Raw genomic sequence first — 144,179 nt, 5'->3', positions numbered from 1 at the left:
CAGCAGAACCAAGGGGGTGTGTTTGTTTGTGGCTCTGGGTTTTGTTCTTTTATAACACCAATACAACAGCAGAATTGCCCAACGAGTGCTGTCATTTATGTGCTGCCTCCTCCCAAAGGCAAAATCCTCTCTGTGCCTGTCTGTGTGCAGTAAGCATAATGAACATTGCACTAATTTAGATCCACCCTCCCAAACTAAACTGAGACCAAAAAGAAAAAAACAAGAGGAAAACTATTAAAAATAATCATCCCTTCCTGCTAAAACCTGAGCATGGTGGGGGGAAAAAGTCCTTCTAGGAGGTTAACTCCTTGTGTTCCTTGGCGCCTGTAGACCTCAAAGCAATCTGCCAGGATGAATTTTCATCAATATGTGCTTCACCCTCATTCAAACAGTGGGAGGAAGCTGATCCAGCCCATCTGTTTCATTCTGGAGGTACAGAGCTCAGGAAGCTGATTTGCTGTGTGTAATTTGATGTGCTGAATGACAATGTCAGGAAGACAGCTCAGGTCTTCTGTGTGCACTGCTCTGCTCTCGCTGGCTAAGATCAAAGCAGCCCCTTTCCTTTGATGCATCTGCTACAGACAAGCAGCTACATAAATAGCCTTGCTGCAGCAAGCTTGCTCTGACTGCCACATAATCCAACCCCTCAAACCAAGGAATGCTGAGTTCAGTTACAGTTAGTGTCAATGGCCCATGGAAGGATTAACATCCAGTACACAAAACTGCAGCCCCACTTTTCAGTTCCAAAGGCTTTAAGGCTTCAGCCTAATTTTTTTTTGACTAAGAGTACTGTTACTTGCTACACGAAGTGCCTCTTGCAACATCACTTCTGAGTCCTAGCAATAGTTCCTGTGCCATGAAAACCACACTGAACACAGGACAGCAACAGAAATACAAGTATTTGTTTGGGTTTTCCCCCCTAATTTTTCTGACCAGTCTTCACTCTTGATGCAAACAGAAAGCTCTCAGTTGTGGCCATAGCACAGAAGTTACGTTGTGCAACTGCCTCTCTTGATGGCACAATCAGCTTTGCTGGGACACTTTCTCTATGTGTGTCCTGCTGTGTGCATCTGTAGGAGAACTTTGACTGAATACTGCAAAGATGATGGAAATAAAGACTTGAATAAAACCTTTAAAAGCCCCATGAAGCTGGTTCCTCATTTTAATAACAAAATAATTCCCCCCCCTTCATTGCACAAAGTAGCTTTCTAGCTCTAAGAGCCAAGGACAGAAACCAAATGAAGTAAAAAGTGCTTATAATTCTATGATGCAGGGAACAAAATACAATCATAGAATCATAGAATTGCTAGGGTTGGAAGGGACCTCAAGGATCATTTAGTTCCAACCCCCCTGCACAGGTCACACAGGAATGCATCCAGATGGGTCTTGAGAGTCTCCAGAGAAGGAGACTCCATCACCTCTCTGGGCAGCCTGTTCCAGTGCTCAGTGAAGAAGTTCCTCCTCATGCTGAGGTGGAACTTCCTGTGCTGTGTTTTATATCCTTTGTCCCTTGTTCTATCACAGGGTGCAACTGAACAGAGCCTGTCCCCTGCCTCTTGACACCCAGCCCTCAGAGATTTAGAAACATTGATTAAATCCCCTCTCAGTCTTCTCCAGACTAAACAGCCCCAGGTCCCTCAGCCTCTCCTCATAGAGCAATGTCCCAGTCCCTTAATCATCCTTGTAGCCCTCCCTTGGACTCTCTCAGCAGATCCCTGTCCCTCTTGAACTGGGGAGCCCAAAACTGAACACAATACTCAAGATGAGGTCTCACCAGGGCAGAGTAGAGAGGGAGGAGAACCTCCCTGGATCTGCTGGACACACTCCTCTTAATGCACCCCAGGATCCCATTGGCCCTCTTGGCCACAAGGGCACATTGCTGTCCCATGGAGAACTTATTGTCCACCAGGATTCCCAGGTCCTTCTCCACAGGGCTGCTCTCCAGCACATCACTTCCCAACCTGTACTGGTGCAGTTTATTCTTCCTTCCCAAATGCAGGACTCTGCACTCATCCTTATTGAACCTCATTAGGTTCCCCTCAGCCTGTCTAGTTCTGTCATTTACCCAACCCAGACACTCTATTATTTTTCCAAGGTTTCTTCACACCCCACTTGACACCTTTAGATCAAAACCCCTACTTCTCAACCTGCACTGTTAGCTAGACAGTAGTTGCTGTTCTTAAGTGCAAGCTTGTCAAAGCTGAGCACAGCAGGTATTAATAACCAGCTGCTGCTTTTCTTCTCAAGCAAAGCAATGAGAAGCTGCTAAAGATCTGTTTACATGATTCTTAAAAAGCAAAGTTCTTCCTTCTCCACAGAAGCATTATTGATTTAACTGAAGAAGTCCCCTGGGGGAGGGGGTTGCTTGCAGAAAGGTTACAGCCTGGTAAGAAAAAAATATCTCCACCAGTTGTCAGCTCTTTAACCTAATGATGACAACCTCGAGACGCTCCCTCCACTCTGCAAAATTACATACAGCACTTAATTAGATTAATTAGCCAAATAGAGTTATCATAAAGAGTCTGGCTCTATATCCAGTGCCAAGAAGAAAGCAAGGGGGGGGGGGGGGGGGCGGAGAAAAAGAGTGCAAATTTGTCTGAATGAGACCTGTCACTCATTAAATAACTGGTAGCTACTGCTTTGATTGTTGAAAACTTGGGTTGGTGTCTGTTCCAAAATCTGAAAAATTAGTTCACAAACTTTTTCTTTCTTCCCTTCCCTTCCCTTCCCTTCCCTTCCCTTCCCTTCCCTTCCCTTCCCTTCCCTTCCCTTCCCTTCCCTTCCCTTCCCTTCCCTTCCCTTCCCTTCCCTTCCCTTCCCTTCCCTTCCCTTCCCTTCCCTTCCCTTCCCTTCCCTTCCCTTCCCTTCCCTTCCCTTCCCTTCCCTTCCCTTCCCTTCCCTTCCCTTCCCTTCCCTTCCCTTCCCTTCCCTTCCCTTCCCTTCCCTTCCCTTCCCTTCCCTTCCCTTCCCTTCCCTTCCCTTCCCTCTCCCCCTTTTTCACTTTTTTTCCTTCTTTCCCCCCCCCAGTGGATACTTGCAATGAATACAGCTTAAGAATTCTTGCTGCTGTGTTTCCAAAGAGAAGTGTTTCAGTTCAATACACACTTTGGCCAAGAAGGCCAATGGTATCCTGGGTTGGACTAGAAGTGGTGTGGCCATAGGCTGAGAGAGGTTCTCCTCCCTCTCTGCTCTGCCCTGGTGAGGCCACATCTGGAATATTGTGTCCAGTTCTGGGACCCTCAGTTCAAGAGGGACAGGGAGCTACTAGAGAGAGTCCAGTGCAGAGCCACGAAGATGATTAGGGGAGTGGAACATCTTCCTTATGAGGAGAGACTGAGGGAGCTGAGGGCTCTGTAGCTTGGAGAGGAGGAGCCTGAGGGGTGACCTCATTCATGTTTATAAAGATGTGCAGGGTGAGTGCCAAGAGGATGGAGCCAGGCTCTGCTGGGTGATGCCCAGTGACAGCACAAGGGGCAGTGGTGGAAGTTGAGGCATAGGAAGTCCCATGTGAACATGAGGAAGAATTCAAAGCACTGGAACAGGCTGCCCAGGGGGGTTGTGGAGTCTCCCTCTCTGGAGATATTCAAGATCCACCTGGATGCTGTGGCAGGGGGGCTGGACTGGATGATCTTTCAAGGTTCCTTCCAGCCCCTAACATTCTGTGATTACTCAGTAGCTGGAGAAGTAGAAGATCCTGAAATTTGTCAAAGATATATCCACCCAAAAAACCACTGAAAAGGCCCCACAGTATAACATTCTGTGATTCTGTGATCTAGCCTTAAATTCAGTGGAGAGGTGCTGTAAGAGGAGCTAGCCAAGGCAATGAGGTGCCTGTGGCAGCCTTCTCACCATCCCAGTACAGTGCAAGCAGGAAGTTTACCAGCTCTTTCAGAGTAAGCCACGCTTTAAAAACAAAAAGTGCATAAACAGAGAGCCTTTGCCAAGCCTGAGACTTGTGACACTTAAAGACTGATGTTTTGTGGGTTTGCAGTGGACACCAAAGTGAGTCAATGTTATGTTTCATATTTCCTGCTTGGGAAGCATTGACACTCACATGATGTTCAGCAACAAAGCCCAGGCCCTGGACTGTGCTTTGTTTACTGAGCATAACCCCCTGTTTGACACTGAGGATGACATCAGCTGTTACTGTGTCTATCAGATGTTTCAGAGTTGTTCAGCTCCACGTTGATAGTGGTAGGGGTAACTTGAGTAAGAAGGATGGATTTGGATTAATCCTTTCATCTAGGAAGAGTAAAAAAAATAATTCAGAAACTTTCTGAACCTTTGACTTTCATTAGCTTTAATTTGTCATGGGAGCTCTGCCTTCACAGAATCAGAATTGTATAGGGTTGGAAGGGACCTCAAGGATCATCTCATTCCAATCCCCCTGCCATGGGCCAGGAACACCTCACACTACATCAGGTTGCTCACAGCCACATCCAGCCTGGCCTTAAAAACCTCCAGGGATGAGGCTTCCACCACCCCCCTGGGCAACCTGTGCCAGTGTCTCACCACCCTCATGGGGAAGAACTTCTTCCTAACATCCAATCTGAATCTAACCATTTCTAGCTTTGCTCCATTGCCCTTAGTCCTATCCCTACTTGACACCCTAAAAAGTCCCTCCCCAGCTTTCTTGTAACCCCCTTTAGATACTGGAAGGCCACAATTAGGTCTCTTTGGAGCCTTCTCTTCTCCAGACTGAACAGCCCCAACTCTCTCTGTCTCCATAGCAGAGGAGCTCCAGCCCGCTGATCATGCTCATGGCAATCCTCTGGACACCTGCCAGCACCTCCAGATCCCTCCTGTAACAGGGGCTCCAGAACTGAACACAGTAGTCCAGGAGGGGTCTCAGCAGAGGAGTGAGTGAATCCTGAGTTCCTAATGATAATTGGTACACAAGCACAGTACTTGATCCTGTTGCTGGTATCTCAGCCAGTATGAGTTTGGTTTGGCAGATGTGGTGTGAGGAAGGTGTCAGGATGGGGGGAGAAGGGACAGTTTCTCAGTGACACAGAAATGCTGCTGAGCTGTAGCTGAAAGAGCATGGCCATTTCCACCCCACCCACCTCATTTTCCCTCTTTTTCCCCTCCAGAGCACCTGGGCTCTGTTGGAGTTTCCTCCCCCCCAAGCTGTGGCCACTTTGCCCTCCCCAGGTGTGGCCACTTGGCCCTCCCCACCCACTCCCCTTTTTAATCCCCCCAGGAGAGGCAGAAGCCCCAAGCTGAGCCCATCTGGGCTGGAGGATCCTCCTCTCATCTCTGGTGAGTGCCCCTGGTGCACACTGGGTGATGGTGGTGGTGACAACAAAGGCCGGGGGGCCTGGTGGCCCCCCGGTTGTTAGGGCCAGGATTGATGACTACTCCAATCCCATCCATGGGTGCTGGCTGGGGCTCCTCACTGGGGCTGAGCTCCTCTGGGTGATGTCTTGGCTGGTTGAGGGTCTTGCCCTTGGCTCTGGGATGGGTGCAGTACTGGTGGTGATGGAGCAGGAGCTGTTTCAGCAGGGTGGAGGATGGTGTAGAGGCAGCAGGAGCTGCTGTGGACATTTCCTTAGGAGGAATAACTAGTCTGGTTATGGCTCCAACAGACTCCTGTATTATTGCTCTATCAAAGCAGTACACAGTTAAGGACAGAGGATTTTTACTTCAAAGTATCTGAGATCTCTTTTTGTAGTTTCCTTGCCCTGTGTAAATGAGAAGGAGTTGCACACAATCAAATCATTTTTATCCAGTGCTTGTGAGAAGAAGGCAAAATGTGCTGAGAGGTCTGGTTTGAAGAGGAGTGACAAATAGGTGCAGGGAGGAACTTATGGCCCTGAAAGCTGCCATGGGAAGGGTAAAGCTTCTATGGATGAAGTGTGTTGTGAAAATGATCCTCTCAGCTGAATCACTTGGGGTTAATACCAGAAATGCATTTTGTAGCTTCTCCTGTAAATCTCTGTGGAGACCTCATGGCAGCCTTCCAGCTCCTGAAGAGGGCCTAGGAAAGGGCTGGGGAGAGACTGTTTACAGCGGCCTGTGGTGATGGGCTGGGAGGCGATGGATCTGAACTGGGGAGGAGCAGATTTGGATGGGATGTTGGGAACAGGCTGTTTGCCATGAGGGTGGGGGAACACTGGGACACCTTGCCCAGAGAGGTGCTTGAGGCCCCATCCCTGGGGATGCTCAAGGTGAGGCTCGACAGGGCTCTGGGCAGCCTGATCTAGTTGAGGATCCCCCTGCTGGCTGCAGAGGGGGCTGGACTGGATGACCTTTTGAGGGCCCTTCCAACCCCAACAATTTTGAGTAGAGGGGAAGAATCCCCTCTCTTGACCTACTGGCTACACTTCTCTTGACTTTGTTCCTAATTAAGCACAGTAAGCTGAGACAGTTCCATGGCCACATCACTGGTGGTATTAAAAAGGAGTAAAGACACAGACTGTATGGTCTGTGGTCAAAGCTGGCAGCGGGGGAGGAAAATGCAAGTGTGATGATTTTTAAACTTCCCATAACAATTACTGCCCAAAAAGTCAAGGAGGCTTCACTTCTTATTTGATGAGATTGGAACTTGATAACTTTCTACTGATGCCTGCTAACTTCAATTTAAAATAATTGAAACTGCCTCAAATCCCTTTCATGGTATTAATAGGTAATGAAATTTGAATAGGAAGGTACCAAAGTGGAGAAGCATTTCTAGAGGCATGTCAGGTAGTGCTTGGCAGTTGTTTTCCGTTTCTTTATATTGATCTGAAAAAATATATGTAAAAGTTAAGGATATAATTAATAGACAACATGCATCACAGGCTGTTAGGGGTTGGAAGGGACCTCTGGAGGTTGAGTCCAACCCTCCTGCTGGAGCAGGACCATACAATCTAGCTCAGGTCACGGAGGAACACATCCAGATGGGTCTTGGAAGCCTCCAGAGAAGGAGACTCCACAACCTCCCTGGGTAACCTGTGCTCTGTGACCCTCACAGTGAAGAAGTTCCTCCTCATGTCGAGGTGGAACCTCCTGTGCTGTAGTTTCTATCAATTGCCCCTTGTCCTACCCCAGGGTGCAACTGAGCAGAGCCTGTCCCCTCCCTCCTGACACCCAGCCCTCAGAGATTTAGAAACATTGATCAAATCCCCTCTGTCTTCTCCAGACTAAACAGCCCCAGGGCTCTCAGCCTCTCCTCATAGAGCAATGCTTCAGTCCCTTCATCATCCTCGTAGCCCTCCCTTGAATTGTCTCCATCAGATCACTGTCCCTCTTGAACTGTGGAGCCCCAAACTGCACGCAATATTCCAGGTGAGGTCTCACTAGGGCAGAGAAGTATCACTGAAATGTAAATTGAAGAGAGGTGGCGTCATTTGCACTGATAGATTTGCATCACTAGATTGTATGATAGCATCAAACACATTCAGGAAAGAAGAAATGTGTGACTAGCAGTGGGAGCCCATGTTACCCATGACTGGCAGGGATCATGTCTCTGTCATTCCTGAAATGCTGTATCAAGTTTTCTTTGTGTCACCACCAGAAGTGATGCTGAAATATCAGAAAGATTTAATGAGGAAGGCAAAAGAATGACTTGAAGTCTTGACAATACACTTCAGCGAGATACTGCAATCTGCTGCATAATATATCTTATCTTTCAGCCTAATTACACTACAAGACAGATTTCTGATTATAGTGGGATCAGCTCTCTGGTGAATGAGTGAAAGCTCAAGGCACACAAACTCAAACTAGAAATAAAATGCAGGTTTGGCCATGAGAAAAATGAGCCTTTGAAATACTTTAACCTACAGAAATAGTTTCATTTTCATCATTTTATAGCTCTTAGGAAGGAAAGCATTGTGGATGTAAAGACCTGCTGCAGGTGAAGGATCTAGGCAGGAGACAAGAGTTCTAGGCAGTCTAGGTGAACTGGTGTTTATAATGGTATTAGACTAAAGTGTTTTCATTTAACTCTCTGAATACCTCTTTCCCTCCTGTGTTGAAAGGATGTTTGCCAGAAACTCTCTGAATCTGAGACCAGCTTCAGGCTGAACAGTGGCATCCCTCATGCTGAGAAGTGGAGTTGTGGTGTTTCCTTTCATCTTTGCAGGGGCACAGGATAAACAGTGGCTGGTGAGGTCACAAATTTAGCTGTGTGGCAACTTTCAGGAAAGGTGGCAAGAGTGTTATAAATAGAGCCAGGCAAAGCAGCTGAGATAAAGTTAGAAACAACCTCAGCCTGGACCACAGACTAACATTTACACAAAATGTGTGGAGAAATTGGAATATAAATAGCTGTCAGTGACTAAAGTCAGGATGTTTGACATGAGTAAAGTACCCCAGGGACGGTTATTTGCATCATAACTGACATTATCAAAGATGGGGCCCAGAAGTGTAGCTCAGCAAACTTTGGTTTTCAGTGGTGCAGCTCTATTTTGAGAAGTTTGGTGTCTCTCAAAATACTCCAGGCCAGGTCAGCCTCAGCTCAGTCTCCAAACAGCTTTTAGATCTCATTTCTCCTCTGTATTACAGAGCACCAAATAACTCTCTTTCTACCTGCAGTTTGCTTCTTCAGAGAAGCAATTTGGAGGCTGAGCACACTTCTCCTAAAGGAGTGCCCATCTGGCAGAGGGGTCGAGATCTCCTCTATATAAATTGAACTTATCTCCCTTAAAATTTGGCAAGCACAGACTTATGTTACTTGGGGTGAAAAAAAAAAGAAACTGTTTCTTGGAAGGGTCTTGACCAAGCCAAAGCCATTAGATTTCACAGTTTTTCTTCTCAGAGAAAGAACAAGCAGTAAAGCCCCCTCTGGTGTGAGCATTTGCTATGGGTCTCTGGACACAGCTAGCTCTGCAATGAACTGACTTAAAACACTGAAAGTAGGAAGAGCTTGTACTGGATTTCACCTCTAAAAGCCTTTTATGCACCTGGTACATGCAAGATCCATGCCCAGGATCTTCTCATTGTGCACAATGCTGTCATGCACTTGCATGGAATTATATACATAGAATACATACATAGAATAAACCAGGTTGGAAGAGACCTTCAAGATCATCACGTCCAACCCATCAACCAATCCAACACCACCCAAACAACTAACCCACGGCACCAAGCACCCCATCAAGTCTCCTCCTGAAAACCTCCAATGATGGTGACTCCACCACCTCCCCAGGCAGCCCATTCCCATGGGCAATCACTCTTTCTGTATAGAATATGTTGTTACATGTTTATATATCTATATATATGTTTTGAGAGCAGCCCTGTCCAATACTCCAGCAAGACTCAACATCATCTTCTCATCAGTTCTGGGTGCCAACATCCCCCTTGGCTGAGCAAACCCAAGGCAAGCATACAACAAAGATAATGATGGCTACCACTCCTTTGGATTTATTGTGTTTTCTCTTACCACCTCCTCAGCTGCTGAGTCCTTCCTGTCTGCACGGTCAGCCTGTGCTAGAGAATGAATACAGTTGTGGTTGGTCACATCCTTACCCCAGAGCGTGAAATGCCTGCAGGAAAACCATTAGACTACTTGTCTGTCAGCTTCCTGTGGTGTTAAGCCAAAAACCACTGTTGCTGCAGAGTGCCTTCACATCTGATGTGGGTTACATGACAGAAAAACAACTTGAGAAGCACCTAATCTCCTTACCTTGCTACCAAAAGGGAAAGATCTAACTACTCTCATGCCCTGCTCTCCACAGTGTCACAGTACTTCAGAGGTTGGAAGGGACCTCCAGAGATCACCAAGTCCAACCCCCCTGCCAAAGCAGGATCACCCAGGGTAGTCTGCACAGGAATGCATCCAGGCAGGTTTTGAATGTGTCCAGAGAAGGAGACTCCACAACCTCTCTGGGCAGCCTGTTCCAGTGCTCCATCAACCTCACTGCAAAGAGGTTTCTCCTCATGTTGAGGTGAAATCATCTATGTTCAAGCTTGTACCTGTAGTTCCTTGGCTTATTATTGTACACCACCAAAAAGCTTGGCCCCCTCCATTTGAAACCCACTGCTCAGATAGTGATAGACATGGATTGGATCCCCTCTCAGTCTTCTCTTCTCCAGACTAAACAGCCCCAGGTTTCTCAGTCTCCCTTCATAGGGGAGGTGCTCAAGTCCCCCAATCATCCTTGTGGCTCTCCCTTGGATTCTCTCCAGCAGGACTGTCTCTTTTGAACTGGGGAGCTCAAAACTGAACACAGTATTCCAGGCATGGTCTCAGCAGGGCAGAGTAGTGGGGAAGAAGAACCTCCCTAGCCCTGCTGGATGCACTTTTCTTGATGCACCCCAGAATACCATTGGCTCTCTTGGCCACAAGGGCACATTGCTGTCCCATTGAGAAGCTGCTGCCCAACAGGACTCCAAGGTCTTTCTCTTTGGAGCGGCTTTCAGCAGGGCAGCCCCTAACCTGTACTGGTGCCTGTTGTTATTCCTCTCCAGATGTAGGACCCTGCACTTGTCCTGATTGAACTTCATGAGGTTTGCCTGCACCCAGCTCTCAGCCTGTCCAGATCACATTGGGTGGCAGTACAGCCTGCCAGATGTCAGCCACCCCCCCCCATCCCTCCCCAGTTTTGTATCATCAGTGAACTTGCTGAGGGTATTCAGTCCCCTCAGCCAGGTTGTTGATAAAGATATTAAACACTTGATGACTCCATGTTTGTGTTGCAACCATGGGTTGCTGCTTCCTTGGAGAGGGTAGGTTTGGGCTGCTTGCCTGCTTGTTCACTGCTGTGACATTAGGATTTGAAGCACTGCAGGGGAAATGGTTAATGAAATAAGCATGCTGCTTTTCTCAGTCATTTAAACTATTTTCACTTGTGTCAGGTTTCATTTTGCAAACCCCTCATGTTGTATCTGGAGCTGGCTGGCAGTTTGAAGCTTTTGAGAACAGTTTCACAATGGATCATCCAGTATGTGGCAATACGTCTTTACAATACCAGACCACTGTTTCCTACTTCTTCCCTTTAGGCCTTCCAGCTCAATTTGAATTTAACTTTGTTTTCAGCACAAGCATCCTTCCAACTCCAGACTGCCTCAGCATGCTACAAACCACTGGAAAAGTCTGAGCATTCAGCTTCTGTTTGCAGTTCAGCTGGCTACAACCATTTACTTGAGAAACAGTTGGCACTGAAGCCCATGTTGTCATCTTCCCTGCTTCTTCTGCAACGTTAGAGCTCTTCCAGTCTTAGAAGGGAGAACAAAGTCCCACTGATGAGACATCTAGCAGCCATAAAATGTCACAACATCAGATAAGCTTCAAGATCTTAAAGGATCAAAAGTGTAGAGCATTTATTGGCTGCTGATGTGCAGTTAATAACAGTTTTGCACGAGATGACTTCACACAGCGCTTCTGCGCGGTTTTAAATGTCACGTAAGTGTATAAATTCCATTCAAGCATAACCTTTATTATGAGAGCATCAATAACAGAAAAATCTAATTAAGGACAAAGGGCTTGGTGGAAACATAACCTTTTTCATATCAAATTGGTAATGAGTTAATAGAATTCTGTGAAGGATATTATTTCAGAGAAGGACTGCCAAGCACAGAGAAAACCCTGCCTTTCTCCACAGCTTAATGGAATTTCCTCCTCTCTGTTCAGTAGCCCATCCTCTCCCTTTGCAATCCTGCACAAATTCCATGTGGCTCCACGAAAACACGTGAAAACAGCAGCTGGACCTCTGAAACCTCGAATCATCTACACTGGGACACCTGCCACCTTGCCACAGTTTATTACACCCAAGCCTGGGACTGATGAATTACAGCTCTGTCAATCGCCCTGTCTAGCAAATTGCCAGTGTAAGAGAAGGAACCCAGGGCCATCACCAGCATTACAGAACACCATGGACAAAGTAATAGCAGGCTGCATTTCCCTCGTTCCGTGCTCACCCCAGAAAACTAGGCCATGGTGTCCTTCAGACCATAATGAGAATTACTGTTGAGAGGGCTGTCAATCTACATAACAGGAGAAATGAGGCCTGACAGTCCAGAAAACAGGGGATAAGTACAGGAGCAGAACCAATTACTGCAAAAAGTCTTCTTTATTTTTTTTTCCTCCATACTTCCTTTGGAGCAACTACAAATGACCCAGGCCAAAGCTGTTGTCTAATTTTTGACAGTATTTTCTTATGTAGCTGTTGATTTTGGTTGGGAAGACTTAGAATGTGATAAAGCTCCACTTAAGGTCTGTCTTTCCCTAAACCATAGTTGAGTCCAAGGGATGAAGATGCCACATGGCAATACAGATGGCTGCTCAGGATGGCTGGCATCCCATTCTGTTCCTTTTATTAAATCCCCATGGGATCACTTCACAGAATCACAGGGGCTGGAAGGGTCCTCCAAAGATCATCCAGTCCAGCCCCTCTGCCAGAGCAGGATCAGCTAGAAGAAGCTCCTCACCACGAGGGTGGTGAGAGGGTGTCTCTTCTTGTGTGGACTATGAAAGATGTAGTGCTCAAACCTGTTCTGTACAGGGGTCCTACTCCTAGGATGACACTGCTTTCAGTAACGTGGCTATGGTAGGCAAATCACTGTGCCTCTGATTAGTTGGAAACACGCTGTTCAGATCTGATCATTGTCACAGTTTTCCTCTGGGCTTTGAGTGGTGGCAGAGATTTTCTGTGGGCAGAAAAATGCCATTTTTCTTTCCCCAGAGTTCTGCTGGGGAGAGGCTGTCAGAGTGCTCCATCAGCGTGACGGATCATCACTTGCAGAGAATTATCTCTACTACAAAATTGAGTTTTTATCTTGAACTGTCATGTCTGAGAAGTCTCGCCTGTGACACGAGGGAGGGGAAGGAGCTGCATTTAGTATCTGGTTCCTCAACCAGGGCTGAGTATATGCTCTCACTCATAGCCAGTTCTGTTCTTTATCTCCTAATTGCTTCTGCCTCCCTTTCCTGAGCTAACAGGCCTCCTGAGTTAATACTGTCTCCTGTGCAGCCTCCCCTAGCGTTAAGCTGTGCTCCCATTATAGTGACCAGTTCAAAACTAGGTCCTGTCAGAGGGCTGCCATCGCTAGTGCTCTTCATGTACTTAGGCTCTTATTATTTGTAAGCTTTCCTGTGGGGTTATTGAGCCCAGAGGAGGCTCCAGGGAGACCTTAAAGCAGCCTTCCAGTACCTAAAGGGGGCCTATAAGAAAGCTGGAGAGGGACTTTTTGCAAAGGCATGTAGGGATATGAAAAGGGGTAGTGGATTTAAACTGAGAGTAGATCTTTATTATAAAGAAGAAATTCTTTACTATGAGTGTGGGCAGGCACTGGAACAGGTTGCCCAGTGAAGTTGTGGATGCTCCATCTCTGGAAGTAAGCAAGGCCAGGCTGGATGGGGCTCTGAGCAGCCTGGTCTAGTGGAAGGTGTCCCTGCATATGGCAGGGGATTTAGAGCTAGATGATCTTGAAGGTCCTTTCCAACCCAAACCATTCTGTGATTCTACAATTAACTGTTAAAATCATGTTGGAAAGAGTGCTGGGAAAACACTCAGCAAACTGATACAACTCTCTACACATAAGTGAACTTTGAATAGTTGGTGCAAATCAAGGGTCAGAAAAGGGGGGAGAAAAAAGGAAGAGTGAAGTGTATGGTTCTGGAGAAGTGCCAGTAAATGCAAGCACAAAATACTGCATCTTAGAGGAGGAAATGCTGCATCCAGTCTTGCTCACTTCACAGGCCTGAGGCTCTCTGAAAGCACAGGATCACAGGATGTTAGGGGTTGGAAGGGACCTCTAGAGATCGAGCCCAACCCCCCTGCCAGAGCAGGACCACAGAATCTAGCACAGATCACAACAGGAATGCTTTCAGATGGGCCTTGAAATGTAGGGACAACTATTATTACCCTCCTGGGGAGCTGCCTACCCACCTCCACAGCTAACAGATTCCTAGTCTAAAAGATGGTCCTTCTTTCTCCAGCCAAAAAACTACTTTTTCAGTAATACTGGCACAAGTAACAGCATCAGGACATTATATAAGAAGATAATTGAAGATTTTGTTGCATACTCAAGATGTGAGAAATTCAGTCATTATTTGGGTAGGGATCACAGGATGTCAGGGATAATACAGTTGAACTGTTGGGATGCTTTTGAGCTGTGAAAGATGGAGCTAGAACACGAGCCACTATTTGTTTGACCACCTTTTGTGCTTCTGTTTGGCTCCAGTACTCAGGGAGTCAGTAGAGGCATGTGTGGAGACCTACTTAACATATTGCTCAGTCTAAACGAAAATGCTTAATTAGGAAAGGAAAAGTTCACCTACAGATCAACCATGTAGGCACTAACAGTGAAGTCTGCTTTTGAATCAAAGAAAAAGGATGAGCAGTGTCTGAAAAGGAGCATCTCGAAGCCTCATCTGAGTACTTCCTGCTTAAGCTCCCCTGCTCATTGGTTGTACCATTGGGTTGAATTGCAGAGCCCAGGACCATGCCCTCCATCCTCTGAGCACACCAGCCAACAGGATCATAGGATGGCAGGGGTGGGATGGGAGCCAAGGAGATCATCAAGTCCAACCCCCCTGCCAGAGCAGGACCATCCAATCTAGCTCAGGTCAGAGGAACACATCCAGATGGGTCTTGAAAGTCTCCAGGGAAGGAGACTCCACAACCTCTCTGGGGAGTCTGTGCCAGTGCTCTGTGACCCTTACAGTAAAGAAGTTCTCCCTTTTGTTGAGGTGGAACCTCCTGTGCTGCAGCTTACATCCATTGCTCCTTGTCCTAGGGAGATCAAGATCACAGCAGGTATCATCAGTTCTGGAATCTGAGACAGAGACTGAGATCTGCTGCTGAATCCTAGGGCTTTTTAAAGATTTCTGGGAGGGTTTTTTTTACCCATTAAAAAATATCTGAGATTAAAAGCAGGGCTCATGCTGTGAGGCACAGCATAAACCCCATATTGTAAGAGTGTAACAAAATGTTCTCCTACTCTATTGCTAGACAGCAAAAAACTGAACTCCCCAGAACTGTGGGACCCTGCAGACCTCATGCTTAGTTTGTAATAAAAGGATAGGATTTTTATTTCATAGTTTATAATCAACTCACAAAATTCCTTGTTTCAGAACTCTCTTCCACCAGTCATCATCACATTTGGCTATGTCTCTTAAGTACATGTCACTAAAAAAGGTTTTGATCTGTTAGAGGGTAGGAGAGCTCTGCAGAGGGACCTTGACAGGCTGGACAGATGGGCAGAGTCCAAGGGCAGGAGATTGAACACAGATATCTAAGTGCCAGGTTCTACACATTGGTCACAACCCCATGCAGAGCTACAGGCTGGGGTCAGAGTGGCTGAGAGCAGCCAGGCAGAAAGGGACCTGGGGGTACTGGTCAATAACAGGCTGAACATGAGCCAGCAGTGTGCCCAGGTGGCCAAGAAGGCCAATGGCATCCTGGCCTGGATCAGGAACAGTGTGGCCAGCAGTGGCAGGGAGGTCATTGTGCCCCTGTACACTGCACTGGTTAGGCCACATCTTAAGTCCTGTGTCCAGCTCGGGGCCCCTCAGTTTAGGAAAGACGTTGACTTGCTGGAAAGTGTCCAGAGAAGGGCAACAAAGCTGGGGGGGGGTTTGGAGCACAGCCCTGTGAGGAGAGGCTGAGGGAGCTGGGGTTGATTAGCCTGGAGAAGAGAAGGCCCAGGGCAGACCTTATTGCTGCCTACAACTACCTGAAGGGAGGTTGTAGCCAGGTGGGGGTTGGTCTCTTCTCCCAGGCAACCAGCACCAGAACAAGAGGACACAGTCTCAAGCTGTGCCAGGGGAGCATTATGCTGGATGTTAGGAAGCATTTCTTCACAGAGAGAGTGATTGCCCATTGGAATGGGCTGCCTGGGGAGGTGGTGGAGTCACCATCACTGGAGGTGTTTAGGACTGGATGGGGTGCTTGGTGCCATGGTTTAGTTGATTAGATAATGTGGGATGATAGGTTGGACTTGATGATCTCTGAGGTCTTTTCCAACCTGGTTAATTCTATTCTAGTCTATAAAACTATGATGGCATCCATGCACTTTGTGAAACAGCACCTAGTGAAATGCCAGGTACTTGGCATTCAAACACAAGAAGGGCTACCTTTCATGATATACTGTTTGTATGTCAGTTTATTTCACTCTTAGTTGCCTTCTGGGTGTGTGTGTATGTTTGGAGGTTTTTCTGCAGTTATACAGTATGCTGCTTCTGCTAATTCAAAAAGTAGTAGGTGTCATTTCCTTCAATTTATTGGTGGAGGAAGCTGAGGGCCAGAGAACAAAGACCATGCCTTTGAGTTCCTGTGCTGTGTTTCCTGGCCCCGCTGCTTTCCTTCTCCCAGCCAGCCACAAGGCAATGCCGCATCCAGCCGAGAAGGCCTTCTGCTCCTCCTGGAACACAGGTAACGAATAAAACATCCAAGCTCATTCAGAAGGCTCTTCTTCAAAAAGCTCTTCTACAGGCTGCAGGTACCTTAGTAAGGCTGGATTGCTGTGAGCCACCCTGCCTCCTTTCTTACTACCCTCCTGTGCTACCTCACAACCACTCTTCTCCTGGTAACATAGGCACATCAGCCTCTTGGTTTCCTCTCCTCTTTCCCAGCTGGGCACACCAGTGGCACCAGGTGAGAACTCCTAGGAGCTAGGCAGGAAAGCTAAACTGAGCTCAGCATTCACACCCAACTTTGCTCTCTCAGGATCACTAATCTCTCTTCCACACCAGATAGTACTGTCAGAGGAATAACTATTATGCTTTTGTCCCAAGGTGCTGGTAGCATTTCTAGCACCACCAGGAAGCATCAAGGCTCCCACACTGCTGGGCTAAAATGATCTTTTCTTTTTCTTTTAACCATCCAATTGTTCACTAGCTTCCTCCTCCACATTGCTGTTAACTCCCTAACTATGCTTCTAATTCAGCTGACTACAAGGGATGCTGCCTGTCAGCTGCCTATGCCTGTTGCTCTTGCACTCAAGTCCTGCTTCTAATCTGTCTGCTGTGTTGCTTTTTGCTACCTTGCCTTTCCACAGCCACCCAGAGAAGAGGTAATGAGTCAGAAAGGGAAGTTTAATAGTGTCCAGAAACAGAAACAAGCAGAAAACCTCAAAAGTTTTACTGCCCTTTTCTTATTGAAAACAAACAATTTGTAATGAATAAAGAGCACCACATGGGTCAGTTTTGAAAACTATCAAACTAATCTCTCCCACAGCTGAGAGCAAAAGGACTCAGGAGGTGGTAAGAACTGCGGAGACTCTTTATGTTTACAGGAGTTCAAAAGATTGGAGATCATCAGAGGATACATGCAGAGTTGTTAATTTTTAAACCAAGTTGACAAATAATCCACTTAAAAAGCTTATAGAATCATAGAATTGTCAGGGTTGGAAGGGATCTCAAGGATCATCTAGTTCTAACCCCCCTGCCATGGGCAGGGACCCTTCACACTGCATCAGGTTGCTCAGAGCCACATCCAGCCTGGCCTTAAAAACCTCCAGGGATGAGGATTCCACCCCACCCCCGGCAACCTGTTCCAGTGTCTCACCACCCTCATGGGGAAGAACTTCTTCCTAACATCCAGTCTGAATCTACCCATTTCTAGTTTTGCTCCATTCCCCCCAGTGCTATCACTACCTAACACCCTAAAAAGTCCCTCACCAGCTTTCTTGTAGCCCCCTTCAGATACTGGAAGGCCACAAGAAGGTCTCCTTGGAGCCGTCTCTTCTCCAGACTGAACAGCCCCAACTCTCTGTCTGTCTCCTTAGCAGAGTAGCTCCAGCACTCTAATCATCCTCCTGGCCCTTCTCTGGACATGCTCCAGCACCTCCAGATCCTTCTTGTAATAGGGGCTCCAGAACAGGACGCAGTACTCAAGGTGAGGTCTCAGCAGACTGGAGTAGAGGGGGAGAATCACCTCCCTCAACCTGCTTAATTGGTCAGAGTAGGTGTAAAGAGAAAAAGAAAAAGATGTGGTGGAGTCATTACACTCAAAAGGAGCAAGTTGGTGGCTTGACCAGTTTCAGCATTTTGCACACCATGTTAAACTCTATGGGCTAGTCATCCTGCAGCAGAACTCCATCTCCTAGCTCTAAGGGGATAAAATGATTTCACAGTGAAGTAAATGCCACTGCAAGTGCATAGTGTGCCACGAACACGATTGCCCTCTTTGCAAACGTTGCTCTCTCTGTCAATTTTGAATCTTCAATTCACACAGGTGTAAAGTTAGGTTGGCTAAAGGCTTAATGAGAGACTAATATACCATGAACAGGACATCCAGCAGTTTCCATCATCTGTGCAGCAAACCATGCATCTTGCAATCAGATTTATCAATAAAGTAACATTAGTGCACAATAGAAACCAAGGAAATCACAAAGAAAGGAAACTCAAGCACTGTAAGAGTGGAGGATTGGGTCCTCTCACATTAGTGCATTTGATTAATAGACCAGAGTTAACATTTTTAGTCATCTTGGAACTCACTTCCATTTTTCATGCTGGCTGCTCTGAATCATCTCTCTGCTGCTTCAGCTTCAAAACAGGAAAAAGTGAATACAGTAACAGCCACGGAGTCTTATAAAAATATTCCTGTGCTGAAATAAAGGGCCTGACCCATACAGCACCCTTCACGAGCTCTGCAGGGCAAGCCTGTGGAATTGTGTGGGGCACCAACCTATTCCTCCTTGCTGCAACAATGCAGGAGCATGAAGGGAAGGTAAAGAAATGTAAGACCTGAGAAAAAGGGGAAATTTTGCAGCACTGCTTTTAAATCCTGATCCTACTGACTTGAGTAGAGGACTACCACCAACAGTAGAAGAGCCACTGGTAACATTTGGGCCCCCGCTCTGTTTTTGCTGTTCTGGTGCCATCAACAGGCTCAGCAGTGCCCCTCAGTGTCTGCTGCTGGGGGAATTCCTGGAGAACAGAATTGTCTTCTGTAGTTGGAGGGAGGGGGCAGCAGGGAGGGGACAGGCTCTTCTCACTTGCTCCCTGTGATAGGACAAGGAGCAACAGATGTAAGCTGCAGCACAGGAGGTTCCACCTCAACACAAGGGGGAACTTCTTTACTGTAAGGGTCACAGAGCACTGGCACAGACTCCCCAGAGAGGTTGTGGAGTCTCCTTCCCTGGAGACTTTCAAGACCCATCTGGATGTGTTCCTCTATGACCTGAGCTAGATTGGATGGTCCTGCTCTGGCAGGGGGGTTGGACTCGATCTCCTTGGCTCCCATCCAACCCCTGCCATCCTATGATCCTGTCGGCTGATGTGCTCAGAGGATGGAGGGCATGGTCCTGGGCTCTGCAATTCAACCCAATGGTACAACCAATGAGCAGGGGAGCTTAAGCAGGAAGTACTCAGATGAGGCTTCGAGATGCTCCTTTTCAGACACTGCTCATCCTTTTCCTTTGATTCAAAACCAGACTTCACTGTTAGTGCCTACATGGTTGATCTGTAGGTGAACTTTTCCTTTCCTAATCAGGCATTTTCTTTCAGACTGAGCAATATGTTAAGTAGGTCTCCACACATGCCTCTACTGACTCCCTGAGTACTGGAGCCTAACAGAAGCACAAAAGGTGGTCAAACTCGTGTTTTGGCTTCCTCTTTCACAGCTCAAAAGCACCCAAACAGTTCAACTGTATTACAGCAGATTTGTGAAAATAAAGGCAAAAAGAAAAAAGTGTAAAGCCAGCAAGTGATTAATTTTATTTGGAACACTTCTCCAGATCCTGGGAGTTCCTTTTTCTGTGTAATCTGAAATAAACACTGTAAAAGTGGAGTAATACTAAACACAAATTGCAACACTTCAAGAAAATAGGGCTTAAAAAAAAAAGTAATATCACAGAATCACCAAGGTTGGAAGAGACCTCAAAGATCAAGTCCAACCTGTCACCACAGACCTTACGACTAAACCATGGCACCAAGTGCCACGTCCAAGCCCCTCTTGAACACCTCCAGGGACGGTGACTCCACCACCTCCCTGGGCAGCACATTCCAATGGCTAACAACTCTCTCTGTGAAGAACTTTCTCCTCACCTCGAGCCTAAACTTCCCCTGGCGCAGCTTGAGACTGTGTCCTCTTGTTCTGGTGCCAGTTGCTTGGGAGAAGAGACCAACCCCCTCCTGGCTACAACCTCCCTTCAGGTAGTTGTAGACAGCAAGAAGGTCTCCCCTGAGCCTCCTCTTCTCCAGGCTAAACAATCCCAGCTCCCTCAGCCTCTCCTCGAAGGGCTTGTGCTCGAGGCCTCTCCCCAGCCTCACTGCCCTTCTCTGGCCATGCTCAAGAGCCTCAATGTCCTTTTTAAACTGAGGGGCCCAGAACTGGACACAGGACTCAAGGTGTGGCCTAACCAGTGCTGAGTACAGGGGCACAATGACTTCCCTGCTCCTGCTGGCCACACTATTCTTGATGCAGGCCAGGATGCCATTGGCCTTCTTGGCCACCTGGGCACATTGCTGGCTCATGTTCAGGCAGCTGTCAATCAGCACCCCCAGGTCCCTATATTTGTTTTAGAAATCACCACCACTGGGTTAACAAGAGAGTCAGGTACTTTGCTTGCAGGTGTTTATCCTGCATTCTTTTACCATGCAACATATAAATTCCCTAAAGGATGTTTAGCTACACATTCTCTTTCAGAGTGTTTGCTTGACTGAGTTCATCTTAAGGCATTATGGTGCAAGTACAGATCTGGGCTGAGTATGAATAATGCACAAAGTGACCTGCATTTTAAGGCATCAGCACTACATTCAGACCCAAACCTATTTAAAGGGTCACACTGCAGTTATTTTCACTTTTTTTCCCCCCTCTATTTTGAAAAGCAGACAGTATGCAAGATTACTCCATAAAAAAGTATTATCCTCCTTTCTAATAAGACAGAACAGGGTTAAGAGCAAGCAGGGTTGCATCTCCTTTAGAGTTGAACACAGTGTGATACTCACCTTTCACTTTTCATTGCCTTAAAAGAAGAGAAAACCCACCAAGCTGTGTTTAGTCCTTTCAATGTTCTCTCACCTGTTACCGAAGCCATCAACACTGATAACCTTCCTGAAGAACTATACTCTTCAGCAATGCTCCATCTGTGATGTAAAGTATGTCTTTCTGTAAATGGCATGCAAACAGTGGTGAGCCAGGACTGCCAGTGGAGCTTTACCGGCTTTTAGGTCTGCCTGACATTTTCCCACAGTCTACACCTTAGGACTACAATTTGGTAGTAAAATTCACAGAATCACAGAAATATTCAGGTTGGAAAAGACCCTCAGGATCACCAAGTCCAACCCAGAACCCTAGTCTACAAGGTTCACCCCTAAACCATATCCCCAAGCACCACATCCAAACTGCTTTTAAACACATCCAGGGTTGGTGTCTCAAACACCTCCCTGGGCAGTCTAAACTTACCCAGTTGCAGCTTGAGGCCCTTCCCTCTTGTTCTATCACTAATTACTTGTGAGAAGAGACCAGCAGCAGCCTCTCCACCTCCTTTCAGGTAGCTGTAGACAGCAATGAGGTCTCCCCTCAGCCTCCTCTTTTCCAAACTAATCATCCCTAGCTCCTTCAGTTGTTCCTTGCAAGATTTATTCTCCAGGCCCTTCCCCAGCTTTCTTGCCCTCCCCTGCACTGGCTCCAGCACTCTAGGCTTTGGATCTTCTGAAGAAGTGAAACGAACCTTGTGTATTTACAGACAGGCTCAATCTTGATGTAACACAGTTATTTTGCTGCAGATAAATGAAATTTCTATCTGATATATTTAGCCCTGGAAGACTAACTTTGTACTGGCTTGGAATACATTTAGCAGCAGGGAATTTCATGTTGCTTCCCATCAACTTCAGGTGCAATCAGAAGACTTCCAGCTGACAACACAGAGAAGAGCTGCATAGAAGCTTAACACTTGCAGGTATTTGCCACAGGTTAAATGCTCCATTTTGTGCAATACCAAACAGAACTTGCTCCTGGAAGATTGTAACATTGCTGCATACAATCTGTCAGTAGACACTGAAAGACTTAGCACCTCCTGAAACTGCTCCTAACCCATGCAGTTTGACATTTAAAAGTGCAGGCTTGAGATGAGACATTTACAATGCAAATTGTTGTCATGTTTCCTCCCTCTCTAATTTTATAAAGCCTAGAAAATAAATTTAAGTCCCTACTAATTCAGCCTAAGTTCTTGGTTGACTTTTGGAGGATGCCCTATGTATGCAGATGCTCATTACAAACTGAATTGGAGCAACAGCATCTTGAATTGCCCACAAAAATAAGAATCAATGTAGAGTGCTGTAAGAGACAGTACCTTGTCTCTCTTGATGTGAATCAACAAAGATAAATCACCTTTGCTCCTCGCCCAGACAATAGCTGCCAAGGGAGGGGATGGTGAGCAGACAGCACTGGATAAGGACTCTCTGGAATGTGCACAGACAAGATCATCTCTGCCCATCAGCTACTCCGGGAAGGGAGGATGGTGTAAAGGACAATGGATCCACCACCTGCACACATGCCTAAAAAACCCCTGTGACTAAAAAACTGCATAGAAGACCTGAGCAATGCCTGCTCAGAAGAAAAATGGAGAAAATACAAAGAGAAAAAAGGACAGACACAGGAGAAAAGACATCACCGTGGAGCCCGGAAGCAGCAGACCAGAGGAACCCTCTCTCCTTGTCCTAAGTTCTGCCTGCTGCAACTCATGGAACTGAAGAGGCCGCTCAGAAAAGGACTTGGACTTTGGGATCTCTCTCTCCTCTCCTTCACCGGAGGACAGCACAGCCAACAAGGATGACATCTGCTCCAAGCCAAAGCAGCAGCAACCTCCCTCCACAGACTCAAACCGTTGTAGGGGGTGTGGTAATATAATTCCTTTCCTCTTCTCTCTCCTTCTTCTCCTTCTCTCTCTCTTTTTTCCCCCGCTCTCTCTCCCTTCTGTTCCATCCACTTTATTCTGTTAATAAATAACCTCAAGGGCTGTTGATATTTTGGCCTCGTTTGTGCCTGTAATTTCGTAACATAGGAATGTTAAAAGAACTGAGGCTCTTTCCCTCTCCGGACCAGGACAAGTGCATGTCTTGAAGGCCTGTAAATGAACAATGCCTTTCAACCAACACCACCATATTCCCCTTTTCACACCCCCCACTCCCCCCTCAACTGAACAAAAACTGCATGTTGCTCTCTGTGGGATTTTTGCTCGGTTTTTCTTCAAATTTATTAGCTTCTGTAACGATATAGTCCATTTTATTGTTAAATAAAAACAAGTGAAGAGAACACTGGAGGTCGGTATAGTCATTTTACAATCAGCATATCAGCTACAATACCTTTACCTAATGTTGTCTGAAAACCAAAACAGAACAGCAAATTTTTATTATATTTTTTTGTTTTGTTTGTGGTTTTGTTTTTGTTTTGTGGTTGGTTGTTTGTTGTGTTTTTTTTTGACAAACCTGCTTATTGAGATATCACCTATTCTGTAAGGAAGAAAATACTTGAAAAATAATAATAATAATAATAATAATAATAATTAAAAAAAGAAAGTTAAAATTTAATTAAAAGCTTTACTTTTCTGAGAGCAACCTCATAAAATTTTTTTTTTTCCTTTTTGTTTTTTTTTTTTCTTCATATGAGCACTTCACTTCACAAAATGAAAAACTATTTACAACCTTTTGCTTGCAGTTTGGTCACATTATCTACACACAGCTGCAGATCTTAGGCAAAATAGGTTTGTATCTTCTTCTGACACAGGCTATCAGATTCATTGCACATTTTCCTTTTACAGAATGGCTCTCCTATAGTGCACTGAAGTCAGTGATCACCACCTCATTACATTCTCAATTGAATTTATGGCTCAACAAGAAAAATCAACACCACTTCAAACCCCAAAAACTCTGAGCGGCTGAATTACACAGAGTGTGAAATCTGTGGATTCTTTTCTTTTCTCTTTTCTTTTCTTTACTTTACTTTTCTTTTCCTTTCCTTTCTTTTCTTTTCCTTTCTTTTCTTTTCTTTTCCTTTCTTTTCTTTTCTTTTTTTTCTTTTCTTTTCTTTTTTTTCTTTTCTTTTCCTTTCCTTTCTCTTTTTTCTTTTCTACTTTTCTTTTCTTTTCCTTTTCCCCTTTTCCTTTTCTCCTTTTCCTTTCCTTTCCTTTTCTCCTTTTCCTTTCCTTTTCCTTTCCTTTTCCTTTCCTTTCCTCCGTTTCCTTTTCCTTTCCTTTTCTCCTTTTCCTTTCCTTTTCCTTTTCCTTTCCTTTTCCTTTCCTTTTCCTTTCCTTTTCCTTTCATTTTCCTTTCCTCTTCCTTTTCCTTTCCTCTTTCCTTTTTCTGACCTGATTTCCACAAGACTCATTCACCTCCCCAGCACAATCAACTAACTGTGCAGAGAAACACAGGAGCTGCGCCGCCGATTCGTTTGACAACCTTGTCAAATCCTTCCCACCGCTTTCCCTCTAGCTAAGAGTTCAGTTGAAAATGTTCATTTCTCTATGGCACAAGAACGAGCTTTTCAGCACTCTGTTACTGAATTACAGTATCTTTTACATATATGGACTAGATTTTGGCCAAGACCGTCACCGTTTCCGTGTCGCACACCGGCGCTGGCTTCACAAGCAGAGCTGCTACATACATTCACAGTTTCGATAAGATTGTGATTAGCTTCTCCAGTTGTGCTTTAAAAAACTCCAAACGTTTCCCAACAGTTAAGTGCAAAAGCAAATGTCCTGCGCAGCTACACTTGGTCAGAGAGTTATAAACTCCATATTTACGAGAACAGCGTTCTCTCATTCTCCGTTTTCATCACCTGCTCTCTCAGGTATGACCTCCAGGCTCCGGCGGGGCTTTGAGATCTGTGCGTTTTCAGTGCCTGGCTTATTGAGTCCGCACGAAAGAGTCGCATAATGGATTTGTTTCAGGTTCTCCAGTGCTTCGTTTTTAGCATACTTGAGAAGATCAGCTTGTCCCTGTGAAAAATACATACAGTCAGAACACAGGTGGCAATGGGATTCTCATTGTTTTCCTCCCTTTCTGTTTGTTTCACATTAATGGTACAGTTGCCTTGCTAAATCAAACCAAACCAAAGAAAATGAACAACAAAACCAAACAAAACTCTCAAAGCCTGATAACCCAAAACAAAACTCAAAATTGGATTATGTGATGTTAGTAACAACCAAGCTCTTTGCTTCCACTGGAGCCATCTCCTCTGAAGGCTGAGAGACCTGGGGCTGCTTAGTCTGGAGAAGAGAAGTCTGAGAGGGCATTTAATAAAAGTTTCTAAATCTCTGAGGGCTGGGGGTCAGGAGGGAGGGGACAGGCTCTGCTCACTTGCACCCTGGGATAGGACAGGGGGCAACGGATAGAAACTCCACGCAGAAACTCTTCACTGTGAGGGTCATAGAGCACTGAAACAGGCACTCCAGAGAGTTGTGGAGTCTCCTTCTCTGGAGACCTTCAAGACCCATCAGGATGCATTCCTGTGTGACCTGTGCTGGATTCTATGGTCCTGCTTTGTCAGGGGGGTTGGACTCGATGACCTTCAGAGGTCCCTTCTAGCTCCTAACATCCTGTGAGCCTGAACTGGTTGTGTAAACCAGGGACAGAGATGATTCCTACCCAACAGCTTTCAGGAAAGTAATCTGTCCTTTATTATTAATCCATGTGGACTATAAATGTTTCTGCATAGAAAAAATAAATATGTGATGGCTGATTTTCAGTATTCAGTATTCAGTATCACTAAGGTTGGAAGAGACCTCAAAGATCATCGAGTCCAACCCGTCACCACAGACCTCATGACTAGAGTAGGGAGGACACTAGTGCCCACTGCAGGCTTGAACATTTTAATACTTCAGGGAGCCAATGAAATGTTTTGGAGCTTTGGTTCTTTGAGATTATTTTTTTCCCTAGCAATATGATTCGTTCAGTAGTGGCATGGTAAAGGATCAATATTTGTCAGAGCATGAAATATGAAAACACAAGTTGGCAAGCAACATATAAAAAAGGCAGTGATTACAGGGTTGTTTGCAGTTCAGTGCCAGCGCTGTCCCTCTTTATTTGTACTCTTACTCTTCATAGTACTTAAGTTTTAAGTATAAAGATGCAAGATAAACTACCCCAGAACTAGGTGATTTGGCTTTGTCCTGCAATATTAGCTACCTGATCTCTTTGACTAAAGCCCTGCCACAGCAATATCTCCCATTAGCAGTCTCTGGACTGGCTCTCCTGCAGCCATTGTCCCCCTGCCCTGCCCAAGGCTGTCATACATGGAGAGCACACTTGTCTGGTGGACACAGGAGCTCACAAACACATGCAGAAAGTCAGCACTGTGTCTGTACTCCTGAAGTAGTACAGCTTACAGAAAAGCTGCCCCACAGCTTACAGAAAAGCAAATGATGCTTCAAACATCCCACATTCTCAACAGTGTCATTTCCAACTGAAGGGAAGAAAAGCACACCAACAAACAAACAACCTCAGGTATTGCAAATGCTTGAGACTGTCAGTTCCTCTGTCTGACAAGGTGACTGCAGCTTTTCCTGTAATTGGGGTACTCATGTCTGTTCTGTGTAAATTCTGGCTCCTGGCAGACATCTGAAGAGATGCTAATGTCTCTTCTAAAGGCATAAGAGATATGTTGCCTCTCCTTCTCTGCCCCATGAGGTTGAAATCCAACTTTTCTTCTTTGATTTAACAACTGAAGGAGGAGAGGTAGAATGGCAAACACAAATGCGTGCACTCATTGTGTGCACTTCAGCTTTACTTGTTTAGCAACTCAGAACAGAAATACTATCCTATGAAGCAAGCAGTCACACATTTGAGCCACTCCAGCAAAACAAACACTGCTTTCTTCAAAGAAATTATGTGTCCCCCACCTTTACCCCAGACTCTAACTGCCAAAGTATTTTTTCCCAGTTACAGATTCCCAGATTGCACCGGGTTGGAAGGGACCCTCAAAGGTCATCTTGTTCAGCCTCCCAGCACTGAGCAGGGACACCTCCAGCTAGGTCAGGAAAAAAATGTAGAAGTTTACCAAGTTCATTTTTTTTTTCTGAAGAAAACCAGGGCTACCTTTTTTTCCCCCAAACTGACAAACAACTAAAAGCTAATTTAAAACACTCCAGCAGACTAAATGAGTCATATCTTGAGTGCATCTGTTTCTAGCCCAAGTTCCATTTTACATGGATTTGTAGAGTATAGTTCTGGAACTTTAATCAAGTTGTTTATTATAGGCAGCGCTGCTAGCAACAGCCTATTAGTAAAGGCTGCCCAAAACTTCTCATCTGAAAAACCAAAATGCTTTCAGCTGCTTATGTGCTTGCCAAACTCCAGCTACTTAAACTGATACTTTCTGTGTAGGATTTTTGCCATTGGCAGATTTTATTATTATAACTGTTTAATATTATTCCTTAACCTCATCCATATGGTTCATTCAGTTTTGAGAATAGAGACAGGAAAATGCTGTCAGGATTTTGTTAACACTCTTCCATCCTTCCTTCCCAATCCCACTTGGGGTAGGGGGTGTGTAATTCAAGTAACTTCAGGGACCCAGAGCAGTGGATCCAAAGTACAAGCTTTTAATAAACAAAAATCAGATTTTGAATGTGGTTAGTGCAATCACTCAGAACCTCATTCTCCATCATTCTTCAGCTCTTGACAACTCCAGCAATGTCGCAAGACAATGAATATTCCATTCCCAGACAAAAATGAATCTGCGTTAGAAGAAAAGGTTGGGGTTTTCCTGTATGGCTTCTCCAGGCCATCTTACCACCAACACTGGGCTGCCAATGCAGGCACTCCAAAAGCCAGCCTGGAGGAGTGGAAGGAAGAGCCTGGGACAGGGGAGAAAAGGAGGGGGCAAGAGCAATCTCTGGGACTGATCTGGCAAGAAGCCTCGGACTGCAGAAAGGGAAGTTGGACTGTACTGTACAAAGTAGAGACTAGATTTGACTGAAAGAGCAGATTGTGAAACAATGAAAAGCAAACACAATGCAGCCACACTGAATTTGGATCATACAGGTAAGCAGAGAAGGGAAATATTGAGGCAATGTTTGGGACGGGAATACAGAATGAAACCAGACTAGACAAAATCTACCACACCGAAATAAGCCTGGAAAAAAAGAGACAAGTAGAAGGACCAACAACTCAAAAACAGTGAGAGAGCTTAGTAATGAGACTTAAAGCTAGTGAGAGAGCAAACCAAAAATGCAGAGCAGGGAGAAGATTGAAGAATATAATGAAATCAGGTAAGGTGAGAAGAAAACTAACATCAAGTGTCATCTGAGGGGGTTCTCTAGAGAAGGCAAAGAGGAGCCAATATGAACAGAAAAGCAAAGGGGAAAAAACTGCCAGAAGAGAAAACTAGGAACTAAGTAGCAACAGCATACTGGATGGAGATGAGAGATGAAGGAGGAAGGCAGAGTTTCGCTCAAATGACTGGAGTTTTAAGGACTCTGGAATGTCTGGACAAGACTGAACAAGGAAGATAAACTTTGTAGACAAGAAAGGATCTGGGATAAGAGGCTTGATTATTGCTGTCAAGAAGTGACTAAGTATATTGGGCCATGCTGCTGAACTGAGAAAAATATGTTTGGGAAAGCGTGTTGTTATCTACTGGCATGTCTGGATCCACAGATAAAACGAGATCCAGCCACTGCTACCAAGCATGGCACAAGTTCAAGTGAGAGAGGTCTGCCCAATTGATGTGAAGCACTTAGATCTGTCCATGTACCGTCATGAAGCCATATGATGGGGTTAAAAAAAGCAGTATGCCTCTTAAAAATTCAAGTTGTAGTCACAGTAAATACTGCTCAGCAGCAGCAAAATGCATCTGAAAGGCAGAAAAACCAAAAAACCTGCCCACCCTCAATTAAAAAGAACTCCAAGACCTCCCTCCTGGTTATAAATCAAATGTCTCTTGTCCAGGGCCTCTCAAGATTGAGTTTCAGTTCCTTATATTCTGTGCACTCTGCAGCTGTGTAATATCCTTATTTTCACTGTAGATGCCATCAGTTGTCTGCAGGCTGGAACATCAGCATCCATCAGATCTACAGACTACTTGGATGTCTTTCCCCTTATTACCAGCCCCAAATGGCTACAGGATCTAGTCTGATAAAATGCATATTATAAAGTCAATGCAAGAAACCCAGCAATGGCTCAAACCTTGGTCAAGCAAATTTGTCATGGGAAGTAGAAAAAAATCCTACATTCAAAGAAACAGAATCACAGAAACATTCAGGTTGGAAAAGACCCTCAGGATCACCAAGTCCAGCCCAGAACCCTACTCTACAAGGGTCACCCCTAAACCATATCCCCAAACACCACATCCAAATCACCTTTAAATACATGTGGGTTGGGTGACTCAACCACCTCCCTGGGCAGCACAGTCCAATGCTTGACCACTTTTGCTGGGAAAAATTTCTTCCTACTGTCCAGTCTAAACCTACCCAGTCACAGCTTGAGGCCATTCCCTCTTCTTCTGTCACTAATGACCTGTGAGAAGAGACCAGCATCAGCCTCTCCACAACCTCCTTTCAGGTAGCTGTAGACATCAATGAGGTCTCCCCTCAGCCTCCTCTTTTTCACACTAACCATCCCCAGCTCCTTCAGTCACTCTTCATCAGATTTATTCTCTAGGCCCTTCCCCAGCTTCGTTGGCCTCCTCTGCACTGCCTCCAGCTCCTTCAAATCTCTCTTGTATTGAGGTGCCCAAAACTGAACACAATACTCAAGGTGTGGTCTCACCAGAGCTGAGTACAAAGAGACCATCACCTCTCTGCTCCTGCTGGACACAGCATTTCTAATCCTGGCCTGGATGCCGCTGGCTTTCTTGGCCACCTGGGCACACTGCTGGCTCCTATTCAGTTGCTCAACTGACAACGCTGATTCGTGGAGACTGGAGCAGTTGCAAAACCAAACACATATGTTTGTTGCTATGTGGTAGGGCTGCCTTTGTCAAACTTTCACCTCACGGAAATTGAAATGTCAATGAATTCAGACCTTGGTTTTGTCTGTCCAACACACCACAAACCTCCCAGCACTGCGGTGAACAGGCGGTTTGTGATCATTCCCAAGTGGGAACACCACCAGTGCACAGCACTGCAAGAGCACTGTCCTCACCACAGCAGATGGCAAGCGCTGCTCCCTTTCCTGCACCCTGGTTAAAATGCACTAACAGAGCTGAGTGCTGGGGAACTTCAACACCCATTTCACATATTGATATTGATAAGCTTTACAAGAATAATCAAGGACAAGCTGTTTTGAAGACAGACGTGAGAAAGGCCTGAAAGAAGGTCAAAGAACGTAGCTGATATACATTCACAAACTTTTAATAAGCAACAAGATAAAGAGTGTGAACTGATGGGGAAGCCAGATTACCTCTCTATCCCAATATACCTGCAACCATGACTCTCTTTTGTTCATTGTTTTGGTTTGTGTTTTGTTTAGTTTGGGTTTTTCACTCAGCATCAAAAATCTTCTGTTTGTTTTGACCTTTTTGGCTAAGAATGGCTTTACACCTCAGCTCCTTGTCATGGCTGTTAGGAACAAGTTCTTTACTATGAGGGTGGTGGAATACTGGAATAGGTTGCCCAGGGAGGTGGTTGAGGCTCCTTCTCTGGAGATATTCAAGGCAAGCCTGAGAAGGCCCTGGACAACCTGATCTAGTTGAGGATGTCCCTGCTGACTGCAGGGAGGTTGGACTGGATGAGCTTTGGAGGTCTCTTCCGCCCAGACCATTCCATGATTCTGAGGTTCAGACCCAGCCATCAGCTCAGCCACTCACACAAGTGCCCCCTTATTGGGATGAGAAGGAAAATCCTGAGAAAAAAGCACAACCCCATGGGTTGAGGTAAGGAGAGTTTAACACAACAGGACAAAGAAAGGAAAAAACAAACAGGAACGAATAAAACTAATGAAATAGTATAGAAAGTGAGTGATCCAAAATGCAGCACTGACCACAATGGCCCAAAACCAACTAGCTGCTTGAAGCAGCCAGGCTTGACCCAGCCAGCCCTCCCCTATGCAGCAGGCATGACATCAGTATGGTGTCAAATACCCCCTTGGCTGGTTCAGCTGCCTGCCTTGGCTGTAACCCTCCCAGCTTCTTGGGGGGCAAGTTAATTAAAAACTAACCCCATCCTAGCCAAATCAAGGACACTCCTGAAAGTTAATTACAAATTAAACCAAAGTGGATCCTAATCAGTTCTCATACTTATGAAATGAGATATCATTTCAGAGTCAATCAGATACAGCATCAACCAGAATGTCTCAGCACAACTCCCTTCACAGTCTGGTATGAATTTACTGAGGATTTTGGTGTAACAGCTTCTTCAGTGCATGTGTGAATATGAAAGTAAAACTGTAGAGATGACATTTGAGATAACTGCTGCATGAACTTACTTCTAAAGAAAAAATCCCAAGAAACTGTATCAGTAATGACTGGGCTTTAGCCTGGGTTCTGAGACCCAAAGTTCTTCTCAGGAAAAGAGTCACAGTTTGAAGGGGGAAACTTTAGCCTAGTCCCTGACTGCAGAGACTGAATATAAATTACCACTGGATAGAAAAGAAAAATAATGCTAAGGTCTATGCAATTCATTGGTTTGCTAATGGGATACAGAGCAGAGACATAAACAGTTCTTGCTCTCTTTTATTCTCCTGTCACTTCTGCTTGCAGCTTTCCTCTCCCTCTCTCCTGCGGCCTTGCCAGGGCTATCTCTGTTTGGACTACTGTGTGAGGTAACAGGAAGAAGAGAGGGAGGGAGTGGAGGAGGAGGTGAACAGGTACCCCTGGATCCATCCAGGGGGGTCTGAGGAGTTTCTGCGTTGTTTATAAACTGTAAATATATCTATATTGTACATCTGTGGTATATTTTGTGCATATTCATTGCATTCCATATTTCTAGATAGTAGTTTGCTTGTAAATAGAGCTTCATTTGCTTCCATCCCAAACTGAGCTAGTCTGGCAATTTTAATCTGGGGGGTAGTTTCTGCAAGTTAGCTGGGGGGTAGTTTCAACCCACCACAAAAATTAAGATGCCAGTATTCCTTTCTCAAAGTGTTTCTCTTAGCGGTGGCTGCTAGGTACACAATGGGACATACTGCAGTGTTCCATCCCCAGCTGGAGTGCTCTGAGTGCACTTACAGATTTAGAACATAAAGAACCTAACTTCCTAACTTCTAAATATGGGTTTAATTAGGAACCAGAATCCCATTAGACCAGCAACATCAAGAAACTAGTAGTTTTAGATATTCAAACTGAACTGGGATGTGGGAGGCTTTCTGAGTACTTACAGGACTAGGCAGCAGCTATCAGAAATCTTTCTGAATACTCTGTGGTGACAACAGTGCTGCCTGAATCCTCTTCTAGACTTGGTCTATAAAATTCAGATTACTTCTTTTAAAAAAATCAAAGTTTAAAGACTCATAGCACAAGAAGCCTCTAACAAATGTTGGATTCAGGAGTCCCTCCTTCATTTCAAGGACTTCCATTGAACTCTGAGTTTAGAAGAGCTTTTTGTTGGAGTCTTTTATATCAAAGAAGCTGTTAAGCTCTTCCTATGGGCATCTCAAATTCTGACCCTATAATGTCAGCTTTGCTATGCCAGGAAAGTCCATCAATTGTTACATAAGGTTGTTGTAGGAGTCTGCTGCAACAGTGCTTGGAGTGATTGTCTGTCTTCAACTGGCAGAAAATGTGATTATCCATGTTTAGGAAATATGAGTGCTATCAGTCTGAGTAATAGCAATAAATAAATTACCAGCAAATGCTCTTGCAAACTGTCTGTCTGAAAGCAAGGAATGTTCTACCAATGTACAATCTCTAAAGCTCTCAGCTGGGCAACAGAGTTCACTGCAGCAGACTAGATTTACTCTAAGTGGTGTTATTAAGTTAACCAAGTGTCTCTATGTGCATACAGAGGGGCTGCAAGAGGATGGGAGTTGTGTGCATGTACACACAACACAAACTAGATGGAGGTACTTCAGCAGAATTCAAACATGCTGCACCAATAAAGAACTTGGTCATGTGGCTTGGAGCAGAGGAGCCTGAGGGGTGAATTCATTCATGTTGATAAAGATGTGCACGGTGAGTGCCAAGAGGATAGAGCCAGGCTCTGCTGGGTGATGCCCAATGACAGCACAAGGGGCACTGGTGGAAGTTTATAGAATTATAGAATGAACCAGGTTGGAAAAGATCTTCGGGATCATCAAGTCCAACCTATCACCCAACTCCATCTAATCAACTAAACCATGGCACCAAGCACCCCATCCAGTCTCTTCCTAAACACCTCCAGGGATGGTGACTCCACCACCTCCCCAGGCAGCACATTCCAATGGCCAATCACTCTCTCTGTATAGAACTTCTTCCTAACATCCATCCCTAACCTCCCCTGCTGCAGCTTGAGACTGTGTCCTCTTGTTCTGGTGCTGGTTGCCTGGGAGAAGAGACCAGTCCCTGCCTGTCTACAACCTGCCTTCAGGTAGTTGTAGACAGCAAGAAGGTCTCCCCTGAGCCTCCTCTTCTTCAGGCTAAGCAACCCCAGCTCCCTCAGCCTCTCCTCACAGGGCTGTGCTCCAAACCCCTCCCCAGTTTTGTTGCCCTTCTCTGGACATGTTCCAGCAAATCAACATCTTTCTGGGGGCCAGAACTGGACACAGTACTCAAGGTTGAAGAACAGAGGAAGTTCCATGGAAACATGAAGAAAAAATGTTTCCCTGTGAGAGTGACAGAAGACTGGCACAGGCTGCCCAGGGGGCTTGTGCAATCTCCCTCTCTGGAGATATTCAAAACCTGCCTGGATGTTTCCCTGTGTGATCTGCTCTAGGTGCTCCTGCTCTGGCAGGAGGGTTGGACTGGATGATCTTTCAAGGCCCCTTCCAGCCCCTAACATTCTGTGTGATTCAAATCAGGAAAAATAAAATCCTTTGAACTCATAACTGTGAAATGTGCATGCACACAGAGGACCTTAACAGCTATGTCAGATGTTCTAAACAAATAGTTCCCCTAGAACGAAGTTGTCAATTTTCTTTTATCAGACTTTCCATTGCATCAGCTGTAGTCAAAATGTCCCTGTTGAGGGGGGGAGGAAAAAAAATCAGTATGTGCCTTGAGGGTACAATGCAGCTTAATCTGTTTGGAGAATAAATCAGCTACGCCATGTGAGCATTTTACAGTTCCTCTGTGGGGGAGCTGAGGATGGCGCTCATGCACAATCATTTAGCACTACTGTTCTCAGCCACACAGCAGTTCCTAAATCCCAGCCAAGAGAACATGCAAAATGCTGTTCCTAATCACAAGAAGAACAAAAAGTTAAATCCGTCTAAGCACGGCACTGCCTTCAGAGCGTTGGTTGCTCAATTGTCTGGCTCGCTGAAGAGCAAAATTTGAGGCCACTGAACAGAAAGGGGTTTATTTTTGTGCTGTTTGAGAGGGAAGTTAATTTGGTGTAGGCAGGGAAATCCACAGGGAAAAAATTATTCCTCTTGAAGTGGCTCAGATTGTCCTTCTCTTAATCCATGTTTACTCTGAAAAATGCGAGCATTCCCTTTCCATCCCTGATCTCACATAGTTTTTAGAGCTGGTAAAATGTAACAACATACCAGAACTCTCTGCAACATCTCCTGTTAGAAGCTTCCACAACAGGCTGGTTAAATACCTTGCCCATTTTCCTGATAAACTATTCGTTACGGGGCAAACTGTACCTTCCTACAGAAAGGACCTTAGTCTGCAAGCAGAAAGAAAACAAGTCAATGTTGAAAAGATTGTCTCAATAATCTCTTCAAAAGGAAGGCCTTCTAACTAAGGATATGCACAAAAGCCAGGATGTGCTCTGAAGAGCCAGTTCATGTGGGTTCCCTCATTCCTGGCTGAGGCAGAAATCACGACTTCACATTTCAGTCGCTCACCAACTGCAAGCCTCCCACCCACCAACCCTTATGTTCTGAATGGGAAACTCAAGATGAAGCAAAGGTACTGCTGTTTCAGGCTGCATTAAAACAGATTTGCCTATCCAAGCTGTTATCTGACACCTCTGATAGAAAATTAAGGAGGGATAAGAACTTAGTTCCTTGACATCTGCCCAAACCCACTGAACCAACTCCTTTCTTTCCCCTAGGTAGCACAGAAATGGTAACTGACACATCCCATAGGCTGTCTTCAAATAATGGAAAAGTGATAGTCTGATCCTTTTAGCTACAGGCAGAACCTGCACACATCTTAGAATGTATTAAATGTGCACACTGCAGCAAATGTCACCTCCTTTTAATCCTCCTTTGTATCACAGTATCACAGTACAGTATCACAGTAAATTAGAGGTTGGAAAGGACCTCCAGAGATCACCAAGTCCAACCCCCCTGCCAAAGCAGGATCACCCAGGGTTGTCTGCCCAGGAATGCATCCAGGAGGGTTCGAATGCGTCCAGAGAAGGAGACTCCACAACCTCTCTGGGCAGTCTGTTCCAGTGCTCCATCAACCTCACTGCAAAGAGGTTTCTCCTCATGTTGAGGTGAAATCATCTATGTTCCAGCTTGTACCTGCTGTTCCTTGGCTTATTATTGTGCACCAGGGAAAAGAGCTTGGCCCCTTCCACTTGACACCCACCACTCAGGTATTTATAGACATTGATCAGATGCCCTCTCAGTCTTCTCCAGACTAAACAGCCCCAGGGCTCTCAGTCTCTCTTCACAAGGGAGATGCTCAAGGCCCCTAATCATCCTCGTGGCACTCCCTTGGATTCTCTCCAGCAGGTCTCTGTCTCTCTTGAACTGAGGAGCCCAAAACTGGACACAGTATTCTAGGTGTGGTGTCAGCAGAGAGAGTAAAGGGGGAGAAGAACCTCCCTAGAGCTGCTGGATGCACTTTTCTTGATGCACCCCAGAATACCATTGGCTCTCTTGGCCACAAGGGCACATTGCTGTCCCATGGAGAAGTTGCTGTCCACCAGCACTTCAAGGTCTTTCTCTGTGGAGCTGCTTTCCAGCAGGGCAGTCCCCAACCTGTGCTGGTGCCTGTTGTTATTCCTCCACAGATGCAGGACCCTGCACTTGTCCTTATTGAACTTCATGAGGTTTGCCTGCACCCAGCTCTCAACCTGTCCAGATTACACTGGGTGGCAGCTCAGCCTGCCAGATGTCAGCCACCCCCCCAGTTTTGTAACATCAGTGAACTTGCTGAGGGTACTCAGTCCCCTCAGCCAGGTCATTGATAAAGATACTGATCTTTGCAGCACAACGCAAGGAGCACCAAGTAACACTGTGAAATCCTAACAGTTGAAATCAAGATGGAAAGCTAGGGAAACACAGGTGCATTACTGCTTTCCTGTAGTAGCTGACTGTAAGAGGAGACAACAGGGGAACTCTGTTTGCAGTAAGAACTAAAAAAAACGTGTGTGGGAGAAAACAAGTTTCTGTAGAATTAAAATAGACTTTAATGTAGTGATGAAATATTTGATTGAGTGGGAGAGAAGAACTCATTAGTGGATGTACACATAAAACTTGAATAATTTGGGCTATAAGCATAGTGTCAGGGGAATAAATTAAGAGACAAAATTTTGCTCTCTGTATAAATTTTTGTATACTCTGCCAAGATGAAAGACCAAGATGAAACCCAAACTGTTCCACATTCTGGTTTAAGGGTCCCTACCTGAAAGCTTTTTTTATACTGCATCACTCACTGTTGTAACAAAACAAGCACAAGTGGCTCAACAAAATGCAAAGAGAATCTCCAGGTCACATACACTCAACTTATTCCAGTCTGGATCACTAATCTATTTTGTATGTAACATTAATCACTATTCATCCCTAACTGCAGGACCAACAGCTTGCCTTTTGTTTGTTTTCAGTAACCACATTAACCTTAACTCTCTTGTGTCCTTTCAAATCCCAAATCTGGGTTTAAACAGTGGCATAGCTTCCTTTCAGCCCAATCACACACAGAATCACACAGAATGCTAGGGGCTGGAAGGGACCTCAAAAGAGCATCCAGTCCAGCCCCCCTGCCAGAGCAGGATCACCTAGAGCAGATCACACAGGAACACATCCAGGAGGGTCTTGAATATCTCCAGAGAGGGAGACTCCACAACCCCCCTGGGCAGCCTGGTCCAGTACTCTGTCACCCTCACAGGGGAAAAATTCTTCCTCATGTTCACATGGAACTTCCTATGCCACAACTTCCACCACTGCCCCTTGTGCTGTCATTGGGCATCACCCAGCAGAGCCTGGCTCCATCCTCTTGGCACTCACCCTGCATATCCTTACCAACACGAATGAGGTTACCTCTCAGTCTTCTCTCCAAGATAAAGTGCCCTCAGCTCCCTCAGTCTCTCCTCATAAAGATGTTCCACTCCCTTAATCATTTTTGTGGCTCTGCTCTGGATTCTTTCAAGCAGTTCCCTGAGGTCCTTCCTGAACTGAGGGGCCCAGAGCTGGACACAATACTGCAGATGCAGCCTCACCAGGGCAGAGCAGAGGGAGAGGAGAACTTCTCTTGACCTACTAACCACAGCCCTTCTAATCCATCTCAGGACACCATTGGGCTTCTTGGCCACAAGAGCACACTGCTGTCTCATGGTCAACCTCCCATCCACTAAGACCCCCAGGTCCTTTTCCCCTTCACTGCTCTCCAACAGGTCAGCCTCCAATCTATATTGATACCTGGGGTTATTCTTTCCCAGGTGCAAGACTCTACACTTGCCCTTCTTGGGTTTTATTCTCCCTGCCCAACTCTCCACCTACGTCTCACTGAGTGATAGCACAACCCTCCTATGTCATCCACTTCACCCAGTTTTGTGTCATCAGCAAACTTGCTGACAGTGCTCTCTGTGCCCTCATCCATGTCACTAATGAATATATTGAACAAAACTGGTCCCAGTACTGACCCCTGAGGGACTCCACTAGATACAGGCCTCCAACCAGACTCCTGTCTGGGGGAACTGGTTTCAGACCCTTCCCCCTTCGAATCTAGTTTAAAGCCCTGTCAATGAGTCCTGCCACCTTCCTTCCTAGAACCCCTTTCCCTCTGTGGGATAGGCCATTCTCATGCACTAAGATCTTTCTCCCCCTCTGGGATGGATGTACTCCATCTGCTGCTGGCTGACCTGGTGCCATAGAAAGTTCCCCAAGATTAAAAAACCCCAAATTCTTCTGGTAGCACCAGCCTCTGAGCCACTTGTTAATTACAGCTGCTTTCCTGTTCCTTTCGGTATTGCTTCCTGCAACTAAGGGTATCGATGAAAAGATCACCTAGAATATCAGTTGTGAATGGAAAAACACAGTAACGACCCAAAAGAGGACACCTTACCTTTAAAATTGTAATGTTCCATGTAAAACTTTCCACAGATTTCTGCAGTTTTCTTTCTTTCAAACCTTCTCTGGCTCCTATGTTGTGTAGGTTTTCATGGAACTCCATAGCTATGGAGAACAAAAGAGGAACAGAGTTTCTATTTGAATACATTTTTGTGATCACAGAGATACCAAAACTAAGAAGGCAAAAGGAAAGTGAAAAAGCTTCAGAACATTTATTCCTCAAGCACAAGTGAATCTGATTTAGTAATGGGCAACATTATGCAACATACCAATATACACAAATCTCTCTTAAGCCAGAATCTACTCTCAAGTACCTGTGGGGTCACTGCCTGGAGCCAAGCAAATATTTACTCTACAAAAATACTCTTTAAGTACAACTGAATTTATTGTACCATATGCAAAAATCTTTTTTTGTGAATTGCTATAGAATGGAAACAGTAAGTTAATGAAACACTCTGTCCCCAAGAATTTATCTTGTGCCTTGCTCTTTCATGCAGTAAATTCACATCACAGTTGTCCAACTTATATGCTGGGGCCAGCACAGAAAATAACCTTTTGACCTTTCCCCTGAGGAGAAAAAGACTTACTGCCTCCCTGAGCAACCTCTTCCAGTGTTCCACTACCCTCATAGTAAAGAGCTTCTTCCTAACAACCAATCTCAATCTGCCCTTCTCTAGTTTGAAGCCATTGCCATTTGTCCTGTCCCTGCAGGCCTTTGTAAACAGTCTCTCTCCATCCTTTCTGTAGGAAGTCACACATTAAATTCTGCTCTCAGGGTTATCTCATATATAAAGGGCATTTTGAGGGCAGGTGGTTGTGACTTACACCGATGAACCAAGTTACAGCTTAAGTACAAATTAGAATTTTAAGTGTGTAAATGCTTGAGATGATCTTTTTGCCTAGTGAGCATGCATGCTTCCAAATTCCCATGTAATCAATTATCATGGAATATCATATGGACTTGAGCTGGCTGTCAATTCTAGATTAGATTGACTTGTAAGGACATGGTAGTATCTGTTCTTCATAACCTCTCTCTACTCCCCACTCATGTCTCATTACAAGAAAGAGATATGACTGAATGTTTGCATCATTCCTTCCACAGTATCACCAAGGTTGGAAGAGACCTCAAAGATCATCGAGTCCAACCTGTCACCACAGACCTCATGACTAGACCATGGCACCAAGTGCCACGTCCAATCCTCTCTTGAACACCTCCAGGGATGGTGACTCCACCACCTCCCTGGGCAGCACATTCCAATGGCTAACAACCCTCTCTGTGAAGAACTTTCTCCTCACTTTGAGTCTAAACCTCCCCTGGTGCAGCTTGAGACTGTGTCCCCTTGTTCTGGTGCTGGTTGCCTGGGAGAAGAGACCAACCCTTCCTGGCTACAATCTCCTTTCAGGTAGTTGTAGAGGGCAATAAGGTCACCCCTGAGCCTTCTCTTTGCCAGGCTAAACAATCTCAGCTCCCTCAGCCTCTCCTCATAGGGCTTGTGCTCAAGGCCTCTCCCCAGCCTTGTTGCCCTTCTCTGGACACATTCAAGTGTCATAGCACCAAGTGCCACATCCAATCCCCTCTTGAACACCTCCAGGGACAGTGACTCCACCACCTCCCTGGGCAGCACATTCCAATGACGAACGACTCTCTCGGTGAAGAACTTTCTCCTCACCTCCAGCACCTCCCTCACCTCCCTCCTATTTTTGTATATACATACACTTTAAAAATTATTCATAAATTCACTTGAAAGACAGAATTGTTCTTTTTAGCCTTTCTTGATAATTCAAATTTTATTACAATAAATGGGTAAATTAAACTACCAAGTTATATTTTTTGGTAGCACTTCTCCACAGCTATGCAGGAGTATAGAGGGAATGGTTTAGACTGGATCTTAGGAAGAAGTTCTTCAGTATGAGAGTGGTGGGATTCTGAAATAAGACTGCCCAGAGAGGTTGTGGATGCCTCCTCCCTGGGGATGTTCAAGGCCAGGTTGAGTGAGGCCTTGAGTAGCCCATGGCAGGGAGGCTGGAGCAGATGATCTCAAAGGTTCCTTCCAACCTAAGCCATTCTGAGATTCATATTCTATTTCCCTGTAACAGATTTCTAACCAGATAACAAAGTGAGGTTCATTCATCCACCACTGTTTCCAAGTATCCATTTGCTGTTCACATAATCAAAAAAACCCCATAAACCCTCAATATGACCATGGAATGGTTATGGACAGATCCATAATTACATTACATTTCTAAAACCACCATGAAAGATATGGATTTTCTGACCTGTACAATGAATTCTGAGGCCATGCAGCTAAACTTTTGGAGTTTTGTACCTCATCTTCTTTATAAATACTGCCCCTTCAAATCCATGGGTGCTAGTGATCAATAATAACCTGGAATAGAAGCCACTCAAAGAGCAATTAAGAACAATAATGCTCTGTAGATTTCAGACTTTATATATATATGAAGCCACTAGTATCTCAAACATGGAGACAGTGGCAACCAGATTCTGCTAGCTAGAAGAGCTCTTTTCTGGTTCACCTCCTGTAAGTCACTCTCTCCCCTCATTACACTCATGTTAAGTTCTATTTCTGTTCTGCCAAAGCCATTTCACTCAACCTGAATACTCCTGACTGTAAGCAGCAGCAGCTCAGTGCCCTTTTTCAGAAACTGAAACTGAGTCAGACTGTCCTACCAGGGCATAGAGATGTCAGCCCTAAGCAAACAAGTACCTCCTGCTCAAACAGCACCAGCCACACCCCTATCATCAACATCTCTTCTGAACTGTATAGGACAACTCCCTGTTACCACAATAAACTAAAGCTAACCTAACTCTAAACATATAACCAGGGAGAAGTGGATTTCAATTCTATTTCTGTTACTGGTTTGCCTGGTAAACTGGAATGGATTCTTGCACCTCAGTCTCGTTTTTTCCATGTGCTGCACGGAAGGAATGACATTTGCTATGCAATCTATGGACAACTTTATTGTAGAGGATGAATGCAGCGCAGTCACTCCTTGCATTTTGCCTTGGAACTGCTTCATGCATTGAGAGTGGCAAAGTAATGACAAAAACGTGACATTCCAAAGTGAAACTGACTTCTAAGAGAGAACAGAAAAGGGGGGGGGAGGGGAGGGGAAGATGAAAGAGCTTTTCATTTAGAGCTAAATTAATAACATGAAAAATATGTCCATATGAATTCATGTAAAAGTGCCATTAAGATATGCTTCCAAAGAAAGATGAATATTAAATTACTCTTTTTTATATAAATACATAGGATTTTTCATACCCTTGCACGTAAAAATTCCTCTCTCGCTCTCCATAAGATGCAGTAAGCAAATTATTTTTATGGCATTTAATTACCTCTAGAGCTATTATCATAGTATCATAGTATCAGTCAGGGTTGGAAGGGACCACAAGGATCAGCTAGTTCCAACCCCCCTGCCATGGGCAGGGACACCCCACACTACATCAGGCTGGCCAGAGCTTCATCCAGCCTGGGCTTAAGCCCCTCCAGGGACAGGGCCTCAACCACCTCCCTGGACAACCCATTCCAGGGCTTCACCACTCTCATGGGGAAGAACTTCCTCCTCACATCCAGCCTGAATCTCCCCACCTCCAGCTTCATTCCATTCCCCCCAGTCCTATCACTACCTGAGATCCTGAGAAGTCCCTCCCCAGCCTTCTTGTAGGCCCCCTTCAGATACTGGAAGGCCACAATTAGGTCACCTCAGAGCCTTCTTTCTCCAGACTGAACAGCCCCAACTCTTTCAGTCCGTCCTCATAGAAGAGGTGCTCCAGCCCTCTGATCATCCTTGTGGCCCTCGTGGTCTGTTAGCAAACCTGACCTGCCTGAGGGTTCTTGGATGACAAGACATAATACTAACCTGATTTATCATCCTTAATATAGTTCTGCATGTACCACCTGCTTAATCCAGAAAGCACAAGTTACTCATTTTCCATTTACAGTGAGTGGTAGATGTTGGAAAGGATACCACCCTCAAGTTCCTGAGTGATCACAAAGATTAAACAGGATGTCTGCTCTTCCTGTGTTCAGAGAGAATCTCCTGGGTTTTCCCTTGTGCCCACTGCACAAGTATTTTTATCTATAATGAAAGTCGGATTGAGCCTTGAGCCAGCAGTCTTAGCTATAATTTATTTTTTCATTTGATATGTCAGCTTCACTAGAATCCTTATTTACACAGCATCACTGAGGTTGGAAGGCACCTCCGGAGATCAAGTCCAACTCCCTTATTCAAAGCAACGTCAGGTAAAGCAGGTTGCCCAGGACTGTGTCCATCTGGGCACTGAACATTACCAAAGAGCAAGACTCCACAACCTCCCTGGGCAGCCTCTTCCAGTGTTTGGCCACCCAAGATTCCCACTGAGCCTTCTTTGCTCTGAACACCTCCAGCTTGCTCAGTCTCTTTTCATAGATATGACGCTCCAGTCCATTCATGAATCATTTTTATGGCCCTTGCTGGACCCTCCCCAGAATGTCTCTGTCTCTCTTGAACTCAGGAATCTAACATTGGAGATGTGATCACATTTATGCAGAGTAAAGTGGAAGGACCAAATCCTTCTTTCACTTTCTAAGATACATGCAACTTGTTGAACAACTTGTTCACCAGGACACCCAGGTTCTTTTCTCTGCAGCACTTGTCAGCCAGTCAGTCTCCAGCCTGCACTGGCATGTGATGGGGACGTTCCTCTGCAGGTGCAGGACTTGGCACTTCCCTTTGCTGAACCCTGTTCATGGAGTTCATATCTGCCCATTTTACTTTCTCACAGTAAAAGTCCCTCTGAGTAACAGCACAGCTATTTGCTGTATCCACTCTCCTCCAAGTTTTGTATCTTCTGTCAACTTGCTGAGGAAGCTCTAACCCCATCAGCAAGGTCACAAATGAAGGTGTTTAAACAGTAGTAGTTCCAGTATCAACCTCTGAGGTTGATCACACCACTAGTGACCATCCTCCTGCTGATCACATTGTTTTAAGCTAATAACACACAAAATTTGTCTTTCAACCATACTGATCATAAAACTTCACTAACTCTATATTTCTTTAAATGTCTGTATGGATAGGTTGAAACTGCTGGAGATCAGCATGTCCTACTGATGCAAACACGTTAAATATTGCTCAAAGTCCAGTGTTAACAGATGATGCAGCATTTCTTCACTCCCTGCATAAGATGCCCTAGTTTCAATGCAGGGGCTTCCAATCAATATCAAGACTTGCTGATGAGTGGCAGTATTTCAGAAGACATGGATTAACAAGTTTCTGCTGAACAGTACCCAGGCCAGGAATGCTGCAAATTCTCTTTCAGGATAAACTACACAAATGTTGGGCAAAACTGATCAAGTCATTCCCTTCCACTGCTTAAATGAAAATTTAATTGCATGTGTATGTACTCAGCCAAAAGCACTTCTCAAGGTTTAATTATATCCACTTCTTTTCCCCTATCAATGGGTTATCTAAGCTGTACATAACATACAACATAGAATATTCTTTTTCTGCACCTTCTATGCTTTGCTTTGGAGGACTCTAGGCCCCAAACCAATTCAGAATGCAGGTAACAGGAACAAACAATAAAAGAAACAGCTCGATGTTATTACTTCAATTGTCAACTACAAGAAACATTTGCAGTGTTTGTAGGGCCATGCTCATCTTTTTGTGCATACAGACCAGATGTAACTCCTTCCCAGTTGATACTGTGCACTGTGTTTACCTTTGACAGCATCCAGAACACCCAGATACATAGAATACATAGAATACACCAGGTTGGAAGAGACCTTCAAGATCATCGCGTCCAACCCATCAACCAATCCAACACCGCCCAAACAACTAACCCACGGCACCAAGCACCCCATCAAGTCTCCTCCTGAACACCTTCAATGATGGTGACTCCACCACCTCCCCAGGCAGCCCATTCCCATGGGCAATCACTCTCTCTGTATAGAACTTTTTCCTAACATCCAGCCTGAACCTCCCCTGGCACAGCCTGAGACTGTGTCCTCTTGTTCTGGTACTGGCTGCCTGGGAGAAGAGACCAACATCCCTTCCCTGATACCGTACTCTATTTCTGACACTAATGAAGAACTGCTTTGGAGCATATGCTTGAAAATGTAGACATTGCACGTTTTTCACTACTCACATTATTTAATGATCTAAGTCCCTGCTGGTTTAGTCACTGTGCAGACAGAATAAATGAGATACTCCTTGCTCCAACAACTTAGAATCCAAGTATGAGGGGAAAAAGAGAACAGATGGATAACGAAAGAGTGGGGAGTACAAGGAAGCAATGAGAACTATTTTGGTGAAGGTGGTAGGAGGATGTGTCGATCTAGCTGTATTTATTGGATAATTTTAACCAGCAACTCAAAGGAAGCAGCCTGGCGGATGTTTACAGTCAGACTGTTGGGCAACATGATGGAAAGCATGACGATGGCTGATTATCCATCAGGCGGTGGGAACCCCTGCTACCAAATGAGCAAAGCAAGACATGGGAAAGCAGCTCGGTCCTGACGTACAATGAGGAGGAACATACCGAAATTAACATAGGGACGCACGGCACCCAACAGGCAGCCAGGAAAATGAAGCACATGCGTAAAGCAGAGCTGCAGTGGTCCAACTCAGAGAAAAGAATCGTGCAGCTGAGATCCTAGAACATAAGAGCGTGTACAAGAGCTACACAGAATCACAGAACGGTAGGGGTAAGATTGGACCTCGAAAGATCATCTACTCCAACCGCCCCGCTAAAGCGGCTTCAACTAGCTCAAGTTGCACAGGAATGTGTCCAGGTGGGTTCTAAAAGTCCCCAGAGAAGGAGACTCCACAACCACTCTGGGCAACCTGTCCAGTGTTCCATCACCCTCACAGGAAAGAAGTTTTTCCTTTTGTTTATGTGCAGCTTCCCATGTTCTGGTTTCTACATGCTGCTCCCTGGGCACCACTGAAAGGACTCTGTCCCCATCCTCATTCATTATTTGCCTCCCTGGTCATTTAATGAATACTTGGTATATCACATGCCCTTCTGAGCTCCCACTGATCAACACCCAAGTGAATTCCTAAAATGTGGTTCTTTTAACCCCTGATGAGCTCAGGCAGCACTTAAATTATAAAGCAATGGAAGATTCAGAGAAGAAGTAGGAGAATGAGTTTGGGTTGGGTACAAAGGAGGCTAGGAATGGGATAAGGTTACCTGGACATTCAAATTCTTTACTCTGGAGAAGACAGAGGAGTATCTCAGTCTTTAACACATTAAGAGCATGAATTAGAGTGTCTTTAAATTCCTTTTATCACCTACATTCTGTTTTCTTGCAAGATCTTTAGCTGAATGGCAACAACCCAAAAAAATGGTACTGCAATGATTTTGAAATTATGTAGATTTTTTTTCCCCCCCTTAATTCTAAAAAGGACTGAGAAGCACAGTAAGATCAAAGCAATATAATGTTCCCATATCTTTTCATTAGTTAACACATCTAAAATGCTTTCAAGAGTTATTTAATTAAGAGCAGAATGTGCTGAGGTCAAATTAATCTGCTGATATGAAGAAACCAGAAATGTCTTTTGACATGGTTTTATTTTAAAGAAACAAAATGAGAGAAATTTACTGTTAAATGTTCTTAGAGAATATTAATAACAAAAGACCTGAATTCTGAAAGAAGTAATCTCAAGAACTGCATCTTTGCTTATTCAGTAAGTCATCAGTTTTAAAGGAAGTCAAATGTCTTATTGTTAAATTGAAGTTAGAAAATGGCTTAATAGAGCAATTCCACTTTGCCTGCTTAACAGAATTGTCTTACAGGACTGTTGATGACAACAAAATCTTACTGCTTATTGACAGCTTGAGTATTTCTTCTTACTTATCAGACTTTTCAGTCTCTGAGCCACAGAACAAAAAAGCCCAGACAAGAGCATAATTTTACTCAGAACTAAACAGAGTAGCATCTCCTGAGATCATCAGATCAATTAGTCATACAAAAGTCTTCCAAACCCATGGATATTAAAAGGTAATTCAATTCAGCTCATTCAGCTTCAAAAGTGCCTTGACCCTTCTGGGCTAAGGCTGCCCTAAATAGCATGATCTATTGCATAATCCACACTTAGGCTTATCACAGTATCACAATACATTAGAGGTTGGAAAGAACCTCCTGAGATCATCGAGTCCAACCTCCCTGCCAAAACAGGATCACCCAGGGTAGTCTGCACAGGAATGCATGCAGGGGGTTTTTGAAAGTCTCCAGCAAAGGAGATTCTACAACCTCTCTGGGCAGCCTGCTCCAGGGCTCTGAGAGCAGAGAGGCAGATAAAAGAACGAAAGAGGACCATACAAGATGATGGGAGCAGCAGGATGATGAATGTCAGAGAGATTAAAATGTATTTGCATTTAAAAAGCCATTCTCCTGAGTGAGTTATGTGAGTCATAGTTGTAGACACTTTGACTTTCTGACAGACTTCGTGTTTCTGATGCAAAATGTGATGCATGGCTACTCTGAGTGACCTGATGACTATTTAAAAGATGCTTTAAAAGGACCAAAACAAAACAACCATGATTAAAGGACAAAGTCAGAGATGCTACTGAACATGAATGGAATCCTTCAACGCTCAAAGCCATGTTCAGATCAGAAAATTATTTCCAATACATCAGGTGAAAAAGAGACAAATTGTGAAGGGGTTCAGAGCTAACTACACAACCTATTTCCAATATATATTACAATAATTACTATAATCTCTTGTGTGGTTTTATTATTTTAGGTTGGGTTTTTTTGGGGGGGGGGTGTTGTATTTTGTTGTTGTTGTTTTGTTTGTCTGGGTTTTTTGGTAGGTATTTTTTGCTACAGTCGAGTAAGTAAACTCCACTAATCAAGTTCAGGGACATAAAAATGCAGCAAGTTCTTTGTAACATTGGGGTTTTTAAATAGCTTGTACTTACCTGCTTTCTGACACTGTACTATCTTCTCATATAAGCTATCTGTATTTTCAACTAGAGTCCTGATGGTCTGAATCATCTGCAGAGAAATGATACAGAAATATCAGTGAAATCTGGTGGGCTTTTTACTGAAAATTTTTAATCTGTATAAGATGTCTACATTTGAGTCAAATCAATAATCTATTAGCTGCTGCTGACAAAATAAATACAGTCATTTTCCTGACCATGATCAGGCAGAGAAGAGCTCTTAATGTGGCAAAAAGGCATAAAAAATACAATGGTGGCTTGAGCAAGATAACCTGGATGCAGGTTTCCTCTTCCTCACTCACTTCAATGTGATGACCTCTCACCACCTAATGCTTCCCATTTCTTTTCCATATTATTTCCTCTACATTTTCCCCTTCAGTGGCTTGAGCTGTACATATGTATGAGACAACACTCTATAGAGGAAAACAAATCACTTCAGGCTGGTACTGAAGGAAGAGGAAAAATAAATTGGTCCTTTACCTGGTAATTCTAAACAAAAACCTTTTCATGGAAGCTCAGCTGAAAGCCCACCAATTAAGATGGAACTGTGAAGGTACATACTGAGAAGTAATGGCTTTGCTTCACATCTTACCCACTGACATCTCTGGTATCCTCTCAGCAGACAGACTTCTCATCACTAGAACAACGACTAAATTTTGACATGTTACTTATGTGGGTGTTCAGGTAGAACTTTATGTTCCTTTGAATCACAGAATCATAGAATTGTCAGGGTTGGAAGGGACTGCAAGGATCATCCAGTTCCAATCCCCCTGCCATGGACAGGGACAGCTCACACTACATCAGGTTGCTCAGAGACACATCCAGCCTGGCCTTAAAAACCTCCAGGGGTGAGGCTTCCACCACCTCCCTGGGCAACCTGTTCCAGTGTCTCACCACCCTCATGGGGAAGAACTTCTTCCTAATATCCAGTCTGAATCTACCCATTTCTAGTTTTTCTCCATTCCCCCCAGTCCTATCACTACCTAACACCCTAAGAAGTCCCTCCCCAGCTTTCTTGTAGACCACCTTCAAATACTGGAAGGCCACAATAAGGTCTCCTTGGAGCCTTCTCTTCTCCAGACTGAACAGCCCCAACTCTCTCAGTCTGCCTCCACAGCAGAGGAGCTCCAGCTCTCTGATCATCCTTGTGGCCCTTCTCTGGACACATCCCAGCACCTCCAGAGCCTTCCTGTAATAGGGGCTCCAGAACTGGACGCAGTACTCCAGGTGGGGTCTCACCATAACTACTGTTACGAGTTGGAATGTTCTGTGTCACAGAAAAAACCCATCCCAAAGCTCTCTAAAACCTTTCCTCAGAGAAGTAATACTTTAACAGGCATGACTACGCATATTAGAAGGACCCTTCTCCAGCTGAGCAACACTGAGGCAGTTTTCTCTGAAGCATAAATCAATTTGGGGAAGCATCCATCAACTTGGAGAAGCAGGCAAGTAAGCCTCAGGTGTGCAAGTGAGGAAGAGGAACACCTGCAGAGATGTAAACTGCTCCACAGACTTCTATCACTTCCAGCTACAAAGAAATCTGCTTTATGTAATTACAAAGCATTTGAAAATTAATTTTGCTTCTATAGCTATAATTTCAAGCTACAGAATAAAGAAAACTATGCAAACCCTACAGTCCCATGCTGATGCCACATAGAAATTACATATGAACAAGCAACTTCAGAGTATGTGGAGGTCACACTGCATAGTTTAATCACAGAATCATAGCATTGTTAGGGTTGGAAGGGACCTTCAAGGATCATCTAGTTCCAAACCCCTACCATGGGCATCTTTACATCCCAATTAACTTGTATTTCATTTCTCTGTATCCTGATTTATACTGTCAGTTAAATTACAAAAGAGGAAAAAATGAAAATGTGGCCTGGCTGCCAAGCTGCAAGAGAAATGCTTCAGCTTGCCCAATTTTAACTGGATTGGTTTTTGAATATTAATACTCATTCAAGCAAAAACTGCCTATAAACAGAACCATGTCGCTTAATAATGAGGTGTAACAAATTGAAGGCAACTATTTTTACAAGAAGTATACTTAAATGAGAGGATACAATATTTCACCCAGAAAGGTTTCTCTAGGAGCACTGCAAACTGACTATGCCCTGATGTCACAGAATTAACCAGGTTGGAAAAGACCTTTGAGATCATCAAGTCCAACCTATCACCCAACAGCATCTAACCAACTAAACCATGGCACAAAAACCTCAGCCAGACTTTTTTTTAAACACTTGCAGGGACAGTGACTCCACCACCTCCCTGGGCAGCACATTCCAATGGCCAATATCTCTTTCTCTGAAGAATTTCTTACTAACATCCAGCCCAAACCTCCCCTGGCACAGCTTGAGACGGTGCCCTCTTGTTCTGGTACTGGTTGCCTGGGAGAAGAGACTAACCCCTGCCTGACTACAACCTCCCTTCAGGTAGTTGTAGACAGCAATAAGGTCTCCCCTGAGCCTCCTCTTCTCCAAGCTAAACACCCCCAGCTCCCTCAGTCTCTCCTCACAGGGCTGTGCTCCAGACCTCTCCCCAGCCTCATTTCCCTTCTCTGGACACATTCGAGAGCCTCAACGCCCTTCTTAAGTTAAGGGGCCTAGAATTGGACACAGGACTCCAGGTGTGGCCTAAGCAGTGCTGAGTACAGGGGCAGAATGACTTCCCTGCTCCTGATGGCCACTTTATTCCAGACCCCTCACCAGCTTTGTTGCCCTTCTCTGGACATGTTTGAGCCTCTCAACATGCCAAGAAAAAAAACTGTATTTCACTGCTTCATTACTATTTGGTCTTTAAAACAGAATATTTATAAATGTAAATAAAGCCACAATAAATTTGCTTCAAAGGCAAGGATTTTACCTGTTTCAATATGTATGTCATGTAATACTTTTGCTTCTGTAAGGCACTTAAAGAGAACCAAAACTCAGTTGACCTCAATTGTAAATGTACTTCAAATAACCAATTATCTTCCTGCTAACCAGCTGAAAAGGTACTGCAAAGCATCCCCAACTTCTCCTCAACTTCTGCTGCACTGAAAAGCACTTAAAAAAATTAAATGCTGAGCATGTGCAGTTCTTGTTTTGTCGGGATCCTAATAAACTATAATGCCTACAGTGGGATTCTCTGTAACAAGAATTCTAGAAGAACTGCATGAAATACTCCTGTGGCCCTGTGTTAGCTTATTCTGTGTTCCTGATCCCATGTGTATAATGAAATTATTCCTAAGTCATCTCAGTTCTGTCCTACTCTAGACACAGAACATCTCCATGCTGTTGCCTTCTTCCTATACATTCCACATGCACATCTGCCAATTTAGAAACAGTACAGAATGTCTCAGCAGACCAGAAAACTTACTCTGACATACTGCACTGATTTCCAGAAATAAGAGAATTTAAAGACACATAAAAAGGTTTACTCCACTGTTTCTTAGGCTGCTTTTTGTATTGACAAAGCAATGGAGTTGTACTACTTCTCCACATGAAAGGAAACAAAACTGATCGCTCTGTTAGCATTCCCTCCTGGTGGCAAGGCCAACATTGACAGAGAATTTACAGTAAATGTGCAAATGTAATATTTCAGTTTGGGTATGGGAAGTTTCTTGGCCTAAACAGGTCAAAAGCAATGCAACTTTGGATGAAAAATATCAATGCATTTCATGTGACAGAAATGAATTCTAGTGTCAAGTTTTAAATTAGCGAGCCCAGTAACAGTTAGTTACTTTACCTTTGGTCTCTAAATACATACAAAGCTGTATTTAAGATTAACAGCTGGCTAGCAATAATCCAGAGGTTGATTGCCACTACCATTCAATCAGTATTATGCTATACCCTGCCTCTGTTGATGTCCTGAACTATGGAAAGCACAGAGTAGTAGGCTGTGTGCACAAGCAGCTGCCACCTTTTAGTTGTGTTTTACTAATAAAGTGATACTATTAGCTCATTATTAACCTTATTTTTCTATTGCTCTTCACCATGCATTCACCTTTAAGCATGTATTCAGCTATTTCTTCAATTATTCTTAGAGAGTGTTGTGAATTTGAACATTTCCTTATAATATCATAAAAATAGTAAGGTAGACAGTAATGGGGACTTAAAAACTTTTGGTAGACACAGCATATGGAACAACTGTGTGCAAATGGTTATATTTAAGTGGGAAATTAGCCTGATCCAAATGATACTTGTGTTGTGTGTGTGCTTTGTATAAAAGCAAAGTAGAAAGTGATGAGCAAAAGCAGGAGCTTTGGTGTGAAAAACAGTATGTCTGCAGCAGAATGAGAAAGGAAATTCTCAAGGCAAATTGGTTATGGAAATTGAGGAGAAAGACCAAGGCAAGTCGAGTATGTATTACACTAGTCTATACTGAAGAAGTCAAACAATAAGCAGGCATTTGTTAAGCTCAGCTGACTCTGAGAATATTACTGGTGACAAATCTGAAAAGAGGAATGCAAAAAAAATTTAAGAGGGAACAACCAGTTACCAGCTGATCATTAAAAATGTATTGCAAATTATCCATGCCCATTCTAAGAATGGAACAGACATGTCACAGAGTTTAGTAGCTATAATTTCCACCAAGTCTTTCACAAAATTAAATCCCATCTCTAACTTGTGTTGCTTTTTCTAGCAGAAAGTATTAAAAATACCCAACAAATGTATTTTACATACAGACTATGTAACACTGCTGGAATTGCTGCAACTCTTCCCTTCAGTTTCCACTGCCACATCCCACCCTAGGCTTACTATGAATGTGGAATGGTCTGCTTCATGAGCCCTGTGTATGTCTACACATGTATGTAAGCACTCACAGACATAAAGGTATGCATCTATTTCACAGAATCACAGAATGGTCCAGGCTGGAAGGGACCTCCAAAGGTCATCCAGTCCAACCTCCCCGCACTCAGCAGGGACATCCCCAAATAGATCAGCCTGTCCAGGCCCTTGTTGAGCCTCACACTGAATACCTCCAAGGAAGGGGCCTCAACCACCTCCCTGGGCAACCTCTTCCAGTGTTTCACCATCCTCATAGTAAAGAACTTGCTCCTGATATCCAACCTAAATCTGCTCTTCTCTAGTTTGAAGCCATTGCATCTTGTCCTGTCCCTGCAGGCCTTTGTAAACAGTCCCTCTCCATCCTTCCTGTAGCCCCCTTCAAGTACTGGCAGGCTGCTATTAGGTCTCCCCAGAGCCTCCTCTTTTCCAGGCTGAACACCCCCAGCTCCCTCAGCCCGTCCTCATAGCAGAGCTGCTTCAACCCCCTGATCATTTTTGTGGCCCTCCTTTGGACCCTCTCCACCAGGTCCATGTCCTTCCTGAACACAGTACTCCAGAGCACAATAAAGTGACAGGTTCAACACTCTGGATCTGCTGGCAACACACCTTTTGATGCAGCCCAGAATGTGATTTGCTTTCTGGGCTGCAAGCTCACACTGCCTGCTCATGTCCAGCTTCTCACCCATCAGCATCCCCAAATCCTATTTGAGAGCACTCATTCAGTTTCAGATGAATTTGAACAAATAAAGATCTATTTCTACTAGGGTCATGAAAGCAGGTTGTCCAGAAGACAGAACATCTATTTATACCCCAACATAGGGAAAAGACATGGATTGAACTAAATATTTTAATCAGATTTAATACAGAATACAAACCTTGAGAAAGAAGTATTTTTTTAAACCAGGATTAATTAGCATCTCAGCATGTGGAACCAGCTGGTAGCACACCGAGAGAGAAATCAACCACATTTCCCACAGTTCAAGAAAACTTACCAAACACTCCACAAATTCTCCATTAAAAAGGCTTATGCTCTTTCTTAATTCTTCATGAGTAAAGTTATTTCCAAAAGACTAGGTGGAAGACTGAGTATATAGAATAATCAGCAGCACTCTTCTAAACTAAGCAAATAATGGCATTCAACTCTTTCAAAGCCAACAAACACTTCTCCTTGCTCTCCTGGCGCTCTGGCTGCTGTTACAACAAAATGATTTTCACCATTTTTAAACTAAAGCTGATAGAATGACAACACTATGTAACAAGTGGACAATAAGGATGCACAGATCTATGAAAGGAAAATAGCCTACATCTGTAAAGAGAAGCAGCAATTTATCATTCCTGTGAGAAAATTAAGAGGTGGTGTTATTTCTTTCAACTAATCATGTCAGTAGCAGTTCCATTAAACACTATTTTTTTCCACATAGAAGGGGTCAAAGAGACAAACAGAAGATTAAGAATTTATTGAGAAAGAAAAAGACTACTAATGCAAATGCAGAGGAGCTGCTATGCATCTCATTCTTATGCTCTTCCATAAGCATTCTGTTGGATTACATTAAAATAGAATAGAACAGAATAGAATAGAGCAGAACACAACAGAATAGAGCAGAACACAACAGAATAGAATAGAATAGAATAGAATAGAATAGAATAGAATAGAATAGAATAGAATAGAATAGAATAGAATAGAATAGAATGGAATAGAATGGAATAGAATGGAATAGAATGGACCAGACCAGACCAGGTTGGAAGAGACCTTCAAGATCATCGTGTCCAACCTACCATCCAACCTAATCAACTAAAACAGGAACAGGACTGTAGGCTAGATGAACTCCTCTTCTTAAGCAGTCGTATTAATTCATACCCTTATGAAGACCATGAGTTGGCCATTAGCCATAACTGAATTAGAGAGAGGTTACAAAAAGCTCTTAGCAAAAAAAAAAAAAGAAGACATTTTGGCTTCCCAGAAGCATGAAGTTGTCAGTATTTGTGCTTTTCAATCAATGCAGAACAGTTCATACTTTACAACACTTGGCACTGGACTCAAAATATCCAAAATTAGACGTTTCTGCCCTTGTGGACTGAAAAGCTCCACATAAACTGAGGTTATCATCTGCAGCTTTGTTTTTGGAAGCATAATTGCAACCCTCAGTTTAGAATGACTGTCCTGTTAGAAAACAGGGGGAAAAAAGCTGATAATAAGCAACATAACTCTTTGGGAAGAAACTCTTGGAGCTACTCACTGTATTTTGCATCACTGCTTTCGTTTTCAGTCAGGTTTTGTGACAGACTAACAACTATTGAATCAGTAAATAATCACAAAACCCAGGATCTAAAATTATTATAATGTATTACACATGGCAAAACCCATTACCTGGGCTATCTGCAATATTAAATTGCAATGCAGTATGCATGTTTTCCCTTAGATTTTTTCATGACTGACCTGTCTCCATTTATCACCTAAATAAAGACAGTGTTAACTCTGCAGAGACTTAATAATGAAAGTCAGAGGCAATAATGGAAATAGTGAGACACTATTGTCAAGGGATAGCAATGTGCCCTTGTGGCCAAGAAGGCCAATGGGATCCTGGCAGCCCTGTGGAGAGGGACCTGGGAGTCCTGATGGATAACAAGTTATCCATGGGACAGCAATGTGCCCATGTGGCCAAGAAGGCCAATGGGATCCTGGGGTGTATTAAGAGTGTGTCCAGCAGACTGAGGGAGGTTCTCCTCCCCCTCTACTCTGCCCTGGTGAGACCTCATCTTGAGTACTGCGTTCAGTTTTGGGCTCCCCAGTTCAAGAGGGACAGGGATCTGCTGGAGAGAGTCCAAGGGAGGGCTACCAGGATGATTAGGGGACTGGAGCACTGCCCCATGAGGAGAGGCTGAGGGACCTGGGGCTGTTTAGTCTGGAGAAGACTGAGAGGGGATTTAATCAATGTTTATAAATATTTGAGGTCTGGATGTCAGGAGGGAGGGGACAGGCTCTGCTCACTTGCACCCTGTGATAGGACAAGGAGCAATGGATGTAAGCTGCAGCACAGGAGGTTCCACCTCAACACAAGGGGGAACTTCTTCACTGTAAGGGTCACAGAGCACTGGAACAGGCTGCCCTGAGAGGTTGTGGAGTCTCCTTCTCTGGAGACTTTCAGGGGCCATCTGGATGCGTTCCTGTGTGACCTGTGCTAGATTGGATGGTCCTGCTCTGGCAGGGGGGTTGGACTTGATGATCTCTTTGGATCCCTTCCAATCCCTAACATTCTGTGATCCTGGTGTGTTATCAGCATTTAAATACTGCATTTATATTGCCAACTCTGAAACTTGCTGTTTTAACACACAATGCAACAAACCACCACTAAGAAAGCTGTTTGCATTCTAAACACCCACATGCCTCACACCCTGATGATCTTTGCAAATCTGGGGGCATTGTTAAGCCATTCATCCTTAAGAATACTTAGCTATTTTAGCTAGATCAAAGTTATTTGAGCTATACCTACTATTTCTAATCCACTTATTGGAAAAACATATCCTAATGCAAAAAATCAACATAAGCAGCTGCAAATAGAATAGAATAGAATAGAATAGAATAGAATAGAATAGAATAGAATAGAATAGAATAGAATAGAATAGACCAGACCAGGTTGGAAGAGACCGTCAAGATCATCGCATCCAACCTATCATCCAACACCACCCAATCAACTAAACCATGCAACCAAGCATCCTGTCAAGTCTCTTCCTGAATACCCCCAGCGACAGCGACCCCACCACCTCCTCGGGCAGCCCATTCCAGTGGGCAATCACTCTCTCTGTGTAAAACTGCCTCCTAACCTCCAGCCTAAACCTCCCCTGGCGCTGCCTGAGACTGTGTCCTCTTGTTCTGGTACTGGTTGCCTGGGAGAAGAGACTAACCCCTGCCTGACTACAACCCCCCTTCAGCTAGTTGTAGACAGCAATAAGGTCACCCCTGAGTCTCCTCTTCTCCAGGCTAAGCAACCCCAGCTCCCTCAGTCTCTCCTCATAGGGCTTGTGTTCCAAGCCCCTCACCCTAAACAGTTCTTTTCCTGTTGGCATATCAGGTTAAGTTCAACATTTACTCCAGCTATCAGAGAAGAGCTAAGAACTTTAAAATACTAAAAATCTAATAGAAGCTTCCAGAACAAGAGGACACAGTCTTAAGCTGTGCTGGGGAAGTTTAGGCTCAAGGTGAGGAGAAAGTTCTTCACAGAGAGAGTTGTTAGCCATTGGAAGGGGCTGCTCAGGGAGGTGGTGGAGTCACCATCCCTGGAGGTGTTCAAGAGAGGAGTGGATGTGGCACTTGGTGCCATGGTTTAGTCATGAGGTCTGTGGTGACAGGTTGGACTTGATGATCTTTGAGGTCTCTTCCAACCTTGGTGATTCTGTGTGATTTGAAAAGAGACTTTGTCAAACGCTTTTCCCAGTACAACCCATCTTCCATGTATACAGGCTTCTTGACTTCCAAGGATTCCAAGTGATCAATGAGCTCTTCACTTTATAAAAGTTGTACTGACTCCTCCCTAGAACAATGTTTCTCCGTGTTGCCTCTGATTTTCATTCTCAAAACAGTTTCTATCCATTTTCACAGTACAGATGTCTGCCTGTCTGATCTGTAATTTCATGATCTTCCCTGGAAACTGCTTAAAACACTGGCACCACACTAACAACTTCAATAGTCAGTTTTAAGTGAGAGGATACACACAACAATTAGCACTTCAGATATATCAGCTCTTGAGAAACTTTGAATGAATATTGCTTCTTTCTCAATTATTTGCTTCATTCATTTCACCTTTCCTACACAGTATCTTCTCTTGGCATTTCAGTTAGAGATGAATTCTCCAATGAGTCCTTCATAAAGAAGGGGTTTATGTGAAACTGTAATCTCCACTGGTAAATGGATGCAAAAACTAATTCGGTGTTGTGACTTTAATTGGTTTCCTGGGTCTTTGATATTTTGATCAATGAGTCATGCCCACTCTTCATCAGGCTTCCTGGTTTCTGACATTTTGAGTAAAGAAATCACTGTTCTTTTTAAATCTGTGCAGGTCATTCTCACAATTCTTCACTTTTGGCTTTCTTGTGCTTTTAATTTAACCGTGGCAGGGTTAAACATCTATCTTATCTTCCTCATTTACATGTAACTTCAGCTTTTTGGAAGAAGCTGTCTTCTTTTGAACAGCATCTCCTCCTTTCTGCATTTTTTGGTAAGTGGTATATATTTACTCCAAGCCTGCTGTGTGGCATCTTTAGAGTGTCTACGATGTCCGTTCCTTTGATTACTTCTCTGACCATTCTGCTTTAACAAGGTTCCTTATTTTTATGTAGTTATGCTCATAAGTACAAAAGCAAGGAACAATAGCATTTCAGCCTTCTGTGTAAAGCCTAAGTTCTTTGCTTTATAAGCCAATGTGGTAGTGTAAGGCTATGCCTTTAAAATTTTTCATAGGTCTTGAGCAGAAAAGTAGTAAAATGTAAATAAATCACTATTGGGCGAGATCTCACCATTGGAGAGATATCTGCCATAAGATTGGTTGTACCAAACCAATTCTTTCTTCTCTTCTCACTTCTTCACTCTGGAGAGATACCAACTTGCTTCTGCTTGACCCTGGCTGCATTGTTTTGGTATTAACAGTCTTCTGCTCCTTTCTCCCTTCTTTTGTACAAGGAAATAGGGGGGGCAGAAAAGGAAAAGCTAGTAGCTTCCCCTGGTCTTTGACCAGGGGGATCCTCGTGCTGTTTGTTAAATGTAAATACCTGCAAATATTGTAAATCCCATATATTTTGTATGTATTCATTGCATTTCATTGTAGATTGTAGTTTTGCTTGTAAATACAGATTTCATTTGCTTCCAGCTGGGCTGGGCTGGCAAAGCTAATGTTGGGGGAGAAATTTCAACCCACCACAGCCAAATGATGCTATAAGTCAGATTGTGGTATGGAGCATTCACAAATCTGGACTCCAGAAGGCACGGGCTCAAGCACAACATACTGAAACAACCAGGAAACAGAACACAGCTATCACAGTTTATGTCAGCCACACATTACTCAGCAAAGGCATGAGATGAAAAAACAAACAAACAAAAATCTGGATTTTCTTCAGGTGTACAAAGCAGCAGAATCCAAAGACTGAATTTGAATACAGGAGACTAGCAATCATTATGAACTAAAGTCTCCTCTGCCACAACCAGAGATTGAGTATTTAGATCTTCTGATATGTTCATCTATGCTGATATCAAGGTAAGTTTTAAAGGTAAAGAATATTTAGGTTTTCAAGCAGTAACTGAAGTCTGAGAGAGCTATTAACATTTGACCAAAAGTGTAATGGTCCTTTTTAGATAGTCTATAAAACTCTTCAAGGTACAGTGTCAACCGCTCTACTTTCCAAGGGGATAGACATATTCAAGTCCAAAATAGAGACTATCATATTCAGGTTATGTCATTGGCCAAACGTGGAACCTTATAATGTGAAGTTGACTTCCATGTGATTGCATATCCAACCTGCTGTATTGAGTCAGTAGTTTAAATGAGCTAACACCAAGGTAAACCTGACTTGAACTTACTATACAGCTACTAATTACCAATCATGTGGTGTTTTCCAGTTTACCAGCTTTGCTGCATTTTGTTACCTCTCATTTTCATCATCTCACAACCCACACCACCAATAAACACAGCATGGTTCTCAAGCCTAGAATGTGTATATAAAATTTCATTTGATTTGGCTCAAATACAGTCCTCTCCTATACTGTAGTCTGCAGACATTTTAAATTACAATACAAACTCAACATGAAAAAAACCCAAACCCATACCCTCAGAAACTGGAAAAAAACACCAAAAATGGATCTAACAGCACTATCTAATTAGGGTTTAATAGCATTTAATCCTAATTTTTGTAGCAGCATTACTTAATCTTCTGTCACACAAGTACAGCTCTCTGCCGTTTCTGTGTTAGTTTTCCCCTTGGAAGTAAAAGCCTGCTTGCAAAGTTCAGAAAGATCTTACCCTCACCAGATGGAACACTTCATCCTCCACTAAGGGTAGACAGACAGCCAAGTTCTCAACAATATCTGACTCCATTTGCACAATCCTCTTTGTACAATATCTTTGCATTGCTTTTATACGCATCACTGAATAATGCTGCAGACTTAAGATTTTGTTGTTGTTGTTGTTGTTGCCATAGCATAACTTTTGAAAGTTTATTTACTGCTTATCTTAAAGGTTATAAGACATTAAAAAAAGAGAAAACAAACATGCAATGGTGTGGAAGAGGCACTTGCCTTAACTCCAAGCTTCAGTCTGCAGCACTGATCAGTGATGGGTGTGATGACACCAACAGAGTGCATGCTGAAGTATCACATTAAGGAAGCTGAAGTTCATGAACAAGAGGGAAAAATAAAACATTGTTAAACAGTGAAAAGATGTTAGGGTGAAAAATACTCAGGGGCATGGAGAAGCTAGAGAAAAAATACACAACTTAAATGTCTCTCTCTCAAAAATGTCTAGTTGTATTTATTTCCATTATTCTGAAAAGACACCTCAGCTCCTGCAACATGAATAAAAGATCCTTTTATTTCCTGGGTAAACTTCTGGCTCCAATAATACTGGTGGCAAATTATCCATTAAAGTAAAAAATAGAGTGTATTACCCCATTATTCATTAAAGTAAAGAAATATAGTGTATTATCCTATGAATAGCACTAGCCTTTATCACTTGCAGCTTCTCTATTAAGGTAGTAGCAAACACTAACAATTTTAAACAGCATCTGCTGTTTGTTTACATGTAAAAGACCCAAGTACTAGTGATACATTAATGAACTTATTTACTGTTTCTTTAAAGAATAAATGCATCCCTGCTATGCTGAAGACACCTTTCCATGTCTTCTACTGCCCTCTTTTGTAATGACTTCAATGTGGATTGACTGTCCCACTGTAAAGATCTTAGCAACAATGAGTCCTTTAAGCATTCACGATGTAAATAAATTCTGACTAATTAAAAATCTTGGCTGAATATTGCCTTTTTTTTTCCTGTTTATAATGATTTTATAAAAAGCAGAGCATTTCTGCCTAGTAAGAACCCCTACAACAGCCAGAAAAAATCACAACCCTGAAACAGTAGTACTTTGAGAATAGTGCTGTGTGTGCCACATTGAGAATGCACACAAGGTAATGACAGCCTATGCATCCATGGTACTACCCAAGGTTTGTTTAATGAACATTTAACACAATCTCTGTTATCAACCTCATTTCATACTTCCAGTACATGGCACAATGGAAGAACATAGTTACAAAATTTTTACCTCTACACAGGCCTAAAGTAGCAGAAAAGCAGATAATCATTACTTCAACATCTCTTTCTTCGTTATAGATGCGGCACAATTTTACACCCACTTGTTAATTAATCATGTCACAAAAATCCATAAGACAAAACCAATCCCCAAGATAAAAATGTGTCATTTTGAGGGCTGACTATAGTAATTTACACGACAACGACACAAAAAGAACACTACTGATGATAGCATCCGCTTCTAAATGTCTGCTACTAGAGCAAATAAGAGCTAAATAGCTTCATATCCCTTCTCCTTTGATATGATATAGATGCCTCCTACTGCCTCACAATGCACTGTCAGAAACAAAAGCTGCCAAGTGTGGCACCCATGGTTGACTTCCTTTTCCAACATACCCTACGGATTTCGATTGTTTAAAACCTTTTCTCAAACTGAACAGAGTATTGGCAAGATCAAGTTTCACACATGGAAACACATCTCATTATTTCCATGTTCTATTTGATTAAAAGAATCCTAATTTTTACTTGTCTTCAACATCATCTAGAGCTAGAAGCACTATCACAATCATAGACTCATAGAATTGTTAGAGTTGGAAGGGATCACAAGGATCATCTAGTTCCAAGCCCCTGCAATGGGCAGGGATGCCTCACACTAGATCAGGGTGCTCAGAGCCACATCCAGCCTGGCCTTAAAAACCTCCAGGGACGAAGTTTCTACCACCTCCCTGGGCAACCTGTTCCAGTCTCTCACCCCCCTCATGGGGAAGAACTTCCTAACATCCAATCTTCCTAACATCCAATCTGATTCTACCCATTTCTAGTTTTGTTCCATTCCCCCACAAGAAGGAAGGCCACAATAAGGTCTCTTCAGAGCCTTCTCTTCTCCAGACTGAATAGCCCCAACTCTCTCAGTCTGTCTCCATAGGAGAGGTGTTCCAGGCCTCAAATCATTCTCATAGAACAGTTTGGGTTGGAAGGGACCTCCAAAATCATCTCATCCAATTACCCTGCAGTGAGCAGGGCCATCCTCCATTAGATCAGGCTGCCCTGAGCCCCATTGAGCCTGACCTTGAATCTTTGCCTTTCATTGCAATTGAGCATTGATACTTTAGGGGAGAGTACAGATCTTTAAAGCACACAATTGTTCAAATCATGTGTACACTATAGGATGCAAGGGGAAAAATCATATGTGAGAGAGCAAATCCAACTTGGATTGCAAAGCTTTCTGGAGCTACGAGTTACCTCCAACTGACAGTCAAACACAAACATTAAACCAGACCTACAAACAGATTTTTAACTCCAATAGCTCCAATAGATAAGAACGAAGTATCACCACATCTGAACTGTCAGAAACAGCTCCATCAACAAGACAGAACTTCACCTCATAGGTGTTACAGGTGTAATCACAACAACCAAGCTTGTTTGCATTTCAGTTACAGTCATATCCAATAAGCTACTCTAAGAGGACATGCCCATGTTTTCTGGTAACTGCTACCATCCCAATCAAATTCTGTTCTGTTTACTTCATCACTGATGTACACAAGCTCTACCTAAACTGCTAATTACCAATGAGTGCTTTTTGGCCTTTGGTCCTAGCATTTCTCCAAAGCTTCTTTAGAAAGCAGTGTAGAAGATATATGTGGAACTGGGTTACTTGCTGCTTTTCCTTTTTTCTTTTTCTTCTTTTTCTTCCATCAAGTTGCAAGGACTGTTTCTGAAACAGTGACTTGATCCTGCCAGGTGGGGCTTCTCATTGTAGCACACAAAATCAATGTAAATTTATACTAGGGATGTTTACTTATTGCCAAGTGATATGTCACATTAAAGCAATCATTACATAAATAAACAAACAAATGCTCAATTACTCTGTGCCAGAGTACTTCAGTGGAAGGAGGACATCGCAAAGCACACTCAAAATATTTGGCTTTTATGCACACTTTAAATTAATGCCAGGCATATGTAAATCAGTATTTCTTGGTGTATTAGTTCTTCCTTCCTTCCTGTTTAATTTCCAGTCTCTAAAGATACAATTTACATATTTACTGAAGGATAGGGGCTGAAGCTAACATTACAGCTGCTTAGAGAGGTAAAAATACCTAATCAAATGAGATCTGTAAGAAAGATACAGCAAAGGAAAATGAAAAAGCACCTGTAGAATTCAACACTTCAGGGTGCTTAATAAGCACTATAATTCCTAAAAGCAGTTCCCAACCTTTTTTTTTTTGTTCTACATTGAGTCAAATCCAAAAGAAATCAAGGTCCATAAACTGGAAAATGTAAGCAACAAATTAATGGAAGAGGTTTATAAATACAGGTAAATTGATACATCCTCTTCACGTTAAATCCTCTTGATTATAACCACTTTGCCTTCTGAAGTGTACACTTTGGTTCTGCATGCAGTCTATTAACCTCTCTGTTTCACTTGATATGAAAACGCTATCAGTTGCTGTGCATTCGTGGGAATGACTTTCAAGCACATGCAATGAAGCACGCAATAGGAAGCCACAGATTAAAACAACCTTTCAAAACAGACATGGTAAAAAAAAAAAAGGTATTCTAAAAAGGCAGTGTTTCAAACAGCATATAAAATAACCACAAAGGGCTACTCACCATGTCATACGCCGTTACGATCTTTTTCAAGACCTCCGGAACAATGCCTTGGAGCTCCATAGTCGGATACTGATCATTGAGATTCAGTACTACCAAGGGTGTATTATCGGGCCCAACCAAGCGCATAGACACTGCCAAGATGCACTGCATAAGATTTGCTACAGGAGAGAGGCCACATAATTCTTTGAATGAAACTACTGCGTTCTGTAAAAAGGAAAGAAAGAGTTTCCTTTACAGTTAAACATGAATTTTAATGTCTCACTCTTTCAGGAAAAAAAAACACAACACTTCACTGCTACAGTTGAGCTACAACGTGAGGTTTCCACAGCTTTTTCCTGAAGAGCTCCCAGTTTTCCAAAGCAACCAATATTAGGCACTTATTTTAACCAAAACATGGTAAAAAATGTGAACAATTCGACACCTGCCACAGGAAATCAATTTGGGATGAGTATGCCTGCTCTCTATCACTTCCAAATTTAACCACACATATCAATGAATCCTGACCCATAGTGGTTATACATTTTTTTAAAGTCTAAGCCATTTCAAACTGACTTTTGAAATGTCAGTAAGAGAAACAAAGCATTAGGTGCTGAATGTCCCAAACAGGCAAAGTGAAATGAAGGGAAAGGAGGAATTCAGCCCATTTGTAACTTTAAACATACCTGAACTACAGTCCAGACGTGCTGTGGATCTGCTGGCTCCCATTTGGTGTGATTCACAAACCCAGCACTCCACTACTGATGTCATTCCTATCACAGAATCACTCTTAGGTGATTTTTTAAGGTACTTCGATGTGAATAACGATTTTGTACCTTTCCCTAAAATTTATTGTAGTTGTATTTTATGTTCAGTATGGTAGAATATAAAACCATGCATTGAAATTTGAAGAAAATTTCCAGTGTTAGATAATGCAATGTGACTCCAAGCAGCCACTGAAATTCCATGATGGGAATATTCTCAGCCCTGTAAAGAATTTAGGAACTTTGTACCAAGTGGGAGCTGGTGATCAGTGAGCAGGTCTGGAGTTTGTGTTCCTGTAGGAAACAAAAACGAAAACAAATGTGTTTAAGCTACAAATGTGCTCAGTGCTCCTTTCTCTCACTTCTTACCCAGGCAGGGTATTTGACACAGGTTTTCATTTTTAATCAAAACCACTTTCCATCTTTGCTGGCATGGTAAGCCTCATTCATGGGCAAATTGCTTAGAATGGCATAATGCCAACCTAAATGCAAATAGGAATCTTATATGAACTATTTTGCTGTCCCTTTATTAGACAAAATAGCCCAACTAGACTTCATATCATGTACATCTGGCACATTCGTGCAAAATTATGTGAACACTAAATCACATCTACAACAGTCACAGCATACTTGAAGGAAATGTTTAGCAGCATCTAGAAAACCTTCAGGAAACACATACTACTGTAATTAACTGGACTACACCTTAATGACACAATGAAAGGCACTGAGAAGTCCATTCAAACAGATTCTGTTTGAGACAAACACAGTAGGTAAGCTATTATGAACAATCATTTTACAAAGAGGTTAACAAGGAGCCAGGGAGTGTATACATCAACTAATGGCAGGCAGGACAGAACTATGGCTTTAGCTCTCCTCTTTGGAGTTCCAACCCTATATCCAGAGATTATCCCCCATACTGTCAGTCAATTTAAACATGCAACATCACTCCTGTTACACTTTTGCCAGTGATCAGTATTTAGCAAGTTACGACACCAGCTTTTATCATGGTAATGCAGTACCTAACAAGGAAGAAAAAAGGCTAGCTGTTTGTACATGGATTTAGAGAAACCATTAAACTCACTTCCACCTTTTTTTGTTGGTTTGTTTGTTTCCTTTTAAACCACAACTTTGCTCTCTATAATCTGGCTTGTAGGGGCATTATTTCTCTATAATACAATACATAACAATTTTTGTAACATGAAATTTCAGCAATATAGAAATCAAACAAATCTCCCATTCTCCAACATAAATCTGGTATTTGAGTGGTTTGTTTACTTTTATTAGCTATAAGCCTTAGTCAAGCAGAGTTTCAATAGCACACACCATATAATGTCAGCAAAGCTATGCAAAAGTAGTATTTCCTCATGTGCCAAAAATATCTTCTTGATAGTGTTTTGAGAGATAATGATGAATTTAGTTGATAGCACGACTTGCAAACTGATAGAATCAAAGACATTAAAATACCTTTTGATATCTGATGTTCAAAGAAACCATGCTGCAGAGCCTGTTTTCAGTTGTACCAGTTCTGGAAAATATTGCAGCTTGGAAAGAATGCAAAGCAGCTACAAAACGTGTGTGTTTTCACTGTTGCCTCAAATCACAGGTCCACCTCTGCCTGGAAAGGTGCCTTAAAATACAGTATCCTTTATATGACAGAATTCTAGTCTTCCATAGGTTGACTACAGGCTAAGTAAAGGAGTTTAATCATTCATGTAATGTTAACAGGAAAAAGTAAGAGGCTTTACAGAATAAAAAAATTAACCAGGTTGGAAAAGACCTTTGAGATCCACAAGTCCTTACCCAACACCATCTAATCAACTAAACCATGGCTCTAAGTGTCTCATCCAGTCTCTTTTTAAACACCTCCAGTGATGGTGACTCCACCACCTCCCCTGGCAGCCCATTCCAATGGCAAATCTCTCTTTCTGGGAAGAATTTCTTACTAACATCCAGTCCAAACCTCCCCTGGCACAGCTTGAGACTGCACCCTCTTGTTCTGTCACAGGTTGCCTGAGAGAAGAGACCAGCCCCCACCTGGCTACAACCTCCCTTCAGGTAGTTTTAGACAGCAATAAGGTCTCTCCTGAGCCTCCTCTTCTCCAGGCCAAGCAACCCCAGCTCCCTCAGCCTCTCCTCACAGGGCTGTGCTCCAGACCCCTCCCCAGCTTTGTTGCCCTTCTCTGGACACCTTCCAGCAAGTCAACATCTTTCCTAACCTGAGGGGCCCAGAACTGGACACAGTATTCGAGGTGTGGCCTAACCGTGCTGAGTACAGGGCAGAATGCCTTCCCTGCTCCTGCTGGCCACACTATTCCTGATGCAGGCCAGGATGCCATTGGTCTTCTTGGCCACCTGGGCACACTTCATCTGAAATTACAATTCTTGTATCGATCCCTGCTTGTATTCCATCAGAAGCTTATGATAGTTAAAAGCTTTCCTAAATAAAACACAACTTTACAACTCACTTTAATCTATGTCTAAAAGGGCTTAATTGCCCAGAACCTTTATTGAAATCTCCAAACTACACATATTTTCAGTGAGATCTCTTTGTCTCCCATAAAAACAAGCAACTCAGCCTATACTTTTTTCTGAAATTCCACATGTTTACTACACATGACCTTAAAGGTGAGGTAATTCCTTTTAGAGGATCCATTCTAATACCTTATTGCAAACTCCATCTATCTCTAAGATATTATTGCTAAGAACAACCATGGAAAGCAAACAGCCTTTCTGGAAGTATTGCCTTCTGTTTGAGAACAAAAAAAAACCCACACAAAACCTCAGTGAACTAAACATCCTTTCCCAATAAGCAGTAAAGCTTCCTTCTTCTACCAGCTGCCATGATTTCCTCTAGTGTCTACCTAACTTCCTTTCAAAGGCCAGATGAGCCAACAGGCTTGAGTTCTGACACTGGAATTATGTTTCCAGTTCACATTGAACAAAAGGTGAACACAGTATGTGATAGTTTAAAGCTAAGATCCTTAGCTTAGTATCCTAACTGTAAAGAAGAACAGGAACTTTCTTGACAACTGAGAATAAAAAGTAACTAAAATTGGCAATTGGGTACAAAGAAAACCCATTGATATGTCTATAACTCCATTCATTTGCTAATGAGGAAAAAAGGTAGCTGTGAAAAAATTTCTCTCTCTTTTCACTGCTTCTCTCTGATTTCTGCTTTTGCATTGCTCCCTTATATCTTTCCTGGCCTTCCACTGGTGTAGAATGTGTCTGTGAGATACTGGGAAATGGAAGGAGGGGGAGAGGGGAGGTAGTGAGCAGTGTCCAGAGGGGTCTGGAAACAATTGAAGGGAGTCTTTGTGTTATTTCTAAATTATAAATATATGTATATACATTTTGCACATATCCATTGCATTCTATATTGCTAGATTTTTAACTGCTATGTAAATATAGCTTCATTCTGCTTCCAAACCTTCTGAGCTACTCTGATGATTTATTTGGGGGGCAAATCTCCAATCTGTTGGGGGGCAATTTCAACCCACCACACAGCGTCACCTCAAAGCCTGCTCTGACGCAACATGTATTCAAGGCTGCTCAGCACCAAGACTCCGACAGCGTAACTTCCAAATGCAACAAGACCCTTAAAAACATATATTCCATGTACATCATAATACAAAACCACCACACAAGAACCAGCAAACTCATTGTAGAAACTGTACCTGCATATTTTCTCTCAAATCCGTGGCGTCTCGAATGGGCTGGAGAGCATTCTTGAACACTTCGTCTACCGTTTTAATCCATAACGTTCTCATAGAGGCATATTCCCTCGATTTCTTGCCCTTCCTCACAGAGAGGCCCCGCTTATGAGGTTTCCCACCACCCCTCCGATTAGTAATGGCCACGTGCACAAACAAGGAAGCATGTGCTAACATTTCACCAGTTAAAGACTGCAGAGGAACGTGCCGATAACCGGTCTGTAGACACTCAAAGGGAATCGTGTACTGCCCGATAAACTCATCCCCAATGTAGTCATCATCCAGGACTACGAAACGCACCATTGCTAGTTCTGGCAAATTGATTTGAAATTCAAAGCTTTCATCAAAAATGGGATTATCTCCATTCTGATGCATAGTTTTCGTCCTTTGCTCTGCACAGTCAGCGGGGATTCCGTGTATTTCAACGTAGACATAAGGATCCACCACGTCACCTTTGGCACCAGATCCTTTGGGCTTAGGAAAATTTTGCCCGCTAATTATTTTAATATGAAGCAGCTGAGGTGACACTCCAGGCACAGTGTCTTTTGTATTTGCACTGAAGAAGGACACTTCCTCTCTCATGATGGCAGGGCGAAGGACATAGCCACAGTTTCCATTTTGTCGAAACCAACCAATGTTAAGATCCATCATCAAGCCAGGGGTTTGGAAGTTCATTGCTACGATCTGACAACCACACTTCCAAAAGTCCTGGGGATTCATATTGCTGGAATCAATCCTCATAGGACTGGGGAAAACTCTCGCAAGGAACCGCTTGTTGTAATTCACGAAGTCTCCTGGGTTTTCATTGGCATATTTGCTAGCGAGCACTTCGTTGAACGAGCACACTTCCCAGTACTTCTGGAGCTGAAAGGAAACTTGAAATTCTTTGAACTGAACAGATTTACATATGCTTACCAACTCAGAGAGCTCTTTGCAGAGCTGGAATCGTTTCCCCGTCATCGAGTTTTGCTGTTCGAGGCCCTCTTTCCCCACCCTCTGTGACATTTCTGCTCCTTCATCTTCATCTGTAACGTCCCCCTCTAGACCAGAGCAATTAGAGGAAAGCTTCTTTGCTTTAATTAGTATTTTCCCTTTCAGTGATTCCGGGGATGGAAGATAAGACTCTTCAACGTTCGGAGACTGCGTATGCAGTTTGTCCCCCAAAATTTTCTTCATGTGTTGCACCATCACTTTCTGCTGCTTAATAGAACAATGGTTTTCTAAGCACAAAATGAGAGGGTACTCCGAAGCGAAAAACGCGTACTTGTTAATAATGTCAATCACGCTGCGGAAGACGATCTGCGAGGTCATCGTGTGCCCCGTGTAAATCACCGGCTCGTTATCCGGCCCGTCCCACACGTCCAGCTCCACGCTCCGGCAGCCCATCTTGAGAGCGCGGATGTAACCGGTGATGTCCGAGGGCCCGCGAAACTGATCCTCTATCAAGTACGTGTTATGGGATGAGTTTATAAAATAATGAGACAAAGGCTGTTTCATGTCTTGGCAAACCTTCTTGTGCTCCGGATCAAATATGTGGCAGTCCGGTGACGTAAGGTAGTTTGTGAACCCGTCTATAGAAAGGCAGCCCTTCTCCTGGCCCTCTTTGGCTGGCTCGTATTTCTGAATAATGCCGAGGCTTATTTCGTCCGTGACGTGTGCCATACCCTGTTCTGCTTCTAAAAACATCATGAGGTCCTTGGTGTCTAGGAACTCTTTATTGCTTGAGAACTGAACCAACAAGAAATAGATTTCAGGTCTGGTGCAAAGCTCATGAAACACTTCGATAAACTCCTCTTTTGTGACTTCGGTATCAGTTTTTTCCTTGGATCTATGTAACTCCTTGAACTTCAGTTCAATTTTGTTAGTTTTTAATCCGGGATTTAAGTCCTTTATAAACTGTACAGCATTACACAGGGGTATATGTCCTGAATTTTCTACATCAGATTCACTGAACATTTGGGAAAGCCATGAAGTCCGCATATTGTCTTGAGTACTTTCTATCATGTCTAGAGTATGTTTGCCATAAGAAATCAGGTATCTTAAGCCAGTAACCCAAACGTTTGCAATGTCTGCGGAGTTAGCAACAAGATCTAGTGACTCATAGTTTTCTCCATATATAATTGAAAACGCACAGTCTTCTGAGATCTGGTCATATATTCCATTGCTGCGAAAAATATCTGTATTTTTCCCTGTTCTCACTTCTTTGATTGATTTAATATCAATCTTTGCTTTCTCAGAATCCTTTTTCGAAGGCTCCCAGCGGAGAGACTGCATATCTGCATCTAGAAGGAAGTATCGGTGATACACCCTGGAGTTGGAGCGAATCTTTTTGAGCTCAGAGCCTTCAACCATGGCATTGATACAGTCACTCGCACTGCTGATCTTCTTCTCAGTTGGCATGCTGCTAAATGACACAGTCTTCTTCCGTTCTCGCTTCTGTTTCGTACCATCCTGGTCAAAAAAAGAGGGGCAGGAGAGGGGAAAAAAAAAGACATGGATTAGTACAGTTTTGTTCAACATTGAAACAGGCTTTAATTTAAAGGTGAAAGTTCATCAAGTAGTTTAGAGATATCTAGCACCTGTGCAATGATGGGAAAGAAGGACATTCTTACTGGAATCATCACAAACAAAAATACAAACAATGGCTCAATATTTGTTCCAGGCTCTTATTTATTTATAATTAAACAAAGCAAGTTTTAAATGCTAAGGAAATAATAATCCTGTGTAAATGCATTTTGTTTTATCAGCAATAGCCTACATATAGAGTATCCTGGCTTGTATTAGAAGTGCTGTGTGCAGTAGGAGCAGGGAGGTGATTGTCCCTTTGTACTCAGCTCTGGTGAGACCACACCTTGAGTATTGTGTCCAGTTTTGGGCACCTCAATATAAGAGAGATGTGGAGGTGCTGGAGCCAGTGCAGAGGAGGGCGAGGAAGCTGTGAAGGGCCTGGATAATAAATCTGATGAAGATCGACTGAAAGGGCTGGGGCTGGTTAGTGTGAAAAAGAGGAGGCTGAGGGGAGACCTCATTGCTGTCTACATCTACCTGAAAGGACGTTGTGGAGAGGCTGGTGCTGGTCTCTTCTCACAGGTCATTAGTGACAGAAGAAGAGGGAATGGCCTCAAGCTGTGATTGGGTAGGTTTAGACTGGACATTAGGAAAATAATTTTCCCAGCGAGAGTGGTCAGGCATTGGAATGTGCTGCCTGGGGAGGTGGTTGAGTCACCAAGCCTGAATGTATTTAAAGGTGGTTTGGATGTGGTGCTTGGGGATATGGTTTAGAGGTGAATCTTGTAGTGTTCTTGGTTGGACTTGGTGATCCTGAGGGTCTTTTCCAACCTGAATGTTTCTGTGATTCTGTGATACTGAAACCCTCAGCCAAAGTTGTAGGAAGTAAGCTTTCCTCTTGAGTCCTTCTGCAGTCCTACACAGATGAACTCTGTCAGTACAGAATATAATGCTCTAATACCTTGCTGACAAGGTCCTCATAAACACCAAAGAAACATTAAGACACAATTAACTACATAAAATCTGTTAGATTTGGTCCTAATTCTACATGTACAAGACATTATCAGCACTTACTACTGCACCCTTTCATCTTCTTCCCAGAGTGCCCAGGGCACAGACATTGCACCCCTGCACTAGCAAAACAGCCACGTTAGTCTTCAGAAGCTACAATGAAACACAAAAGCGCCTGAACTGGAGCAGATGTAATTCACTGCAAGTTCTGAGTTTCAGAAAATGCAAATGAGTCAGGAAGGAACTGTCTGAGAGGATTAAAGGTTAACTGGTTTCAAAGAAGCTGCATATCATTAGGAAGAACTTGAATGGAAAAAGCAAGACCTGGTCAGGAAGGGAAGCAAAAGTGATTCACTTTTGCTCTTACTGCAACAACCTAGAGGTCTTGGTTTACTGGGGTAGGGGGAAAGAGGCTGCCATTTAGCTCCCTCTATTTGCTGTTGGTATTAATTCAATCTAGTACAAATCAATCAGTAACAGATGACTCAATTACAATCAATTTCATGAGAAAGAACTGAATTTAAGAAACCTGTGTGCTTCCATTATCTTCATTTTCTGATTCGGAAAACAACATTGTGGGGTTTTTTTGTTCCTAAAAGCACTGTATGTGTCTTGAGAGGCTTTTAGTCTGAAATTATATTTCCATGAAATAATCTTTTTAGGTCAGAAACCCTATTTAGAAGTGTTCTTCCTATACTCTAGTACAGCTTTAAAAATTACTTTTCCTGCTTTGTATAAAAAGAATGTTCCTGTTCCCTCTAATAGCTTTCCATTTGAAGTATGTTCCAGTGCAAATCAGCAGTGCTTATAGGGCAGAAAGGAGAGGAAAAGAAATTTTTCAATGATTACTATGCTGAACAGATGTTCAAGTAAAACCCATCCATTACAGAATGCATTTCCAGTTCAGGGCATATGTGCTGTATGTTTCATTTCATTATATTAGAAATGCAGTGTTCTGGTTCGTAATTTCATTTATAAGCATTCAAAAAGCCTTTCACTGCAAACAATTGCTAGTAAAGTAAGCAGACTTAATATTTGCTGTTCTGTGTTGGAGAAAAGTAATCAACCATACAATTCTTGCACCTTTAATGACAGCAGAATCTGCTTCATGCAGGTTCTCAAGAGACCAGTAAAAAGTGAACAACCCTGCAGAGGACTGCTTAATTTCTAACTCCAGATCAAACACCTGCAGTGGATACCAATGACTGATGGAATTGCATTACATATAGTTGGGGCACAAGGACTGCTTTCAAACAAAAGAAAATGTGCTTAATTAAAAAGAAAATTACTTTTTTTTGAGTTATTTTTGCTTACAAATATTTTTGTTCTATTTTGAGCCCAGCTTCTTGCCTGGCTACATATTTACAGCTCCTAACCTGAAAAAGTGGCAAGGGGCAGCCCCACAGAAATAAGCCCTGAAATTACTGACCAATATTTAAGGCCTCAGAATTAAGTGTGTTGAAACTCCTCAGTGCTCCAGATTTCTCAGTGACAAATCCAGGAAGGGAATGTATTTCTTGATCTGTTGAGGGAGACACATCTGACAGAAAACCTCCTGATGCTAGAAACACAAAGGCCTAGAAATATTACCTCACCTGGTCAGGATCAGTATTAACTAAACAGAAGGAAGGTCTATGCCTTTCTTTATGATTAGGATCGTGTCTGATCCAAGACACTGAATGGCAAAAGACAAAAAAAGCCCTGCCATTACTTGATGCCATCTGATGTAAATAGGTCCACCTCAAGCCAACACCATTCCCAACTCATTACCTAGAGGCTGGAGTTTACACGTGCAGATCAGAGGAGCAGCTCAATCTACCACCTGCAAGATTATTTTGCTCGCCTACCAGATGAACTTGAAGGCAGTTTGACCATATCCTGCATTTCTGCAGGGTAAAGCAATCTTACCACTTAGCTTATTCATAGAAAGCCCTTCTGGCAGTAGACATCACTTTCTGAATGTGATGACTGCAAAGACAAATTGTGAAATAGTTCTGTGCTCTGAGCTCCAGAATAACCTTCATCCAGAGATCAATGATCCTGAGCTACCAGACTGCCTCTGTAGTCCCCATCCTGACATGAAAGTCACAATCAATCTACATCAACAGAAGAACCTAAAGGATATTTTCCCAAAGACATAGGCCAGAATTATCTGCCTGTCTGAATTACCCACCTGTCTGAAGAGAAAAAGGAAAGAAAAATCTCACTCATAATCTGAGAACATGTGCACATAGCTTGTGCACAAACTCTCTGAAACAGGTTTGTGAATCCCAGACATATTGCCTGGCATGGAGAAAGAGGCAGATGTATTCTGCTATATTATGTGGGAGTATTTCACCCCAAAAGAGGGGTGGCATTCATGAACTGGGTCAGGTCCCTAATGGCCTTAAGTCTGTCTTGAATCAAAAAAGTTGGCTCATCAGAAAAATGTGTAAATCTTAACAAATACAGGAGTGAGCACTGAGCATTCAGGAGACAGTGTGCTCTTGATGCTGTTCAAGACGCTTGAAATGAGACTGGCTCTACAATGCAGATGCATAATTGTTTCCACAGCAGGATCTCTCACACATTGAAGACCATGTCAGCCTTCAGGCTGTAACATTATAACTCAGGACTTCCCTTGAAGACTGCTTCTTCTTCTTAAGAATTTACAATTGAAACCAGAATGACCACCTCGTGAATTAATTTCCTAAAACTATGTGGGCCACATCCAGGGTCACCTGCAAGATGTTTTGTGGAACAGACCAGAAAAGTAAACAAAACTGTTGTGAAACTTTGCTAATAACCATTACAGTGACAAGAGAAATAGTTCAGCTTATCCAGGAGTAAAATATCTAGCAGTTCAAAAAACAGCAATGATCCCAACTGACACCTACCTCACTTAAGAGACAGACACTGCTGGAGAAAACAGCTTAAAGGAACAAACAGGGAACAGCATCTCCATGATAACTTTGTATTTATTAGTCTCATGGTACAGACAAAGAAATGGTTATGTGACTAAGAGACTAAGCTAGAACCTTCTACAAAACAGTTTAGGAAAGATGTTGAGTTGCTGGAAGGTGTCCAGAGAAGGGCAACAAAGCTGGGGAAGGGTTTGGAGCACAGCCCTGTGAGGAGAGGCTGAGGGAGCTGGGGTTGATTAGCCTGGAGAAGAGGCGGCTCAGGGGAGACCTTATTGCTGTCTACAACTACCTGAAGGGAGGTTGTAGCCAGGTGGGGGTTTGTCTCTTCTCCCAGGCACCCAGCACCAGAACAAGAGGACACAGTCACAAGCTGTGCCAGGGGAAGTTTAGGCTGGATGTGAGGAAGAAGCTCTTCATAGAAAGAGTGATTGGCCACTGGAATGGGCTGCCCAAGGAGATGGTGGAGTCACCATCACTGGATGTGTTTAGGAAGAGACTGGATGGGGTGCTTGGTGCCATGGTTTAGTTAATTAGATAGTCTTGGATGATAGGTTGGACTTGATGATCTCAAAGATAGCTAGTAGGTTCCCCTGGTCTTTGACCAGGGGGCTCCTTGTGCTGTTTATTAATTGTAAATATCTGTAAATATTGTAAATCCTGTATATTTTGTACATATTCACTGCATTTGTAGGTTGTAGTTTTGCTTATCAATACAGCTTTCATTTGCTTCCAGCTGAGCGGGTCTGGCAAATTTTGTATTGGGGGGAATATTTTCAACCCACCACAGCATTTAGCCCACTCATTTTGGGACAGAGGACTGTACAAAGACAAAAACAGCATTACCAAGAGGAAGTGGCAGAATGACAATTTTTAGAGCACTTGTCTGGGAAGTGAAAGTGCCTGATGTCATTATTCCAGAAACATTTCACTCGGTGACCTTGAATGCAGAACATACAAACAGTCCATGCAGCCGAGAACTGAATGATGAACTTCACCCTCTGGGAGGAATACTCATCTCCCTAGGTGACAGACAGGTCCTGCTGCTTCGTGCTTGTGCTCTAACCATGCAAAACTTCCATTCACATTTATGTATCACAGGTTCAGCAGCAGTGTGGATGCCAGCTCCACCCTAGGCTTAAGAGCATGTGGCTAGCACATGAAGAGCTGCATGTCTGAGGATCTCCATGCAGAAGTCTAGAGATCACTCAATGAGTGCCAATCAAGCAACTATACAAATACAGAGCATAAAACACCTCCCTTCAGCCCCAGCACCTCACTGCAGATTTTTGATTGTATGTGGCTGAGCTTTGACAATATGTGACGAAACTCACACACCTTGCAGACTGTGTGGAGGCACAGAGTCTACAGCACCTGCAGACCCAAGAATGCCTGCTTAGTTATCCCAAACAGGCTTCGAAACAAGTTGGATGGTGAGCCATTCCACCTAGCAAAGACAGCAGCATCTGTACATGTGTAGTAACAAGACTCCTATCACACAGAATGCCGCAAGAGCTTTTGATTTATTTTTATGTTTGTTTTATTGCATGTAAGCTGTGAATGAAGTGCCATGATTGTGAATGTAAGGGTCAATGCTGTTAGCCTGGAGAAGAGGAGGCTCGGAGGAGATCTTATTGCTCTCTACTACTACCTGAAGGGAGGCTGCAGCCAGGTGCGGGTTGGTCTCTTCTCCCAGGCAACCATCACCACAACAAGAGGACACAGCCTCAAGCTGTGCCAGGGGGGGTTTAGGCTGGATGTTAGGAAGAAAATCTTCACAGAGAGTGATTGGCCATTGGAATGTGCTGCCCAAGGAGTCAGTGGAGTCACCACCACTTGAGGTGTTTAAAAAGAGACTGGATGGGGCACTTAGTGCCATGGTTTAGTTGATTAGATGGTCTTAGGTGATAGGTTGCACTTGATGATCTGAAAGGTCTTTTCCAACCTGGTTAATGCTGTGTACTATTGTGTTGTGGCAATACACTGAACAATTACTGGTGAATCGGTGAGAACACAAGGCCATGAATCACACTGTTCATGTCATATAGCATTAAAGCTGGTTTAGAAGTAATTTCATGTACATCTGTAGCCCAGAGGTACAATACAATTTGCTACTTCATCACAAGAACAAGACTCCCTAATGATCATCATGATGCACATAGAGTGAACTACTCTTCTGACACAATACCACTTATTGGTGACTTGCTTTTAAGGCACATGTGATGCTCAAGGAGCCAATTTGAGTAGGAAAACTGCTGTCTTCATCAAACACAATTCATCAGCAATTGCAAAATCACCTAGCTTAAGAGCATGATGTGTAACATAAGCCTGTTTCAGGAAGTGGTTAGTTCAAGAAAAAATAAAAATGGATGCTTTGTTTATTTAATTAAGATTCCAAAACAATTTTCTCCCCCTCAGAATCCTGCAAAGCAAAGCCCCTGAATTTTACAGATTTTCTTTACACTTAAGGAAGCATTCAGGGCTGTCTATATATGCTTAGATCTATCCAAAGGAACAAAAACATATCCCACAGCTATTTAAGGGAGCATTTTAAAATATTCTATTTCTAAATGCATTTTAGTGAAAAATATTGTAATTTCAGCAATTTGGCCTTTGCCAAGGGTTCACTTGTGGTTTTACAGACATAAAAAGCAGAGAGATACCAGTGATGCGTGACAAATACAATACTGGCATCATCTCATCCTTCTCTTGATAAATAATTTCACTGCAAAAATAGCTAGGGTATTCTTTGTAAAAACATCTTTCAGAGAGATGGCAATAGCAAACAGGACCATTTGTTTTTGCAAACACACACACAAAAAAGGAATTCCTTATTGTGTATAGGTTTTCTATGTACAATTGCCAGCTCATTCCAAAACACAATACACAGCAAGCATTACACAAGAAACTAAGCAAGTTTTTATGTGAAGGAGTCAGTAGAAAACAGTAGTTAAAGGCAGAGTGAAAGTTGTCTTTGGAAGGGGGCTGGCTGTCAAGAAGGAGGGGACAGGCTCTGCTCATTTGCACCTTGCGATAGGGCAAGAGGCAATGGATATTAACTACAGCACAGAAGGCCCCACCTCAACATGAGGAGGAACTTCTTCCCTGTGAGGGTCACAGAGCACTGGAACAGGGTGCCCAGAGAGGTTGTGGAGTCTCTTTCTCTGGAGACTTTCAAGACCCATCTGAGTGCATTAGATTCCATGGTCCTGGTCCTGCTCTGGCAGGGAGGGGTTGGACTCGATCTCTGGTGGTCCCTTCCAACCCCTAACATCCTGTGATCCTGTGGGGATCAGGGGGAAACAGAGAGGGAAAGAATGTGGGACAAGAAAGGCATTTCACCATTAGGAACTACGTCCTTGAAAGCAGGAGCTATGTCCTTGCTTCACTCTCAGCCTAATTCTCTAGGAATCAACAACTCAGCAGAGGAATCTGCTGACAGCCACCACACAGCCTCTGCTCCAGTCAAGTATCTACGCTCTTCCCAGCCAGTAACTTTTAAATTGCCATTGCAAGAATATTCTCACTAACACAGTGACCCGAATTCACTTGATAATGCTTTAACCCAGCTGTCCAAAGCTTGCAGAGCATGTGAAAAAAAAAACATAAATAAGGAAAAACTTTCCAGTTACTTAGCAGTTGGGCTGACAACCTCAAATGCTGCAGAAACAGCACCTATTAAATCACATCCTGTACAGTATTTTCTGAATGGAGCTGGAGCAGTTTAACCCCACACAGCAGTTGTATTTGACACAAAGTAAAGAGTCTTCAGTTGAAATAACAAAACATTTGGGGAGAGACAAAACATCAGCTATTTGGAAAACACAGGGCCTCCCACTCCTGGTGAATCACTGCATTTGAGTGCAGCATTCAAGTATTTTCCCAAAGTGGTATTCATGGCATACCTGCAGAAAACTTTTTAAGAGAAGTTTATTTTTCCAGTGTGTGGTGGGCTGGCCCCAGCCAGACCTAGTCACACAATGTTATAAATAGCCATTAGGAGGAAAGAAAAATAAAATATCTGCACAAATAACAAATTTTTGCCCTTTTTTTTTTTTTTACTACTGAGAATTCTATTATTAAAGGAATACTGACACAGAGCAAGTTGTAGTTGAGTATTAAAACAAAAATCATCTGTATCATTTCAGATCAGTCAACTGCACAATTTATTCAATTTATTCAATTTATATTTAGTCAATTGCACAGCAACCCCATGCAGAGCTACAGGCTGGGGTCAGAGTGGCTGAGAGCAGCCAGGTAGAGAGGGACCTGGAGGTACTGGTCGATGGTAGGCTGAGCATGAGCCTGCAGTGTGCCCAGGCAGCCAAGAGGGCCAATGGCATCCTGGCCTGCATCAGGAACAGTGTGGCCAGCAGGAGCAGGGAGGTCATTCTGCCCCTGTACACTGCACTGGTTAGGCTGCACCTCGAGTACTGTGTCCAGTTCTGGGCCCCTCAGTTTAGGAAGGAGGTTGACTTGCTGGAACGAGTCCAGAGAAGGGCAACAAAGTTGGTGAGGGAACACAAGCCCTACGAGGAGAGGCTGAGGGTGCTGGGGTTGCTTAGCCTGGAAAGGAGGAGATTCAGGGGTGACCTTATTGCTCTCTACTACTACCTGAAGGGAGGTTGTAGACAGGCGGATGTTGGTCTCTTCTCCCAGGCAGCCAGCACCAGAACAAGAGGACACAGTCTCAGGCTGTGCCAGGGGAGGTTTAGGCTGGATGTTAGGAAGAAGTTCTATACAGAGAGAGTGATTGCCCATTGGAATGGGCTGCCTGGGGAGGTGGTGGAGTCACCATCACTGGAGGTGTTCAGGAGGAGACTTGATGGGGTGCTTGGTGCCATGGTTTAGTTGATTAGATGGTGTTGGATTGGTTGATTGGTTGGACACGATCTTGAAGGTCTCTTCCAACCTGGTGGTTATTATTATTATTATTATACAGCTAAACAAATTCCCTCTTTGAAATGCTAATTTTCTGTCCTGTCTCTTCCTCCTCCTCCTGCCCCAGCTGCATCTCCCTTCTACCCACCCCAACTCCTCAGGCCTGCACTAGCACCTGACACACAGTAAGTTAATTTACCTCATTGCCTCAGGAAATGAAAAAATCTCTTTTCTGCTGAATTAATTTTCCCCGTTTTATCAACATGAAACCATTTGCCATGTGATCAGGTAAGGATCAGAGCTGGTCAAAATAGCTACTAGAAACAGGGTCTTGATTAAAAATGAGAACAACAAACAGAATTGCTTACTTGTGTAAAGAAATTAATTCAATTCAAACACAGTGCAGCTGAAACTGTTGTGTTGAAATCAGATCCCACACGACCTGACAAGCAAACTTCATGTCCTTAGGGAAAACAAAATCCCTTATCTTGGTCCATCTCACAGAAGGTACACCAACAATTTCATAAACATACTAAATGTAAGGGCAAGGTATTAGAAAGTACTATCAACACCATAAAATCACAGAACTGACGTTCTCAGGGCTCCTTTGGCTCATTTTGTTCTGCCTCACTTCAAGAGAACAGGACAAAGAAAATGTAGAAGTATTTTATATGAGAGAGATCACTACTAAACTGCCCATGAGAAGGAGAGGAGGGAAAAGTCGCTTATGCTCTCCTTGCTGCTTTTAGAGCAGGCAATTTATCTCATACCCTGGGAAACAGGGTATGATTTTTGCAAATAAAGCCTAGACTAAGGCTTTCTATGTGACACTTCTTAAAGAATACCTTAATTAGCCATTTGATCAGTTTACAAAGGGCAAAGAAACCTTTTCTTTTACTATGTTTTTTGTATGTTGCTGTCTCAAGGATCCTTATATTCTCCTACTCACAGGGGAGCTTTCTGTGAACCACTCTACAAGGCAGACACGTCGTCCATTCAGATGCCCAAGACATCCATAAGCATGCTGTCACTTGCTCCCTCTCACTCAGCTCTTACAGCTGATGCAAGCTGAGCAAGGCAAGACTAACCTCTTAAAGCTGATGCAAGTTGAGCAAGGTAAGAATAACTCCAATGCCGTAACTCACTGAAGCAGCATGAATACATTTCACGTCTCAAAACATTAACTATTATATTCCTCACTGTTGGTGCTTTTAACTCATATTGGTAAGTTTTACAAGGAGAGCTAGAAAAGAAATGCAATCTCACTTTGACGATGTTCCTCAGATAAGTGAAAGAACAGAGATTATGTGGAGCGCTCCTGGAGTTCCCAGTTTTAAGCAGGTGCTTTGAAGTTTTAATTCTGAGCCTCAGTTTAAACCAAAACACAGGCTGATGCAGCAAAACAGTTCAGCCACCTAATCTCAGGGCCATGTTTTTAATAGCCAAATGCATGCCTGATCTCGAGGCTCACCTAACCAGCTTTTCAAAGGCAGCACATTAAATCACAGTGCTATTTCACTCCATTAACTCAGCACAAATAAATCCATTTCATGTTTGCTTCAAAAGAAAGTAAACAATCTGATATTGCTTACTCTGGTGAAAATAAAGGAGTTCTAACTACTTACACTATGTTTGATTTTGACCTAAATTTTAAGGAGTCTGTAGTAACTAAGGTTTCTACATTCTACATTTCCATGCTGCCAAGTATAGCTCCCTTCCAAGAGCAGCTACTGTTATGTACAGAGGCACAGTTATGTTTCTAAAGCAATACACATAATAACTTGGTAATATTGTACCTGAAAAATATTACAATACAATAGCAAAAATTACATTGGAGCAAGACTGAGGCTTTCATTCATATGTAATTACAACTGCACATTTATGATATTAAAATAAAAGAGGCATTGGTTTCAAGAGGTAATTGACAACTAATGGGGAAAGAAGGAAAAGAAAGCAGAGGAAAGAAGAAAATAAAAGATTTTAATCTCCAAAGAAAATAAGTAAGAAGCATCTTAGGAAACTACCTAGACTGCTGTGAGCACTAAGAGTGCCAAAAGCCTGGATTCTGCTTGGCATGAATATCCTAAGTTCTTTATTTTATTGAGATGATTACAATTCAGGGCTCTGGGCAGCATTTCCAATGGAGCAAAAGAGGAATCCAGCTTCCACAAACTGGGTAAAAGCAAAACATGTATATTTCAGATTGCATTGGTTTGAATTCAATCTGCTGCTGATATTCAATCCCATGCTGCCATCATGCCAGCTTCAAAATGAAAGTGCTGGCTGGAGCAAAATATTATGGGGCTTGAAGTTCAGATTGCAACATGAGAGGCTTCTTGTTCTGGTTGCTGCTTTTTTGGTTTCCACATTTGGGATGTTGATGTATTTTTTCTGCTGGGCTTGGCCAGGGACTGGAGAGGAGGGGGTTTAGTTCCTTGGCTTCTGCTGGTGCTTCTACATTAGGCTGTGCTATTCCTGCAAATAGGCTAAAGTAACAGTGTATTGTATTATCTCATTTTTCTCATTAAAGCTCTTTATCTCAAACCCAGAGGTTTTTGTCAGTTTGTTTGGGGTTTTTTCTGTGTTACTTTCCCTTCTGTGTTGGAGGGGAGTAGGCTGTTAACCCATTACGCACATCCAAAGAAGCAATGTTTTAACAAAGTTTGTATACACTCCAATTATTTCTGAGAGCCAGCAGTTACTATGCACTGTTCAGTCTTACACTGAGAAAAACTGCATTGACAGAAAGTTGTTAAAAGCCTGAAAAGTGTAGTAGCCCTAGGTAAGTAAGTAGAAAGTTTAGGAAGGATGTTGACTTGCTGGAGCGTGTCCAGAGAAGGGCGATGAGGTTGGTGAGGGGCTTGGAGCACAAGCCCTATGAGGAGAGACTGAGGGAGCTGGGGTTGCTTAGCCTGGAGAAGAGGAGACTCAGGGGTGACCTTATTACTCTCTACAACTACCTGAAGGGGGGTTGTAGTCAGGCAGATGTTGGTCTCTTCTCCCAGGCAACCAGTACCAGAACAAGAGGACACAGTCTCAGGCTGCGTCAGGGGAGGTTTAGGCTGGAGGTTAGGAGGAAGCTTTACACAGAGAGAATGATTGCCCATTGGAATGGGCTGCCCGAGGAGGTGGTGGGGTCGCCGTCGCTGGGGGTGTTCAGGACAAGGCTTGACAGGATGCTTGGTGCCGTGGTTTAGTTGATTAGGTGGTGTTGGATGATAGGTTGGACACGATGATCTTGAAAGTCTCTTCCAACCTGGTTTATTCTATTCTACTCCTCAGACTCCTAACTTCTCATGTACTATCCTGTTCTATGACAAACAGACCATTTGAACTACTATAGAGAAGCTGATGTGTATTACAAGTACTTTACTTTTTTCCCAGCCACCAGAAAAAGGAATAATAGCTATATATGCTTTTAGCTTGAAGAATAGCTGATAATGACAAAGCTGACACTGCAAGTGAAGGTCCTGGAGGATTCAAAGAAGTTGGCTCAAAAAGGTTTCAGTATGGCTCAGGACTCTCCTGTTGTTCTTAAAGCCAGCAAGATGCTCTTTCCGTTTACATGCACAACTGTTTAATGTCAGCATGTTCCCTTCTTCAATAATGTTTTAAATTCTTTAATGTTATAGCTAAGATACACTTGCATAAGCATTTTAACCAAAACCTATCACAGGATGTTAGGGGTTGGAAGGGACCTATGGAGATCAAGTCCAACCCCCTGCCAGAGCAGGACCATCGAATCTAGCACAGGTCACACAGGAACGCATCCAGATGGTTCTGGAAAGTCTCCAGAGAAGGAGACTCCACAACCTCTCTGGGCAGCCTGTTCCAGTGCTCTGTGACCTTCACAGTGAAGAAGTTCCCCCTCATGTTGAGGCGTCACCCCCTGTGCTGTAGTTTCTATCCATTGCCCCTTGTCCTATCCCAGGGTGCAACTGAGCAGAGCCTGTCCCCTCCCTCCTGACCCCCAGCCCTCAGAGGTTTAGAAACATTGACTAAATCCCCTCTCAGTCTTCTCTTCTCCAGACTAAACAGCCCCAGGTCTCTCAACCTCTCCTCACAGGGCACAAGACTAACATGCCGATTACAACAGCAATCATCCTGAAGCTGAATCTCAGAGTATTTTTCTTTAAGTATTCATAGCTGCAAGTCAGTTCCACTGGTAGAAAGCACAGAATTCCTCCATTTCTTGTTTCAGGCATAAACAACAATTTGACTGAATTGGCGAAACAAGTAACTTCCGTAACACAGCTGTCAGGCTTCACAGTTTGAAGGAAAAATACAGCATGTGGGTGACTTATAAAGATAACACAGTAACTGTGTTTTCAACTTCTTTTTGTCATCTCAGATGCAGCACAAGCTCTGCAGCAAGCTCCTTCCCCTCTCCCTGTGCTGGCTGCTGCTCTTCAGCATCAAAAGGAAAGACCACAGGAGGATCAGCAAGGTGACAGGTTGCTGGCTCAAGCCTCCCTACCCTTTTGCACTGACATTGGCAAAGCCTTTCCTAAGTTTCCCACAGACATAAAGGTTGGTTTGGTTTTGTCTGGGGGAAGGGTGAACAGCTTCCCTACCCAGCAGGCCCAGACACTACCCATTCTGACCCACAAGGCAATTTCTGTGCAGATTTGTGCAACCACAATGTGTTGGTCCTAAGTTTAAAAGTCTGACGTTCCTACATTACTTCTAAATAAGCAAAGTATAATTAAATAAGGCTTAGAAGAAATTGATAATGGTGCAAAACCCCAAAATTTACTTCCTGAAGGTTTGGGAACTGTTAATAGAATAAAGCAGGTTGGAAGAGACTTTCAAGAGCATCGCGTCCAACCCATCAACCAATCCAACACCACCTAAACAACTAACCCATGGCACCAAGCACCCCAGCAAGTCTCCTCCTGAACTCCTCCAATGATGGTGACTCAATCACCCCCCCAAGCAGCCCATGGGCAATCACTCTCTCTGTATAGAACTTCATCCTAACATCCAGCCTAAACCTCCCCTGGCGCAGCCTGAGACTGTGTCCTCTAATGTGCCAACCTCTCAATTGTTAACCTTGAGAACCACTTCACAAACCAAACTGCAGCTTCCTTAGCAAATTTTCTGAAGAACTTAAGTTTTTATTACTAAAAATTGCAGTTGCATGTATTTCACAGAATCAACAAGTTTGGAAAAGACCTCAAAGATCACCAACAACCTCACAGATCACATTTGTATGCACACGGTACACTCTGCACTGTTGGATGATTTTCAATGGTAGAATTGCAGAAGACAAGTAAGGAAACATTTTGAGGGTCACACTGAAGGACATCTCCAGTGCCAAGAGGAAAGTTATTTTCAGTGAGAGTTGGAGTGCCCAAAGCATTCTGCAAGCAACTGTATTAAGTTTCACTTTATGAATATCAACATTCCTACGTTCTGCATGTCACAGAGAGCTAAGGGAAACAAGAGGACAAAGCTTGCAGCGTGCATCGTGTGGTGCAATCACAGGTGCACACTCCATGTTCCAACTGCAGTTATGTAATTTAAATACCAGGAAAACAGATCCAATAATATGAAAAAGGATACTTTTCCCCAATGCAGCCTAGGTTCATAGTTTTAAATGCCACAAATGTAGCCCCAAAAAATTATAGACTCATAGAATTGACTCTGTTACATGTTTTTTGCTACATTTGAAAATAGCTGTGTTTGTTATAAGTGACTAATACAGTCAGTACAGTAAACTGCCTCTCCTCTACTGTGGTAAGTAGCCTAACCTGATGTTTCCTTGACTGGCAAAACAACTTTTGCTCACAAAAAAAGGGACCTGCAGAGGGACCTCGACCGACTGGACAGATGGGCAGAGTCCAATGGGATGGCATTTAACAAGTCCAAGTGCCGGGTGCTGCACTTTGGCCACGGCAACCCCATGCAGAGCTACAGGCTGGGGTCAGAGTGGCTGGAGAGTTGCCAAACAGAGAGGGACCTGGGGGTGCTGACTGACAGCCACCAAAACATGAGCCAGCAGTGTGCCCAGGTGGCCAAGAGGGCCAATGGCATCCTGGCCTGCATTAGGAATAGTGTGGCCAGCAGGAGCAGGGAGGTCATTGTGCCCCTGTACACTGCATTGGTTAGGCCACACCTTGAGTACTGTGTCCAGTTCTGGGCCCCTCAGTTTAAGAAGGATACTGAGACACTTGAAGGTGTCCAGAGAAGGGCAACAAGGCTGGGGAGAGGCCTTGAGCACAAGCCCTATGAGGAGAGGCTGAGGGAGCTGAGATTGTTTAGCCTGGAGAAGAGGAGGCTCAGGGGAGACCTCATTGCCCTCTACAACTACCTGAAAGGTGGTTGTAGCCAGGAAGGGCTAGTCTCTTCTCCCAGGCAACTAGCACCAGAACAAGGGGACACAGTCTCAAGCTGCACCAGGGGAGGTTTAGACTCAAAGTGAGGAGAAAATTCTTCACAGAGAGGGTTGTTAGCCATTGGAATGTGCTGCCCACGGAGGTGGTGGAGTCACCATCCCTGGAGGTGTTCAAGAGGGGATTGGATGTGGCACTTGGTGCCATGGTCTAGTCATGAGGTCTGTGGAGACAGGTTGGACTTGATGACCTTAGTTATACTGTGATACTGTAAAAAGTGAGCAGCAGATTGACCACGGATGTGCTATGTAATTCAAAGGACTGCCTTTTTCACACATCCACACAGACCGTCCCACTCAACCTGCTAGAACAAAGTTGTGACTGTATCACACAATTTCACTTCCACTGATGTGGTGAAACGTTAATTTCCACCTGGTACAGCCAATTCATGTGTTTTGTCTACATTTCAATCAAAATGTCATCTGCTATCTTGGAAAATTCCTGGTGCCTTTTTGCATCCCTGTTATTCCATGTTTTCTGGGAACAATACCTAAGTGAAAATTATTGCCTGAAAGTGGTTTTGCCCAAGAAAAACACTCAGACTCAGGAGGAAGAAAAGGTAGGTCATTTTTTATTATTATTATGCTAAAAACTATCATTACATCTGCCCTGCAGCTTGCCACTTATCAACTGGTTTGATTCATTCCAGTGATTGATGTCATCATTCCAGTGATTGATGTCATCATTCCAGTGATTGATGTCATCATTCCAGTGATTGTCTTCAGTTCTGCTTCTCAACTGACAGTAACTGGACTGGTAAATTTCCTGAGGTAATTCCTGCAAAAAGGGATGGAACTTCACAAGCTGAGTTTTTCTGCTTCTGCAGCTTGGGGTAAGTAACTTCTGGTCAATTAGGAGGGTGACCCTTACCAATATTAAATCTTCAATGCCATGAAGAATCCATGTGCATAACTCAGGATCTGGAACTTTTTTAGACTTACTTCTTGATAAACAAAGATTATCTTACAAATTTACAATAGAATAGAATAGAATAGACCAGACCAGGTTGGAAGAGACTTTCAAGATCATCACATCCAACCCATCAACCAATCCAACACCACCTAAACAACTAACCCATGGCACCAAGCACCCCATCAAGTCTCCTCCTGAACACCTCCAATGATGGTGACTCCACCACCTCCCCGGGCAGCCCATTCCAATGGGCAATCACTCTCTCTGTATAGAACTTCTTCCTAACATCCAGCCTAAACCTCCCCTGGTACAGCCTGACACTGTGTCCTCTTGTTCTGGTGCTGAATGCCTGGGAGAAGAGACCAGCCCCTGCCTACCTACAGCCTCCCTTCAGGTAGTTGTAGAGAGCAATAAGGTCACCCCTGAGTCTCCTCTTCTCCAGGCTAAGCAACCCCAGCACCCTCAGCCTCTCCTCATAGGGCTTGTGTTCCAAACCCCTCACCAACTTCGTTGCCCTTCTCCTTGTGACTTAGTTGGCAATAACAATTAAACAGTGATGCTCAGTTTATTTCTAAGGTGGACAATTCTTATGAGTTAAGTAAAGTACTCATTAGGTTGCCATCCCTCAGCAACCACACAGGCAGAGAAAACCTGAACCCAAGTATCTTTCTTTGATAACAGCATACTGCTATTTTTGATATGTTTTCCTTGTTGATTTTCAGATGTAATTTACAGTTGTCAAACAATTATAGGAAATGCACACTCTGAATGCTACACTAGTGCCCTTCCTCCCCCCCCTTGACTCTGTTGTTTAATTATTCATAACAGTTACAAGCACTTAGAAAGGAACAGTGAACTATAAATATTTAATACAAGATGCCTGTAACAGAAAGACATGAGAGACTACAAATACCCAACAGTATAGAAGTATTTCTTGATCCTAAGCCAACAAACAATAAGGTGCACGCTCTTCAGATTTTAAAATTACAGAAATGTTCACAGCTTTGACAAACTAAGCCTCATAGGGCATCTGCACACTTTGCAATTGCAATCAAATAAATACAAGTTACCAGGCATAGCCCTTCTCTCCAGACTTTCCCTATTTTAAAGAGACCTGTTTTGATCATTTGCTACACGTTTACCTCGTGAAGAAGGCTGCGAATAAGCATCAGCGTAAGATACTACTGTTTCAAACGGTTAAAGGATGTGAGTCAAGAGCAAACACAATGAAGACAATCTCTGGAATCCCATTTTCAACAGCAGCACCTCAGCAAGCAGCTGACAATCTTATCAAATTCACAGTACAGACTAGAATTTTAGGACTTGGGAGAATAAAAAGTATGCAAGGATTTTACATACATACATTAAATAGCTTAAAGCTTATGACTCTTCCAAATGTGGAGAAGGGCTATGGATCCAGTATGCACCTCAAACTTCAGTATAATATATCATAGTATCACAGTATAACCAAGGTTGGAAGAGACCCCAAGGATCATCGAGTCCAACCTGTCCCAACAGACCTCACAACTAGACCATGGCACCAAGTGCCACGTCCAATCTCCCCTTGAACACCTCCAGGGACGGCAACTCCACCACCTCCCTGGGCAGCACATTCCAATGACGAATGACTCGCTCAGTGAAGAACTTTTTCCTCACCTCGAGTCTAAACCTCTCCTGGCACAGCTTGAGACTGTGTCCCCTTGTTCTGGTGCTGGTTGCCTGGGAGAAGAGACCAACCCCTTCCTGTCTACAACCACCCTTCAGGTAGTTGTAGAGGGCAATGAGGTCACCCCTGATCCTTCTCTTCTCCAGGCTAAATATAGCAGGTAAAAAGAATCCTTTTCTAATTGGCAGAGCTCCTGGTATTTAACACTTAGTAGGGGCAATAATGAAAATATGGTAATACTCTAATTGTGTTCTGTGATGCAAAAGACAGTTACTAGTTACAGAACCACAAGTTACTGAGGCTGAAATGGACCTCAGGAGGTCATCTAGTCCAAATGCCCCTGCTCAGGCTGGGCCACCTGGAGCAGGTTGCCTAGGAACATGTCCAGACAGCTTTTGAATAGCAGCAAAGATGGAGACTCCACAACTTTCCTGGGCAATCTGTGCCCATGTCTGGTCACTCCCAGAATAAAGAAGTGCTTTAAGGCATACTGTGGAAGTAACATCGATCTTCCATTGGTGTACCATAACTCAACACACTCTTTGCAGCTCTCTGAGCACCCTGCGCATCACAAATACTCAAAGACACATGCTACAGTACAAAAATTAACTGAAATTACATCTCAAAATTGAAACCAATCATAGAAGCAAAACTATTTTCTCACCCATTTACTTCAAATTGAATTCATTTGCTCACTCTGAAACCCAAGGCCTCACTGATTCTGCTCACAGCACAGAGAGATATGCCTGTCCTTTGAAATCATGTCTGTGTCCCACCCTGAAAGACCTTCTGCTTCAACCAGCAAGGAAAAAAAACTGACCATGCCTTTGGTAGTCAAGAAAAGTCTGGAAAAAAGTTTAGATAATCCTTGAGAAACTATATTAAATTTCTTTACCTCAAGCTTGTAGTCACACACAATGCAACCTTCACAGTGATTAAATGACTCCATGAGAAGTTTTCTTCTTGTTTGATGCTGCAGAGAAACAGAATCTAGACCTGTTTCACTACAGTCAGCCTCTCACTCTCTCAGCTGCCTATATTCAACTATTTATTTTCTACTACTTACTATTTTCCAAGCAAATTTTAACATTTCTCTACTCTGCTCTGGTGAGACCCCACCTGGAGCACTGCATCCAGTTCTGGAGCCCCTGCTGCTACAGGAAGGATCTGGACATGCTGGAGTGTGTCCAGAGAAGGGCCATGAGGATGATCAGAGGGCTGAAGCTCCTCTGCTATGAGGACAGACTGAGAGAGTTGGGGCTATTCACTCTGGAGAAGAGAAGGCTCTGAGGAGACCTAATTGTGGCCTTCCAGTGTCTGAAGGGGGGTACAAGAAAGCTGGGGAGGGACTTGTTAGGGTGTCAGGGAGGGATAGGACTGGGGAAAACAGAAAAAAAAATACAAATGGGCAGATTCAGATTGGATGTTAGGAGGAAGTTCTTCCCCATGAGGGTGGTGAGACACTGGAACAGGTTGCCCAGGGAGGTGGTAGAAGCCTCATCCCTGGAGATTTTGAAGGCCAGGCTGGATGTGGCTCTGAGGAGCCTGATGTAGTGTGAGGGGTCTCTGCCTATAGCAGGGGGATTTGAACTAGGTGATCCTTGCAGTCCCTTCCAAACCTAATAATTCTATGATTCTATGATTTCAAAAGCTTGTATTTAATGATTTCAAACCACTGATTTCCAACACAGAAATATTTGTGTAAAAAAAAAGTTTTCTTTTCTGATACTGTTAATCAGGACTGAAAATAAATCACAGTAACCACTTTTGTATAACCAGGAAGCAGTGGAGAGTATATTTAGATTCTATTTGAAAGTTTGCCTGCCCAGTGAACATTAAAGAAAATTCCAGGTCTAAATTAGACCAGGCTTCTTTGAAAGTACAAAAATGGACACAGTTATATCTGCCAGTGTGTCTTTTGGTTACTGCTCTTACTCCTCTCTGTAGCTAAATTATGGCTGCAAAAGAAGCCTGCTGTTAGAATCTGTCTAGACCCTAAAAACAGAGCTTCCCCTCATGTCACCTACACCAATAAATCTAGTTGAAAAACAGACATGCTTTTAGTATTAATACATTTGAACTCTGAGAATAAAGGCAGGCATTCAACTGCTATAACTCAAAAAGTAAATAAATTGAAGGAACTACAACTCTCAGAATAGTTTAACTAATACACAGGCTAAACCAGCACATTTTCTAACACCTTGCAAAGCCAAAGAGGTTATTAGATGGAAAAAAACAACAATGAAAACAACTAACAACAAGATTCAGAACTGCCACTTTTTTTTTCTGCTTTAAAAATAGACTGCATTTAAAAACCTTTTAAAAAGTACATATTTAGCCAACTTTACTTGTATTTCCACACATTTTGATAAATTCATGCTGCAACATGACTTGCCCTGTTGTTCTCAACAGAACTTAATTCTGAAATGACTGAAGAGCCAAAGGGAAATTGAAAACAGAAGCAGATGTGCCTTAGTGGAATGTTGCTTTGTAAGACTAAGATTCCTGTACTAAGAACAGAAAGAATACTTGTAAGGGAAATAATTTGCTGGATTAATTTGATACAATGCTTCATTGAAAAGTTCACCCATTATTTGAGTCCTGCATCTTGCATATTTATATATCTGAATATAGAATGTATTATCTATTAGCCATGTTGAACTCTGCACTTAAAACCAATAAAAATAAAAGCAGTTCTCTGAGGTACAAAGTTAACACAGCAAAACCATTCTGGCAGTATCAATACAACTGTCTAGTCACATCTCTAGCAACTTGTTGCTGGCCAGCTTTTCTATATCACTGGATTTTAAGTGTCAAGCTAGTTTAGAAGGAAAGAACAAACAGTAAGTGGTATAACCATTTCATTGATGTTTGGTAACTTCTGCTTCAATAGATCTTGAAAGTTTATTTCAGCAAACTGCTCTGTGCTGCATGCAACTCTTGACCAACCATTTAAAACTTTAACAAAATAAAAGGGATTTTCTACACTGGCAAGATTCCCCTGAGCCTTCTCTGTTCCAGGCTGACCAGTCCACCTCTCTCAGCCTCTCATGATATGAAATATGTTCCAGTCCCTTAATCCTCTTTGTGACCCTTGCTCCAGTAAGCCTCTATTTTTCTTATACTGGAGAGACCCAAACTGGACTAACTGCTCCAGCTATAACCTCACCAGTTTTGAGTGAAGGGGGAAAATCACCTCCTTGGACCTGCTGCCAACACTCTTCTTAATGTATCCCAGGACACTGTTGGCCTCTTTTCGCCCCAAGAGCACATTGCTGGCTCACAGTTAACTTCTCATCTGCCAGGCCTCCAAGATCCTGTTTGGCAAAGTATGAATATTTTTATGTTCCACTGAGAGGTGCCTTAAAGAACAAAAATTGGTAAAGACCTCTCAAGAGGAAAAAGAGAAGTTGTGCTAACAGAGTAGTGATACATAGACTATTGATGATTTTTCTCACAAGTCAGAACCATTTCTGACATAATCTATTTTAGGAGCTTTGATCCTAAAGGTACTGTGCTCAGTGAAACAACTGGAATGACAATTCATCATGCACAGGGTTCATATAGGCTGCAACCTATGACAATTTTAGTGTAATTTAGCAGTTACTTGTATTCTCACTGAATAAAGTGATAATGCTTTCCATGGCTTTGTCACCCATTGTTGGGAAATCCTTTGCTTATTATTTAACAGCCTGTTCCACTGGCCATTATCAGCCTCAGAGGTGAAGCAGCTAATATATCAAACTCAGTAAGTCATAATACACAATACACAGAGAAAATGTATGCAGTGTAGGACCTGGAAAGGCATTCTTCTTCCACTGCATTAGTCCTTAAAGGAAAAATGGCTTCTCTCTCTAGCATACCAGTTACTGCCATGGTTTTAGGAAAGCATGCTGAGAAAGCAACTGGCTATAGCTGTATTATTTTGACTAACAAATAGCATTAGAAATGTCTTTATCTTCACGATATTTATGCAGCTAATAAAGTTTTGCTTTACCCTGTATCTTTATGGGACACCAAGATTCATAATGCATTTTATTCCAGCCAAACCACATACAGAAACATATATTATTTCTAAAGCCATCAGTTGATTCACACATCTATGGTGGTGGTGTGCCAAACCCCATGCAGCCACTCGCACAACTGCCCCCCCGCAGTGGGAGAAAGAGAAAAGATAAGATAAGAAGAGTTTAACAAAAAAGCACAAAGAGATAACAAAAATCAAGAAGAACAGCGATACTAATGAATTAGGATGTACAGTGGGTGACACAAGACACAGCACTGACTGTGATGGTCCAGCCCATCAGCCCAGTCCTGCCCCACACCCATGCCACACCACAAAGCACCCCTGCTTGCCTGGCCAACCCTGCCCTTGTATTAGCTGGCATGATATCATATGGTCTCAAATACCCCTTTGGCTGGCTCTGTTGGCTGAACCAAAACTAAACCAAAAACCTAGCCCCCTCCCAGCTGAACCCAGTTACATAAATTAGCTGGGTAATTGTGATTTTAAACATTCTGCAAAACCTCAAGATAATTATCTTCTACAGTCTTCAAGATGTATGACTTAGTCCCTGTTTTTGTCAGGGTTGCTGGATCATTTCTAAGAGATACAGAAGAGCAAGAGCCTTGTTAGACACTTCCCCTCTCATACTACGACTAGTAACTCTGAGGGTCTGTACACTAGGTAAGGCTAAAATGCATTAAAAAAAAAACCAAAACCAAAACACAAAGTTCAATATGATTATGAAAAGCTATTACATAGACCCAAACTCTGGAGAGCAGCTCTTGATTTTTGGAACTCAACCTTTGGTTCCTTCCACTAAACTGGATGAGGGAAGTCGGATTGTTTAGCCTGGAGAAGAGGAGGCTCAGGGGAGACCTTATTGCTGTCTACAACTACCTGAAGGGTGGTAGTAGCCAGGAGGCGGTTGGTCTCTTCTCCCAGGCAACCAGCACCAGAACAACAGGACACACTCTCAAGCTGCGCCAGGGGATGTTTAGGCTCAAGGTGAGGAGAAAGTTCTTCACAGAAGGAGTTACTAGCCATTGGAATGAGCTGCCCAGGGAGCTGGTGGAGTCACCGTCCCTGGAGGTGTTCAAGAGGGAATTGGACATGGCACTTGGTGCCATGGTTTAGTAGTCATGAGGTCTTGGGTGACAGGTTGGACCTGATGATCTTTGAGGTCTTTTCCAGCTTTATTGATTCTGTAACTCTATTTAACCCCTACCAAGAATCAGTCACTTCCTTAAGGAAGTGTTTTGAGTCAAGGTTTCTCAGGATGAAGAGTCCAATATCATCACCATCACTTCCTATATTAATGTACCTTCAACCTCAGGGAACCTTACAGGATTGTATCCCTGTTTAGTTCTTAACTAACTGATAGTGGTTAGAACAGTATCTTAACACCAATATTGTATTTCAGGATGAATTAAAACATACCCCAAATTTTCTAGTCCATTTAGCTGTTTGCTGCACTTTGCTGTGAATGTATCACAGCTACAAAAACTATGATTGTAGTTTTGTTCCCATATGCCAGACTGACAAAATGTTATGCAGAGAAAACAGAAACATTTTATGGATGAATGCAAGGATATAACTCACTGATGTAGAAGACACTGGCAGCTAAAAAGAAATGTTTACACAGACACCTTTCCTACAATTCTATGCTGTATGGCAACAGGACTGTACTTCTGTTTGAGATTAAAAGTACATTACTGTATCTGAAACCACACTCTAGGTATGGACATGACTTTATCAGTAGCATATCTGCTGTACACATCATTTTGTCATGGATACAACTGAATGACAAATGCATTAGCAACACAAGGCTCCTCAAGAAAAGCTGACAGACTTCTCCCAGCTCCAATTCCTGCAGCATGTGGGAAACCGTGTAACTGGATGTCCACAAGCGCTAACGGTGAGACTGCACACACATCTGTCCTTGGCTGGTTCCAGAAACAAACTAAACAGCTGAACCTGAAGAGTAATCAACAGTAAATCTTTTGAATGCTTTTCAAGACATTAACAAGTTTCCAACTGTAACCCTGACTCACTGTCTGACATTCATCTGGTTTAACAGACTTCAAGAGTTACGTGTGGTCCAAAGTCTGGGGAAAATGCACAGACTTATTTGCTGTCATCAGATAAAGGGTGATAAAGAATACGAAGATTATAAACACAAGATTAAGATTTAGGAACAAGAGGCTCAATCATTTACCTTCCAATGGGCTCCTTAATACATAGAAACTGAGATGAGTGCTATTTTTGTAGAATCACAGAATGGTTTGGGTTGGAAGCGACCTCCAAAGGTCATCTAGTCCAACCGCCCTGCAGTGAGCAGGAACACCATCTGGATGCGTTCCTCTGTGACCTGAGCTAGGTTCTAAAGTCCTGCTCCAGCAGGGGGGTTGGACTCAATGATCCCAGGGGAAGTTTAGGCTCAAGGTGAGGAGAAAGTTCTTCACAGAGAGAGTTGTTAGCCATTGGAATGTGCTGCCCAGGGAGGTGGTAGAGTCACCATCTCTGGAGGTGTTCAAGAGGGGATTGGATGTGGCACTTGGTGCCATGGTTTAGTAGTCATGACATCTTGGGTGACAGGTTGGACTTGATGGTCTTTGAGGTCTTTTCCAACCTTATTGATTCTATGATCTCTTTGGGTCCCTTCCAACCCCTGACATCCTTTGATCCTCCATTAGATCAGGTTGCCCAGAGTCCCTTCAAGCACCCAAGAATGGGGCCTCAATTACTTCCCTGGGCAACATGTTCCAGTATTCCACTACCCTCATCGTGAAGAGCTTCCTTCTAACATTGACTTTAAATCTACTCTTCTCTATTTTCAAACCACTGCCCCTTGCCCAATCACCACGAGCCTCTGCATGTAGTCCTTTTCCAGCCTTCTTGGAGTCCCTCTCCAGGTAGATTTAGACAAGAGGCCAGTATTTACAGAATCTGTGACCTCCTGAGGCTTGCTTGATGTGGTCATAATGTCCTACCTGATAAACTATTTTCTTTTATTTAAATAAAAATCCTGTATGTAACCACAAACTAGTTTAAGGAATATCACTTTGATTCTTTTTAAAGAATAAATTGGTTATTTCCTCCATGACCAGACCACTCACTTTACTACAAAACACACACACAGAGCATCTGGACACACTGTTAGGCTTGTCAACATTGTGTATATTCTTGTTCAATTCTATTATTCCCCAGCCAATAATTATGGTATATATTTATTTCCTATTTTCTTATTTTAATGAAATCTTTGTAACTGTCCTGAAGGGACAAAACATGCCCTAAACCAGGCAAGAAGCGAAGCACCTGTGAATGTGCAAACTTGGGCGTTCCTGAGGTCCAGATGGTTCAGGTAAACGTGTAGCACATGATGCACCTGTGACTGGCCTTGCAACACACCTGAGAACTGTGTGCGCCTCTGGCCATGTTTGGGTTCACAGCATCATGGTACCAATAGACATTTATTGTCCTCAGACAGCATTTAAACCAGCTGAGGTGATGGACAACTTGCCTTATTCACAGCGAGAAAGCAACAAGAGACAAGATGCTGCTGAAGTTGCCGCTGAAAAACCTGTCGTAGCAGGCAAAGCACACTGTGGCTGAGCCAAGAGCTGCAAGGGGACAAGCTTCTCCCAGCACCCAGAAGCTGCTGCAGTGAGAGCACCGAAGGAATCCCCAAGCCACAGCTGGCTGGCCCAACACATCATTGTCCTGGCAGCTACGTGCCTGGGATGAATCCCTCAGCTACAGAGCAAAGCCACTAATCCAGAAGCCTTTACCTGGCACAGTGGCTGTGGTGGGTTGAAATTACCCCCCAAATAAAATTGCCAGACCAGCTCAGGTGGAAGCAAATGAAAGCTGTATTTACAAGCAAAACTACAATCTACAATAGAATGCAATGAATAGGTACAAAATATACAGGAGTTACAGTATTGACAGATATTTACAATTAACAAACAGCACAAGGATGCTCCTCGTCAAAGACCAGGAGAAGCTACTAGCTTCTCCCTCTCCACCTACCCAGACCACCCCCTATACTAAAAGGAGAAAGAAGCAGAGAAAGTTGCTGTTAGACTTAACCAAAACAATGCAGCCAAGGTCAAGCAGAAGCAAGTTAGTCACTCTCCAGAGCGAAGAAGCGAAAAGAGATGAGAAGAAGGAATTGCTTTGGTACAACCAGCCTTATAGTAGATATCTCTCACAAGAGAATTGCTTAGAATTATCTTTATTTTCCTTTTCACACCCAACAGTGATTTATTTACGTTTTACTACTTTTCTGTTCAAGATCTGTGAAAAATTTTAAAGGCACAGCCTAAAACTACCACATCTTCATGTTCTTTGTATGTGAATTAGCCACGACCAAATATCAGTATTTTGTAAACAAGTTAGGGTGGTGCCTGAAAATGCCACTGCCTGGAATGTTGAATATAAAATACATTTCTATTTTATAACAGTAACACTGGTCTAAATTCTTGTTTTACTAGGAAGATTCCATGGAGATTTGTTTTGAAACCAAGCTGTACAGCTTCTATATTTAAACATGCACCGCATGTCAAGATTTAAATAAGGATTCACGAGTTCCACTTTTTCTTAAATGGAATAAACTGCATTGTTTTTAGAGTGTTTTCTGAGATGTCTATTTATAGCTGGCCATGAACATCCACAAAACAAAAGAAAAAGCATTTCAGAAACCAAGGTAACTAGGAGAGAAAAGGCATTCTATGACTGAGGCAATGCTACACAACATCCAACTTAAAATTAGCAGTGGTAACAGCTCATTTTTCTTCTCAGCTTCATAAATAAACCTGAAGTGCCAAGATCACTAAGCCACTTCCTGCTCAGGATTCACAAGTAACACAGAGGGAGGGAAAGATAGGAAATACTTAAAATGTTAAGGGTGACTTAACTACTCCTCTTTTAGTAGTTACATTCACCAAAACTCTACTAAACTATCATATATTCCCACTGGCAATACTAATCCATATGGGTCTGCTACAGGGGAAACAACAACACAAAGTAATAGTAATTACAGAAAAAGAATGCATTAATTCTTTAATGGATTAAAGAATTGATTTTATCAGTTATTTGACAAGTCTAGAATGTACTTGAATTCTGAGGAGCAAAGACATGGAGATGCTTGTTCAGCTGAACATCCCACCATAGTGTAACTGTTTTCTACTGAAGCCTGTATAAAGGAACCACTTAAAGCAGCATCCTTTGCATCTCCTAGCTAAAATGTTCTGTCCCCTTGTCTCCTTTGTCTTGAGGCCAACAGTGTGAAAGTACCTTGATCCACATCTCTTTCTTTCATGACACAGAGTCAGAAGCAATTCTTCTAATGACTTTCATGTGTTAATTATGTCATTATGGTCAAAGTGGAAGGCATCATCAAATAATGGCTCATCATTTGGGAGAGTGTTCACTGGCATCTTTTTCTCCAGGAACATTCAACCCACATATAAATTTCAAAGTGCATGCTTTCCTAAAGATTTTTCTTATCTTTATTTTTGGGTGATGCTGCTACTAAAACAATCTCAATGTTAAGTATTTGAATATGAACATAATTATTTGAAATATTTAGACTTCCTGCATTGTCACATGCACTTGGGCAACATTTTTGGTTGCATTTCCCCAAGCTCCTGGAACACCAGTTACTGGGGCAACTTCTGAGGTCACCCACCATCAGCTCCTGCAAATTCCAAGTGTTTCAAGAAACTTCAGGTTTATGTTCCAATTGCATATGTCATGCAGAAATGCAACCCGCTGCACTACATCAAGCCAGTACAGCTGTTGTGGCACTAGAAGACAGGCCTTATCCAGAAGAGCACTTCAGAGAGAACTCCTCTTAACAAAACTAATGGAGGGGAACACAGGGAGCCAAAAATAACCATTCTCAACCTCAACAGTTGTGAACCCAGCCTGAATCCATGTACACAGATTCTGCAGCTGCTGTCTCATTTTTGACAGCATGCCTGATCTTCCCAATCACACATACTCCTCTCCACTCTCTCTTCCCATCTTTTAGGGAATTCCAATCCCAGCAATAGTAATATTTACCTTGCATGAATCCTGATCATTTTCTTTTGTACTCTGCTTGCATGGCTTGTAGGACAGCCAGGAGACAGGGCAGGAGGTAGCTCCTTTAGAAATGCCAGCGCTGAAAGGCCATGCAACGCAGCCTGAGTCACGGCTCACCAGCGAGTGCACTTCCCTTGAATTATTGTAATGAAGACTAAATAGTGTCTCTTTTACTCACCCAGATGCAAATGTTCATGCAATTTAGAAAAGCTAAGTTATGTCCAAGAGCTCTGTCCTTTAGTCTAATTTGGTAGAAATTAGCTAGCAGCAGGCAGATGCAGTAACTCACTTTCTCCAGAAACTTGGCTGGGAAAATTATCTTTGCACAGAATTAATACTCCAGCTTTTATAAATGTATTATAAATGAGACTCTTTGGAGTAAAGCCTGGTATCAACTCCTGTATTTTTTTCCAGGTAAGTAAAAAAGAGGTGAGACCTGTCTGGATCTCCCAATTGTTGCAGCAAAAATGCTTTATATGGAAGACACATTCCAACTATCATTTGCCTCTTAAAAAATAAATCTCCTCTTAAGGGTTTATTTTAGCAACCCAAAACCTTAAAAATCAAATTATTTTTCCATTGTCTGAACACTCTAGACAGGAAGCACATACAAAAGATTGCTCTCCTGCTGTCTTTATTAAAAAAAACCAGATAATAGCTGTTCTAAGAGATAAAAGGCTACAGACGTGGAGAAAACACAGTAAAACCTGAAGTGTTTTCTCATTTATCAAAAATATTTTAGTGCTTATACAGAACACTGCCACCCAGAACGTTACAACTTGTTATAGCTTCACTAGAGTCACTCTTACGTTTCAAACTCATTTGCACTGTTCTCTGCAAGAATCACAGCTTTACATGAAGACTTCATAAGCCTTTTGCTAAGATTTTCATTAATGATATAGAACAATATCTACTCTTTATGATGTCTTGGTTTTGAAAGAGGGCACAGTCTTAAGCTGTGCCAGGGGAAGTTTAGGCTGGAGGTGAGGAGAAAGTTCTTCACTGAGAGAGTCGTTTGCCATTGGAATGTGCTGCCCAGGGAGGTGGTGGAGTCACCATCCCTGGAGGTGTACAAGAGGGGATTGGATGTGGCACTTGGTGCCATGGTCTAGTCATGAGGTCTGTGGTGATGGGTTGGACTCGATCTTTGAGGTGTCTTCCAACCTCTGTGATACTGTGAGACTAGCTGTGAGCAGGAGACTAGCAAGCCTGCAGTACAAAGGAAAAGCCCATTTGTAGCAGATGCCATCCACTGGAGCTCTTTTATTTAGAAGCCCTTTCAGCAAAACACCGTGAGATGATCGGCAGGAGTTTTGGCTTACATTCTCCGAGCTCAGGACTGCAGAGCTCTGAAGCCACTTTCAAAAGAGCTGACCCTGCTCCTCTTCAACACAGTGAAAAACTGATCATTAACGTGCTCCAAGAACCAATTTTAGACATAAACACAAATAATTACAAGCCCCCAAATTAAAACTCAATATAGAAACAAAAGAGTAAAATCACAGATTCCATCGGGTTGGAAGAGACCTCCAAGCTCATCAAGTCCAATGACTCTCTCAAGGTTTTCCCATTAATTAAAATAAAAGTAATATGCTTTTTGCAAACACATGAAGCAATTTCATTAAAAAAACAAACAAACAAAATCCAATCAAAGCCTAAAGTTAAAAAAAATAATGGTTAAAACAATCTGTAATTTTGAGTAGGAACTTTGATTAATTCAGTGATAACGCTAAGTTCGAAAGCAACTTGACAGGAAAAATGTGTTTCTTTATCTGCTAATGATACTTTATCAGGCCAGAGAGATTACCACCCAGTTGCAAAAGCTAGCTGCCTCTTTTTTTTTATTTTTATAATCAGAATTTGCCAAGTCCTCAACCACAACAGCCTCTAACTAGCACCCACAAGGCTGTTGATCACACCACAAACATTAATTGATCAACCACTGGGATAAAAAGTCCCAGAAAAAAGGCAGCTCTCTGAATAGGCATTTTAATTTTCCAGTCTTTACAGAACACATTTACTACAATTAGCTTCAAAAAGGACTGGGCTGTAGAAAGTTGAAGCACAGTTTATTCTCTTTCCTGTTGCAGCCCTTTTAAGAATGAAAGGCTTCTCTGCACCTTTTTCAGGCCGTAGGGTTCAACTCACAGAAGTAAACAGCCTTCAGAAGTTAAGTAGAATAGAATAGAATAAACCAGGTTGGAAGAGACCTTCAAGATCATCGTGTCCAATCTATCATCCAACCCCACCTAATCAACTAAACCATGCAGCCAAGCACCCTGTCAAGTCTCCTCGTAAAGATGCAGCAGATTGCAGGAGAGCAAAATCCATTGAAGAAGCTACTTCAGTTAGGCTGCAATTCAGGACTACCCTTCAGGAAACGATTATACAGTCTCACCAGTCCCAGGGATACATTGTTCCCATACATGGATAGTAAAAGCATTACTAAAAATCCCCAAACATTCCCACAGCAGGAAAATTATGATAGAGGACCAAAGTGCAGTGAAAATTAAGTGAGGTCTTGCCATTCTCCTTTATAAAGCTTTTATATCCTTGTTGATGGAATCAAGTTCCTTCCTTCAGTAAGTCTGTACTGTTAATCTCACTTTCTCTAAGAACACATACATTACATAAACACTTCCAATGTTTACCTAGTTGTCTGTCTCCCCCTCTTACAGTTCCCTACTCAGCTTTTAAATCTATTAGCCTACCATAATAAAATCTGGAAAAGGAGAGAGACATCTGTTAAGATCATTTACTTCCAGCACTTTCCTAAAAACTGCTGTGGGAATATCAGGATTAGCATTTCTCACTTCAGAGAGTAGGCAAAATTAAGCTGCTCATCAGAAACCATCATCCAGTTGACCTATCTATAGCTACCTCTATGGCTGCCTCTCCAAGAATGGGTCTTAAACACAACTCCACAGTTTTTTATTGTAAAGTTCTCAGTTTTCTAAAGATAAGCATCAAACTTTGCAATTGTTATTGTAGAGTCTCTTTCTTTCTACTACCCATAGGACACCTTGTATTCCTACACAGGAAGATGCACAGAAGTCAACTGTTCAATAATCCTAAGACCTGCATCAAACCATGAATTTCCAACAAAGGCAATTACTACTCAGGGTTCAGTACTGGGACCAGTACTACTCAATACATTCACCAACAACCTGGCTGAGGGCACAGCCTGCACTGTCAGCATGTATGCTGATCACACAAATCTGGGTGGAGTGGCTGACACACCTGAAGGCTGTGCTGCCATTCAGCAAGACCACAACGGGCTGGAGAGTTGGGCAGGGAGAAATTAAATTAAATACAAAAAGGCCAAGTGTAGAGCCTTGCACCTGGGGAAGATCAACCCCAGGTATCATCATAGGATGGGGGCTGACCTGTTGGAGAGCAGTGAAGGGGAACGGGACCCGGGGGGTCTGGTGGACAGAAGGATGACCATGAGCCAGCAATCTGCCCTTGTGCCCAAGAAGGCCAACAACACTCTGGAGTGTATCAGAAGGGCTGTGGTTAGTAGGTAAAGAGATGTTCTCCTCCCTCTCTACTCTGCCCTGCTGAGTCTGCATCTGGAATATTGTGCCCAGTTCTGGGACCCTCAGTTCAAGGACAAGGAACTGCTTGAAAGAGTCCAGCACAGAGCTATAAAGATGATTAAGGGAGTGGAACATCACCCTTATGAGGAAGGACTGAGGGAGCCGAGGCTTGGAGAGGAGGAGACTGAGAGGTGACCTCATTCATGATCATAAATATGTGAAGGGTGAGTGTTGGGAGGATGGAGCCAGGCTCCTCTCAGTGATGTCCAATGATAGGACAAGGGGCAATAGGTGCAAGCTGGAGCAGAGGAGGTTCCATGTGAACATAAGGAAAAACTTTTTCATTGTGATGGTAACAGAGCAGTGGATCAGGCTGCCCAGAGAGGCTGTGGAGTCTCCTTCTCTGGACACATCAAAACCTGCCCGTGTGCATGCATTCCTGTGTGACCTACTGTAGGTGATCCTGCTCTGGCAGGGCACCTGGACTAGATGAACTTTTGAGGTCCCTTCTAAGCCCTAACATTTTGTGATTCTGTGATACTTTCATCTTCAGCCTCATTAGACAGTAAAACTGTGGCAGCTGATTTGGTAAATGCCTACAAAGCTGTTTTGGCCATTGTCTCACCTTCAGCCCCCAAGAGATGCAATTTCCAATTCACCTTCTCCAAAACTGAAAAGCAGCATTTAAGGAACAAAAATCTGTGGTTTAACTGAGAAACTGATTCATTAATATCATGAGTTCCAGGTGCCAAGTTTCTTTTACTACAGACAAGAGCTTGGACATTCTACCAAAGGAGATTTTGCATAGTCTGCCACTACTGATAAACAGCTTACAAGTGGATTGAGGATTTTACAATCTTGGTATACAAAGTTAATCCACTCTGAAATTGAATAGTTGCAGCAGATGGCAATCAGAAATCTCTCATCAACCCCAGACTATCCTCATGGTGTATCACCCTACAAATAAAGCACATCCCATTCCTCCTGTGCTGTAGAACTGATAATGGAATATCAGAGGTTTCTCTGGGTTACACACATAGAAAGATACAATGCTGCAATGTCTTAAATCTCATAATTTTGGAGTGGGTTATTTTTATGATGAAGTTAATGCAGTTTTGAGAAACATCAGACTCATTTAAAGCTGATGGGATTGCAATTGTACACTTTAATTTCTAGTTTACAAATGCAGGTTTTTGAAGTATGTTTTCTCCTCCTATTATGGGCAAATGTTAAGTTTGACAGAATTGCAGTCAGCTAAGAATAGAAGTATTGAGGACTAATGACCTGATTTGGTTTGCAGGACAAATTAGCTCTTTGCATTTAAGAGCTAGGGCTACTTATTCAAGGCAGAAAATGGTACATTTGAGGCTTCCTCACTGCTGATAGGTAATGAGACATATTACAATATGTTGCTCTGTTTTTCCAGACATATTCAACAACAATTCAACATAAGCCCCTTAATGAATAATCAAGTATTAATACTTTAATCTTTGTCAAGGACAGGGTGGAGGGAGCTGATTCCAAACACTGGATTCTTGTCAGCTAGTAAGAAATCCTATTTTGACTACAGCTTTCACATATTCTCAATTCAATTCTCTCTACTCCTATGCACATAGGAATGTATAGAAGTGTCCAAGTGTCCTCATATGTCTGCAATGCTCTTAGGGGGCCTACAAGAAGGCTGGGGAGGGACTTCTCAGGATATCAGGTAGTGATAGGACTAGAGGGAATGGAATGAAGCTGGAGGTGGGGGAGATTCAGGCTGGATGTGAAGAAGAAGTTCTTCACCATGAGAGTGGTGAAGCCCTGGAATGGGTTGTCCAGGGAGGTGGTTGAGGCCCCATCCCTGGAGTTGTTTAAGACCAGGCTGGATGAGGCTCTGGCCATCCTGATCTAGTGTGGGGTGTCCCTGCCCATGGCAGAGGGGTTGGAACTGGATGATCCTTGTGGTCCCTTCCAACCCTGACTGATTCTATGATTCTATGAAAGGGCAAAACCTCAAACAGAAGCTTGTATCACAATACTGTGAAATGCTCTCTCAAGTTTACTATCCAAATATCAGAAAGTAACATTTCTTTCTTCCCACAAAAATTAATTTGCAAATGAGAAGATTATCTTCTGAAAATCTAGAGGAAAAAAAGTTATTTTGCCATATTCAGGAAGAAATTCTATGTCAACAGTGGGACTTACCTCCTCTGGTAACAAACTGCAAGTTCAGGGATTCCCTCAGCTGTAGGGGCTAAAACCAAATTTTATTTTCATCTACTCTTATGTGAGGTCATAAACCCTGACCAACTGAAAATGACACTGGCATCAAGATTTCTTGTTGACCCCAAAACTTGCTTGTTGAAGTTGTCCTCAGACAACCCTGCCCAAAGGATCTGAATTTGCAAGAGATGCAAAAGCAATACCTATTAATACTTTATAAATTAAACACTTCAGCATACTTCTGAAATACTTAAAACCCCAGAGAACCCTAATCTGATACTTCTAACTTCCATGCCTGTTTACAGTAAGTTTTTTAACATCTGCACTAGCAATTCATTTATGTAACCTTTTTCAGAGAGCTTTTCCCCCAACCCATACTTGTCTACACAAACTTCTCATTGCATTGGCAGTAAGCACAGTTAAGTATCCAGATAAGCATGAGTAATTGAAGTAATAAAGCTTATTAAGTAATCAGCAGTTCAAACATTCCACTTTCAGTATTACACTGCCTATCTGTACTGACAGAAGGGCAGCAGTCACAATTAATATAAGAATTACATCTTTTTCTTCCCGAATGATACAGATCCTGATGGCCAAAACAAAGGATTCTATATCAGTGGGTGAGCAATCCTGAGATATCAGGGAAATTCAGATGATTTTCAGTGCCTAAGATGGAACTGTTTTCATCAGGAGAGGAAGAATATTCTATTCTATCATGAAGAAGAAATTATTCCCTGAAACTACCAACAATCAAACAGCAACAAAAATCTTAGTAAATTCAGGAGGAATGTTCCTGAACCCCACATTTTCCCATGAATGTGTCACAACGTGGTGTAAATTGTTAGATACAACCTAAATGTTAATGCCAATTCAAAATTTCACTTTTCAATGGCACTATTTAAGTATCTGTATTGATTTGGAAGCATTCCATTACAGACCTTAATAACAATGAGCCACATCGATTTATATGCATTCATTTATAGCGGGGAACTTGAAAGTCAATTTCATACCCATTCTTCTCTCATTACACTCTATATTACCTTGTCAAATTTATGTCCTTACTACTAATAGCTTGTAATATGCAACACTAGGATTCTCCACTTAAAAGGTCTCCTCCAGTAAAGGAGAATGTTCTAGTTGTATAGAAGAGCAGTTCTCAACACACTTGTCTTACCCGGTATGTATTTTAGAGGTATTTCCAAATCCTCTTTGCAGGTTTGTTTTAACCACATAGACACTGAAATAAATGCAAGAAAAACTGAGGTGTCAGTATGGCCAATATAAACAATCACTCAGTTATAAAATCTAGAGAGGATATTGACAAAAACATACTCACAAACCCAAGCTGCTCCTGTCAGTGCTACGTTCTGCGCCTATCACTATTTACAACTGGTAGAAGCTGCTCCTTTGTAATTAACTGATTTCTGTTAGTTACATTTCTAGCTGCCATGCTATAAAATCTGAGCAAATGCTAACAGCTACTGCAAGCATCCTGACTACAGAATCACCTCAGCAAATTTATTCTGCTCTTGGATGAGAGATTACAAATGTTTGCATACATTTGGCTAATTCCTGAAGGCCAACAGTAGGCAGAGACATAACCTCTAGACTATCCTACAAAGGTTTAACTAAAGTGGGTGCAAAATTATGACAGTTAAGAACCACAGTGTGTTGTGATAGTGCCTAGATGCACAGCTAGTAGAGGAATGTGAACATGGTTATCAGAAACTGCCAGTCCCAGAGTTGACAAAAATAAATCAAGAGCTGATAGGTTTTGCTCTGCACTGTATCAGCTCCTAAAGAGTAAGACTGAGAGTGTCATTCAAGATCAGGAATTCTACCAAAGACTGATCTACTAGATCCTTCAGTCTAAAATCACATACAGGTACAATATATATGTATCTTGTACAGGGATCCTACAGGAAGGCTGGAGAGGGACTTTTCATAAGGATATATTTTCATAAGCTGAGGGAGAGTAGGTTTAGACTGGATCTTAGGAAGAAGTTCTTCAATACAAGGGTGGTGGGACTCTGAAATAGGTTGCCCAGGAAGGTTGTGGATGCCTCCACCTTGGGGGGTGTTCAAGGCCATGTTGGATGAGGCCTTGAGCATCTGAGTCTAGTTGAGAGGTGTCCCTGCCCACAGCAGGGAGGTTGGAGTAGATGATCTCTGAGACCCCTTCCAGCCTAAGCCATTTTATGACTACAATACTGCCTTTTGTTGCTGACAGGGCACACAGAATGACCTCTACAAATCTTTACTCTGTCTGTGATTAGAGAGGCAGAGTCCTTGAGGGTATCCCACTGGGAGTGGTAGAACCTAGGGAAGTCATAAAACAAAACAAACAAAAATCGTGCATAGAGAAGCAAGATGCAAGAAGAAATTGTATCACTACAGCAAGTACTACAACGAGGGGCAACCAGAAGAAAGCAACTGGCATTGGTGAAGATGAGCAAAGCCACATTCATTTGTTACACCCATGTTTTTCAGGATATTAGGAGTGGATTTTGTGCAAGTTGATGGAAAATGTGAAAGCAGATCTGCTTGACCTGTGAGATCATGGAATCGGAGGAAAAGGCGAAGGCACCCTGAAGAAATCCTCACAAGGAAAAGAAGAAAGGGAGGAAGTGATGACTTCTCAGCAATGTTTCACATGGTAACTAACTTAACCTTTGGACCACTTTTGAGTGAAGACCAAGAGAACAGTGGAACAGAAATGAATCTCTAGAAACTGTGTTCACAGAAGAGAGGCAATAGCCCCTTTCCCAGCACACAAGTCCCTCATGAGGTGGGTGCACGCGCATGGGAACAGTGCTGTGCAGGCACATTTATAAATGGCAACATAGAACTACTTTCACTCTCACTCCTTGGAGTAAGTATTCATTACTGCTCAGTAGTTCTGGCTACACACATCTCAGCTGACTAATCCTGCAAGTGAAGATGACTGCAATTTCTTTTGTACTCCTTTCAAAAGGTACACTCATACTGTGACCAAGAACAGCCACTTGGTCGCTGCAGACTGCTGCTGCTTCTACAACAGTACACACCTTTGCACACAAAAAAATCATTCTGGAAGTGGCCAACCAAGCAACTGAAGAATCTCCTATTTTTCTTCATGCTCAAGTGATTTTTTGTTGTTGCTGTTGTTTTACTTTGTTTTATTACTATATTAGTCCTGCCTAAATACTACAGGCACTCTATTCTAGTCTATTCTCTGATGAAAGTTCAAATTAAACAGAAAAGCCACGTTGGGTGATGCCCAGTGACAGCACAAGGGGCAATGGTGGAAGATGAGGCATAGGAAGCTCCATGTGAGCATGAGGAAGGAATTTTTTCCCTGTGAGGGCGATGGAGCACTGGAACAGGCTGCCCAGGGGCATTGTGGAGTCTCCCTCTCTGGAGACACTCAAGACCCACCTGGGTGCATTCCTGTGTGACCTGGTCTAAGTGAACCTGGTCTGGCAGAGGGGTTGGAATAGATAATCTTTTGAGGTTCCTTCCCGCCCCTAACATTCTGTGATGTTTAATTTCAGTTGCCTTCAAACTACACACTCCTGCAGTTTAGAGACCTGGCTCTGCTCATGTCATTTTCTTTGAAATCAAAATACTGACATTCATCTGCAATTTTATTCTTTCTGACTTCAAGACAAGGCAGCAATGCTGTTCAGCTGACCAAGAAATCTAGACAGAAGTTGCCTTCCATAAGTAAGGTTAATGAAGCAGGGACAAGGGTGGGGGAGAGCCAGCTCGTCAGTCATGTCTTTGGAGGCAACGCAGAAGAACACGTCAACTCTCCAGTTGCTTAGAATCAGCAAACACTGCCTTTCAGGTCAGGTCTTAATTCAAGAACAGCACATACAAAAATTCTCCAACAACACAGGAAGTTAATATTTTGCTTTTACTGCTTTGACCCTTGCACCTCTGTGTTTAATACTGAGTTATACAACAGCTGCTTACTTCTACTTTAACGAGTGCAAAGTGCAATATCAGTGTGATTGGCTTCTGCATTTCAGTGTTGCAACAAAAAATATCCAACTGACTCTTAAAACATTCAACAGTATTTCACATTTCCTTTATGCCTTCATCTATTAAACACTATAATTTTTCTTAAGTTTTAAAATATTTTAAACCCCCTCCTTTATAATTTAAAGACTAAACACAGTAACAGATGTGAGTACTAGAATCCAGCAGAAATATTAGATCCTGCAAAGTGTCTTTTTCCTCCACCACCATTCCCCAACTTCTAAATGCATGTTAACATTGGCAGAGTTTATATATTAAATATAAGGAGTGTATATATAATGTATAATATATATAATAATAGATACACTATATATATAATATATTACATATATATGGAGTGTAAGACTGCTGAGAGAAAAAAAGACAAACTATGCAACTCAATTAATTTTAATAGTATACTATCCTTCTTCCAGCATTAGCAATTCTAGTACTCTTCAATTCCTCATCTTAGAACAAGAACACTTTCTCACTCCTGTTTGAAGATGTAAGGTTTAATAGAGACAACATGCTTTAATAGGATTAATGAAGCTTCCCTCACAATCCACCAACAAAAAACTCAGCAATTTGGCATTTCAGTAATGATTGACCAAAACTTGTCTGACAGTGGGTGTTTGCACAGCAATCTTTTCTCTGCAACTTTTATATGGTGTGAATGAGGGAGTCTGCAACTCACACTGTGGCCTTCTACCATACTTGCAGCTAGAAAGAAACCTGGCCAGAGAATAAATCCAACACTATCTTGGCACGGCTTCTTTCTGTTTGTAGTATTAATACTGTGCTTCTTTCTAACCTTTTCTCCTTAACGTGTTTCAGAACAGACTATTCACAGATATTTTTGGCAAGAACAGGCTCAGATGCCAAGCTCAGGAATGTATTTTTCCATCAGTAATAGTTCAGCCTATGGCTGCCTTCCCGGCTGGCTGTTTCTCAAGCCTTCTGATGACCTGTTTGCTTAGCCTGTTCAGCTGCTGCAAGTAAAGCTAGTACACCCCATGGTAAACCAATGCACAAGTTCTTCTACAGCATAAGGGCTTTTATTCCAATTCCTCTATCTGTGTTGCATAAAACCACAAGAAAAGCCTGAGATACTAAAAGCACTCAAAATACCAAGCTCTGTAACCATACAGAAGTAAAATTAACACTGCCCTGGTTCATAAAATATTCAAAGGAACATTAGTCAGAGAATGTACAATATATGTTCGTATGCCAACCAAAGAGCACTTCAGCTGGCAATATTCTGATGGCTACAGAAAGTAGTAATAGATGCATGCCAATTTAATTAGTACTAATTTTGCACTTGGTGTATCTCTCACTTAATTCAAACCCATTCATGTATAAAATTGCACCTATTTGTGCCAACGTAGTTAGTTACAGGAAAACACTTCAAGTGAAGCTTTCCATTTTCTGTAAATATTTAACACTACTTTTTAAAACCCCACTTCCACTGAGGAACAAGTTGGGACAATCAAAAAACTCTTTTATTTTGTTCATATGAAGATAACTTCAAGCTTTAAGTTATATTGTCACAGAATCACAGAATGTTAGGGGCAGGAAGGGCCCTCAAAAGCTCGTCCAGTCCAACCCCCGTGCCAGAGCAGGATCACCTAGACCAGACCACACAGGAACACACCCAGGCAGGTCTTGAATATATCCAGAGAGGGAGACTCCACAACCCCCCTGGGCAGCCTGTTCCAGTGCTCTGTCACCCTCACAGGGATAAAATTCTTCCTCATGCTCACCTGGAACTTCCTATGCCTCAACTTCCACCACTGCCCCTTGTGCTGTCATTGGGCATCACTGAGAAGAGCCTGACAATCATCTAAACCAAAATTCTGTGGAAGCAAAAATACACCAGAGCATTTAATTTACAGGTCCTGTCCATTCCAAATACTTACATATGGAAAAAAGAAACCTAGGCAATGCAAAAACTCAAATGACTTATTTCCCAAACTAACTCCTGCTAAGCTACTCACCTGTATAACAGAGGAAATAAAGCAGCCTGAACACTGAAGCAGTAACTATGGTAATTTCTCCAGCTTCTGTGTAACAGATTTGATGTTAAAAACAAACTTCCTTTTCCCAAATACAGGACTGCTAACTGCAAGTCACAGCACTTTCTCTTCGAATTCAAGTTTTTGACAGCTCAGAAGCAATTTATTATTTTCTAGTATTACTTCAAATATTATTATTTTATCAGACTTTTTCACCCACATGTACCAGATCACTCCTGAAAACTGACATACAATCACTGAAATGAAGAGGTTTGATGCACTGGGTAGACTGTGAGATGAAAACTAGGACTGATCAAAGTCTATCCCTGACACTAAAATTAAGCTTTGTACTTTGAAAATCTCATGGAGGTTTTGGCTCTCTGGCACTGAGAGCAGTGAATTGTCACCCTGTCCCCAGGCTCCATCCTTTCTTGTGGAGGCTGAAAATGCACAGAATTGGTTCAAAAGGAAAAGACCTCTAAGATCATTGAGTCCACCCAATGGATTTAAGATTTTGTTATTAACACCACTTTAGTCTCAACTGGCAAAATGATGGGAAGAGGAATGTGCAGTTGCAGAAGAGAGAGAAACTGGTAGTAAGACAGCCAGGGTAATTTGAAGCCAGAGTAGTCACAAAGCCAGCCTTGATGGTCTGCATGCTGTGCCAGCTTTGCGGTGATTTAATCTCTATCATAGATTGAGCCAAAGTTTTTAATGAATGCAAGTAATACTTTAAAACTTAAGTACTCTAAAGAGCTGCTAAGTATTTAAAGGCAATCACTTTTCAAAGCCATATTAGCTGCATTCCAGTTTTCTGATCACAAATCTATCACACTCCCTACATTCATCACTACTGAATCACAAGTGGTGTATATTTAAAAGCCATCAGCATAGCAAACTGAAGTACAGACAGAAAGAAACTCCAAACCACACACACATGAATGTTTTTGGGAGACCTGTGCCACTCTCATGACTCTACTCTTGGACATGGGAAAACCACAGTCTGGCTGGGATGGAGCTAATTTTCTTCATAGCAACCTGCATGGAGCTGTGTTTTGGATTTGTGACTAAAACAGTGGGGTAACAAACCGATGTTTTGGCTTCTGGATTATGTTTGCACAGTGTTAAGGCTCTTTCACCTCTCACCCTGGTCCACTCCAGCAGATAGGCTAGAGGTGGACAAGAAACTGGAAGGAAATACAGCCATGATAACTAACAAAAACTGATCAAGAGAGTATCCATTCCATGCAACATGCTCAACAGTAAAACTCAGGTAGCACAAGGGGAGGGGATTGCCTTCCACTGTGGCTCGATCCTTGGTCTATTTGTGGGAGGCAGTGAGCAGCACTTGTTTTTCTTTCCTCTTGCCTTCAGTTATTAAACTGTCTTTATCTTGAACCACTAATTTTGTTGCTTTTGCTGTCTCTCTGCCATGGGAGGGAAGGATGAGTGAGCAGCTGTGTGGGTGCCTGGCTGCTGGCCAAGGTCAATCCACTACACATGGTAACTTCAAGATCCTTTCCAGCCCTGTTTTCTGCTAAAAGGATCATCACCAGCAGCTTCTTGGGATTAGTAACACTGTCCTTGTTGTATTTAAAGGACCAGTATGTGGAGGTTAAAAAAAAATATTACATAGTCCAAAATGCAGAGAAAAAAATAGCCAAGAAAAATGCTGCAGAGCAAGTAAAAAAAGAAAAAAGGGCAGCTTACTAAGAAAATTTCCTGAATCAATTTATTCTGGGGCTGTATTCTCATTACTTTTGATACTAAAGCTGTATACATTTCTCTAAGTCACACAAATCATTTTGGGTTCTAAAGTTAGAAAGCATCATTTTGCCATGTTGTTCAACAGCTGTGTCCCTGAAGTGTTTCCAAATCTTTACTCTGTACCCCAGAAACTGCCATTTGTTTAGTCTAACCACTCACAGTCCAGATTGGTTTTTTCTAAATTCTACTCCCAAATTATTTGTGGCTTTTACTACTCCAGGCAGAAAATGTGTCCATGAGAACTCAACATTCTCCTCATTTCCCTTGGAAGAAAGATTTTCCCCCAAAGGTCTTGACAGAGACTAGAGTTCAAAGCCTCCAACCAGTATCAGAAGTAACAAAACAATTCTCACTTGAAAACAAGACTACAATTCCAGGGAATCCTCCAGGCAGCAGTGCTGTCCTTCTAAGCAATTAGATTGACAAAGTCATCTTCCTTAAGTTAGAGGGTTTGTAGTTAATTCTATCTTCTAACTTTGAACTACCCACCCTCCCACCCCCCCAAAAAAGGGTTTTTTCTAAAAGGCATGGAAATAATACTACGAGTTTTTATCTTTCTTTCAGTCAGTAATAAAAGCATGGCAGCAACAAAACTTGAATTCTAATCAAAAGCTGAAGAAGAAATTCTCTCCCGTGGCCCCAGCTTTTAGGGATGAACACTGACAACACTGCCATTTTCATCTCATCAGAATATTCTCCAGCTCCTGCTGAGGATCCTCCAGATCACCTGGATTTTTATCAGCTTCCATCAGTATGTTACTAAACACTATGGACAATCACCAAGTAGCTTTCCATTTTCATTTCCCATACACACCACATTTCCTTCCACACTGAGCATGAAGAAATAATTCCAATACCCACCAGGAGAGCCACAATATCTGAAGTTCAATGCAGGAACTTTGTTAATGGATTTGACCAGCAAGCAATTTCTGTTAACAAAAGGCCAGCCTGAACTCCTTGAAGAGAGAAAAAGGCATCAAGAATGAAGAAAGTAACTTTTTTCTCTCCCCCATAGAAATCATCACATCATTCCAATCACTTTCAGAACTAAGAGTTTTCTTTTCTATAGGGGTAAAAGGGATGAACCAAAGAGAATGAGAATAAATAAGAGAATTATTAAAACTCCTCTCTCTCTGGAGAGGATAATTCTGAGCAGAATAGTTCCAAGCAGATTTGCCAAAACTAGAAGCACATACTGGAAGAAGGCTTCATCTAAACCAAAAAGGAACACAGTCAGCAATTCAATTCAATACATTTCTGTGACCTTTTGAATTTTAATAGCTGAGAAAAGCCACTAAGCATTGAAGAGCACTCTGTTTAAGATGATAAATCCTTTGTGCAACAATCACACTAAAACTGTATATTCAAACAAGAGAGAGGACAGGAAGTGACTACACTTCAGTAGTGAACGAGGGTGAAACAAAACAGACCTTTAAACAACACAGAGAAATGAGAGGGAGAAACAGAAATGTTGAACTTTAAACGAGAATGCTGATGTGACAGATGTTTCAGAAACTCAGTGTAAGGAAGACTTACCAAGGGGAAATTACCACCAGCACACAAGTTCACAAAATCAAAATAGCTTGTCAGAGTGGAAGAGTTCTGCTATGTGAAATGTGGCTAACAGTTACATCAGACAAACTCACTCTGTCAACACATCTCACAAGATTAGGGATGAACACTGAGAACTGCCATTTTCATATCATCAGAACATTCTCCAGTTCCTGCTAAGGACCCTCCAGATCACCTGGATTTCTATCATTGTCCATCAGCATTCAGATTCCAGGTGTGTCCAAGATACTTCCACATACTGAGGAAAAAGGCTGAGGGGCATAGCACATTATGAATAAGAGACTTTCATTCTTTCAAAGTAGACTGGACAGCTGTTACATTAAAAATACGATTCCAAGATCTTAATAGATCTTTTAAGTTATACATCATACCTGACTACTTTATAAGGCAACAAATGAGACATCCAAATAATAATTAAAAAATGAAGAACATGAATACAGAATGATTGCTCACATCTCACCCTACAAAAAGAATTAAGTAGAATAGAATAGAATAAACCGGGTTGGGAGAGACCTTCAAGATCATCGCGTCCAACCCCTCAACCAATCCAACCCACCTAAACAACTAACCCATGGCACCAAGCACCCCATCAAGTCTCCTCCTGAACACCTCAAATTAAATTGGGTGCCAGGTTCAAAATAGGAAAGGAGATACCTTTTCCTTACAAACCCATTCCAGATGTGTAACTCTGAGCCACAGCATGTGTCACAGATTCCAAAGTCTACAGGGTTCAAAAAGAAACTTGGAATAATAATGAAAGCAAAATTTGTCCTTTAAATGAAGGTACTAAATATGAGCATAGGACCTCAGGAAAAAGCCCTGAGCAATAGGTCACTCAAAAATATTAGGTCAATGATGCCTACCTACTTCATACTTGCACTTCTCTCTGCAAGAAACCAGGCTGTGCAGAAGAAAGCAGTGAACTTCTTTATTATTAAAGTTAAACCTCAGGCCAGGGCTTCACTGCCTGTCTCCTCCACACCGAGGGGGCATGCTTGCTCCCAAGCACTCTGGCACTTGAGGGGCTACTATAGCACCTAGGCACTTCCCTGAGGCCCCCTGGACTCTACAGGGGTGACAAGACTGCACAGCTGGATGATTTGATTTTGCTTCACAAAGTTGCTTTGATTCAGCTCTGACCCAGCTTCTCTGAAGGGGAAGCTAGTACTTTTAATTATTAAGCATATATGGATAATTTTAAGTGTGAGCAGACCTCTGGTTTATTCACCCATCTGCCTCTCAACCAGGAGCAGGTCGTACAAAACCCACAACTTAGATTCAATGACATTGTGATTATTCAATGATACATACACTATTTTGTCTTCCTGGTAAATTAGTCTTGCCTTGAAAATACACATAGCCACCAATTCAATTAATTCAATACAATTCATTATACTCAATTAACCCTGAGCACTGAACTAAACAGAACAAATCTACAAGTTCAGCCCAAGAAAATAGTAACTTTATACTAATACCTTTTGAAAGAAAAGGTTGCAAAAATATGAACTTACACACAACGGACATGCACGCCACAATGTGGAAGTTGGGGGGAAATTTCAACCCACCACACACAAGAACCACACACACACACACACATAGCAAGATAAGACATTGGCCAGGAGGGCCAATGGCATCCTGGCCTGCATCAGGAACAGTGCGGCCAGCAGGAGCAGGGAGGTCACTCTGCCCCTGTACACTGCACTGGTTAGGCTGCACCTCGAGTACTGTGTCCAGTTCTGGGCCCCTCAGTTTAGGAAGGAGGTCGACTTGCTGGAATGTGCCCAGAGAAGGGCAACAAAGTTGGTGAGGGGTTTGGAACACAGCCCTGTGAGGAGAGGCTGAGGGAGCTGGGGTTGCTTAGCCTGGAGAAGAGGAGACTCAGGGGTGACCTTATTGCTCTCGACAACTACCTGAAGGGAGGCTGTAGGTAGGCAGGGGCTGGTCTCTTCTCCCAGGCAACCAGCACCAGAACAAGAGGACACAGTCTCAAGCTGTGCCAGGGGAGGTTTAGGCTGGATGTTAGGAAGAAGTTCTACACTGAGAGAGAGATTGGCCATTGGGAGGTACTGCCCAGGGAGGTGGTGGAGTCACCATCACTGGAGGAGGTGTTTAGGAAGAGACTGGATGAGACACTTGATGCCATGGTTTAGTTGATTAGATGGTGTTGGGTGATAGGTTGGACTGGATGATCCTGAAGGTCTTTTCCAACCCAGTTAATTCTAATTCTAAACTCCCAAATTCTTTTTTTTTTCCTTTTTTTTTTTTGGCTGTTGTTTTTGTTTGTTTTCCATTCTTACATGCAAACAAAACAGGGTTGTATAAAATTCTAGCAGGTGTCACCTTCTCCCAGTCAGTTATTGTGAACACTGAAAGAAAATGCAAAATGAGACAAGTAAATTTTTCAGTAACAGTTTGGTTCAAAGCCTCCTACAGCTTGAGTACATTTTTTACCATCTTTTACAGTGACAAATTACATTAAAACAAAGATTTACTGGAGGCAGGGAGAATGGCTTTTCATTGCTGACTTAAAACAAATAGCAAGTTTGGCAAGCTACAAAAACAACAGGCATGTAAATGAGGAAGTTACAAGCAGCGCAATTGCTGCCTCACAGAACTGCAACTAGGGTAACACACAGAATGGCCACAGACACAGCAAAGAATTCTCCTGTATCATCTGTCAGAACAAGAGGACACAGTCTCAAGCTGTGCCAGGGGAAGTTTAGGCTCGAGGTGAGGAGAAAAGTTCTTCACAGAGAGAGTTGTTAGCCATTGGAATGCGCTGCCCAGGGAGGTGGTGGAGTCACCGTCCCTGGAGGTGTTCAAGAGGGGATTGGATGTGGCACTTGGTGCCATGGTTTAGTCATGAGGTCTGTGGTGACGGGTTGGACTTGATGACCTTTGAGGTCTCTTCCAACCTTGGTGATTCTGTGATCTACATAAACACACTTGGATGAGAATGTTTGTACTCCTAAGCAGTAGTGCAATGTGAGAAAAAAGTCCAAACACTTTATTTTTTTCCAGAAGTGCTGCCTCTTTCCCTTTCCTCAAGGTAGCACAGGAGAGAATGGCAATCCTGTTTGTTTGCCCACAGAGAAAAACACAGCTTCCTCCCTCGGATGCCCACGACTTTCATTAAAAGCATGGTAGGAACAAAAGCAAACCATGTTAGACACAAAATTTTATCCCACCTATATTAAGAAGAAACTCTTACAAACTAAGAACCATCACAAACCAAACTGCATTTCCAGAAAGGGGGCTAACAAATGTCACATTAATTTCATACACTGCAATGAGGACAGAAGACCATATGAGAAGTCAGAGAGATTTTTGCTGCTGCTCAGCAACTACCTCAAAATATTTAAAGAGCTACACTGACAGTGGATAAAGGACTGAAATTATTCCTAGGATGAAACTCACCCTGACCCACAACCAAAGCTCATTACATTCTGGTTCTCTAAACCCACCCTACTGCTTCGCAACAAGGAACATATCCAAACCCAATACATAGCACACCCCTTTCTGTTACCATATGGAAATTACCTTTGCCAAGTAACTCCTATAAATCATAGGCACAGTGTTTAAATCTCAGTTATCTGTGAGACCATTGTATTTCCCCTTCATTACCAGCCCTGAAACCTGCTAACATTCTTGAGCCTCTGGTTTCAGAATCCTTGGACTCAGATTTAAATTCCTGCCAAGTCGTTGGCCTGAAACAATACAGAACTATCTTTTTTTCCTTTCTAGTATAACAAGTTAAGAACTTGAAGACTCACTTTTTTTTTTCCCCCTGAAATTCTGCCGGTCAAGAAAAACATTTTAAGAAAATTAACCAATCAGACCTCCTTTGGTTTTTGTTCCAAGCTACTATACTTTCAGCCCTTAGGTGATAGAACCCTACAGCTGAGTAATCTGAAGAATTTTGTAGAACTGTATCCTGATTTCTTTTCCTCTAGAGAAATGTGCATGAATGTTCAGCTAAACAGAAGTTTGTGAACATGTGATTCCTGTGATCACCACAGGAAGTGGATAAAGCTTGCAGGGCCTCTGTTCTAACACACCTCAGAAACACACAGTAGCTTCTCTTGAACTGTTGAAACACACCTTAAATATATGATCAATTTAAAGAATAGTTAACATCCTTCCTAAACGTAACTATTCAATGAACTACACAACCAAGATCTTTGCTGTAACAGGTTTGAGGGTGCTTAAAATACACATTAGCACCTTGCTCATCTTGCTAACGAAATAAACATTAAACAAAACAAAATCAAGGATGCAAATTGATAAAAAATGAAAATGGGTTAGCAGTACTACATTCTGTTATCTGATATCCAATGGCATCCTGGCCTGCATCAAGAACAGTGTGGCCAGCAGGAGCAGGGAGGTCATTCTGGCCCTGTACACTGCACTGGTTAGGCCACACCTCGAGTCCTGTGTCCAGTTCTGGGCCCCTCAGTTTAGGAAGGAGGTTGACTTGCTGGAAGTTGGTGAGGGGTTTGGAACACAAGCCCTATGAAGGAGAGGCTGAGGGAGCTGGGGTTGCTTAGCCTGGAGAAGAGGAGACTCAGGGGTGACCTTATTGCTCTCTACAACTACCTGAAGGGAGGCTGTAGGTAGGCAGGGGCTGGTCTCTTCTCCCAGGCAGCCAGCACCAGAACAAGAGGACACAGTCTCAGGCTGCGCCAGGGGAGGTTTAGGCTGGATGTTAGGAAGAAGTTCTATACAGAGAGAGTGATTGCCCATTGGAATGGGCTGCCCAGGGAGGTGGTGGAGTCACCATCATTGGGGGTGTTCAGGAGGAGACTTGATGGGGTGCTTGGTGCCATGGGTTAGTTGTTTAGGTGGATTGGATTGGTTATGGGGTTGGACGTGACGATCTTGAAGGTCTCTTCCAACTTGGTTTATTATTATTATTATTACTATTATTACTGTTATTACTATTATTATTATTATATTATCTGCCCTAAGTAGCAGCTGTCTGTATAACAATCAAATTGTCTTCCAAATATTATGGCAAATCTCATGATACCTGGTGTTTTCTTAAACTCTTTATGGATACTTAGAAACTCAAAATTAATTATGCCAAGGCTTGGAAAACTTGGTGCATGTGCAGACTGGCTTAGGTCAGAGGACCTAAGGACTGAAAGGAAACCAACACATTAATCTTCATGTCTTATGACTTTTTAGAGGACTTGATTTGTGAGGTTTTGAATGTGCAGGTTAGACAGTACTGTAGGTAAATATAACAAACAAAACATGCACTGAATACACTGTATCTCAAAGTGTTTTGTTACAGTTAAACCAAAGAAAAGGACAATGCAACTAAACAAAGGAGTAAACGCTGTCTAAAGCAACTAGGGGATCAATAGAGGAAGAAAATTCAGCTGGTGAGTCCCAAGAAGTCTAAGGGTAGGGCTAAAGAAGTTAATATTATGTTTGTGAGCTTGCTTTTCTGAGAATTTACTGCAAGTCAAGTTCATGGACAGGAAAAGTCAATAATACAATCACAATTCAAGGTTAGGGAAGGTTACAAAGGGCTTCAAACTGTGTAATCAGCTGATCACAGCAAGACTAATAATGTTTACATTGTCCTGCAAGGACCTCAAAATGTTTCTTAGTGATGTCTTCCAGGCCAGGAAAAAAGAGAACAGTTTGTAAAGCTGCATTGTTAACAGTTAGATAAGCTTTTAAAGTCAATGGACTTATCATACAGTTCACACTGTATGGTATTCTCCAAAAACCCTGGAATAAAGAAGTGAAGAAACAGAAGAGTCCACCTGAGTCACAAAGTTTGTATTGGAAGCCCATGACTTACTCTCATCAACCATTCTAAGCGGTGCAGATCAGACACTCAAAATAAGTACGGGTTATGAGGTGTGCCATTCTGGAGCACAGAACTGCATTCTAAATAAGTAGTAAGCCAAAAAAAGGAAGTATGGAGTATGACTAATTTTGAATCTTGCAAAATTTTGTGCCATGGCAAATGGGAGTAAGTTTCTGAACCCGATTAAAAACAACTTCACCTTGCTCTGCATTTCTGTTTTATATACCAAATAATTTCACTTCTACTTGTTCTAATAAATAAAAAAAGAAAGCTTTCTAAACATTTAAGAGATAAACTTTATTTCAACAGGACACATCAGAACATTCTCATTTCTCCTCTATCACCTTAGCCACAAGTACCATTTGCTAACGTACCCTGAGAGCATTCCACAGTGGCTGATTAGGCACCGTGCTCAACCACACGGCTGTGTGTTTTCCAGGCAAGATGCATTCAGCTGAAGGTATTCCATACTATAATTTTACTAAATTCAACAGAAAAAGTAAGAAATATCTGAAATAAATTCAATAACTATTCACTCCAGCATACTTCAAATACATGCAGGGACTGTTTGCAGACTGCACTATAAATCTGAACACCAGAGCCTAATTATTATTTTTTTAATAACAAAATTCATTCAATATTCTTGTGACAAGTGATTCAGCTTGCAAAACATTGTTAGAGGCCAAAGCTTTACCCACAAGGTTCTTCTTTTTTTCCCCCCCTTCTTTACCTCCCCTCCCCCCACAAATGATTATACTACTGTTTATATACCCACTAAGGGCAGAGCTGAATTGGGAATTATACATGGAAGAATAAAAAAAAACAACTAAGATATTTGCTGCTGCTAACCACACTGAAAATAGTCATTTGAGGTATGATTTCTTATTCATCTAAAAATTCACCAGCAATTAGGAGAAAAAAGGTAAAATTTTCTCATGACAATACGGAAACTCCTAAATTACTGTTTGGGGAGGTTAAGTTCAATATTTATGGATGAAATATTAATCCACACACATCACACTAAGTAAATTCACATTATTAGAATAAACCAGGTTGGAAGAGATCTTCAAGATCATCACATCCAACCCATCAACCAATCCAACCCACCTAAACAACTAAAACCTGGCACCAAGCACCCCATCAAGTCTCCTCCTGAACACCTCCAGTGATGGTGACTCCACCACCTCCCCCAGCAGCCCATTCCAATGGCAAATCACTCTCTCTGTATAGAACTTCTTCCTAACCTCCAGCCTAAACCTCCCCTGGTGCAGCCTGAGACTGTGTCCTCTTGTTCTGGTGCTGGCTGCCTGGGAGAAGAGACCAACATCCGTCTGTCTACAACCTCCCTTCAGGTAGTTGTAGAGAGCAATAAGGTCACCCTTGAGTCTCCTCCTCTCCAGGCTAAGCAACCCCAGCACCCTCAGCCTCTCCTCATAGGGCTTGTGTTCCAAACCCCTCTTTGTTGCCCAGCTTTGTTGCCCTTCTCTGGACACATTCCAGCAAGTCAACATCTTTCCTAAACTGAGGGGCCCAGAACTGGACACAGAACTCGAGGTGCAGCCTAACCAGTGCCGCACTGGTTCCATGCCTACTACTCCAACTGAGTGTGTGTCACTTTCAAACAGAAGTAACACAAACATTTTAAAACAAGCATTGGAATTACTTCAAGCTTTGCAATTTAAGAATTACATAAACATAACATTGCTGACAGTGACAGAAGGCAAGAGTCAGGGACTGAACTTTGTCACAATGTGGTTGGAGAATCCTCAGGAATTCAGAAATAACAAAGGTGTCTTCTCCCATCTCTAAACAGCAGCTCCACTGCACAGGAACAAGCTAATAGGGATTACTCCCCCTCTCAGTCAGAAAGTTGTGAAGAAGGGAAATAGAAAATAAAGCCATTTCCTTCCTGAATGGATGGATAGATAGATTAGACACATAATTATATACATAATAATTTGGGGGGGAGGAAGGAGATAATCCTACGGAAAACTCAGGACAGCATCCCAACAGACACCACACAGATTCTTTCAACAGCTCAAATGACCAAGTGTTGGGATTTCCTTCCTAGATGATGCAATTGTATCGATGTTGTGGAAGATGAAAACTTCTGGTTACTTTTATCCTTAATTGCTCACTGCAATAATGTAATAACCTTTTTACTCCTCAAACAAATTCTTCTCTAAGGTAAAACAGTAGATGCTGTTCTATTTCAGGAAGCTCCGGCCTCACTGTTACACTTTGAGTTTCCTAAAGACTAGACATGCCATCTTGGCTCTTATGGATGTTACTAAACCAAAAGAAATACAAGACTACAAAATAATCCATTACTATGTGTTGGGCAAGAACTTTTCAACTCCAAAATTTAGGGTATGCAAAATACTATCAGACTGCACTTGCAAAAGCAAAGCCTAGCTTATGATAAAATGAAAGCACTTTTATTTGTACTGTTATTTTTCAGCTCAATGCTATGTCCATGCCATTTAATTCTGTTACTCCAGCATAGCCAGAAGCCAGATGTGCTAATCAGCGATGCTTTGTGTCACCAGCATCATAAAGTGACTTTATAACATGTTGAAAGACTTCTAACAGAACTCAGTCTCCTACAAAGATGTTAATGTCAGCCACTTCCAACAAAAGCATCATCACCAGCAGAGACATTATCACTCAGTTCTTCAAAGAGGAGGTTTTAAATATTTAGTAAAAGGTTTTTTAACAGCACTCTCCAATTGCCAATTAGTGACAGCAATACCATTTACATCTTTGATGATGACAACACTAAAAATAAATAACTTACAATCCAACTTAGTATCACAATATTGCCACAGTGGATTTACACATTTGACTGGCACACATTTGGAATGCTATTTTAGTCCCATACTGGGGGGGAAACCAAATAATAAAAAGGAAGGAAAAATACATTAAAAGGCACCACAAAGAAAAAAAGCACAGAAATGTTCAGCAGGTGCAACAACTAAATACATGAAGATTTTTTTCTCCTGGAAAAAAGATAAGGTGACCTAAAGCAAACTTGATGAACACCTTTCCACACATCTGTGGAGCCAAGAAAGTGCTCTTCTACCACAAGAACCAGGGCATAGCAAGTTAAGAAGTAGCTGCCAAGTAAAAACAGGCAGAAAAGGATTTCTTCACCCAACACAGAGTTAAGAAATTGCCACAGGATGTTACAGCGGTAAAACACAAAAGTCAAACCAATATTTGACAATGGGGAAAAAACAATGCATACAGATTATTAAAAACAAAGTTGTCTTTGCTCCAAATTGTTTAAGGCTGGGAGCAGATGCCAAGAAAGGAGGCTTTTTCTGTTCTTCTCATAGCAGTTGCTGTTGGAAGCAAGCTAGTAAGTCAAACGAGCTTTTTTTCCCTTTAAATTCACAAGGGCTGGCAACTTTTCTAGACTGAGGGAAACAGCCGCATCTTAAACCACAACACCTAAGCTGTGCAGTCAGCCCTCATCATAGGTTCAGGCCTCAAACCCTGGGGGACTTAAACCCACTCTGCTAAGGCTGACAACTTTGCGATTGAATAGTTGCTCCTTTTTTCCTACACCTCTTTGGGGATTTGCAGGCAGTCATGAACTATTGCACTATTGCATATGCCACACAGAGAGCTCTGCTCTGGCACTTTGCTGAGAATAGGAGGATCTCCACTATCTGTTAAAGAAGAAAAGCAGAATATGGCCAGTCTGAGGTCTGCTGCTGAAGAAGAAAAGCCAAGACAGGGTGACACAATAGTCAAGGTGACACAAACTGAAGTAAGGTCAAGCAGGAGGGTAAAAGAGCAATGTTAATTCTCCACAAAATACCAAATTGCAGCAATCACAACTAAAAGCACTCAGTGCCTTGATGCTACACCACCACTCTCACAACATTCCAAATCAGGCTGGCCATTCACTGAAGAAAGATCATGTGTGAGGCACACGGTATGTGTTATTCAAGATGAGGAACAAATAAAGCTGTAAAGTGTGAACCTCAAAAAATGCTTCTGAGATGCATGAATGCAACTACTACAACTGAGGAGAACAAAGAGAAAATAAAGGAGAGTTGAAACCCTCACAACATCCTACTTGCCAAGTTGGGGAGATACAGATATGATGGGTGGACTGTTCAGTGGTTAAGGAACTGGCTAGATAGTCATATCCAGAGGGTACTGGTCAATGGCTTGAAGTCCAGATGGAGAGCAGTGACCCACAGGGGTCCATCATGGGACCAGTACAGTTTAATACTCATCAGTGATACAGACAGTGGGTCTATATCACTGATATGAGTGAGTGCACCATCAGCAAGCGTGCAGATGACACCAAGCTGGGTGGTGCTGTCAATATGTCAGAGGGACAGGGTGTCATCCAGAAGGACCTGGATGAGCTGGAGAGGTGGCCCAGGTGAACCTCAAGAGGTTCAACAAGAGTACCTGCAGGGTTCTGCACCTGAGCCAGAACAATCCTCATTATCAATAGAGGGTGGGGGATGAGATGTTAAAAAGCAGACCTGTGGAACAGGACTTAAGGGTGCTGATGGATGAGAAGCTGGACATGAGCAAGCAGTGTGAGCTTGCAGCACAGAAGGCAAATCACAGCCTGGGCTGCATCAGTAAGATGAGCTGCCAGCAGATCCAGAGAGGTGATTCTGCCACTTTGCTCTGGTGTGGTGAGACCTCACCTGCAGTACTGTGTACAGGTCTGGAGCCCTCGACCCAAGAAGGACATGGATCTGATGGAGTGAGTTCAGAGGAGGACCACAAAAACAATCAGGGGTTGGGAGCACCTCTGATACAAGGACAGGCTGAGGGAGCTGGGGAAGAGAAGACTTCAGGGAGAACTAACAGTGATCCTCCCAGTATCTGGAGGAGGCCTACAGGAAGGCTGGAAAAGGACTGATTACAAAGGCCTGCAGTGATAGCATGAGGGGCAATGGTTTTAAATTAAAGAAGAGTAGATTTAGGTTTGATGTCAGGAGGCAGCTCTTTACCATGAGGGTGGTGGTACACTGGAACAGTTTGCCCAAGGAGGTAGCTGAGGTCCTATCCTTGGAGATACTCAAGCTCAGGCTCAAAGGGGCTTTGGGCAACCTGATCTAATGGAGGATGTCCCTGCTCACTGCAAGGGAGTTGGACTAGATGACCTCTAGAGATCACTTCCAACCCAAATCATCCTATGACTCTAATTATACTCAGTAAGCCATAAAACACTCTTAGGAGTTCTCTGAAAGCAAGAAAGACACAATCCAAACCCAAACTGTGTGCTCTAGTTTTCTCCACTGTGTCTCAGTAATGTGCCATGACTAAATACATTTTAATTTCACATAAATGTTAGTCATTGCCATTTGCAACTATCTGGAAAAACAGCAACAACAACAAAAATCAACCTGATTTAGTGACCATTTTCTGTAAATGGCAAAATACATTTCAGTTGATTCAAGCTATTTCCTGAAGCAATTTATTTCCAACTATTACTGAGGCTCTCTTGCCTTATGTTGCAAAAATGTATGTATTTGTAAACACATAAATATTGCAATGAATGTGAGTATTATTCAGCAACTCAGCAACTAACTTTTTCTACACTATGTGGAGAATGACATTCACTCTGCTTCTAACTCACTAGAGCAAAAAGCCTGGTAGAGTGTATGGAGTATATGAAGTTGCTGTGCTGCCTTTGGATTTTTGAAGAGGAGCTACCTCACTCAATGGACAGCTGCCTACCCGAAAACCACCACCAAAAAACTCACAGGAAGAAAACAATCAAAACAAAATCTTTGACAGGGAGCTGAATCCCTGCCCTTTTTGTCCAAATTACACTTCAATAATACAAAGAATTAAGCGACAAAATTACTTTTTGATTTAAACTATCATTTACACTTTAAGGAATGCAGTTAAGACAGGCAATGTCAAACACTTCTGTCATCAGAAGGTAGGTATTAAAATACATATACATAGAATAAACCAAGTTGGAAGAGACCTTCAAGATCATCGCGTCCAACCCATCAACCAATCCAACACCACCTAAACAACTAACCCATGGCACCAAGCACCCCATCAAGTCTTCTCCTGAAAACCTCCAGTGATGGCGACTCCACCACCTCCCCAGGCAGCCCATTCCAATGGGCAATCACTCTCTCTGTATAGAACTTCTTCCTAACATCCAGCCTAAACCTCCCCTGGCGCAGCCTGAGACTGTGTCCTCTTGTTCTGGTACCAGCTGCCTGGGAGAAGAGACCAACCTCTGCCTGTCTACAACCTCCCTTCAGGTAGTTGTAGAGAGTAATAAGGTCACCCCTGAGTCTCCTCTTCTCCAGGCTAAGTAAATACATATAGGATCCTAGATTTTTCCGTCACAAGATATGCTTCTAGAAACAAAACCCATGCAGACCAATCTGCTGTTCCAGAATTTCACAGTCATTCTTCCTCTCCTCCCCTATACTAAAAAGAACAGTAAAGGATGGACATATGTTCACATACGTGGATGCTAACTCATCAAAGCATGCTTTTTTTAGTGAAGGCAAAGTAATAATGCTGGAAAGAAGACAGAATGCCAGGGGCTGGAAGGGACCTCAAAAAAATCACCCAGTCCAACTCCCCTGCCAGAGCAGGGAAGATAAAAAATAAGCTCTAATTACAGAAGAGCTCAGCCATAAAAAGAACTTTGAAAATTCTGTGAAAGTGCTTTCTAACAAAAGAGCAGCAGTTCTTTTTCTTCTGCAGAACTGATGATTCCTTCATAATTTATAGGAAACATCGAACCATTTCAAGCAATTTTAGTAAAGGCATTAGGACAGCCCTGGCACTAGCATGCATAACATCAGTCACCTATGTTTCTAAGGTACCTGTTATTTCTACCAAAATAAACCCCACAAATAAGTTCATTCTTTTTTTTTACAGTACATCTGTAAATCCAGCTTAGTATCTTGTTATCTTCTATCTTTCATTTCATAACACTCTCAGCCACTGCTCTGAAAAGGGGTTTGTTTGTCTGCTTAGAGGCACTTCCTGCCCGCCTGCCCTTTCGAGCTATGTACTACAATTTCCAGAGCATGAATGTCTGGTATCTGAAATGATCCCTGAACACAGCATACTATCTGAAGTACTCAGGGGTATTTTATTACTTATTCCAAAGGGTCAAATGACATTCAGAAGGATCCTAGGAAATGGTAGAAATGAATCACAACTGTTTAACTTTCCTAAGGCTGCACCGATTAACACTGTGAGCCTCAGTACTGCTCATTTCCAGTCACATGCTGTATTTACGCTCTCTTCTGTCTTGAACACTGATGTTTTGCAAGGTGAAGGTCTGGGAAGGAAAAGGTGGATGAACTCAAGCGTGCTCCTCTTCAGAAGCAAGGGTCAAATGAGTCTGTACTAACAGTCGTTGACAAGACAACAGTTTGGTGGGAATTAGGAGATGTACTGCAGTCAAGAGGATGGGCAACGTATCCTTCCAAAGGATCACTCCACACATAACCACAGAATATTAGGGGTGGAAGAGACCTCAAAAGATCATCCAGTTCAACCCCTCTGCCAGAGTAGGGTCAGCTAGCATAGGTCACACAGGAACACATCCAGTTGGGTTTTGAATGTCTCCATAGGAGACTCCACAACCCCTCTGGGCAGCCTAAATCTCCTAAAACAGGGAGAACAAAGTACAGTGATGGCACTACCCCATATTTAAAAGGCATGCCAGGTGTGAAAATCAACTGGAAAACAAGGACAGCCTTTATAAACACACAACTGCAAAACATTTGGTACTTACTCTCCTTCAAGACAAGCAAACCAACCCCTTTCAAAGCAGCCCTTTTTATGCCAATGTGTCACTGATTCACAGAATCATTTAGGTTGAAAAGGAACTTTAAGATCAAATCCAACTGATAGCCTAACATCTACTAAGTATATTACACACTTGTACTTACTGTCCATTATTTTGATATATTTAGATGGAGACATTTAATCATAGATTGACTTTCTAAACTAGATTCTCCGGCATCACATTGCCCAGTTTGCAGGCACTAAAGAACAGAAAATAATTGATTCTTATTTTAGCCATGGAGTACAGAATTCAAACACATTTAAAGGCCATAAACAAGAATCATTTGACCAAAAAAAAACCTCATGTACCATTGTATGATGGAAATGAGGGCATAGTTAAAACTGGCTGTTCATCTGAAGGTGGAAGAGCTGCATGCATATTAGAAGGTAGGTTAAAATCAGAAAGAAACTGACAAATTCTAAGATAGGATCTGAAATAATTAAAATGCAGTCAGTGGGACAAGTACAAGCTTTTAAACTCTGTGCAGATGATTGCTTATGCCCATATAAAAAGAGGAATAATCAGTCTGCAGCTCTGCATAGAATGATCACAAAGAAAAGGTGATTAAAAGACAAAGAGCATCATACTGAAATTTATTAACAATTGATCCTGCAGCAGAGCAGAGTAGACTGACCTCTTGAGGTCTCTTCCAGCCCTATTTTTAAGCATTCTTCAATACACAGATGCTGCTGCTTTTTAACCATGTTTTTCTCTTCTCCATGTACATTAAACATAAATTATTATGCACCTTTCTTCCTCCAAAAGCTACCTACTAGCCTACTTATACTTAGATTTCTGAATCTTGAACACAATCCCACATTTGTGTGGAAAGGTAAGTATTTTAGAATCAATGCTCTATTATTACAATATGTGTTTTAACTTAATTTGGCCTTTAAAGATAGACATACAACAGGTTTCAATGAAGAGATTGGGGGTTTTTTCACAGTCAGTGGAAATAATACAAAGATCAACATCATCATCACCCATGGACTGGCAAAGGCTTGGAAATTATGTAATTAATTTGTTCTCTCAGTGTGAGTTTCAATTTTTCAATCCTCCATGAATGCAGCCGAAACATGGGAGCAATGCATAACCCGTGAGCCATGGGTAGGAGACCAGTGCTCTAATTCCTAGTTCAAAAGAAGTCTAAACTAACAGTCATATCTTTGATCAATCCTGATAATAGGCATGAAAAAAAAAATCTCATCAGGTATTCATAATGATTTTTTTAATTCCACTAATTGATTTTTCATAACTGAACAGACTGAATATGTTCTGTGGCTATTCTAAGGAGCTGGGGGTGGTGGGGGTGAAGGAATTGCTTTTATTCACGCTGGCCAAGCTCTTCATTCAGTCAACAGAAAGAGACATATAAGCTCTTCCAGAAGAGAAATCAGAGAAGCTAAATTCATCCAAATTATGTGCCTGCTCCAAGTCATCTTTTGAAGAAAAATACTCTCTCCTCATGGTCTATAGTACATAAGCTAACTAAATTACATGCTGAACTTGGGCACAGTGAGGATCCCTGTGTATTTCTAACAAACACCTTGTCTAAAAATTGTGCTACTTCACAAACATCCAAACAAAATTTTGATCACTGCTGCCTACAGAAAGCATTAATGCAAATAAAAACATATACCCAATGCAACCCACAACATACCCACTCAGTGGCTGTGACGTATCTCTTTCCAGCGTCACCATTAACTGCCTGTTATATATGTATCATGCATATATATATGATACTATATGCAAATACCTAAGGTATACAGCTTTTGCTTGACAGAAAATACAATTGAGGGAGCACTACTGTATCATCTTAATCATTAATCATAGGAGGAAGTACTTAATCATTAATCATAGGAGGAAGTTCTACACAGAGAGAGTGATTGCCCATTGGAATGGGCTGCCCGAGGAGGTGGTGGGGTCACAATCACTGGAGGTGTTCAGGAGGAGACTTGATAGGGTGCTTGGTTGCATGGTTTAGTTGATTAGGTGGTGTTGGATGATAGGTTGGACGCAATGATCTTGAAGTCTCTTCCAACCTGCTCTATTCTATTCTATTGTTTTAAAACATAGATTATATTAAAATTAAGAAAAAAAAAAAAAAAGGGAAGCCAGTAAGCAGTAGAGGATGAAGAAGGAAGACTACAAATACTGATAGGTGTTGGTCACCCCTCATAGTCTATCTTAGAGTCTGACAAATCAAAGAAAACATCCTCTAAATGTTCGGCAATTTACGGAGCTGCAGTTGTCCACTCGGATCTCTTACACCACCTGACAAACCAAAGAGATAAGACAAATCTACAGCTCATATTTGTAGCATTTTGTTTCCAAAGGGTGTGGAGAAAGCAAGTACATTCTAGTTTTCTCCTTCTCTCCTCTATATGGCTGTTTTCTCTGAACTGAAGGAGCCTTAGTACCTTCGTGCCTATGACTCCTAAATCAAGCTTAACTGAAAACGTGTGGCACATTAAAAAGCTGCTTGGGCATAAATGCATACATGACATGTAATGATAGCATCATTACACAGGTTTCTTTGCAATGTGAAAAATTACTTCAAATAAGGCAATTGTACATACTTTGATTCCAGTAACCTAACTCCTTCATATCCTTTCAGATGGAAGCTGAATGTGTTTGTATGCTCTATTCCTGGGTCTGCTTAAAGACTTGCCATCATGCCATTGTGGCTAAGGTAATTTGGGACTGCACAGAACTTAAGAGCTACTGAAAATACTACTTTAGAGTTTACCATGAATGCAGAATGGCAGCAGAAAATATTGCAGAGCATTATCCATATGTCACGTTTTGTACACCTGATGCAAACAGCCATACAGTATGAACTAGAAATCATAGAAAATTGAACAAGATAATGACATATGCTGGCATTTTAATAAGAGAAAAGATCTTGATGCATATGCTTAGAACTCCCTAGCTGCAGAAAGACATAGATAGAACAACGTTTAGTTTCAAAGGAAAAGCTCTACTGAAAATTACACCCTAGAATATCTACCTGCTAAATTTGGTTCCTCTCTTCTCACAGACTATGGAACTCAGGAGCTGCCAAGGCTCAGCAAGTGCATGACTTTACAAAAGGAAAGCTTGGATTTATACTAGGGGAAGTGGGAGGCAAAGAAACAAAAACAAAAGCAGACACAAATTTGTTTAAGTTGCCAGCCAAGAAGTTATTGACACTGAGATCAGTACTAACATATGCAGGGGGTTGGGGGGGGGAAGAAAAACCCATGCACTTTGCTTCCAGACACATGTTGATAAGAATGTTCCTGCTCACAGAATGCCTCCAAACCACCTTTCTCCATTTACTACTTTGTCATCTTCCTAAATAGCTGCAGCCTCTCCTAAGCAGATCTCTTCTCATTTTGTTACTGCAGCACATCTCCTAAAAAAGACATTTATCCCACTTGTTCTGTCTCTTTTTTATTTAGGTCTATGGTTCAATAAAACTTAGGCTCCTTAAAGCATTTCTTGGAGACTCCTGGAAGCAAGCAGTTCTGAGGAAACATACACCACCACTGCCTTAAAGATTCTCAAATTCCAACCACCTCAAAGTCTCTGTAAGAAAAAAATGCAGAGGAAACTCACAGAAATAAAGCAAGCTCACTCCCAACTCTCAGAGGAGCCAAAAGAAGTTCAGGATGCTAAGGATGCTTAAATGTCTTTTAAACTACAAGATGGACTCACTGTAAATTCATTTTACAGAATATTATAGGAACTGTTGTAAGAAATTACATTATAGGAGACCATAGCCAGTTGCATCAAGGAAGGTATTCTGGAAAAATAAAACAGTGACCAAAACAAACCAGAATCACTACATAGAAATGAGTGGTATGTTAAATTAGTTCAGAAATCAGGGTTCTGGATAATCTAAATCCCAGGAATGCACAACGTGTCCTCACTATCACCTCTGAAAACATCAGAATCTTATAGGGTAAGATAAAGAAAGTGAAAATGTCTCTATGAACACAGGTAGGCTCTCTTTAGCCCTCGAGCTTGATTCAAAGGTAAAGCAGTGAACAGACTGGTCTGGAAAAATTGATACAAAAGAAGGGTACAATCTTCAACACTTTTAAGCTTAAATGCAGCTTATATATATGAGAGTGAAAGGTTAAGTAAACAACCGTGGTATGAAGATCATATCAGTTTTTCCAGTAACAGCAGTCCTACCACCTGTCATCATCCTAGATGACACATCAGCCTCAAAGAGTGTATCACCCTGTACCAAAGAGGGGGGGGGAAGAAAAAATAACCAAAATCAGGCAGGTACACAAAATAAATAAAAATAGAAAGAAGAAAATATGGTAGCAGTGGGGGGGTGAGGGAAGGAGGAAAAAACAAACAGAGACTGCAAGAAAGTCAAAGGAAGGAAAAAAGGCAGCAGCTGCTCGGAGGAGAGTTCTGAAAATGGACAACTAATGGGAGCACAGACTAAAACCCAAATAAAATGCATTTCTGTGCTCCCAATTTTCTTGCACAAACATGTGGTTCTAAAGAATTCAACTTTATTACTCTAGTGTCAATTTTCTGTTTGTTACTCAAAGGGCTACACAGTGATCAGCAGGGAAAACATTAAGACAAAGCACTAGGAACTCCATAAACAGGCATTTCACAGATCAGCAGCACTGTGTTTTGCATGAAGGTATGAAATCTGCATCTGCATGGGGCAGATTTGTTTTCTGTGGTTACTCCACAGATTATGTAAGCAATCACTGATAGGAGTTAATAAAGCTCCAGAAATATTTTCCAAGCGTTTTCCACTCTGTTTCACAGACTTTGTTTTATTTCTGCAAGAGCAGACAAGAAGCAGTATGTTAAAGTTCACTACTCATGCCAGACTTCCCAAAAAGTTTCATACAGAAAACTAAGCGACCAGGTTCAAACTAGCTGCGAAGTGCTGATGTATGCTGTATCTGCTTCAATCATATCTAAAATAAACATGGACCACAAAACTTTTAATGCATTGTTTGCAGATTGGTTTGTTTATTTATTTGTTCTGTCACTCGGGTCATAGTTATTCAAACACCACCACAAAGCTGTAGCAATCAATTCCCAGCATCTCAAAAGATCACTGTTCACTTTTGCAAAGTGGTATTCATCAGCAATAACAACGACTGAAAGCTGAGTAATTCTATATGCCAAAGTGCTGTGATTTCTGTAGAAACCAAGAGCCTTGACTTAAGGAGTCATGAAATGTAATTCAAAAACATTATTTTCTTATCTCATGCTTCCTGGCATTAATATATCACCAGTCCCTAGGTATTTTATCCTTGTTTGGTCACCAGAAAGGCAGGAGATTGCTGTACAATCAAACCCTATGCTACGAAGTATCATGATGGCATGATACATACTGCAAACAATGCCAGTATCTTTCTTGGGCTACCACGGGAAAACCAAAAGGGGTTTTGGAAAATAACAGACCTGTAAATAAATCCCTGGCAAATGCAGTAAATATTAAGTCATTCCAACATCGAGCTCAGTTGCCCCTTATCTATTGTTATAATTTCTTTAACACACACACACATAAACGTACACACCCAGCATCACTGCTTGAACAGGAAGGGTGGGTGCAGGCTCTCAAATGTGCTCCACTGCTGTCTTTGCTCCCCCCATGGGTTTTATAGCAAGGTTCAGGAGACAGTTAACACAACTTGAGATACACTACCGAATTCCCACAGCTGTTTTTTCTATCCTTCAGCCAAGAGAATAGCAGGTATCGGACAAAACACAGACTGAACAATGTTACGAGTGCAGAACGATCCTGGGCAATTTCTGTTGTTCTAATTGTGGTGAAGGTATGAGGGGCTGGACTGTGTGTGGAAATTGTCTGCTTCAGCTCAGTGTTGTGAGGTTGTTTTGGTATTTGTCATGGGGAATTCTTTTGGTGGTGGTGGTTGATGTGACAGAGATTTGCAAAGACTGTGTGATGAATGTGGATCTTAATAACTTTTAAATACATGATTCACAGAGGCAAGGGGTGGAACATGCTCGGTTTGTGTGGGAAGATTTTGGTAGCAGGGGCGCTACAGGAGTGGCTTCTGTGAGAAGCTGCTAGAAGCTTCCCTTATGTCCAATCGAGCCAATGCCAGCTGGCTCCAAGATAGACCCACCACTAGCCAAGGCTGAGCCCATCAGCAATGCTGGTAAGCACCTCTGTGATAACGGATTTAAGAAGTGGGGGAAAACTGTTGCAAAAAGAGCAGCCAGAGAATGAGGAAGGAGAATACGTGACAGAAATGACTCTGCAGACACCAAGGTCAGTGAAGAAGGAGAGGGAGGAGGTGCTCCAAGTGCCAGCGTAAAGAATCCCCTGTGGTCTGTGGAGATTAATGGTGTAGCAGGTATCCACCTGCAACACGTGAGGCATCCTATGCCAACACAGATAGATGCCTGAAAGAGGCTGTGACCCCATGGGAAGCCCACACTGGAGCAAGCTCATGGCAGGGCCTGTGATCCCATGGAGAGAGGAGCCCACACTGGAACAGGTTTTCTGGCAGGACTCACGACCCCACAGGGGACCCATGCTGGAGCAGACTGCTCCTGAAAGACTGCACCCTGTGAAAGGGACCCACATGTAATAAAATGTATATAGCAGTTTGTGAAGAACTGTAACCTGTGGAAAGGACTCATACTGGGCAAGTTCATGGAGAGCTGCCTCCCATTGGAGTGACAGCATACTGGAACAGAGTGAAAGTGTGAGAAGTCCTCCCTCTGAGGAGGAACAAGCAGCAGAAACAGCATGTAATGAACTGACTATAATCCCCATTCCTCATCCCCCCGTGCCACTGTGGGAGGAAGAGAAACGTGGGATTAAAGCTAAGCCTGGGAAGAAGTGGAGGGGATGGGGGGAGGTGTTTTTAAGGTTTGGGTTTATTTCTCATTATCCTACTCTAGTGTGATTGGTTATAAATTAATCTAAATTCCCCAAATCATGTCTGGTTTGCCTGTGACAGTAATTGCTGAGTGGTCTCCCTGTCCTTATGTCCGCCCATGACCCTTTCATTTTATTTCCTCTCCTCTGTCCAATTGAGAAGGGTGAGTGGCTTTGGTGGGTGGGTATCTGGCATCCAGCCAGGGTCAACTCACCACAGTTGATTTTGGAAGCAATAAGCATCTAAACAGACACCAAATCTAATCTGATTTTGATCTAGCTGATCTTGATTAAACTCAGCTCTTAAGTACTTGAAGTTGTACTCCATTTTACATCTAGAACAACCATTATACCAATGAAAATATTTCCCTATGTTTTTGCAACCTTTTCACTGGATCTGGGAAAACTAACCCAAGATCAAGTGCCATCTCTCAGGTATCAGGATTTTATTTTTTTTTGTTAAGAGAATGACAGTATTTGTATAAGTAGTTGTATTCAAAAACCACTTCCATTCCTTTTACCTCAATCTACATTCTACCATTCATGCTTTCCCTACTTTTCAAGCTGAAACACTGGCATTCAGAATATGCAGATCTAACTATAAATAAAGATGTTTCTAGAGGTGAAATACAACACAGCCTGCTATTAAACGAGCTGTCACTTTTAACAAGAAGAATGCTTCCTGTTCTACCTTCTCCCACCCCCAGCCCAATGAGATACCGAATCTCTCATCACCTGCTGTGTGCCTGTCACACTCACAAGCCAATGGAGCCACAAAATTGCTCTGCACAGGTGCATCCCAAATAACAAGGATACTGTGTAATCCATGTCTTTCCCTGCCAGGCTGATGCCCATGTTGTCTTTTTACAAACCAGCTAATTCCTCTCCTATTCCCCAACAGGAGTTAGAGCCTTGTATTTTAATAAACCTCAAAACATGACACCCTCCAATCCCCAAGCATGGACGGGTACAAAGCCATCCCCTCACTGCTGTCCACTTCTGACAAAGGAAAAAGCAAGTCTCCTCACCACTGGGATTAAAAAAATAAAAGCAGCCTATCCTTTCACCTAGAGCCACGGCTCTGGTAGCCAAATCTACTGCCCGCATCTCCCTGCCTGTGTCACAGAGAAAGCCGAGACCCGATAGGGAGGAGCAACTGCTCTTACCTTAATTATGCTGCTCCTCCGGGGGATGCCGGGTTTGCCTTCTCGTTGTTGACTGGTGGAAAATCCTTTCTCTTTGCTGCTGCTCTCCGGGCTTGCAGGAGGAGCCGATCCCGGCTCCTCAGCAGCTCCCGCTAGGGCACAGTCCCCGTTGGAGACCCGGCTGCCCGCACTATCGAAGCGGGATCTCCCGCCGCCGCCGCCACCTCCTCCTCCTCCTTCCCCATCTCCTGCCTTGAAGGCCACCTTCCCTTGGACCGGCCCCTGGGAGGACGGGAGCCCCCCGCCGCCGGTGCCGCCACCGCTGCCAAACTCCGCCATCAGCCTCCCCGACTACAGCAGAAACAATGTTGCCGTCCCCCTCCCCTCCTGCAGCTGCTCGGCGGTGGCTCCTCTTCCGCTTTCTGTGTCTATGAGCGGGGGATTTTGAGCCAAAGTCTCTCCGCTCTGCACATTCGGCAGCCGAGGCCGCGTAGCTCCAGGAGGCGGGGGGACAAACGTCTCGGTGGCGTCTCGGCGAGCACCAGTCCTTCGGCACCTGGGGAAGGCGAAGACACGAAGCGTGAGCGCCTGCCCCACGCGGGGCGGGGGGAGCCCTACCCCACGCCGCGGTCCCCTGCGCGCACACACGCGGGCGCGCGGGGGAGGGGAGGGGCCGCGCGAGGGTTCCGCGAAGCACACGCGCGACCCGGCGGGTCTGGAAGCCGCGGAGCGCGCAGCAGTCAGCGCCCGGCGGGAACGAAGCGCGCAGGGAGCGCAGCCGTGCCGCGGGGGGAAAGCAGTCGACCCGCGCCCACCACTGCCCGCTAAGGCTGGGAGGGAGAGAGCGGGCAGAGGTCTGAGGGGAACCAGAAGAACTGCGCTGCTGGGGCGGCTCATCCAGGAAAACAAGACAGACGCTGATGGCGGTGTTTTCACCCTTACGGTGAAACCCACAATCGCAGAGCAGCGAAGCGGGAACGAAAAGAGAACTTGAAGAACAACACGCCCCAAACCCTCAGGCCCCAGCCCGGGGTAAAGCCCGTCCCACGCGCAGCAGGGACGCCCCGCCGCGGCACCTCTCCGGCCACGCGCGACGGCGATAAGCGGCGGAACACGAGCAACGCCAAAGCCGCCCCGTGGGGCATCCACCCAGGCGCCATGGGCAACTTTTCTCTTCTCCCCGCTGCCTGCCGACATCCAGCAGCCTCACAGCGGCTACAGCCGCGGCCCGGGCAATTGCGCTCTCCGCCCTCCCGAGCCGCTACACGCCGTGCCTCCTCCCGGTAGCCGGCTCCCTCCCGCACGCTGCGCCCTAGCTACCCACCTCGGTGGCAAGGTGGCAAGGGGAGGGAGGCCCCCTGCTGCCGCCGCTGCTGCAGTAGCCGCTTTTCTCCCCTCTCCCTTCCTCCCCGTTATGGTTGCCGCCTCTGCCCGGAGCCGGATACAGAGAGAAACTGATTCATGTGGCCGCTTCCCTCGCTCTCTTCTACTGCTGCTTGTACCGCCGCCGCCGCCTCCCCCGGCTCAATGCTCGGCAACAGCCCCGAGGGGGGAAATGCCGGGAGCGCCGAGGGCAGAGCCAACCCCGGCCGCCCCCGCTGGGAAACTATCCGCGAAGGCAGAGTAAGCGAGACGGGCTCGCCCCCACCCTCCGCCCGCCGCTGCCAATCACAGGGGCCGGCCCCGCGCGGATTGGGCGGCCCCGCCGCCAGCACCCCTCTCCGGCAGCTCGGGGGAGCTCCGCCAGAGGGCAGGACCCGCGCCCGCCCGTCCCCCGCTTCCCTCGCCCTGGGGTTATCGGCGGATACCTCCGCACGCTCCCTCCCTTCGCAGGCGCTCCTGCCTGACATAAAAATATCCTCTCCTGGGCGCCCTGCTTTCCCGCCCAGCTGTATCTCCTGCTGCTCTCCATCCCGGGAGGGGCGCGCAGCGCGGCTCGCACCGGACGGCGGTTCCTGGCATGCTTTCCTACCCCTGCCCGTCGGGGTCCGGTGTCCGTCACCCACCCTGCCCCATCGGCCGCAGTGCGGGACGGGGTGCGCTAGGGCAGGGAGGAATGGCGTGGGGGGGAGCAGCGGGCCCACGCCTACTCCTGTGCGCCGTGAGGTGACCCTCAACTGGCGGCTGCCACCAAGGTGAGGTGGCATCGCCCTGCCGCCGGGGCTTCTCCGGACCTCCCAGCAGGTAGGAGCTGACAGGTCTAATTAGATCCACTAATTAACAAAGGAAAGAATGGGATGGAGTGCTGGAATATTAAAAGATTTGAAAACTGCAACTTGACAGTTACCTTAAGAAGCGTGTCCATAAAGCAGGCACGAACGGTGTGCCCCTTGCATTCCCCCATACGTACTTGGTTACGTTTGCTGAGACAAACATGATCCACTTCACATATGAAGGATAATTCAGAGACACGTTTATTTTTCTCTCTCGACATGGCTGCACATTGCAAGAGCTTGGTATTTCACGATTAAGTTGAAAAAAGGGAAATGGAGTGCCCCAGCTGAGGCACTTGGCCCTCCTGCTTGAAATTCAGACGTTGAGTCAAGCAGGGAGGTGCTATGTTGAGAGCATGGGCAAAATTAGGAATGGCAGAAATAGGAGTGCAAAGAGTCAACACTGAGCAAAGAGACACCTGAGAAGCCCACACCAAATGACCTTTGGCATTTGGCTAAAGTGCTCAATACAGGTGCTGGACTCAGAGTCAACCAAAAGCACTATTAATTTAGGTTCCCCCAGTTGTCCTATGGAGATTGCTGACTGTATCAAGAGCCTTGGCACGAGAGATCAGGCACCTATCATGGATATGTAGAGTAAGGCAACTTAAATATTCTCCTGTGCTGTGCTTGTACAGAGTCCCACAGTGGAAACACTGGAGTGAAGAGCACATTTTCAGTCCCATGCTCCGGGGCCTTACCACGGACTGCAGAGCGGTGCCTCTATTCGCTCATGTCCCATTGCCTTGATCTGTCTCCAAAGGGAAGGCACTTCCATCTTCTTCAGAACACCAAGGGTCAGCTTGCTCCAAAGCACTGACAGCTGCAGGGGTGATGCCTTCATCTATTCATATTTAGTGACTAGATGGCTTGGAGCATGAAAGCTGTTACTTCATTCTTCTTTCTTCCTGAAGGGGGTCACATCCATGTCTCCACTGCCATTAGACAGCCACCAACACTCACTGGTTATAGTGAGAGCATTTTCCACAGGAAGCTATGTCACACTATCGAAAGGAAGCCAAGAGACACAGTGCCAGAAAGAAGACAGGGAGTGTACAGTTTACAGCAATCTGCTCATGGGTGTTATTAAATAAGTCACCTGATAGCAAGGAAAGGATCAAACAACTCACCTTTGAGTTGAGAGGTCTAGTAACTAAGATACAGGAACCCACTTGGTTTTGTGTCATGGAAGTGCCATGGCACTCCCATAGAATTGGTACACTTCTAATCCATAATAATTACATGTAATAAACCATTAATCCTGGGTCCGTGGCTTGTAGGCAATGTTCTGCCTACAAGTCTGGACAATGGTGTTTGTCACTGTAGGAAAAAAGAGTCCATGAGGTATGATCCAACTTAGAGGAAAGTATGTATCTGGAGTATGTTACTTATTCAGTAATCTTTCTAGCAGATCAAGGAAATTGAGAACCTGATACTGGCACCTCGCTCAAATATATGATCCCCATTTTAATCCAACTATTAAGAGTTAGCAAGTTTAAATTATATCCTAGACATTTGGAGGATGTAGGCTGTAAACACTGAGGAACACCAATATTAAACTCAAGATCTGAAATAGCCCAACTTTGTGTTTTCCGCTAGCTGGAGATACAGTGATTTTATCATTTTCCCTTATCTGAACATCTCTTGCCTGCACACATTGCCTTGCCATTTAAGTAAGAAAAGGCAGCCTTGAATATTAAAGGAACATTCAGTATTGTATCTGGAGACATGCACATCATAAACCATCCCTACAGGAGACACTTTGTCATTAGGATCATCACCGTTTCTTCTGGAGGGTGAGATTTACACGCAACAGGTACAAAACGTTATTAGAATCATCTGTCACAGAGCATTGCCAGTAAACTGGTGAGGAAGATGTGTGCATTCTGTCATTTTGCTGCTTAAGACACAGATACTAAAACACCAGTTTTAAGGCCTTTAGTGAAATTTGATCAGTCCTGTCTCAGAATGAAAAAACAGAACAAAAACCTCCTCCCTTTTCAGCACTGCTTATCTGTCCAACCCGCATGGAAACAAGATAACACCACTGAAAAAGAAATCATTTAACTTTAGCCTTGGCAGCTCTGTGATGAATGATATCAAGACCTGTAGACATTGTCAGACTTTTGGCTCTAAAAGTCATGATTAAATACAAAGGAACCAGTACAATTTCTGAACCTCATCTTAAAGACACCTGCTCACAAATCAATGCAACAGTCCTGGCATTATGCTTATTCTAATTATTGACATTTAATTACTGACTAAAACGTGGGATCAGACACCAAACTAGAAAACTTGTGCTAGAAAGAGGGAGTTAGCAAGTAACTGTTTTTCTGAGTCTGATGTTAAATCTGATGACCATTCACAGATACTTATTATTGCCCCACTCTGTTTTCTGTCAGATGAACTTTGAATGCATTAAATTGAAAAATACTTCCATCTACAAAACAAAGCATTTCTGATAAACCAAAGTGCCAGAAATGGTGACCAAGGTTGGGCCTCTCAGGTTTCTGAAGTAGTTCACGTTGTACTACCATAAATCGTATACTTCCTTTGACACAACTTTCTGAAGATCACAGAAGAAGAAACTTTCTCATTATCATTATTCAATAGTGGCCTCAGCAGGCTCTGTTTGTTTAATTCTTAAATGAAATAAGGATTAGAATGGAATCAAGACACCTCTGTGACAATATTTAACTGTGAGAACTCGCTGTCATGTGCACATATTAGCTATTTTCATAAAATCCTATTAAATAGCAGAGTTCTACAGCTAAGCTAATATTACCCATTGAACTTTTCTAACTCAAACAGTATGGGCAGCAGAAACCTGCCAAGAAACAGGCAGTGTCTAAATGACCAGAGTTTGAATAAACCAAACACCAGATTATTGCTAATGCCGTCAATACCTTCTTATTGCAAGCATGCAAAACTTTAATTAGCAATTGTCTTATTCAAATGTTGCTTCTCTGAAATCACTGAGACTCATTATTGTAAGTACCTCTGCAATTCCAGTAATAATTTAATTTCCTGACTTGATTGTTGAGGTCACAATCTTGCACATACTTGTTTATTGTACTGGTTTGTAATTAAGTATACCTGTTTAAGCAGTCTCATTAGGGTTGGAATCTAATTGCCATTAATGCAAAGAAAAGGTTTATGTGTAAATAATGCACTATTGCATACAGCATCTGTAAAATGCAGGTGTGCTGCACGCACATAAAAGGAGCAGAAGGTACAAATAGGGGAATATGAACTGCAGGCAGCAGAAACACAGGTAGGCAAACACAGGCTGAACTGTCAGATTTGTTTAGTGGAAAGCATTTGTTAGCACTGTGCATTTGAAATTACTCATGTTTATATTTTTTTTATGTTCATTAGAACAGCAGTAAGTATGAAGATTTAATAGATATTTTCTTTTAATCATGCAGGTCAACCATTTTATCCCTTTAATTCCAGCCTAAGTAACATTTACTCTCTATTCTACCTATCACAGCAATTAGTTTGACTATCAGCCTGCTAAAATTAACGGTTGAGGGTTAACAAGAGCTTAACAGTAAATAAACTCCTCCCCGATACCCCACTGAATCCATCAAGATCTTCTCCAAACTGTCTGTTCTTCAGACTATTGTGCTGTGAGGTTACTTAGTTGCAACATAGCCTTAAATCATGTTGCTTTGAAAATGAGAGTCTTTGTTTGTATGTTGCAAAAAAAAGGTTCAGGTTTTTTGAAACCGAGCAGCAGTTCGGAAGAGCAGACAGGAAGAATTTTCTGGAAATCAGGGCTTTGTTAAGGCCACATCTTGCAAACTAGAAATTAAGCCTCCTTTGAAAGTCTTGACCTAGGCACTGATTTTTTTTAACAACTCTATTGGAGGTCCTGAAGTTATCTTAACTGAAAATGAGAGTTTGTCATGTTCTCGTAGCAGGTTGTTTGTTTGCTACCCTTGCAAAGGCTCAAAGCCAAATGCCTTTTTGTTTGGTTTTAGCATCACCATTTGGACAAACTTACTTTATAACAAAAATATTTCAGATTATATTGAGTAATATGGGGGGGGGGGAATTTGTATTTTATTCTACTAGGAAAGACAGACAGAGTGGCTAAGATTTGCATCATGTGCATTTCAGCTGAGGCACATATGTTTTACCAGAGAGACTGCAGCAACAAACCTGTTCTTGAAATGTTTCTGATGCATCATTAAAAAGAGCACACAAACAGCGTTTGCCATCTCCTTGCATTGTACTCTGCCCTCTAAGGGAAAGTTAGAGTTACAAAATGGGCTGAGAGCCAGAATTCTGCAAAAGATTGGGTTTCATTTCATCCCTTCTTATATTTGTTAGTGGCTATTAGATATATGCAGAGCTATTTGACTTCTGGGACACGAGGCATTTCCTAAGTCAGCTGTTTTTGCAGTTTGTAGCATCTGACTCTATTATTACAGGAGCATGCAAATCAAGTAGCCAACAATGAGCTTTTATAACTTCTTCAAGCCTAAACTATTCTTTTGCAAGCTAATCAAAGTATTAATACTGATCAAAATCTTTCATTTAATTCTCACATAGGAAAAACCCCAAACCATCACATAAAGCTATTAGTTTGTAGTTTCAGGATGATATGGTCTGCGAATTCTCTTCAGAGCAGAATATTAAACACTTTCACTGCTCTCACTCTCCCATTAAGAGTTTAAGAGGGACAGGGATCTGCTGGAGACAGTCCAAGGGAGGGCTACGAGGATGATTAGGGGACTGGAGCACTGCCCTATGAGGAGAGGCTGAGGGACCTGGGGCTTTTTAGTCTGGAGAAGAGATGACCTGGAGAGGGTTTAATAAATGTTTCTAAATATCTGAGGGCTGTGATAGGACAAGGAGCAATGGATGTAAGCTGCAACACAGGAGGTTCCACCTCAACACAAGGGGGAACTTCTTCACTGTAAGGGTCACAGACCACTGGAACAGGCTGTCCTGAGAGCTTGTGGAATCTCCTCCTCTGGAGACTTTCAAGGCCCATCTGGATACATTCCTCTGTGACCTGAGCTAGATTGTATTGTCCTGCTCTGGCATGGGGGTTGGACTCAATGATCTCTTTGGGTCCCTTCCAACCCCTGACATCCTGTGATCCTGTGATCTTGTGAAAGTAGGTTGATTTTTGTCAGCCAAGCTTTTTCTTAAAGTATCTTCATTTTCTCACATCCATGAGGGTAGACTACTTTTTGCTTAGTAGGAATTGCAGTGTGTTATGTCTTCACTTTGAAGACATAATTGGAAACCTCTGATAAACAGTTAACTAAATGCTGGTGTCGGTTTCTCTTGTTAGAAAGCTTAGGACATGCAATGCCACAGAAAGGGAAATATGTGCAAAAGAAGAATGAAGTTCTTTTAATGAATGGCAATCAAAATCCACTTTCCTTTTCACTTTAGCTTAGTAACTTCTCTGAATTACAAGAAATCACAAGGTATTCTTAGTATGTGCCTACAGAACAGATGAAGGGAGAACAAGAATTGATTAAACTCATCATACCCAATGACAAAAATGAAGTTCCTTTTAGTCATTTGAGAAAAATGACAGGCCCAAGTTATTTGAAACATGGTTTTGAGAGGTTGGTAACATGTAGTGGGGTCTCATTTTTCATGCCTTTTGACATGGGAAGTATGAGACTGCATCACAACCACCAGTGAGATTGTGGTAAACCATGTAATGAAGTTTCTTAGTCCTGTTTATTTTTTTCTGCATCTGGGGAGGAATAACAACAGGCATCAGCACAGGTTGGGGGCTGCCCTGCTGGAAAGCAGCTTCATGGAGAAAGATCTTGGAGTGCTAGTGGGCAGCAAGTTCTCCATGGGACAGGATTGTGGCCATGTGGTCAAGAGAGCCAATGGGATCCTGGGGTGCAGCAAGAAAAGTGTGTGCAGCAGGGCTAGGGAGGTTCTTCTCCCCTTCTACTCTGCCCTGCTGAGACCACACCTGGAATACTGTGTCCAGTTTTGGGCTTCCCAGTTCAAGAGAGATAGAGACCTGCTGGAGAGAGTGCAACAGAGAGCCACAAGGATGATTAGGGGACTTGAGCACCTCCCCTGTGAAGAGAGACTGAGAGCCCTGAGGCTGTTTAGTATTGTGAAGAGAAGACTGAGAGGGGATCTGATCAATGTCTATCAACGTCTGAGGGGTGGGTGTCAAGTGGAGGGCAACAAGCTCTTTTTGATGGTGTGCAGTAATAAGACAAGGAACAATACATAGAAACTTGAGCATAAAAGGTTTCACCTCAACATGAGGTGAAACTTCTTTACAGTGAGGGTGATGGAGCACTGGAACAGGCTGCCCAGAGAGGTTGTGGAGTCTCAACCCCCCACCCGCCGGATGCATTCCTGTGCAGACTACCCTGGGTGTTCCTGCTTGGGCAGGGGGTGAGACTGGATGATCTCTGGAGGTCCTTTCCAACCTCTAATATACTGTGATACTGTGATATTACTCACTTATGTAAAATACACATCAGTTCTTGTCCCATAGGGATGGTAGGCTTGGGGATGTTGCGATAACCAGCGTCTCAACAGAGGTCAATTCCACCATTTCATTTGTTACCTAATCTTTCAAATTCTGACTCATAAGTCAACAGTCATATTTGTTTTCTTTATTTTTATCTCTAAAAATGCAAATGAGCTACAGCATCTGTAGCTGCTTTCTCATGCATATTCGAAACTTCTTTGCAAGGAACAGCTTTATGGTTGACACATCTGGTCAGAAGACCTTAACTAAGCATCTCTTGTACCATTACTACAAGCTGATAGGAGTGCAGTGGGTGGAAAATACTCTTCTCAATTTCTCACAAACATTTATATTTTGCATAAAGCATCCATGAATATCAGGGTCATGCCTGATAGTGAAACTTTTCTTCTCCAGATTTTCAGGTAAACAGATGGACATGCAAAAATCTCTCTGTTAATATAAAGCAACTTCATCTGCTTAGTAAACAGCAGCTGAAGTAAGGGGAAAGCACTACTTTTCTTCGGGGGGCAGGGAGGGGGGAGGGCGGGGGCAGAATAATGCCCAGAAGGGAAATTCCCTGCTTTGGTTCTTTGCTATGCCAATGAAGACAAGAAGACAATGAAGACTGTTCTGAAAGAAGAGTCACAGGAAGGGGAATCCCTAGTGAGACACTGGTAAAACTAAACAGTACCTAAAGAATCTCTAATTCTCTCACAATTTTTTGCCTGCATGTATCAGGAGACTAAGGAAAAACAAAGTTGTTCCAGCTGCCTCTCCTCTCCGAACCTCTCCTCTCCTCTCCGAACCTCTCCTCTCCGAACCTCTCCTCTCCTCTCTGAACCTCTCCTCTCCTCTCTGAACCTCTCCTCTCTGAACCTCTCTGAACCTCTCCTCTCCTCTCCGAACCTCTCCTCTCCGAACCTCTCCTCCCCGAACCTCTCCTCCCCGAACCTCTCCTCTCCGAACCTCTCCTCACCGAACCTCACCTCTCCGAACCTCACCAAACTGAACCTCTCCCAACCTCTCCACACTTTTCCGAACCTCTCCTCCATTGATTGCTTCTCCTCCATTGCAATAAGACTCTACAATCAAATTTGGTTGTCTGTGCATTCTTAAGTCCCTGTCTGAGTACGGAAGGGAGAAAGCC

General features: G+C 43.0%; 1 protein-coding gene across 2 annotated transcripts; it reads right to left on the bottom strand.

Moving 5' to 3' along the window:
- Positions 1-24,180: 24,180 nt before the first annotated feature.
- On the bottom strand, positions 24,181-136,060 carry PLCL2 (phospholipase C like 2). Of its 2 annotated transcripts, XM_054161224.1 has the most exons (7): positions 135,666-136,056; positions 134,363-134,897; positions 67,172-69,658; positions 62,755-62,958; positions 47,064-47,139; positions 38,130-38,239; positions 24,181-24,807 (listed from the first exon to the last, which is right to left on the bottom strand). In XM_054161224.1, exons 2-7 carry the CDS (start codon positions 134,678-134,680, stop codon positions 24,628-24,630), a joined length of 3,375 nt encoding a protein of 1,124 aa, XP_054017199.1. In that variant the 5' UTR covers positions 134,681-134,897; positions 135,666-136,056; the 3' UTR covers positions 24,181-24,627. The 2 variants fall into 2 exon arrangements, with proteins under 2 accessions (XP_054017199.1, XP_054017200.1); XM_054161225.1 differs by lacking the exons at positions 24,181-24,807; positions 38,130-38,239; positions 47,064-47,139 and adding an exon at positions 59,139-59,227 and having other exon boundaries at positions 135,666-136,060.
- Between the last annotated feature and the right edge of the window lie 8,119 nt (positions 136,061-144,179).

This window comes from Dryobates pubescens, chromosome 4, assembly GCF_014839835.1.
Source record: "Dryobates pubescens isolate bDryPub1 chromosome 4, bDryPub1.pri, whole genome shotgun sequence".
In the NCBI taxonomy this organism is placed as follows: domain Eukaryota; kingdom Metazoa; phylum Chordata; class Aves; order Piciformes; family Picidae; genus Dryobates; species Dryobates pubescens.
The sequence above is the reverse complement of the archived record's forward strand: the minus strand, read 5'-3'. Positions and strand labels throughout refer to the sequence as shown.

What these genes read in the sequence shown, in the direction of transcription:
- PLCL2 (XM_054161224.1), bottom strand. Translation starts at nt 134,680, where the DNA reads ATGGCGGAGTTTGGCAGCGGTGGCGGCACCGGCGGCGGGGGGCTCCCG. An exon ending in ATTTGAGAGAAAATATGCAG is followed by an intron (nt 62,959 to 67,171) that starts GTACAGTTTCTA and finishes TCCTTTTTACAG; the next exon opens with AACGCAGTAGTTTCATTCAA. An exon ending in TCGTAACGGCGTATGACATG is followed by an intron (nt 47,140 to 62,754) that starts GTGAGTAGCCCT and finishes ATTTCTCTGCAG; the next exon opens with ATGATTCAGACCATCAGGAC.